Here is a 114,605-nt window from a genome sequence, read left to right on the forward strand (position 1 = left end):
AAAGTTCATCTCTGAGTCTGTAGAAAATCCACAAATCAGTTTGTCTTTGTTAAAAGGACGCTTGCTAAATGACAGATTTTAAAAATAATTAACTTTTATATTCATTGCTGGTTTCCCCAAAGACTTGTTCTGTAGGTGTTGTCAAAGAGGCGTTAGGTTGTGGTATGAAAGTTATGTCATATTATAACTGTGTCAAATTAAAGGATTTACCAGCATATAAGAAGTGGAGCTCATCATGGGGCACCCTGCTGGGCGGGCAATCTTATTCCTCATCATTTCTCTACAGTCGTTGTCAAAATAAAGGCATAGAATACAAATAATCAATACAGTACAATAAAAATGTTTACATTTTTTTTAAATAATATAAATCAAAATTTACACATAACAATACTGATGTTTTTTCCACAGAAATTTGAATTTACATGCAAAAAATAATTTATATATAAATATATATATATATATATATATATATATATATACACACATATATATACATACATATATATATTCAATGTTCAAATATAATGTTCAAATATATAAATAAATATTGAATGAAAATGCGTATTAAAATTATTTTATATTTTGTCATTATTATTATTTATTGTTTATTTATTATTATTTATTGTTTCATCTCCATTTTTGAATTTCTTTGGGTATTTTATTTATTTTCATATATATTTCCACTTTTTTTATTCTCACCTATTCATATTTATTATTTCCTTATTTTATTTTATTTTTCTTTTACAGATTTATACTTCTTTGCAGCAAACCTGTGTCTCCATAGATACAAATGCAATGTCTCCTTCTTCATTGAAAGACATTTCCTCATCACACTTGCATGAGACGTATATTGGACCAGTTAAACTCGTAACCCAGTCACATTTAAAAAATGAGCACAAAGAAACTTCACAAAAGTTGAAGCAAAACACATTTTAAGTGCAAGGGGAGTTTACTTAGCCCATGTGGAAATAAATTATTTATATAATTTGTTTGAATCCTGCTTAATAATTTCATTCTGGAAAAATAGTTGGGAAAAGAGGATTTGAGTGGGTTTAACTTCCTCGATTCCCGGTTCAAAGGCGTGTCAATGACCTGTGTGGTGCTTTGTGGCTATTTCAGAAGATTTGTTTGAAGACTGTAAAGACATACAGTGCAGTAAGGTCAAGAGGAAGAAGGGTGCGTGATCAACGAGCCATTCTCCCTCCACTGCTGGTCCAACCCTGACTGCAGGAGGGCCTGACTGCCAAGCAGTCTACATGGGGGGAAAAAGTGACTAAAAAAGGCCGGAGTTTTCCAGCAGGATCTGAGCGAAAGACCCAGACTCTGTCCAAAGCTCTGAAGCATGAATGTGTTTCGGCAAAGACCTGACGCATTCGCTCATTCACACGTCAAACAAGTTTCCCCTCAATGGAGAGCTCTTTCTTCACTGCCTCTGATTCAGTGGAAATGCAAATGTTAAGGTCTTGCCCTGATTTGATGGAACTATTCATTTTGTCAGCTCGCCCTCTACCTCCAAACCTCTGTTGACGCTCAACAAATGCACCATGACGCTGTCACTCGCACCACCACTCTCCAATGCCAACCTGATATTCAACTGTCTCACAGACTAAATACGCACTCACTATGGCCTCACACCTGCACAATCAAACTTAAGATCTCACAATGCAAATATATTCAATTGTCCTCCAGTCTGAGGAGATAACAGTAGAAATCTTTCATTCTGTATGCCAGTGCCACACGTGTCCAGGCGCTGTTAAGGTGCAACACCATTTTCCTAAAGTAGCAACATGTCATGTTTTCAGCTTTGTTTGTTTGTCTGTTTATCAGCAGGATTACAGAAAAACTACTGGTCTAATTTTCATTAAACTTGGGAGGAAAGGTGTGACATGGGTCATCATCTCTCTCAAAGAGAGAATTGATGTGAATAAAATAAATGCAAACAGTTTGAAGGTTGAATTTATTTAATATTTCAGAAAAGACTTGAGAATATGTATAGCAGAACTACTGTTTTCCTTCTTTCCTCTCCCATTCATTACTTGAAAGTTTAAAAAACATTTTAAAAAATTAAAAAAATTACTGTATATGTAGCAGTGTAAAGTAGCTCCACCTCAACCAGCTGCAAAAATTAAACGATACACAAATTAATGTATTAACAATCTAATAATGTCACTCGCAAAGGGGACATTTTTTGCTTAACCAGTACTTCAATACTTTCCGTAAATTTTGCTGAATACGTCTGTACTTTTGCTTAAGTAGGAGTTTAAATGCAGAACTTTTAAATGGAAGTAATTTACCTAAAGTTACAATCCCAAGATCTCTCTTTGGCTCTCTTTGGCAGCACCTATGGCAATAAGTGGAAATTGCAGGTGTGTTTTCTGTGTGTCTTATTTTCTTCTTTGTAACCATTTATTTGCAACACTATAGGCAATCTTTAAAATATATCTTTTTAAAGCATGTACTGGTAAGTAGGGCATCATAATTTGTATATAAAAATAATATGTAGTTTCAATCAGGACAAGCAGAGCACAAAGTGTAAAGGACATTATCTATATATATATAGATATATCCCTGGACATCTATCCATTTGTTCTTCCTGTTAAGCAGTCTGGAAATCTGACACTGAGAACAATGAAGTCACACAAGAAAAGCCTGGTGAAACTTAACCTTAACACACATGACAGCAGCACACTCACAAAACAGGCCCTAAAAACTGCCTCGGGGAGGACACTTGTCATCTCCGCAGCACAGATTACAGGTTGTGGATCTCCATATTTGGAGTGTGAGTGACTGATTGGAGGAGACGCGATGAAGCCACATGTTGACAGTGCCAAATGAGGCAGGGCATCTGCGGGTTCATGCCATTAGTGCAGCTGAGTGTGTGAAGTGGACACACCCTCATACAGGTAGGTAGGCATTGCTTTGGAGGGCCCCGGGGCCGCAGGGAACTTACAGCCAATTAAAGGATTTGCCAAGACACGTAAATAACCCAGATTCTCTCTACCTGACACAAGGTGTGGCAGCAAGATGGGGAGGAGGTGGAAATTTTTGCCCGCGGTCTCTACTGAAAACAAATGGAAATCTGTCATCGCAGCATTAGTTAAATGAGTTGATTTTTTTATGATGCTTATAAAATGCTGAGCTCACAGTCTGTCATAAATGCATGACAGGTTCAAATCAAAGAGGAGTAGAAATTAAAAACTGACTGAAATGAGAGGGCATGTTGGTTCACATACAAATTTCCTGCCTACCGAGTTATAGTTTAAGCCAATCTTTGTCCCACTGCTTAGAAAGACCAGTCATAAAACGGCTTACTTAACAAACACATCTGTAAACATAGACTGATGAGTCAGGATCAACCTGTGTCCTCGTGCTCTATGGACACAGCTGGTTTGTCTTTCTTTGGTGAAAAAGCGCCATCATGTGGACAAAGAGGCCCCTGCCGCCTAACTTCCTGTTTCTCTGCAGGAGCTGAATTTAAACATCAAAATCAAAAAAATTCAAAATAACTTTATTTATCCCCGAGGGGAAATTCAGTTAGTCTGGTAACTCTGGAAGAATGAGACAGCCTGATGGCTGTAGGAGCGAAGGGTCTTTTGTATCTCTCCGTCCTGCAACTGAGAGAGAGGAGCCACTTCTGTTTTTTTGGTCCATAAAGGTTTTGTGTAGCAGATGATCCGGGTATTTCAGGATGGCCTTGAACATCTTGACGGGTCATCTCTCCACCACCTCCTCCAGTGTGTCCAACCTGGCTCCAAACACAGAACCAGCTCTTTAGACCAGTCTGTCCAACCACCTTCATCTCTGTGTGTGATGCTGCCTCCCCAGCAGACTGCAGCATAAAACAACACACTACCACCACAGACTGATAAAACATCTGCAGCATCTCACTATGGATGTCCAGAGATTTGAGCTTCCTTAAGAAAAAGAGGCAGCTCTGCCCCTTTTTGTAGAGAGCGTCTGTGTTTAGGGACTAGTCCAACTTATTATCCAGATATACACCTAGATACTTATAACTTGGCACCACTTGATGTCCACCCCACAGGTATTCACTGGCTGAAGAGGGGGCTTGAGCCTGCAGAAATCTGTGATCATTTCCTTAGTCTTTGAGGTGTTCAGTAGGAGATAGTTCTTGTGTCACTGAAGGCTTTTATCAGATCCCTATATTCAGATTCCTGTCCATTCCTGATACATGCCACAATATCAGTGTTGTCCGAGTTCTTCTGGATGTGGACTCAGAGTTATATTTGAAGTCTGCTGTGTACAGTGTGAACAGGAATGGAGCCAGAACAGTCCCTTGTGGAGCCCCTGTGCTACTCATTAATGTCCCAGAAACACAGTTCCCCAACAAATATGTCACTTTATTAGCCAGTCGTTGGGAATGGTAAGTTCCAGCTTAAGTTACTTTTCAAGAAAAGATTTAACATTTTAATTGTAATGACTTAAAATATATAATCAATTTAAAATGATTACGCATTTTTCCAAATTACACCGCAAAACAGTGTTCAGTGGATACAATTAACCCTATATATTATTATATATTATATTACATATATTTTTGCTACTTTTGTACTATTATTTAGGTAAATTTTTAATGCAGGACTTGTAGTGCATATCCTGCATATGACTACTTGTACTGGTGTAGCCTAATTTTACAGTGTGTTATGAATACTTTTACTTGAGTAAGGCATCTGAATACTGTTCACCACTTATTTTGCGTGCAAATTATTAATTAAAAATCACAAAACAAAATATCTCGACACACATGTGTATCGATATTTTCTCACATTATTTTTCTAACGGCATTATCACTTCAAATGTTTCAGTATTACCAATACGTTGGTAGAAATAAAATAAAAAATTGATGGCATTCCCATTAGTTCTTCCAAGTGTCATTTCACCACCAATACGTTGTGTTATTATTAACATAAAATTTAAATTAAATAAGAGTCTATCTGTCTAAGTTTCTATCTAGGTTGCAAAGCTAACGAAGCTAGTTTGACAGTTGATCCACAGATGTTGCTAAGTTAATGTTAGCCCGCTATAAAGTAACATTCATTTCTAACGTTGCAGAAGTAACAGTTGGTTTGACTAAGGTAATATGGAAGATCGTTTAGAAACACTTACCGCTGTCCTGACGGTACTTCCGAAAACTTTGAAGACTTTTCTAACTATCTGATGAAAAAAATATTACCTCTACTGAAAGATTAAAAAAAAGAAAATAAATTAGTTGCAACTGTTTCATATCCGGGTAGCCGTTCGGCGGCCTTTTTTTTTTTGATTCTGAACTAGAGGTGCAACTTGGAAAACTGAGAACTTTCAAATAACAGTTTTTTGTTTAAAAATATTTTTCATCGTATATATATATACATACGATGAAAAATATTTATTTATATATATATATATCTCTCTCTCTCTATATATATATATTAGAGAAACTGATGGTTACCTTTGGGACTCAAAGGAAAAAACTAAAGCTTTTAATCAGAATTATGTTTATTTAATAGACCACTGTTATATCTGATTCTTCATTCAATTATGATATGTTATATTGTATTCCTAACTTAAGCCTCATATCCTATTATACTCATATTTCATAATTAGGGCCTCGGGGCAATTGCACCGAGCACTGGTCCCATACAGCAATAGCTGTATACTGTGGATTTCTTCTTCTTCCTCTTCCGGACGCAATTTCGTCCCGCTACTAGTCCTACAACTTGAAGAGTTGCAGGACAAATTATATATCAAAACGTGCGGTTTGATCGGGAACGGTGTGCTATTACTTTTCTCTACAGAATACGAATTTTTCGCGACGTAAGTCAATGCAAAATCAGGTTTTGCATTGAAATGAATGGGACGGCCGACAAAAAATGAGCCAAAAAGAACAATAATTGGAGATTTTTAAACGTCTACTCCTCCGGCATAATTTCACCTAGAGACTCCATTTAAACTTTAAACAGTAGACACAAGTCTTGTGTATCAGTGTATTAATCCACTTTTCGATAGGTCATATAGTTTTTTATCAATCCCTGTTCAATGACCATGATCATTTTTGGAGAAATTCTGAGATTATAATGGGTGTGTATTGCACGGAATGTTCGTGTCACAGTGTGTGACATCAGTGTAGAGGGAGAGAAGAAATTGTCAAAAAATAAATTTGAAAACTGCGCTCCAGGCCGCAAATTCCACTCTACAGAGATAATTTATACATAGAAACGTAGGAAAATTTGTCTTCTCACTCACAATCCTCTGGTAAAGCTGTCAGAGTTATAGTTTGGGCGTACGACGCACAGATGATCCACCAACACCACCAACAGCCTCATTGGCTCCCATATTAAAAACACAGGAAGATTTTAGAAAAAGGGACATTTAACAGTTTTTGTAGATTGCTCTAACAAAGCTATTTTTTCATTTTTCTTAAAAAAACAAACATATGTAGACGTTCAGGAAGAACTCAGGACGCTCAAAGTGAAGTCGGATCAATGATAGGTATTATGGTTTTGCCAAAAATGCTTTCTGTTCCAGGCCAGAAATTTCAGTCTGTCCACCTCTGCTGTCACTATGCCGTAACAGGTGTCAATTAATTCTGTTGATTGCTTTGATCTGATTGCCTTTGATCTTTGATGTGATTACAGTTACAGATACACACACACACATGCGTGTAAGCACGCAGTCCTCACACATGCATACATATGCTTCAAACGCACACGTGCGCACACACACACACACACACACACACACACACACGTAACTTTATGTGATTTTAATAACACACACACACACACACGTAACTTTATGCGTTTTTCGCTACACACACACACACACACACACACACATTTTGAGGTTAAAGGGCAGAGTTTGAAATCTCTGAAGAATATCATCATAGTGTACACACACCGGCAGTAGCCCCTGTGGCCCTTTCAGAATTTCCCCAGGGGAAATTTTCTAGTTTATCATATTGTACGGCCCTATTATAATATGTTCTGATTTGAATTGCTCTGATTATAATTTATTACATATCTAAAGACAGTGCCATTATTTTATTTATTGGTATTTTTAAATTATTTTTAATTGTATTATATTGATTCAATTGTTTAAATTAAATAAATGAAATTAAGGAATTACTATCAAGACTAATTGATAATAAACACAATTTTACACCGGGGAATCTACTCAGAAGTATGTACAATGTACAAAGTAATTATAAATAATTATATATAACAAAACACAACAACAAAAGATCAGTCGAATCATTTTAGAACAACCTATGCATCTAAGGGTTGATGTAAACTTGTCTGCAAGCAGAAAATAAATGGTTACCAAAACACAGGTTTTATGATCAAATAAATACATTTAATCCCAAAGTTTGGTAAATCATACATGGAACATAATTAAAGTTAGTGATATACAGTACAGTCATTTCACTAAAAACCTGCACATTTGAATGAAAAAATAATATACAGTACATGGGGCTAATAATTACTTGGATAAAATCCTTTTGGAGAAATTGAAAACTTTTGGACACATGCAGCCTCAGGGTAAAAACACCAGAGATTCAGTTCAGTTTTTAACTGTACATGCACATACACATACAGAGAGAGTGTCTCTGTAAAACACACTATACACACTCACCTAATATTCCTTCATTCACATATTGCAGAGAACAAATACACGTCGTTTTGCATGTTCTTTGTGATTTGTCTCATCAAAGCAGTAGAATTGGATAAAGATATTAGTTGCATACCAGTTCTCATAATGTAGTTTAGTAGATTTTTAAAGATGAAAAAGTTAACGGCCTTGAGCTGGATAATCATTGCTGGGTCATAAGACTCTATTGCTTTTAAGCCTGTTGATTCATGTATGAAATAAAATAATAATATTAATAATAAACACAAAAACATTGATCCTTGTAAGGACTTTTGACCTTCATGTGTCTTATTTGTTGTCCATAATAAAATCTGTTTTGCAGCTGCAGTTCACAATGTGTCCACTTGGTGGCAGCAATTTATCTGCCATGAGGAGCAGGGTCCTGCCATCCACCCTCTGCACTCACAGGGGAGACAGTGAGGGGGTAAACACTGCACGCCTTTGCAGCCACAGCAATGAAGGTCACACCTTTACATAGTCCAGTAGTCTTGTTGCATGTTAAAAGGTTCAAATGAGGAAAAGCTGCAACTATTGTCTGCACAAAATGTTGTGAATGAGTCAACAATATAATTGGTCCTCCTGAGGAATCAGTGAGGCGACCATGTTTCCATTTCAATGTCAGTCCCCCGGTACCTTGGAGTAAAGAGGGAAGTGTCCGACCTGTTTTATGCTTGACCCAGTAGCACCAGAACCTGTATGCATGAAGGTGAGAGTACAGTCCCTCATCTCTCTACTCACAGAGCACAGGAAGTGTCAGGATCAACATGAAGAGTAACAACAACCAAAGGAAATACTGTATGATAGCATCGTTCGCATTATGCTTGTTTTCACCTGCTTGGAGTACAGATGTCTGGATGTTGTCATGAAGTACCCGAGACCAAAAGTTCAGTTACAGTTCATCTAATGTAATTTCTGTGTGAATATATATATTCGTTTGTTTAATATCATAGTTAAACAGTTTCCCTTGTGGATTGTGTCAGATGTTAGTCAAAATCCAGTGAAATATCACAGGTCATTATTCACCAAGGAAACCAAATCAATTGTGACTCACAGATCATTAATGTTGCAAACAAATGAGCAAACTCTGATACTTATGTCAGAAATGTGACAGAATGACTTCAATTAATTGATGAATCAATGAATTACCAAAATCTGTTGCATATTTCCTCGCACACATTTCCTTCACACTTAACTAACTGTAATGTAAATAAATTGCATGGTCATAAAATCTGAGTGAAAACCTGACAACTAGGGGTGTAAAGATTCTCCAAATGTGGAGTTTGGTTTAGTCTACATTGCTGTTGTTTTTTGGTGATGGGTGATTAAAAATGAGAAAATGTTTCACTCACTTCAAAAACACAAAATAATAATCAGGTAGATTATTTTTTTTATAAATTAACATAAATTAACCAAATAACTAACAAAACAATTAGTAAACTTTGAAACACAATTGTGAAAAATGTCATATGTGTTACATTGTCCCTGACCAAGGCAATACCTGCACATCCTTTCCTTTCTGTACAATACACAGACAGACAGACATTATTAATCCCAGAGAGAAATTTAACCTAAAAGCATGGCGGCAAGATTAATTGTTTGGTTTAGCCATGACGGAGTGGCTGGCATCACTCGATACTTCCACGGCAGCTTACAGTGCGGATATAAACGGACAAAAGACGGTGCATTTAGGCTGTGGTCACAGCGACGTGAATGCTGGCGAGTGGCCATCGCCTGCAAAGGTGATATGTGGGCAGTGCACGATGTGACACACATGGACATCAGAGGGTGGTTTGTAGTCCATTTGATAGCCAAGTGGGATCAACCACACTCACCTTTTTTACTGGTTGAGGTGGAGAAATCGGTCAAAGATGATCATTTGCTTTACAACAGGAAGCAATGTTATATTCACACCTTTGGGAGGCAAATACAGTAATGAAAAAACATTTTTAGACCACTGTTTTCTTCAATTTCTTGTTCATTTTAATGCCTGGTACAACTAAAGGTACAATTGTTTGGAAACATAATGATAACAACAAAAATAGCTCATAAGAGTTTAATTTAAGAACTAATATCTAGCCATTTTTCATGGTTTTCTTGATAATGATTTTGGTTATTATCAAGAAAACCATAGAAAATGGCTAGATATCAGCTCTTATATTAAACTCTTATGAGCTATTTTTGTTGTTATCATTATATTTGTCCAAATGTACCTTTAGTTGAACCAGGCATTAAATTAACAAGGAAGCAAGTAGAGAACAAGGGTGGTCTAATCATTTTTTTCTTCACTGTACATGTGACTGCAGCCTTAAACCGATAATAAAAATCTGCAACCAATAACAAAGACGTGTGAATGTTGTTGACCCCAGTTGGACTGCAAAGTTTGTAGTGCAAACCAGCAACTGATATCCGTGTGTCACATCCTGCACTGCCCATATTTGGTCTCAGCAGGCGATGGTCACAGTGTGACCGCAGCCCAACAGTTCGATATCTGGTTCACAGCTGCTTTTATTTAACCATAAAGTGCCCGACTTTACACCACAGGTTTCTTTACAAGCACCGTTCCTACCGAGGTCTCTGTCCACCCATACCGTATGAAAGCCGGTGAAGCCGTTTGCATCCGGAATATGTCCAAGCAGCCATGTCTCTCAAGCACATAATATTGCATTCACAAGACAGCAACACGGAAGACAGAACCGCTAAACGAGATCAGTGAATGTAGTATCGCCATTTCCGGTCTCGGTTTTCAGAACCGTTACACCCCTAAAGCCAACCAACAACACCTTGAACAAACACTCTGATGGGCAAAGTTTGTTAATGTGATGTTTTGAAAATGTATTTTCAAATTAAAAAAAAAAAAGTAGAAAACCTTCAAACCAGACATGACAAATAAACACCCCAAATAAACTCATTCTTCGTCACTCAAAATGAACTATTGCTACTTTATCAATGAACAAACTCTTTTTTGATATTGTGCGGCAGCTGGCACGAGGAAGAAAAAAAACACTGTCTCGCCAGAAAATTATAAGAGTTGACTGATTGATTCCCAGTGAATGAGAATTAAGATGAGGCCTGCGTGACCCTGGCAGATCTGAGGCGCCATTAAAGCACGCAAAATGAACATCCAGACGTGAAAAGCTTTTCTGAAAAACCGGGGAAAAAAATCACCAAGAGGTTTGGTGTTTTATGCTGCTGCTCATGACTCATAATCATCGCCATTAACAGAAAAGCGTCCCTGCTATTACGGCAAATGGACTGCATCTATTTATCGCCTTAAAATACCTCACATAACACACACACACACCCATTTGGAGACGGATAGCGGAGAAGCTGCCATGCAAGGCCGTGAAGCTGCTCACCAGGAGCAGTTTGGGTTTTCGTCGTCTTGCTCAAGGACACTTTGACATGCTGCCAGGTGGAGACGACCGGGGATCGACTGTGATAACGGGTCGACCGGCTCTACTGCCTGAGCTGCTGCTGCCCCCCTCACACAAGACATACAGGATGACCTTTCGTAAAAATGTATATTATATTGGAAGACAACTTTTTTCATGCATTTTTTTTTTTCAGGCATTGTGGGTAGAAACATTCGTCGTGATGTGAGCTGACACACGGAGCCTCAGGGTGGACACTATGTTCTTACGAGCTTTTTGTAGCTACATTACTACAGTACTTTGAATAATCCTAAAGGACAATATGTACATTTTAAAAAGAACATGTTACAGCTGTAGCTACTTTTTATTAGGATTTCTATGCTTCAAGCGTTCTGCTTTCAGATAGACTGATGTGCCCTTGAAAAACAGAAATATGTTCTTAGTTTGTTCCCTTCGCCGGACGATAACAATAATCTTTGTAACAGTAGTTGGTGTTTTTTTTTGTGTTTTTTTTTATACAGACGTCTTTGCAGTCTGCGGGAGAGGAGATACTGACAGTTTAATCCAGGTCATTGAAGACCTTGATCTCAGCCCCACGTGGAAATGGGTGGGTGCGTTATGAGATGCAGCGGACACAGCAGCATGGAGTTATTGTGTCTCTGTTGACAGTAGAGAGCACAGTGAGTGATTTGAGGCGTTTGAAGCCTCAGTTAGGTTTTTGTTTTCTGGCTGTTCTGATACTCTTAACACCTCTGCACGCCAGCCCAGTGCACAGGACCCCATACATGTGATGGGGGAGAACTGCTTATGAAAAGTGGCTGAAGAGGGGAGAGGAGGTGTAGCAGGGCGATCGGGCTGGTTTCAGATTGTGTTCATTCATTCTCCTTTAAGGTAGCCATTGGCATCATTTCCCGCCCCCCTGCTCCTCTCTCTCCTCCTCCCGCCACCCGCAGCTCCTCCTGCTCCAGCAGCCAGTAGCTGGTTTGACCAGCCGTCCTCGGGCCCCTCGTGGAACCGCAGCCGCAGCGTTTTGCGGATCACCAGGCGCTCCACGATGAAGGATGCACAGAACCAGGGCACGGCGTACTCTGCCGTGATCAGTCCCTTGAAGTTGTAGCGGAACTCGGAGTAGTCCCAGGGACAGGCGTTGAACTGGCGCAGCAGCAGCCCCGTGCCGAACTCCCACAGGTACGTCCATAGAGTGTAGATGATGCAGCGCAGCAGCACGGGGCAGCGGCCGCGCAGCTTCAGGTACATCTGCTCCACGATGAGGATGCAGGTGCCATAGATGAAGAGCGCCCACACGCTCGTCACGCCGGGGAATTTCCAGTTGCAGTTCACCACAAACTCCCAGGCGGCCGTGAACATGACCTCGCAGAAGTAGCCATGGATGGCGTAGAGGTACCAGCGTGACAGCGCCGTCAGAGGTACAGGAGCCTCCGGGGTTTCCACAGTGACCATCCTTCCTCTCGCTTTCTATCTGTGATGATGCGATGCAGGTCTGAGGGGAAAGGAGCGAAAACAACGTGTAAGAAGGTGACACAAAGGGGACACATTACAACATCAACTCCATACAACCTCATTTGAAACTCATGAAATTAAATCTCTGAAATTGTTTTCTGAAAAGGGTTTAAAAAAATGTATCAGCATTGAACTTGCACAGTTGATTACTTCCATTTGTAAGTTTTCTGAAATGTTATGTTTGAATATGCAAATGAGGCAATATATTGTTAGATAAGTGCTAATTCCCAGAGCAGAAATCTAAACATTGGATAAAGCCAGATTCATATAAACATATGACCGAGACCAAATCCCTCTATAAAAACTATAGATCGGTGAAAAAGCATGAGAAAATCATCTTAAAAGATATATATTAGATATATGTGAAACTGTATGGAAGATAAATTTCACATCATTGATTTTCTTACATTAAGATAATTTTTTTGTGTAACACGTATTCTGAAATGTTTGTTTAAATGTCTTATATAAATAAATGTCGCAATAAATGTTATTGCAGTACTCAGTATATCTCCAAATGTCTAATTTATCCAACAATATCTTATTTTTATAATGATATAATGTGTAATGATACATCTCAGTATCATTATACTTATAAAAATAAGATATTGTTGCGATATCAGACATTTGGAGATATACCAAGTACTGCAATAACATATATTGCGATACATCACAATTTATTACCTTTTTGCAACTACATATTATGGCCCCTAACCATAATACATTTTTCAGTCTCACTTTTATTGCAGCAAAACTGGATTGTCAAGCAGACGGACAGACCAACGCTGTCATAACACCTGTATGCACCTGACAAACTGTTTGTATCACAGTCAAATGAAACATTTGGTGGACTGAAAACGTATTCTATTATTCTAGTACCAAAACCTTTAAGACCACACAAAACATTGCAATACTATGCTGTATCGATTTTCTCCCAGCCCTACACCGGAGTACTTAAACCATCTTTTATTTTGAAGAGGCCACAAGAAAGTCAATGACAAATTCTGTATTTTTGACAGCAGCTCAGTTTAAAACATCACAGACAATAATGGAACACAGTGAGCTGTTGGATGAAGAGCTGCACACCTCCAACTCAAGGTGCAAGTACCCAAATCCTTTCACTGTGTCCTGCTGTTGTGTGGAAAACTACTTATGCTGCACACAGCGTGAAATCATCACGGGGGCTCATGACTAGGGCTGGGCGATACATTGATATAAAACCAAAAAAAAAGGATATATCTTTAAATGTGATATGGAATTAGACCATATCGCATATATCGATATAGTTTAAAAATGTTTCTTTATATATAAATGCTGCCCTTTCTATGGTTTTGTCATATTTAGTTATTTTGTAATGTTCGTTATTCTTTTCTTATATAAATATATTCATTTTTCAGAAAAAGACTGGCCTATTTTATTTCATAGGCTATTTTTATTTAAGATGTTTTTTTTATTTAAATGTGAACTTTATGGAGCTTTGAATTATTAAAAAGGTACTCCTGTTGTTAGACAGTATTTATGTTCACTTAAATAAACGGTTTCAATAAAACTACTTGTGACATGTCATATTTGACTTTGACTGAACATTTGCTCTCACTTTGCGATAAAAAAAATATCGGGATATATATCGCATATCGATATACAGCCTAAATATATCGGGATATGACCTTTGGTCCATATCGCCCAGCCATACTCATGCCTCAGGACAACTTTATTAAAACGTGAAAAATCTAAATGAATGTCATTCTTTTTAAAAAACAGATCCACCAGTTGCTCTCCTGTTCAAAGTAGATACTTAACAAGTTTTTGTTTTAATATTAAACCACTTTGTAAGCAAAGGTGTCCCTAAATCAACCTGAGCTGAAATCTTAAGGATTACAACGATGCCGAACCAAAGTTCAGTTAAGGACACGAGGCAATGAAACATTTGATTGACATCAAGAAGATGAAATTAGAGAGCCCTTTAACTCCTTCCCTCACTTGATGCTATTTACTGACTGACTGAGGGGGTTTCTTATGTAAGGTATAGCTTTATCATCTGACTGCCTACATCATGTGCTCTTTTTCCAAATCCCGCAGCTTGACGCACACAGGCTTTGGTATCAGGTGTCAGGAGGCCCACGCAGGGTTGGATCCTTCCTCTACTCTATTTATCACACCGCATGTCTAATAAAAAACACTGAAGGCAAATAGCATCATACCGAGGAGTTCAAAGACCACGTGGATGAGAAGGCCAGGAGTGTATATCTTCTACTATACAATGCCTCCAGAGGAAACTGTGTCAGAACAGAAAGCAGTATACAATGGATCATAACCGCTCTGTAAAATACAAGCTTAGAGAGAGGTTAGGAGTACAAAAGCTTGTTTGAAGAACAAAAGCCGATTTTTGGGCTCTTTTTGTCTTCAAAGGTTGGCTGGGGCCCAGTGTGGGCCCATGGGGATTAGCACATTTCTCCCAAAACAAGGAACAAGGGTTTCATGTGAGGAACTGGGCCACAGCGATGGACCAACTGACCTCCCTAAACCCTGTTATACCATCTCCTCACTGCCTGCCTGCCTGGGAAACTCTCCCTCTCTTCTCATCGCTCCGAGCCTGGGTCAAACAGTGCTTTGGAAAATATTCTGAGGACAAAGCTTTATTCTGCCACACTGACTTTTCCCTGTGACTCTACAAAACCTCAACATAATCACCAGAGCAAGAACTTTTAAAGGAGTAAATGACCATTTAGGGGTGTGCTAATTTGCTCTCTTGCTGAGGTGGTTAAAGATGATCAATACCCGTTAGCTTAGCCTAGCAGAAAGACTGGAAACAGCTAGCCTGGCTTTGTCAGAGGGAGATAAAATCCAACTCACAGAAGCTCTAAAGCTCACTAATAAACATGCAAATTGTTAAAGCTGGGTGATACGGACTGGCCCAGGCCTGTCACAATATTTACTATATCGACTTATCGTTTGATATATAAAAATGGAAATGATTTTGATTGAAACGATATGACTTTTGGTCTGTATTGCCCAGCCCTAATCACATCCATGCAATGCGAAGGTTTGCCCCTTCATTAGCACAAAACAGAAGTGAATAGGGACCAAATTTTCAACAACCTTAATTTTTCATGTGTGCTTGTACCTTTATACCTAACTGACAGATATGAGGTATTAATCTCATCACCACCAAATGATCTTTGGTTTATCAAAGTGCTGCTGTGACAGATCCAACCACTCTGTGTGTTTTCCCCCCAACATTTCTCACCCAAGGATCACGTGCCTCTCTCTCCCCATCCACTACTCTCCCTTTTCACAATTTAATTCCCCTTCGCCTTTCTTTTCCCATCGCCTGCGCAGACACCATTTGTTCAGCACTCACATGCCCACTAAGCTGCTAATGATGAAAAATTTGGAATGCAATATTCAGCTGTGTAACACTCGACTTCCAGCCAAACTCCCTATACATACAAAAAAGGTGAAGAAAGATATTTCAGACTACACTGCTGCTGAATATAGACATCTCACCAAATCTTAATGTCTTCAGTTATATTTGAGTAGCTTTAGATAGCAAGAAATGTCTCACTGCAAACCTTGACAAAGTTCTTTCTCCTACACAAACCCATTTTTAGATGTTCACTACCATTATGGTGTCCTCAATGCCTCTTTCTCTGTGGATCTAAGACATTATAATGGAAAAGCAGTTTGGCAGCCTCCTCAGGTCTTTACACGGCCGTTCACATTGTCAACACAACCGGTGAGATTACATTAGAAATCCCTCACATTGTTTACTGTCCAAAGGCAGATTTGTTTATATTACGAAGCAGGAACAGAGCGTGCTGTAACAGGTTTCTGTCATTCTGGCTAAGACAGATGAAAAGACTGAATGAACGCTGCTGACTTTAACACATTTCTGGTTTAATAAAGTGAAACTTGAAACCACAGCAGCACCGTCTTTGCTACAGATAAGAAGGTTTGAAATGTGATCAGAAAGCTCAGGAACAAATGATGAAATAAGGATGAAACAAAACCTTTTAATAATCTCAACCATTTGTGCTTCTGAAACATTGTAATCAGAATTAATGTGACTCTGATATATTGTTGTTTAAAAAGTTAGTGATGTTCCCATTAACCTACATCCCTGATATTTTTCAGATGTTTAAACTTAAGACTAGTTGACTAGTGAAAAAAGTGGGGGGAAAAATCAACAGCCATTTAATCTATAAGGTTAAACATTATCCAAAAAAATATTGTGTAAAGAAGCCATGTGAAATCATTAATCACATTTTTCAATAACCAATCGTATTTTGGTAAGTGGATGGTTGTTTTTTTATATAGCAACATTTGACTATAAAGAAACGACATTTCAGTGCAAATTATGTCAATATGTTTAAATATTCAAATCTGAGCAAGAAGAAAATAATAATACATTTTAATTACTTCTGGTTCTGACATGCTACAGTGTGTGTAAGCTTCGAAACCAGTCGATTTTGCCGAGCTGAAATGCTTTATTTGTTCTGGCATAGGGCTTGGTGATATATTGATATAAAAATATATCAATACCTTTTTAAATGTGATATGGAATTAGACCACATATTGATATACTTTTAAAAAAAAAATCTTTATATCTGAATGCTGCCCTTACTAGGGCAGAAAAAACATTAGCCTATTTTTATTTCATAGGCTATTTTTATTTAAGATTTTTTTCAGTTTAAATTTGCACTTTAAATGGGCTTTGATTTTTAAAAAAGGTACTCCTGTTGTTATACAGTATTTATGTGCACTTAAATAAACAGTTTCAATAAAACTACTTGTGACATGTCATATTTGACTTTGACTGAACATTTGCTCTCACTTTGCAATAAAAATATCGGGATATATATCTTATAACGATATTCAGCCTAAATATATCAGGATATGGCTTTTGGTCCATATCGCCCAGCTCTACAGTGTCCCAGTTTTTTTGGAATTGGGGCTGTACAACAGAAATCTATGGTCTGACCACAACTGTAGTTGCTGCGATTACACGGTCAGTGTCTTAAATCCGTGAGCCGCCTGGACGTCCACACTGCTGTGTGTGTATTTAGGCACATCTATTGACTTGTTGCCTCAGCATGACACAGTTCACACACTGGGTGCCATTTGATTCTGTTGTTGTTGTTGCAGCTGTTGTAGGATATCGCCCACCAACCCACCGGCTCTCTCATCGGCCCTGTGTATCGATCGGCAAGGCTCCTGCCAGCTCTTGCTGCGGCGACCCGCTTCGCCATCGCACTCTATTGAACCCCCGCCATGGGACATCACAGTGTGATGGTGATCAGAATGGTGAATGTGACAGAGCTGCCTGCTTTGTAAACCTCCTGATGACCACGGGGAGACACAACGCGGGCGGGGTGCCGTCTGAACTGAAAGGGAGGGAAGTGTAACCACAGAGCGCCGGGGGTTTGTCTGAGGACACGGCGGGAAGGCACCAGCTGAGTGTGTGTTTTTAAATGAAACATAAAGGGCGAGATAGAGAAAGGGAGTGTACGAGAACAAGCTTTGAAGTGAGGATGAAAACAAGGCTGACGGCTCTGTCAGTTAGACACTCCTCCCGACAGCAGGTAAACAATCACAACCATAAAGAAAAACACCCCGTTATGGGAGTCAGCCAAGGTTGAATTAAAAAAAAAAACACAGGAAAAACAAAGAGGTGCCTTTACTGTGCCGCCAGCACGCTGACAGCTGTGAACTTTGACTCTGTGATTGAATCAGAAACCTAACCCATCGCTGACCTCTCATCACGCCATAATCCCTGTTCATGTACTGTGGCTGTCTGGCTCTGGCTGTGGCACAGATCCAAAGGCCTATGCAGACTTTTTGGAAGGTCACTTTGGGAGGCTGCGGCGTGGCGTATAGAAACCAGCAGTATCCAATGCGGTTAAGTGCCAGTGACCAAGGTGACCTAACCACCGCTTCATCCCCGCTGACGGAAACAGCAGCTGCTCTTGTAGCTGCATCTGTCCTCATGAAAATACTGCAGATTTAAGGCTAGTATTTCTATTTTGTACCTTATTTTTCTGACCACCATAGCCAGAAAAATGACAGGACAGCACTAAAAACAATTACAGTCATGGAAAAAAATATTAGACCACTCTTTTTCTTCAATTTCTTGTTCATTTTAATGCCTGAAACAACTAAACGTACATTTGTTTGGACAAATATAATGATAACAAAAGCAGCTGATAGTAGTTTAATTTAAGAGCTGATATCTAGCCATTTTCCATGGTTTTCTTGATAATAGCCAAAATCATTATCAAGAAAACCATGAAAAATGTCTAGACATCAGCTCTTAGATTAAACTCTTATCAGCTATTTTTGTTGTTATCATTATATTTGTCCAAACACATGTACTTTTAGTTGTACCAGGCATTAAAATGAAGAAATTGAAGAAAATAATGGTCTTATATTTTTTCCATGACTGTACATAGAGATGATCTGAATTGTTATTTATTATTAAAACAATTAATGATACTGATACACAATGAATTTAAATAGATCTGCCCCATTGCCATACAACAGCCAAATCCAAGATTTCGAATCTTCATCATTCACAATATTCATATCATATTGATTTTTTTTTACCTAGCTCTGTTGCAAACATGCAATTAGTAAAATATTCAGAACAGTAAGTACAGCTTCTGATGTGTGGAAACAAACAAATGTACCTTTAGTTGTACCAGGTATTAAAATAAAAAGGAAATGGAAGAAAACAAGGGTGGTCTAATAATCTTTTCCATTGCTGTAGATGACTTATAAACTGGTCTAGTCACCAACAATTCTTCTGATCGATTCATTGATTTAGTAATTTATCAAGCAAAAATGCTAAATATTTGTAGGATCCAGAATCTTAAAATAAGAGAAAATGAGAAAATGCTGCTTTTCTCTGTTTTATATGATCATAAATGTAATACCTTTGGGTTTCAGGCAAGCAATACAATGACATCTCTAGCATGTGGCACTGCTAACCTGAAAGCTGCACATAGACAGGGTTTTGGCTTTCTGAGCCATCACTAACTGATCCTGATCACATTGGCTTTTTTGTGTGAGCAATTGATTGAATGATTGACGAGAAGTGTGTGTCAAGTGAGGGGGAGGGAAGAAGGTTGAAGGTTGGGAAGCAGGAGAACTTTCCAAGGCAGCACAAAATAAACTGATCCGGATCAATTGCAACGACAGATCAATTACCAGTGAAACAGCAAGCTGGCTCTAATCCTAAGCAACATCACGTCTCCTCCATCTGGAGCGAGTCTTAGGCAAATAGAGTTGTAATATCCTTTAAGGCCAAAATATCCTTGAAAAACATGTTTATTTGAAACGTCCTCACACCACGTCTAAGGACAAAAACGTTAATAACTGTTCCCAACGGTCACACTGAAAGACAGGACAAAAACGACACAGAGAGGGAAGAGCCGCAATAATCATTCAAATATGGAGGAAAACAGACACTTTCTTACAGTCCTCCCTTGAAAGCATTCATGGTCAAAATACCATGTTTTGTTTTTGTTACATTACTTTTCTGAAGAATGAGGTCTAATGTATTTATTTAACCCTCAGCCTTCTGAACCTGAGCTACAGTAACAACACTGGGGAAGGTGAACAGTTGTATCGCTTCATATTTCTCCACAGATCCCTGTCACAATATATTTCAGAGGTGTGAATCACCAGAGGCCCCACAATATGATTTTACTCCGATACTTGAGTCACGATACGATATTATTGCGATCTTAAGCATTTTGGGATATGGTGAGTATTGCGATACAATACATTGCGATTTAACGGTTCAACTGCATTTTGTGTCCACAAAATTAAATTCAATCAAGAATTGTTTTGTCAAATTAGAGAAAATTCTCAGTCTATTCATCTCACTTCAGTCTTTTTATTTCTCCACAATGAGTCAAACCCACAGACTGGCCAACAAAGTACTCAGTTAAACTGAACTGAATTGATATAAAAAATGTATGGACGACAAAAACTACAGCATTTTCTCAAATTTTCCTCAACTTTAAGCTTTACTGATCTGATTTTTTTAAAATTAAATTTAAAAAAAAGCCTAACTTTACAGCGTTATTTGGACAACTTCCTGACATGACATACTGACGCATATGGTGTCTATAGATTCCTAAGATCTTCTAATTTCATATGATACCAGTATCTTCCTAAAAGGGAGCCTGCTACATAACAAAAATGGCGAACATACTGACAGGTGCCCGAATGCTATATTGATACTTGGCGGCCATGAATCGATTTATTATTGCCACGCAAAATATTTTGCGTGTCAAAAATTGCACCCACCTTTCATTGATTTGATTTAAATCCTGCTTGTAACTAAATCTAATGATTATCTCAGAATTAGCCAACTAAACATTTAGTTGGTCAGAAAATAGTGACGAAAAGCTGTCAACCAAAACATTTCTAATTATTTAAGACAAAAAAGGCGACAAAACCTCAAAATTGAGGGACTGTGAAAGTGACCAAATAATGAATCAGTTGCAGATTGTTTTACTGACAACTTGTTTTAACTGAATAATCGTCTATTTGTTTCAGCTTTGCTTTAAAATATGAGGATGGAGTAACAGGTCAGCTGGTCCAACACAACCTCAAAGACTTGATCAGAAAAGAAAAGATATTTTGGCAGCTATGGGAGTAACATGCAGGGAAAAGATTAAAAAACTAAAACCAAGAATATAAGATGACAATGAAATACCATGACTACTACAGTTGGACTGACAGAACCATGTTCAGGTGGTCTAGAGTCATCCAACATCCATAAATAAGACAGTACAAACTATTCATATATGTGTGATAGACAAAGTAGTTGATACTGTAGACTTATCTTATTTCCCTAACTGCACTCTGAGCCACTGCAGTTTCAAATTAGTACACCTCTCCCTCCATCCTCTCCACCACCCCCACCTCAATCCAGATATTCCCCCAGAGACACATGAAGTATCTGAGTATCACAAACAAGTACGGCTTCTGATAGAGCTGGGGAGACGCCACAAGGGCTGAGACTAAAAGCCTGGACGCAGCACAGCCAGCAGAGCCTCATATAACTTTATAGTAGGCATCTTTTCTATATCCACAAGGTGAACAAAACAAGCAGAGTGCTGCTGGAGGAGGAGGAGGAGGAGGGCTCTATGAACAGAGAGTGGTAGGAGCTGCACTCTGAAGGGTTCATATCCAAAAGGCTCTATTGATTTGTAACCTGAGGCTCATTACTCTTTGTCCTTAACATTATAGAGAAGATGTAAAAGTTTTTTTATATTACTTAATAGCCTTTAAAAACAGCTCATGGTCATGTTGCTAATCCAATATTTTAAACAAAAATCTGTTATCAGGAAGACCAGAAGCTCTACTTACCGTTCTAAAAATGTTTTTACTAATTGCAGGTTTGCAACAGAGCTGGGTAAAAAGAAAAATCAATATTATATAAATATTGTGAATGATGAAGATTCAAAACCTTGGATTTGGTTAATGTACAGTCATGGAAAAAAATATTAGACCACCCTTGTTTTCTCGAATATGTTGTTCATTTTAGTGCCTGGTACAACTAAAGGTACTTGTTTGGACAAATATAATGATAACAACAAAAATAGCACATATGAGTTTAATTTAAGAGCAGATATCTGGACATTTCCCATGGTTTTCTTGATAATGATTTTGGTTATTATAAAAAAAAAAACATGAAAAATGTCTAGATATCAGCTCTCAAATTAAACTCTTATGAGCTATTTTTGTTGTTATTATCATATTTGTCCAAACAAATGTACCTTTAGTTGTACCTGGCATTAAAATGAACAAGAAATTGAAGAAAACAATGGTCTAATAATTTTTTCCATGACTGTATGACAATTCATATCTACTGTGTATTACATATATTATATTATATATATTACATATAAGTTTTACAAAGCAATGTTTGAGTCAAGCCTAACACATGATCCCAGTCACTTCCACACCGTGAGGCATACAGCTCAGTATTTAAATACTGGTAATGGACCGGTACCCTGATCAGCAGATAGCCAACATTCAGGTATCATAACAAAAAGGATGCAAATGTCGCTGTTTTGAGTCTGGACAGATCGCTCCTCTCTTTCCCCTCATTTCCTGCCTCCGCTCTTCTATACATTATCAAAATAAATGCGTAAAAGAGTACAACAACAAAAAGTGTAATAGTAACCCCCACCTGGGATCACTGTATATTGATAAATGTGTATGTTATTAAAATTTCACAATATTTGACGATAATCTAACTATATTTCAGTACTGATTGCCATCTGGTTATTTATCTAAAATAATTTCTAAATTGAATTTTAGGTAATATATCAAAAAATATACCTCTATTGTGATAAAACTTAAGCAAACTATGATGGGAGATTTAAAAAAATATATTTAATAAAGTCTCTCAGGACCAAGATACACAACCAACAAAACAAACACATACAGAGTGTAAGGGGTTTTAATTGAAAGATCAGGAAAAAACTGCAAGGATGTAAAGTAAACATTTTGGGGGAGGGGACTTACGAAACTATTGGACCGTCTGACACACAGTTCTGATGAATTATACAAGAAGCTAAAGACTCTGATCACACATTGTATTGAATCGAAGAATGCTTGTGGTGATTGGCTGCAAGCAAATCCTAACAAATAGTGTTTTGTTTTATTCTAGATCTGGGTACAAAAAAAAGGATCAGATTCAGGTATTGTTTGAGTGGAGAATTTTCTATACTACTTGGTACTGGGTTATTTCGGTTCACTTAAAGGTATCAAGTACTAATTACCAGCTCTAACTGCCAATAAGATCTGATTTGACAATGGGAAAAAACACAAATGCTTCTGAGTTCAACTCGAGGAGACCAGAGCACAACGCAAAGGGAACAAGCAAAAGCTTCACTGTCATTGAAAACTATTATTAAACATTGTCCCAGGCTGCAAAAAAAGCACTCTCTGTCTGATCAGAGGCCTGAGGTGTCACTTTCTGCTGATGTTGGGGAAAAAAACCACTCTGTCTGTTATTTTGACCTTTACATTGATGGTTTAGTGCAAAGTCCGCTCACTCCTCCGTATGGTGCATTATCTTTGGGACTGGCTGCACACTGTGTTGCAATCAACTGTGACTTTTAATCTATTCTGTTGAGTTATTTAAGCTGCTGGGGGGGTCTTCTGTTGTACCTATTCTGCTGTGACCTACTCTCAGTCAGTTAACCAGTCTGTCTTTCTCTTTATCAGCCAATAAACATCCACAACCTTTAAACAAACTGACCTTTACAGTTCAAACCCACCCTTAAAGTATCTTCTCTTTCCCGTTCTCCCTCGTTTACTCCCCCAACACTCATTACAGCTCTTGAGCTCTTTGCAGTTTAATGAAAGACCCTAAGACATGGGAGTTAAGCCCTCTGTCCTGAATTGCATGTGGGTCATGCCCCATAGATTAGAAATCTTGGAGCAGCCACAGAGAAAGCAGGAGATTTACTGACATGGTCATCGCAGCGCCATGGAGGGTAATGCCTCTAATGGAGGGATGCATGCGCATGTTAATCTGTTATCAGACAAAGAAGCTTTATAATCAATCGTTGACAATGCATAATTGATGGTGGCTGGTCTGTGAAGGTTTTAGGAACAAAGATCTTTGAAAAACAAAAGAGGTTTTGAGCTGAACTGTCACCTGCTTTGAACAAAGTGAAATATTCAGCATGCTCTTTGGTGTTTTTTTGTGTACCCCAAGTCTAAAGGTGCAGAGACCTCTTCTGGAACAAACACAAAAATCACTTTTATACAACTGCATCACACAAAAAACTTTTTGGGAGTAGAATTTTCTGGAGTTTCAAGGTCAATACTGATATTTCACAGTTCAAATATACAGTCATCGAAAAAATTATTAGACCACCCTTGTTTTCTTCAATTTCTTCTTCATTTTACATCAAAAATAATTTAAGAGCTGATACCTAGCCATTTCTTTATAATGATTTTGGTTATTATCAAGAAAAAAACATGGAAAATGGCTAGATATCAGCTCTTAAATTAAACTCTTATGAGCTATTTTTGATGTTATCGTTATATTTGTCCAAACAAATGTACCTTTAGCTGTACCAGGCATTAAAATGAACAAGAAATTGAAGAAAACAATGGTCTAATAATTTTTTCCATGACTGTATATTGTATATCTTCACGTTTAGTTTTTTTTCATATAAACAAACATTTTTATAAGAAACCCATACACGTTATCTGTAACTTTACTTTGTGTGCTTTGTACATTAATTTATCTTATAATATTTTCATTTAATATTTTTTGTAGTTTACACGATGGTTAAGAATTTTCCAAACTTTCAAGACTTTATACAAAAAAAAAATCATGGTTTGGGTTAAAATAAGTGGGGTTTTTGAGCCCAGCAGCCCTACGGAGGAAACTCATTTCAGCTGCTTGTATCCGCGACCTCGTTCTTTCGGTCACGACCCAATGTTCATCACCATAGGTGAGGGTTGGAGCATAGGTGGACCGGTAAATCAAGAGCTTTGCCTTCCGGCTCAGCTCCTTCGTTACCACAACGGTCCGGTACAACGCCTGCATCACTGCTGACGCTGCATCAAACCGCCTGTCCATCTCACGCTCCGTTCTACCTTCACTTGTGAACAAGATCCCAAGATACTTGAACTCCTTCACTTGAGGCAGTCCCCTCTTCTCCCCACGACTTTCAGTCACAAGGAGGCGACCCTCTTGTTCTTAAGGGACAACTCCAACACAGCGGCGCTCAGTTGGGGGCTTGTGAGTATCCCCACACCCGCCTCTCACCCTGGGCAACTCCAAAAAAGGAGAGAGTCCAGCCTCTCTCCAGGAGTTTGGTTCCAGAGCCCACGCTATACGTGGAGGTGAGCCCAACTATTTCTAGCTCGGGCTCCTTCCCCGCCAGCAAGGTGACATATTCCACGTCCCCAGAGCTAGCCGCTGCAGCCGGGGGTCATCACGCCCAGGTACCCGCCTTCATCTGCCGCCGGGCTCACAACGCACCCGACCCAATGCCCTACTCTGCTGGGGGTGGGCCCACAGTTCAGCAGATCCATGTGGTTTTTTGGGCTGAGCCCAGTGCATCAGTATTGAAAAAAGTTTTGTCATTTTTGTGACTTGGTTTAAATTCCCATCACAAACATGATAAATTTGGTTTGGGCTTTATTTTCTTATTACCCTACTAGATTTCTTAAGCACATGTACATACAACATCAAATCTTTAAACTGTCACTGCACACTGTAGTAGCTTATTAACAATGATTTTACAGGTCCATTTTGTACTGAACTGAACATGAGAGCTTGGACCAGAAACAGTTTGACGTAAGGTTGCAGACATAAGATATATGGTGCTAATGTACGCACTGAAGTGCATTTACACAGTGAAGAAAATACAGAGGCTATGAGTCTTTGAACGGATTGAAATTATTCAAAATGCAAGCAAGCAATTGTGATTTCCACTTCTAGCATTACTCACATGCAGGAACATTTTGGTTCGGAAACTCTCCTCTGCCTCAACAATGACCTTTTATGTGCCTCTAACCTGCTGTTACAAAAGGACATTCCCAACATACCCTATATGGTCTTTTATAAGAGGAAGCAGGAGCTGAATAACCTGCATGAGTGCATTATAACAGCCCTGTACTTAACACTCCTGACCAAGTGTCCACACAGCTGAGGTGGGCTGACTGCCCTTTTTTTTTTTTTTTTTAACTAGTGGTTCTGTCATGGATTCATTTTGGGATTTCTTGCAGTGAAGGATGGCACATGGGTTATAAATAGGTTCAAAATGCCAATACAGTCAGTGTAAAAGTGAAGGGGGATATAGGCTACCAATGCAGCAGCAGCAGGGATTATCTCACCCGAAATGATAGTGAACTGCAGGCCTTATATGGAATAAGTCAAAGAGGTTTTTGTCGAAATCCAACCCACAGCCACATATAGCACCATTTTTCTCTATCCATTAAATGTGACCAAGAAACGAAGTCATGACAGCAATGAATCGGCTCTGTAGATAAAACTCCACGGGTTGTAATTGCGCTAGATGGCCAAAGTCATCATATTTTGTCCCTGGAAACTACGGGCCAGTGCGCAGGCCCGGCTGGCTGCTGGGACTCCGCTGCAGCATCACGCCTCCTTCCCACTGAGCAGTGCAGTACGGTTATCCTCTACAAATAATCTTTTAAAAAGCCCCCTGAAATTTGACAAGGGCGACTTGAAAACACATTTATCCCTTACAAAGCATCATTGAAATATACAAGACGCAATTACACACAGAGTTTAAAGCTGGAGTCCTCCTTTTGGGCTTATATCATCAGTCCCATCCATATTTGAACAGGTGCAACAGCCCAAATGTGCATAAAAAACACGCCGAATTTAGATAAATGCATTGTGTTTTTTAACACTATGTGCAGCTATTGACTTTGCATTAATTAGAGTGCATTTAATGTGGGACAGAGTAAAAAAACACGCTTGTAAAGCTGCCAACTTGCAAGCAAACACTCGTTAAGGATAACGGAACGTTATTTCCAATGTAAATCAAGGTAAATTAAGAAAACCTACATATTGTATCACTCAAAAGCTTCTCAAACACGCATGTTGCTATGATAAAGGCATGCAAACATGTTGGCGACATGTCGGCTCGAGCAGACGGACATGATTCATCCTCAGTGCAGGTTTTTTTTCTCCTACCTTCAGATTGAGCTCTGCGGTGTCTCCCTCAGCACACAGGCCGGCGAATCAAACACATCCCCCGGGGAGATTGTGCAGGATGTCGCGGTGTCGGTCTGCAGCTCGTCTGTCTGTCCCCGGTCTGTCGTTCCTCCACGGAGTCTCTACTGTCCGGTGGAAATTGACACATTTTACTTCACTGCAGCAGCGGCAGCACATGCTCAGACAGACTCACGCACTTCTTGCATCTTTGGTTAACCCTTTGTTCACCGCAGAGCTCCAGGCTGGTGAAAGTCCCTTAGTCAGTCTGTGCGGATCCGCAGGACGCTGAACAGGCAGTTAATATTTAACTTTAAGCCTCTATGGTACGCATTATGATGCCAGTTAGGGAAAAAATGTTTGGAGTGGGTTTTTTTTGGCCTAAAATAGACTAATAATAAGAATAATCTGAAGAAATGTTATAATTATTTTTTTTGCAAGTTTACATTGTAGGCTACCATAACGGTGCACAAGTGAAAAGGAAAGTTTTTAAAATTAATTTGAACATAATTGATTTAATAAACATGTGTAAAAGATTCAGTAGCTTAAACAGGGTACAATACATAACATTTTAGATTTAAAAACATTATAAAAGGAACTTTTTTAACCGTTTCTTGCCTGTAGGCAATATTGTATCATTGAACCAACGACCCATTGAAATGATTGTCTTGAACAGTCCAAGTGTATGAAAATATCAAAAATGAAGGTTTATTCACCTATCAGCAGGAACATATTTTTTTCCAGACGGAAAAGGGCCACGAAATTTGTTTTGACGTTTTGCGTGATTTTTTCTGGCGCAAAATGGCAAAGCTGTTTCCTTTGGAAAAGTGGCCATCCATGTTAAACACATTAGGGAGGACAGTTACAGTTCACTTTAGCCCAATAGCTATTAATGTATTAATGTCAATTAAAGTAGTTTAAGCTAAAAGGACACTGACAGAAGAGTTTGAAATTTTGAAGGGAAAACAAACAAACGCTAATTAGACATTACATCCTACCCATTCTTTTAGCCAACTGCCACAAGACCGTTAGCTATGAAATTTAGCTTAGCATAAAGACCGGAAACTGGCTGATTCTGGCAAAAACAAGGGAACTAAATCAACTAAACAGCATCCTCAAAGTTCAATAGCTTACACTTTAAATCCAACCTGTTGAATATGTGCAATAAACAAACATTAAAATGAACAATTTGCAATTTTACGGGCAGTTATGTGCCAGATTTGGTTTGGTTCCATTTCTCGCTAAGCTACCTGGTTGCTAGCTGGAGCTCTCTTGTAAGAGTGATATCGACTTTCATTCTTCTTACATTTAATATAAATCTTCACTATATAAAAAATATATCCATTCAAAAACAACTCCATCAAATTTAAATTACTACAAAATTCAGATAGGAACCAAAGCAAAGAATCAACGCAAGATAGCCAAATCTAGCTCGCTAGCATAGTGAGAAGCCATGGTTAGCCTTGGCTAAAGCTAAATAAACTTACCCATCTATTATTCCTGTAATAAATACAGTATATGTCAATTAGTGTGGTATACGACTAAATAAAATAGTAACAAAATGAAGTCACGCCAAATAAAAACAGCCTAACTTGTCCTGCGAGTAGCCTACTTGTAGCCTAGCCTAGCATCTTAGCTATTGCCAAGTAGCATTCACAATTAAGTGTTGTTAAGCTAACTTTATTTTACATATTTAACAGTATCATACTGCCAAATAGTTATATATTTTGTGTCATGGCCAATATTAACACTTGGATGGAAAAAAGGACACTTTTTGTCTGTTGATACTGGGTTATCAACCATTTATAGTAAAGGATAAGCAAGTCATTATAAATCAATCAAATCAAAATGACTTAATTTATCCCCGAGGGGAAATTCAGTTAGTCTGGTAACTCTGGAAGAATGAGACGGCCTGATGTCTGTAGGAGTGAAGGATCTTTTGTATCTCTCCGTCCTGCAACAGAGAAAGAAGCCTTCCACTGTTGTGTTTTTGGTCCATAAAGGTTTTGTGTAGCGGATGATCTGGGTATTTCAGGATGGCCTCGAACATGTTGACAGTGCATCTCTCCACCACCTCCTCCAGTGTGTCCAACCTGGCTCCAAACACAGAACCAGTTCTTTTGACCAGCTTGAACCTGCGGAAATCTATGATCATTTCCTTAGTCTTTGAGGTGTTCAGTAGGAGATAAATAAACTTCACAGGGTTTATTTACTAATATTGACCCCCACTTTCTGTAATCCTACTGATTACATGGCAAGTTGTGAAAAATGTTGATGTTGAAAATATGAATTTAAAAATGACTTTGTTGCTTTCGTTTAAAAAAATGTGCATTTGATTAAGAACTCGGCCACAGCAACAGTATCACGGCAACAGTCTGCTATTCAGAAATAAACGACTGTAGAATGCTGTATTTGACCAATCAGAATAGAGTATTCAGCAAAGCTGTCATAATGAACTTTTATACCTTTTTCAGGCATTTGTTTTAAATATCAAACATTTTACCTGGTTGAAACTTGCCTTTAAAAGCTCTGAGCAGGTAATGTGAGCAAATTCCTGCCCTCATTCACATAATTTGCTGCAGGTGTGTGGAGCAAATCAAACTGTATACTTGCTGTGTGCTTCACTCCAATTTCTTGCAAAAATATATTCAATTCTCAGAAATTGTACACAAACATCCACTTTTCCTCGTTCCTGGTCTGACTATTGTTCAGAAACTTTCAAAGACTTCCTGTTTTTTTCCCCGACACTCTCAGACCTTTGTGGTAATCCTGTTTATTCTCACTGGGCTTCTAGTGGGATGAATATTTTAGGAGTGTAAAGAAGAGGTGTGAACGATCACACATATCCAGTGACACAGAAGAGGTGACACCTGCGCCAATAATGTCTCTTTCTCTCTGTAGGTTTGTTTTAGACAGAGTTATGTTTGTTAGGCAGCAGCCCTAAACCCACATATCTTAATCAGTGTCAGTCACATCTCTATAATTTACTCTCAAACTACTTCCTTTAACAAGTTAGGGTCAAGTGGTTTAATCTGTAGTATCTATAGTGTTTCTTCTATAATACGCTATTATACTTTGAAAAAACACTGCATTTTACAAGCCTTTTTAATGTTTGGTCCTTAATTGCAAGCTGTCAAATAAATATATTGAAGTGAAAAGTATGTTTTCCAATATATTTATTTACTTTTCGCATTTATTTATTGAGTATTTCCCCTTTTCTCCAAAAAAAAAGTCCCATATTTTTTTCTTTATACATTGTTCTTTTGCATTTCTTGTGTCATTCAAAGTGTCAAATGGAAAATACTACATAATTAAATATATAATAAATATACTTAATATAAATAAAGGAAGATGATAAGCATAAAAGTCAATAAATAGGGGCATTAATACAAAGGTGAATAAATAAAAATCGAAATAAATCTTAAAATCATAATTTTATGGTTAATTTAATGGCATGAATCTATTTAATGAGTTATACTTTTTTTTGTCCTCATATAAAGTAACTAAAGTCCTGTAAAATGTAGAATATTTGCTTGTGGTCACTGCATGGTGGGTTTACAGTAACAATGACACTGTATATTCTGATAAAATGTTTATACCTGATGATAGACGATAATGTAACACAGGATGTTACTGAATATCGACCTTTGTAACTGTCCCTTTCTTCTTCTTTTAAGTGGTCTACAAAGGTCCCTTTCAACCAGACCTGAGTGGCCTCTCAGCGATTTGAAAAGCATTGTAATAACGTTATCTGTGTGCTCACTAACCAGATATGATATCAATTGGACGTTAATGGTAGATACTAAAAAAAAATACCTTACAGACGCCGTTTTCCTCAGAGCCTTGTAAAAACAAGAGGGGTGCTCACTCAGAATCATTACGCTAGCAATCAGCATCGACCTACAGATAAGTGGAGCGAGACAGAAAGTAACAGCAGAGAACATTCATCTGTGATAAGTAGAAGCAAGCACATGCTATAAATATTGAGTTCCTCCAGAACAAACACAAGCTCAGGCAGATGTGAACTATGCTATAATTGTAGTCAAAGCCTGGACTAGAAAATTTTTTCTAATTATTTTTTTTTTCAATAAATCTGATAGTTTGAGTGGATCTGAAAGGAAAACAGAGAAACCAACTAATTACAAAATGATGGAAAAAGAGCTTCGACTGCAGCCATGCATGCTTCCACCAAGCACTAAATAATGTGTCACCACTTACTGTCCATTTTGTTTTTAATTAGTATGCTCATTTTCGAGGAACACACTCATGTTCCTTTTTCTTATATCAGTATATTAAATTCATGAAGCAATAAACGTGTGTTCCTAATGCTGTTTGTTCCTCTTTTCATTTATCATCCCCCACTAGAACCACACACGCCCTCCCTTCAAAATGTTCAAATGTTCAAAAATGTTCTTATTTGTTACCTTTAAGGCTCTGCTTGAACACACCTGTTTTAGTCTCTTCATGCTCACTACCAAACTTTTCTTCCGGGATTAATTTTAGGATATTACTGATGACTGTTGAGGCTTTATCAGCCCAGATCCCTGTCTGGAATGTGATTGCTTCTTTTAAAACCAAACTAGCTGTAAAGTTTGGGGCTCCTTTTTCTCTTCCCCTTTTTTTTTTTATTACCCCACGTTAAATGTAAAATTTTAAGGGCTGTTAATACTCCCTTTCTATAAACCAGAATAAGGGTTACCCTATTACCTTAACTTATTTCATTCCACTACATTCATTCATTTATTATCCTAAAACACTAATCCGCAGTCGGGTCGCAGGGGCTGGAGCCGATCCCAGTTAACAGTGGGCGAGAGGCGGGGTAAACCCTGGACAGGTCTCCAGACTATCACAGGGCTGACACATAGACAATCACGTTCTCATTCACTCCTACGGCCAATTTAGAGTCACCAGTTACACCTAAGTGCATGTTTTTGAACTGTGGGAGGAAGCCGGAGTACCCGGTGAGAACCCATGCTGACACAGGGAGAACATACAAAGTCGGCACAGAAGAGCCGCAGGCCGGAGTGCTAACCACTACACCACCGTGTAGCCTATTCCACTACAGATTACTGAAATTAAAATTAAATCAAGTAACTGTTCTAAATACTTTGGATTACTTTTGGAACACTTTAAAATCACCTTGCTGAGCCCATTTGTCTGTTTCTAATGTTTCCACCCCATTCCTGACAACAGAGTCATGGTTTCTTTTTCTTTCTTTTTTTATCTGCTTATGGGAAATGCATGCCCAATATACATTTCTGAGCAAAAAAACTTGAAGGGCACTAGTAGAGCAGAAACCTCCTCCACGGCGATGCCCACCTCGGAAATGTTGACAAACGTAAAATATACTTTGCCCAAAAAGTTATGTTCAAGAAAGCAGCCTTCTTGAGTCTCATTGGTGCAACACTGGTGCACAATGGACACAGAAAAAGTCTGTATTTGCTGCCATATCAGTAATCTGTGAACGTTTCCCCTCAGTAACAATCTCATAAATCCCATATCAGTTAATATTATTATTGTTATGGCTGTTTCCAAAGCCAGATATGTAAACGGATAGAGATGGATACAACAAAAATAACTGTCAGCAGATGTTTTGGGTATTTGTATATTTTCTTATGTCGACCTTTGACTGATGTTTATATCAAGACAATAAGCTACTAATAAACATAAAGATAAACACATCAACAGAATGACTGGACATGAAAGCAGAACACATTCTTGATTTTTGGTTGTTTTTTTGTTTTTTTTTACGTTTGCTTACAAAACATGGCTGTGTTTAATCTTTTCTAATACTGATGATTTTTTTTTTAAAACATATAAAGCAATTTGGAATTAATTTTGCATATACCCTGTTTGCATACCTGTGTGAGAAATCAAACACCTTTCACCTCTGTGCACAGACACCAAAAGAAGAGGGAAAATCAATTATCTTTTTTAATTACATTATCTAAGCATAGATGCATTAACTTGTGAAAAAGGTAGAAAAAACAGCAAGTCTTTCTCAATAAGTTAAACCTCTCTGGCCGAAGAGCGGGGCCGGCTCACAAAACACAAGATTTCCCGTAAAGCATTCAAATTCATAGAAACAAAAGACAAGGAGTGAACTCGTGTCGCTGAAATAAAAGTGCGTCTCCTTGTTGAATTTAACTTGTTAAAAAAAAAACAAATGAACATAGAAGATACAAGTGGCTTATGTTACAGTCCTTCCACCCTTTTCCACAGGGCTCTGCAAGCATTTTTCATGAAACTTCACAAGTTCCATCGTTTGATCGACAAACAAGAAGCGGAGTTATAGTTGGTAAAAAAAATTATAATAACAATAACAATAATTACAATGACAGTAATAACGAGAAATGTAAGTAATAAACACAGTCCTGTACAGTCAGGCTCATCTTCTGATTGACCACAGCCAAACTGATCAATTATCGATTGGTCTTCAGCAGTGTGACAGACCCGTACTGACTGAAGAAAGGTGGCGGTCGTCTCCTCAGCTGCCCTCGGCTATGGTTTACTGGAAAACGCCTTTCCATTTCATGTCACCCTCTGCTGTGGAAAAAACACACAGGAAAGTAATCATCATCAACCATTTTATCACTATGACTACAGTTCAATTATTAAAAAATATCTTCTACAACTGCGACTCCAAAAAAGTTGGGATGTTGTCATCAACATAAAAAACAGAATGTGATCATTTGCTAATCTTTTATGACATTGTATACATTGAAAACTGAACAAAGACAATGTATTTTATGTTCAAACTGATAAAATTGTTGTTTTTTTATAAATATGCACTTTGAATTCTGAAATTGATGCATTCTCTCTTTATTTACGTTTTACACAACATCACAACTTTTTTTGGAGTCTGGGTTGTATTAATCTTGTAATATACAGTCATGGAAAAAATCATTAGACCACCCTTGTTTTCTCTCATATCTTGTTCATTTTAGCACCTGGTGCAACTAAAGGTGCATTTGTTTGGACAAATATAATTGTAACAACAAAAAATAGCTCATAAGAGTTTCATTTAAGAGCTGATATCTAGACATTTCCCATGGTATTCTTGATAATAACCAAAATCATTATTAATAATTGTGTATCAGGCATTAAAATTAACAAGAAATTGAAGAAAACAAGGGTGGTCTAATAATTATTTCCATTACTGTATATGTACAATTGACAGCTGCTCTGCAACTGATCTCCACTATAATACACCACAAAAAAAAAAACAGCAGCAGATATATAAACTTTACTTTTTTCGTAAATATACACTTTAAAATTGTATTTATTTATTTTTTTTATTTGCGTGCGGACAGCGTGGAGTCAGGGTTGCATAAATCTTAATAATATACACCATTGCTCATAAAGCTGGTATAATTTTGTTTTCAGACACATTTTAGTTAACTTTTGTTTCATTTTCATTGTGATATGTTTGGAAGAGATTGATTAATAAAGTTTTGAGAAGATATACACTTTATCTGTCAAGAATAAATCACATAAATCACACGCCCGGTAAAAAAGGCTAAATATCACATTATAAACTGAAGATAATTTTGATACCAATGTGTGCGAAACAAAGCTGTTCCTAACGCATTTGGATCTGATGTGTCACTCAGTAAAACTCTGGTGTGGACGAAACAACTGGATCAAGATTCGGCCTTTTCTTCAAGCCTTTGGACAAACTTTCACACTGGCTTAAATAGAAATTAGTGTGATGTGTGTTTTTAGTGGAAAAGTAGCACTCAAACAGTAATATCAGAGCACAAAAAAATCCCATTAGTTAGTCCCAGTTGCAGTCTTGACTGGTAATGACAGTAAAATATTTCTTTACAAGCACTTTGTCACACCAGAGAGGATAAATGAAGCCTTAAGGCCATTTAGAGAATAAATAAAGGTGCGTCATGACTGCTGTGAAGTCACGACAATTTGATTTGCCCATGTGGGTCCACGTAGAGATGATGCTGCAGGATGTCATCACCAAAACTGTCAATAAACTGAACCAGAATCAAAAGGCAGTAATGTATTTTTTCACCTGCATAGCTATAGCCAATATATGCCGCCTCATTGTAAGGCTTCTGAAATGTTTGATTGCTTATAATTGACAGAGAGCATGTTCGGTGTTCCTCACCTCACTGGGGTTTGTAGTAGAGGTCGTTCCCACAGAGCGTTCAGTCCAGTTCATGTACCTCGTCCTGCAGGGAGACTGAGGGCCGCGCGGCCTCGCTCAGACGTTTGGTCATGATGTCCCACTGTGGAGCCAGGACTTTGGATTTAGAGCCTGCAGACGGAGCAGAGAACAAGAGCATCTGCTGACACACACATTCAACAAAGGATAAAGTCTTCTGCCCCCTGGTGGCTCCACAGAGTACTCATTTCTTATGACTAAACCTCATATTCATGTCTGTGTTCTTCTAACCTTATCACGTTTGGAAAGAACAAATCCATAAGATTAATTGAACTGACGTCAGGTTTCCACATTTCACACCTTTTCAATCAGAGCTCACCAATGTGATCAACTTCCATTAATCACTTGCTTTTTTTGAATTACATTTAGTCATTTAGCTTTTATCCAAAGCGACTTACAGAAAAAGGGAAACACTGAGAAATATCAAATAAACAGCAATGTGTAAACAGTTAGGTAATGCGATGGTTAGTTTGAATCAAGCCCTCTATGGGTTATCTTATTCACAAACAACCAGCAGCCTGTATTTGCCAAATAATAACAGTTCACAAAATGACCTTCAAATCATATGTATAAATATCAATTAGCATGTTCATCAGCAATTATTACTTAATTCATATAAAGCTATTACTTTAAAATAACTTTAATAAGCTTATTTGCCAACAAACATTGAATATGAAGCAGTATTTCTCATTATTTTATACCTGTGAAGTCTGACATGGAAATAATTAAAACGCTTCGGAATTGCTGACTTCGATCCAAAAATATGGACAGCAGGTTGTTTTTACATGGATGCTTGTGTACAGATAGTAAACCACAAGCTGATTAGTAAACTTAAAAGTAATTAGGAGGGGTGGGCTTTCTGAACTTTGCACAGAGCCAGGCTAACCATCCAGCTGCTTCCAGTCTTTATGCTAAGCTAGGCTAAGCTAAGATAAACTAAGCTAAACTAAGCTAAGCTGAGCTAAGATAAACTAAGATGAGCACCTCCTGGTTTTGAGCTCCATGCTTAACAAAATAGTCTGGGTGGGGTTGTATGAGGTACTTGTCTATCTTCAGTTTATTATCTACAGAAGATGGTGATTGGCACGTTCCCAGCTTGGAGAAGCAGGCAGGACTACCAGCACAGAAGCTAAACAATGAAGTGCTTTGGATAAGGGCGGCAGCTAAATGTTTTTAAACCACCGGAAAAAGTGTATCAAAATTATATCAGTTTAAGTGTCACTATATTTAGAATATTTTCATCACTTTGCCATCAGGCAGCCCTTTTTGACAGGGAACTGAAGCCGTTCTATGCTCTCTTTTTAGTTAGTTAGTTTGTTTGTGTTATGTGTGATTTTGATGAATCGGAACTAACTTTAAAAGACCAAAGTTACACAATAACCAGACAACCAGCAACCAGACTCCAATTTTGTCAATGGAGTCTGGTGGCTTTAAAACAAGCATACAACAGCTTCAGTTCTCTACATGTAAACTTAAAACAGGGCTGTCTGGTGGTTAGGTAAAACAGTGAAAATGTTCTAAATATAGTGTATACTTAAAGGGATATCTATTTTTTTGTCTAAAATATGTTTATCTACTGTATACACTGATCTTGGTTAAGTGCCTCATACAACCTTTAAAGCTCTTTCACCGTCTTCACCCTCTCACAGCAATGTTGAAAAAAATATTGTTAAATGTTGAACTATTCATTTAAATTTCAGCCCTGTCCAGGAGAGTGGTATAGTTAAAAAAAACAATCAATTTGAAATCTATGGAAAAAAATCGAAGTAAATAATGCAAATATTGTTAGAATTACCGATATTTCCGTTCTTCTAACAAATTAAACATGATACGAATGACTAAGTTGATTAATTGGAGGTAAACAAATAAAAAATAAAAATCCCTAATACTTGATCCTGGCAGCTTTCCAACCTAAATCTCCCCCTGGTGTGTTATCCCAGCCTGGGCCTGAGGTGGGCTCACAGACCAGTGGAGATGCTCTCCCTCAGGATACACTTACCGAGCCCTCCTCCTCCTCCTCCTCGCTGTTACCATGACAACATAGACTGTAGCCTCCAGCTAAAGCAGCAAGGCCGATCCGATCCTCCCGCAATCTCTCTCTTTCTCTCTGTCTTTCTCTGGCAGACTCTCACTCTCTTGATCTCTCAGTCTGTCTCTTCCCCTCTCTCATTTCACAGGGGAGAGGGGAAAGTGGGACATAACCCAAAAAAATAAGAGCCCCACACAAACTCCTAACCCTTCAGCGGTGGATCTTAACAGCGTGCTGTAGCCGTCGACTGAGCCGCGGAGCTCAGATGTGCCTTTACGTTCTCATTGAATATCCAAATAATCGAAGTGTCGCAAAGATATGGAAAGCTTTAACATTTAAGTGTCATGTAATATTTGAAAGTTAATGTTAATGCAGTTAAAATAGTTAAAAATATTCTGTAATGACGAAACAATCCCATTTAAATTAGTTTAAAAGATAATAATGACAGCAATATTCTACTCCAGTAATTTCATGCATATGAACAACTATCTTTAGAGTCAAATTTGCACATAAAGAAACAAAAAAACGCAGCTGAAAGTCTCATATTTAAACTGCTAAAGCAATTAGTAATTTAGATTAGGTGATCAAGATTATGTGATTGGACCCAAAAAAATACTTTTTTCCATTTTATATCATCCTCATTTTAAAATATAGCAGGAGGATAAAAGATATTAACAACCAAAAAGGCTCTATAATCATGATTCAACATTTGGAGTTCAGTGAAAGTGAAACACAAACACACTGCGCTCGTTCCTCTCACTCACCATCCAGTCCGTTGTGCTGTTCATAGCTGCGCTTGCCCAGGATGGTGGGTGAGCCGTTGTTGAGGATGGGAGAGGCCTTTATGGGCGTCAGGCTGCCCGTGGAGATGGACGCTCCACGAGGCGGGGGGTCGGGTTTGGCTGGACGGGGATGTGCTTCTGTAGGTGAGAGAAGAAAGCATGTGAAGAGAGGTGGAGGGAGACAAAGGCAGAGAAGACGACAAGGAGCTACAGAGGATTACCAGACAAGAAATTACTGAGTCATAGGCGGCAGAATATTTAGAAAATGTTGATCTGGAACAAGATGTGAAACTGCAAACATATTTAGTTGGTATTCATTTTGAGGTTCCACAAATGACTCAGTGATTCAGATTAAAACAAGATATTTTAACAAAAATTTAACTGGCTCTGATTGTTTTTTTTTACTTTTTTGCCATGTAATATTTGCATTCTGTGTAGAAGTAGTCATGACCAAAACAACAGTTTGCAAAAGTAAATTAACATTCCAAAATAACCGCACGTACAAAAAAATAGGCCTTTAGATTATCGAGCCATGCTAGCATGCTGAGCTAAATGCTAACATTGTAAAAGTAACAACACGATCATGCTGATGTTTTACACAAAGTAGAGCTGAGGCAGATGGTAATATCATTAGTTTCATAATTGGTTTTGCTGATGTTTGGTCCAAAATTGGAGAACTGGAAATAAACCTTTTGACCCGATGATGGTGCTAAAGAACGCATTAAGGGATCACCAAAATGATGACAATTAATTCGTACAGGGACCGGAATATTTGTAGCAAATAATTCAGAGGGTCAACAAATTCAGTACAATTAATCCCCTGGGAACCATGACAATCTGTACAAAATGTCGTGGCAATCCAGCCGATCGTTGTTGAGATATTTCAGTCCCGACCAGGGTGGTGGGATGACAGGCTTGCATCAAGTCATAGAGCCACATCACTAACAACACCACACCCACATTTAAAACAAACAGAAGCTCAGACATAAAAGATGCAGCGACATTTTCTCACCTAAATACCGAACCACAGACTCCAGAGGTTTACGTTCCACAGGTTTCAGAGGCGGAGGCTTTTTTACCCCGTCTGGCAACCGCAGGGCACCTGCAGAAAATCATTGCAGGAACTTGGTAAATTAAAACTTAAATGTGTCCCACAGCCCACGTGTGAGGGCGAAAAAAAAAGGCTCTTACACTCTGCTTTGATGGCTGCTGTGTTGACGGGGAGGTAGGGGTGGCGGGCCAGGAATCGCGGCCTGATGATGTCTTGGCAGATCCGACGTGCCATCTGCGTCAGGCCGGTAGTCTGCAGGTAGAAAGCCTGTCGCGTCTTCACTGCGAATTTGGGGCTGCCACTGTGCCGCAGGGGCAGACCGTGGGGGCTCTGCAGAAACAAATCATAAGACACCATAAACACACAGAAACATGAGTTCATGGTGTTGATCTGATAAACACTGATGGACCAGGAAGAGGTTCAATCATCAGCTGATTATGGCAGAGAAAACATTTGAAGTAAATGCTTATCTGAAATTGATTCAATCACTTGGACGTATTAATACTGGTTGGTTAAATGGAACTGACTGGAATGCTTCCCAAAATACACCATCCATTTAACACACTGGCCCGGCTAATGCAGACAGATAGTTAATAGAGTGTTTTTTCCTCATCTGGATCCTCGGTGCCTTGCCATGTCTCTACACTGTCATTCAATATGTGCTGTGTGTGAGTCTGACTGTGTGTTTGTGTGCGTGCCTGTCTATGCGCGTGTGTGTGTACATACAGATGTGTATGTGGGGGAGGGAGGGGTGGGTTTTGTCATTTTATTGTCTGTTTTTAATTCTTATTTTTTTGTAAAGCACTTTGTGTTACATTTCTATGTATGAAAAGCGCTATATAAATAAAGTTTGATTTGATTTGAGTTAGTCGTACCTAATGTGGCTTGTTCACACACATTGACAGTATTTACATTTACAAATCCATTCAAAAAACAAGCATTTTAAAAGTTGTTTGCTTGTCGTCTAGCAGAGGGTCCTGACAAAGCAGGAATTCAGACTTTTTACAAATCTGCATCGTGATGTAGTTATTTCAGCATACTTTTGAATCTTTTATATTCGTTAAACAAAATGTGTTTGTTTTGGGTTTAAACCACTGTGAGATGCAGTTTTCTGGAGATGTTGATGAAATAAACTGATTATCTTTGGAGTGTAGAGGGGGAAAAACTATTTGAAGACGTTGATGAAAATAAGAAGCCTGAATGAACGTACAAACTTAACTTTAGGTTCAACTTTCCAGAGGATGAGAAGCAAAATATTTTCTCTGGAGGAGGAAGAGTAGGGTAAGGCTGCGGGCAAACAGTAAGGCTGTTGTTTGGAGTTTGCAGAATAAATAAACTAAATGTCCAGTCGTCTGTGTGTGTGTGTGTGTGTGTGTGTGTGTGTGTGTGTGTGTACCATGCTGCTGCGGTTAGGTCCAGGCCTCTCTCCATCCAGTCTTGTGGGCATCTTCAGCCCGCCGTACTTCTTCCAGTAAGTCCAGCATGAAGCGCACAGGCGACACTGCATGTTGGGAGGTCCCCAAGAGTACCACTGGTAGGAGCTGCTGGCTACACACACAGACACACACAATCACATAGACAAGCATAAACAGAAGAAAGTGAGTGCTGTGTAACAGTGCAACACACGCACATGCATTATAAAAACGTGCCCACAATGGCTCACAATGCACAAATAACCATGAACACGTGCTCATGTGTATGCAAGCGAGAGCACAACCTTTAATCATTCATCACTGAATTAACTACAACCACTAAAATAACTAAAATAATACTCTGCTGCAGGGCACGTAACTCTATTCTCTCTGTGCTCTGCAGTTTGTCAATCCAGTATTAAATGTGTGCCACATACGGAGAGTGCAACGCTGATCTGTGCTCTGAAATATATGTCTTTGTCATTGGGCAAAAGGTCCATAATAACCTTTCAGCATGTTGTAAATCATGTAGTCTGAGAGAAAACTAAACTTCTGCACCTCCTCTTAGCTCCGTTTTAGGCTTCGGAAAATCTAGCCTGTGACGGTAGACACTGGCCAATCACAGGTGATTTTAGAGAGCGTGTGCTCCTATTGGCTGTTCTACAAATGCTGATGTGCGTGTATGTCCATTTAGATGGTGAAATCCTGATTCAATGTCAGACAGTCCTGCAGAAAAAGTTTCTATTCCAGCATTAGCAACATCTGCAGACACTGCAAAGCAGCCGAAAAAAAAGGAAGATGGACTTTTCAAAAAAAGTCTGATAATTAATGCAATAAAACATCAATATCTGCGTTTCAGGTATGGAGAGTTATAAATTATACATATACATTAATGATGGTTACTGTACAGGTTACTGTATGAAGCATGTACATACTGCATGAGGACTTTCCAAAAGTCTACCTGCCTCAGCTTTCATGCTTTAGTTAGTGGACATTTGCAACTTGTTATAATGAAAACACAGAAGATACTAAAGAGTATGCATTAGATGATCAGCTCAGGATTTGGTTGTTGAGATATTTTTGTTAGATGTTAACTGCACTATAATTTGTAATGTCATTTCACACTGTATTGTATATACTGTTCCTATTTTTTATATCCTCTTTTTTTATATTTCTTCTTGTTTATGTTGCGTCTTTAATATTTGTTATTTTATTGATGCTTCTTCTATTTTTGCTATCCACTTGATGCTGTAACACTGAAAACTTCCCCGTTGTGGAACGAATATCTTAAGTTATAAATCACAACAACAAAAATAATGCAACGAGTATCATGAGATACTGTAACCATATATACTAAATCACAAACACGCATCAAATTAAAGATGTTTTACTCTTGTGTTTACAAGTAAAAACAAAAACAAGCCTCTAACAGCACCACATCATCACATTATTAACTGAGACTCCAGAGTACAGCCATATTAAATAAATTTGTTTTGGCCCCGTGTGCACACTAAACCAGCAATTTTCTCATCAAACTTTTCCACAGCGGTTTGCAGAGCGGATGTATTTTAAAAGGCCGGCTCGGTGTTTAGTGTATTAGTAAATTTTAGAAGACAACCTCTCTTCTCTTCCAACTTTCTCTGACATTTTCAATGTGAATTTAGCCGATCATAAAGCACAAAGTGATTAAGCTGTATTAATGTTAATCTGGTTGTTTTGTTTGGTATATTTGAGGAACTTATCTCAGATGTGCAAAAAGCAAAAGCTAATTTATCTGTAAACTGATTCTTATAAAAGGCATTTATATAATGTTACTTTTATAGTTCTGTTTTTCAACTCAAGGTGAAAGCATATTCAGCGTGCAGCAGCCTCTTTTCAATACGGCTGCACCTGTGAAGGCCAAAGCAGTTATCCCAAGTTCATCACGTGCAATTAAGCAAGACTCACTGGAATATTCTGAAATCAAAACAATTTAAAAAAAAGATATTTTAAAAAGCAAATGAAGAGCAGCTGTTGCAGTTTCATGAAAAGAGCAAATAAACAGGTGAATGACTTACTGTAGCAGCTTTCACAGGCTCTGCCGAGGCCGGGGGTCTGCGCCGAGCCCGGAGGTCCTGGGACCCCTGGTATCCCTGGGACCCCCGGGACCCCTGGGACCCCCGGGACCCCCGGGATACCCGGGATCCCAGAGACCCCCGAGACCCCTGAAACCGCCGCTCCGTTCACCAGAGCTGGTTTTACATTGTTACTCAGCTGGTTGGGGTTTGGCTTGTTACTGGAGGGGCACAGAAACAGGGAGAGGGTCAGACCACAACAGATCTTACTTTAATCTCTCAGGAATAACAGAAATATTGGTGAAGTTGTAAAAAAAAATAAGTCCAAACATTTCTAATTTCAACAGTTTTTTTTTGTGTTTTTTTTTATGCAGAGCTTTATCATTTATTTACGTCCCTACAACCTGCAGCCCATCACAGTCTGACACCAGGGCAGAGTGTGATACTACAAAACAAAGTACACTTTACAGCTTTTAGATTATTTTGTGTTTGGCAATGTATTGCCTCGGCCAGCTTCCAGCAAATCTAGCGAGTGTTGCAAGGGTGCAATAAGTAGAGCGTCCAAGGGATCATTGTGCATTTGTTGTGTGTAGCAAGTATGTGGATGAGTGATTCAATTATGAAGCGAATTTTAAGAAAACTTTTGAAATGTCGTAAAAAGAAAAACGAATTAAGGCCAGCTTGAAGAATAAAAAAAAAAGGTGAAGCAAATAAATCAGACTACAGCATGAGGTTCCTCATGGCTGTGATCTGCCAGCAAACAGAGTAGAAGTAGTAAAGGTTGTGAAACGGAAACAAAACAAGCCACCATAGCCATCATAACCATGTATGAGAGAAAATGGAGAGAGTATATAAGTATATTAGAACCCCTATTTAAAAAAAAAAAAGTTTGGACGCTGTCTAAAACAGAGTGTGATAATTTCCTAATCCTTTTTGACATATACACTTACAGGCCACTTGATTAGGTGAAGTGTGTACCTAATAAAGTGGCCTGTATGGTCTTCTGAATAACTTGGTTGTAACAAGTGGTTATTAGAGTTACTGTTGCCTTTGTGTCATCTCACAACCAGTCTGGCTGTTCTCCTCTGACCTTTGGCTTCAACAAGGCACTTTGGCTCGATGGATATTTTCTCTTTTTTACATTTACATTTAGTCATTTAGCAGATGCTTTTATCCACAGCGACTTACAGGAAGAATAAAAGCAAACAATCAAGATATAGTGCAAAAAGAGCTATTAGTGCATCAATAAGTGCTAGTGACAATTCTTTAAGGAGTAGAATTATCATGTGGTCTAGGAGAGAAGATGCTCTCTGAAGAGATGGGTCTTCAGGAGGTTTATTTAAAAGGTAGAGAGGGACGCCCCTGCTCTGGTAGGAACTAGTAGTGTGTTCCACCAGCGGGGAACAAGAAATGCAAAGAGTCTGGATTGCCTTGGACCAACGGGGGGTAGAGCCAGGCGCCGTTCATTGGAAGAGCGCAACGGTCGTTAGGTAGCATATGTCTGAATCAGGGCGTTCAGGTAGGTAGGAGCAGTACCGGAGACCATTCTCTGTAAACCCTAGAGATGGCTGTGTGTGAAAATCCCAGTAGATCAGCAGTTTGTGAAATACTCAGACCAGAACAACCATGCCACGTCAAAGTCACTTCTATCACCTTTCTTCCCCATTCTGATGCTCAGTTTGAGCTTCAGCAGCTCGTCTTCACCAAGTCTACATGCCTAAATGCATCGAGTTGCTGCCATGCAAACTTGTTTTTTTTAGGTTCAACCTTATAATATTGAATTTGATGCATTCTTTTTGTTAACGTTTTATGCAGCACCCCAACTTTTTAGAATCGGGGTTGTGGTTGGGGAAAATAGCTCAAGGCACACACACACAGACCCGCACAGACAAACACACACACACACACACTTGCAAATGCCCTGACTCACTGTGACTTGAACAAACTGCAGGAGTGACGTAGTCTCGTTCTCTCTCTTTCTCTCTCTACACTCTAAGTTACTCACTCACCCCGACGAGCTCTCAGGTACAGATTGATTTAAAGTGAATTGGTTCTCTGTAGCACCAACGTAATGAGTTAGGTACCCAACTCTAGATAATACAGGCCAAAGAGAAAAGATAACATTCATCATTCTGCTGCCAGAGACAGCAGTTATTACTGATACTGTACTGAGAGCCGTCACGAATACTAATAAAGTGAGAGAAGGGTTTGTGCTCCGACATCAGCTGCAAACATTAATATAATATAGATGCTGCTGTAGTGAGTCAGAAGAGAACTTTAAACTTTTCTTCATAAATCTATGCATTCAGATAGAAACCTTGCACAGAAAGTTGAAGTGAGGTACTTACTAGTTCGGGATGTAGACCTGCTTCAACTTGCTTTCTGCCTCGGCTGCTTTTAATCGTTTCTGGAGCAGAGACAGAGACGAAGGAGGAGGAGGAAGAAGAAGAGGAGGGGGGAGGAGGAGGAGTTTTTATTGATTTTAAGACAGATAATAGAATTTTCCTGAATTAAACTGTCTCATTTCTAATAAAAAAGACACTTATAATTATATTTTTGTTTTAATTTGGAGCTATTCTAATGATAGAATACAAATATATGACAAAACATTCTTAAACTGTGGTAAAAAAACAACAACAAAGAAACAAAAAACAAAAAAGGGACTGTTGGCCAGAAAAGACGCTAGTCAAAAATAAAAGAATTAACAAGGATAAACAGTAATTCTATTTTCCTTAGGGACGTTAATCAGATGCAAGCAAAAAGGTCAATGTGTAACACTAATTGGGCTATAAACACTGAAAAAATACAGCTAGCTACAAATGAGAAAATGCCCATAAAGGGTTACTTTAAATCCCTGAGGTATAATGAATGTTTTTACCTGCTGTACATATCTGTCTGTTGTCTTCCACATGTAGTAATACTCAATAATACTTGTCAGGGACTTCCAGGGCAGCTGGAGAAAGAGAGGAGGCATACAATAATTATTATTTCAATGTTATTAAAATGGTGCAAACACCGAAAGAGAAACATGTAATATTTTCTACACACACTCAACTGTCAGGACGCCTTTTAGCAGTTGGATTTAGCACTCCCACGTGTTAAATGAATGTCTTTAGCCCACTGGATTTTACTCATCTGTCAGAAAAATACCGTTTCATACAAAGAGATTCTTTATAATCAAGCAACACAACTGGCAACGACATTTTTGCTCCTGAGCTGAAGTTTCACTCTTAAGTTCCCTCCGAGAAGTTTGAAAAGGAAAATGAGCTGTCAAGTTGATGCCCCACCCATGATGATGGTCTCGTCCTGCTGTTGGAGAGGAGGCTGGGGTTGGGAGCACTGACGGCAGCCAGCCACCAGGTGGTGGAGTGATGCACACAGTGAGAGCTCGGCACAATGTGTGTGTTAATAATGTCCACAGCATTCTTCTCCGGCTGAAAGGCAGCTTTCTCCGGGCGTTTAACTAAACACTCGCACTTCTCAGAGATATTTCTGTGGAATGTTTCTCTGGATAAATGCTCATTGTGATGTTCACTCTTTACTGTGAGCTGGCTGAAATCTTAGCTTACAAGACCACCATTGTGCTTGAGAGTTGTTCTATCTTACATCAGCTAAATAACTAAATGAAGTCAAGGAGAAGTCAAACTAACTCTGTGGGTTCTGTATGAGAAGCAGCAGTTATGGGGGCACTGAATAGCTACTGCAAACATCTTTAAATTAGACTCCGGGCATCCCACACCAAGTGCTCAATATCCTCCCAACCTGTATCTCCACTGTGCTATTTAAAGCTGGAGTGCAGGACTTTTACATATGCAGTAAATGAAGGAGCGTTACATTTAAGCCCTTGCCAAACAAGTTCACACACTGATTCACTAAGCTGATTTAGCTTATCGCCGCCAGGAAAAGCCCTCTATATTTCACAGTATACTGGAGTTGTGATGTTTGTCTGTTTTTTAGTTTTTCACGCTCACCAAAAATTACGTACTGCACTATGTTTTGTTAAAATTATGGTACAGTGCCTTTCAAATGTGAAGGAATTATTTGCAAAGGAAGACATGAAGAGAGCACTCCTGGAGGAGTGGGAGATTACATTTAGCAAGTCTGTGTTGACAACGTTTGTGTTATTACTCTCACTGCCAGAGGGAGGAGTCAAAAGTTTTCAACCTTATGATTAATGAGAATAACTTGACATTTTGTTCAGTTTCATGCTGAGATTTCTGATGATATTAACATACAATATTTGTGTATAATCATAAGCATCTGTTGTAGTGAGGGCTGCACAATTAGTCGAATCTTCGTCTCAATTACAATTTTGGCTTCCCACATTTGAATGAACATGATCGACTGTGTTCTTAGGCGCCTTTCCATTAGTCTCTTTTCCCTCTAGTGAGCCGCTATGGGTGTGATCCGCCCAACTTCAGTGGTTAGCGGCTCAGAAAATACCTCCCTGAGGCAGGTACTTTCTGAGCTGCTACTGACTAGCTGATGCCGATTGGATACACTTGAGGCGGCGATTTCGCGCATGTATGATTTATTTGCAGACTGGTGCAAACTGGACGCTGCTCTGCTGCCTGTAGCTGGGAGGGACCGCTGCGGTAGGACTGGGCCGCTTGTGAGTGCTTTGGGACGGCGGCTGCTACTCATTAAGAAGAGTAACGAGTCTCCAAAAGTCTCCAATAACACGAGAAAAAGTCGCTAGATTTGTTTCTAGTCGCTTTTTTTGAAAAAGATTCGCTAGAGGGGTCTGAATAGTCGCTTAATATAGTGACAAAAGTCGCTAAGTTGGCAACAGTGTTTGCCACGTCGGTATGTTGTTGCTACAAAAGTACCTGTATGGGAACAGAGGCCGAGGGGAACTAACTAGTCAGCATTGCCAAAACACTCAGCTGCTTTACAAAAAGTACTTAGAGAGTACTCAATTGAAACACGCCTATTGACATGAAATTAAGTGTTTTCTAAACTAACATCAAGCCACCAGCGAGCGACCGAAATGTTTTGGCTTCATTTTTGTGGAGCTGTCACACCACTTCATGTGTGCCCTGCAGCAGCAGCCGGTGAAAAAATTTTCTTAATGTTGCGGCTGCAGTTGAGAGAAGGAGAGTGATATAGAAGAGAGGGCAGACGGGCAAAACGAAAGTCTAATGTTTGGCGTAAAAGGTGAAGAGCTAGTCTAGAAATTGGTATAACAAGTACGCTCAACTGAAATAACATGAACACCAACTTTACATCCAAAATGTGATGATTAGTGATTGTAACAGTCCAAAGCTTGACATTTTGACACATAAGCCAATGAAGGTTATCATAAGGCTATTGTAAAAAGATTCTTACATAAAGGCATACAGGAAGTCAAAACTTGACTTCATTTTATTCCCCGTTACCATCCTTAAAGACCCAGAGCTCCCTTTTATTTAAAAAAAACTCATTGGATCTACACAAATGACCTATTTTGGATTCAAAAGTGCGATTTTTCGCCAAAAGGAGACAAGTTTTCATCCCTGCTTTTATTGGTTTGCTACTCACAAAATCTTGCTGGATGTCGGTGAAGTCTTTGCCGTATTTCTCAAGTGCCTCCTCGAACAGGTTGGCCTCCGAGGCGCTCCACTCCTCCATTTCATCCCTGCAGAGAACGGGCCCACCCTGAGGCACCAGTGCTGCGATGGCTCGGGTCATGTCGTAGCCCGTGGCATGGAGGGTGTCCATGGCGTGAAACTAAACACGAGACAGGAACACACGTTAGTCTTAGGTCTTGTTATTGTTGTTTAAAAACACTTATGCAATGAATTTCTAATGATTTGTTGGGAGGAAGATGACTTGGATGGTTTGTTCAGTCCGCTGAGTTGATATGCAGCCCTTCGTTCAAGGCTTTGGGCTGTGTGTGTGTGTGTGTGTGTGTGTGTGTGTGTGTGGTTAGCTAGAAGGTCTCTCAACAATGTTTTATATATGAGGATGAGATCTAGAGCAGAATAGACCCACACCAGGCTACTGGGGCCAACTGCTTGTTACAGATAACCACACACAGGCCTCAACAATCACTAACAGATACACAAACACATTAACACACACATGTGTGCACTACAAGCTTTGCTTTGATTAACACAACAGCGGTGTGATGCTGATTTAACCCAAGGCTGCTTTCATGTATGTGCATGAGGAGCTCACCAAGGTGATGTCTCTGGAGGCTGCAGCAGCACTCATGTGCAGGCTGGGCTGCCGGACAGAACTGCTGCAGTCCAAGGCTCTGGCGAACGTACCTACTGACCTGCGGGACACAGACATGACACAAAACATGAAGAAAATGAACATACAGAGAGACAGAAAGATAAGCTCTGGGATTTGCTTTCACCATCTGGAATTGGTGATCAATATAGTTCCATCTGACGGCCTTTTTCTGAAGCATTTATGCACCAGAAGAAAAATCCAGAGCTCCCTGATAAAATATTCAGTGTTGTAGTGTTGCAGAGAAAATGATAAAACTCCAGCCAATTTACACTGAATGGGATAAAAATGCTAGGCAACCATATCTAGCTGGGAAAAAAAGACAGAAAAGAGGAAACGGGTTGAGGTACTTTGAAGGAATACCTAGACATTTAGGGGAAAATGCTTTTTTTTGCTTTAATGCGGAGACAAACTCTCTAAGGCCCAGATCAGACCGAGCACATGGTGTAACACACTGCCTTTTTTGATGACACTCCAATCAGACTGCACTTTTTACAGTTTGCTGCATCTTTTTTCAAAGGCAACCACCAAACTACCTATCCTTTGTACCTTTTATTTTTTTTAAATAGGCTAGGAGGCACTTACTCTGGCTCAGATTGAGGGTGAGCAGCTGTTCCCAAATAGTACATTGGACACGTGGAGTCTGACAATCTGCTCTCAATTCATTCAATCGGACAGTGGGGAAAAAAAACAAAAAAAAACACATCGGGCAAGTTTGAACCGGGAGCAATTAAGGCACTCCTGTAAAAGACGGTCAGAAACGCAAAAGCAGTGAGCAAAAAGCTTCAGTCTCATTGAAAAACAACTACAGAAAGCCGCTCCAGGCTGCTAAAAAGTGCTCTGTCTGATCGGGGCATACTGCTGCGTTCATGTGATGTTGCAGCTCCACGTGAACACTCTGCGGTTATATACTGATTTGCAGTCCTGATATATTTTATTTTGTAATACTCATTTTCTAGGTGACTAAAATACGTTAAGCTGCTGCTGCTGCTGCCCCTGTCCACAGCAGTACATTGTTTAGCTTCTGTGTCAGTATTCCTGCCTGCTTGTCCAAACTGGGGGGGGTGTTGGCCGCCATCTACTGTAGGTATTACAGTGACTATGGACGAGTACCTCATACAACCCCACTTGAAAAAAACTGTGAACTATCCCTTTAATCACAGAGCCAGTGAGCCATGTCCCCTTGTTTCCAGTCTTCATGCTATGTTAACTGACCATGTCTTGGCTGAGGCTTCATATTACTAGATATAAAAATCAATTTTTCCTGAACTGATTCTCAGCAAGAAAGCATTATGTATCTATAAATATATTTTTATTTTAAGTAATTCTTTGCTTTCGCACTTCTGTGTTGACTTACCGAGCTACTACTAAGAACTGGTCGATCTGTTTCTCCGTCAGAGAGCTGTTGGGGTCCCAGACCTTCTCCTCTAGTTTCTCCAAATCTCTGCCTTCGTCCTCGCCTACACACATACACAACCACACAGACACACAGAGTTATTTCTCCTATGTTGTTCAAGGCCGCTGTGGTTCCATATTGACCACACATGTACAACAGAGTTTGTAAATTCCACATTCAAATTTGATTTTTCTTCCTGGCTTTTCCCCTTCTTGTGTTTTTTAAAAAGTACTACCCCGTGCAAAGCTTTAATGAATCCCACAGTTGAATAGGTGGGGTCTGTCAAGCTGCCAGCCTGCACACAAACCAGCCAACCTGCCTGAGCTTCTAACACATGTAACAGAATTTCATTAACATGGGTTTAATTAGAGAGCTTGGTGTCCCCATGGTGCGTAATTGCAATTTCAGAGGTTTTCCCACCTGCTAAGAATAAAATTCTGGCAAAAACTGAAACCTAAATCTGGCGGAAACATAGTCCTGTTTTAAAAATACTGAATATCTGTACACAATACTGGCGCAGATTGTCTGGAAAATAGCTCTCATACTTGCTTGAATGAAAGTAACTCTTTGTATGTGTAAGGTAAGATGTCTGAACTGATGAAATCAGGGCCACATTTGCATTAGTCGCAGCTTTAAGGTGCTTTCAGACAGCAAGCGGTTGCTCCCGCCGCCTCCATTGTTTTCAATGTAAACCAAGGTCGGCTGCGGTGGCTTGTGAATGTGTACAACTCTTTGCAGCAGCATAAAACCGAGTTTGCAATGGTTCAACTTTTTTCCAACTTGCCACCTTGTGACTATGGCAACCATAGAAACTACAGTAAGGGGAAACAATTCATGATCTGATCTGGCTTACTAACTAGTTCCCTGAATTATTCACGTCTTCATCAGCAGAGAACAAACCGATAAAATAGAAACAGAACCAACTTTAATATCAACAACATTTATCACACTAGTTAGCAAAATGTACTATATTAAGTGTGACATATTAAACATTTACTCTATTTTGAGCTACTACCGACAGATTAAAGAATGCATTTCTATCAATCACATTACATTTGGCTGTAACACAGACATGTTACTATTCCTCAATTTAGTATTCACATTACAGTTAATAATCTAACAATTATGCCATTATTCATGTTGAAACACAGCACAGTGATGCTGTAATGCAGCCGTTGAAAAGCTCTTCCGGCTGGGCAGTCTTGTGCTTGAGGATTAACAAGTTGTCTTACAAAATGACTTGACAGACCGGCTACTGTTCGTACTGTGTGTACTGCAGTGACACAGTGGGTTGAAAGTTTCCCTTTTAGCAATAAACACGCCACATAAACTGGACTAGTCTCATATGAAGCCACTGCTTAGTGAGCAACAGAGTTGAGTGAGTTAGTTTGAGTGTGTTTGGCTTGTTAAATGCAATTAAAAAACATCAAAAATATGCTTTCCCCCCTTTAAACATCCAATTTGATCTGTGGGCATATACAAAGTTAAATGTTATTTTGTTAACTGGCAATGACGTGAAACATGCATCTCATGCTGCAGAACAATGCAAAAGTAAAGGGTAGAGTAATTCAATACTAAGTAGAGCCCGACAGATATATAGGTTGACAGATATTATTGGCCGATATTGGCATATATGCCGTCTGATATGTGCTGTTATGAAATCTTTTTTTACACAATATATAAAGCGTTGAAAACGTTGCTTGCCGTGAAGTAAAAAAGGTGCTACATATTTTTATTTTATTAATTTAATAATCATATGTTTCTATATTATTTTATACATTTTATTCTTTTTTTAAGTCAGCATTGACTGACACAGAACAGTAATGATGTTTATTTAGCTATTTATTTTATTCTCATTTATTCTTTATTTTCTCGGTTTTAAAGAATTGTATAGTAATGTACAACAATTTAAAATATTACATTTATTCAAGTTTTATGTTTGCGAAAGTAGCTCTATGGGTTCATTTGCAGGTGAAAAATCAATGCACAATCCACATAAAAGCGCTAATTTTTATCCCAGCTCAAAAAATGACTATTACAGCCACCATATGGTTAATGATTAATTTCCCCCCTCTGATATCAGCATCGGCATCGGTCTCAAAAATCCCATATTGATCAGGCTCTAATACTACTACCAACTAAGTAAAGTAATGCATTACTACAGTAATGCGTAACACCGCTACCCACTGCAGCAGGTGGATAGCAGCAGAATGAGATGTCTGCTGCAGATTCAATATAAAGGAGACTGGCTGCAACCACTCACTGTCTGAAAGCACCATTACAGTTTAGCTACTAAACAACCACCATCACGTGTAAAGTTTGAAAACGTATGCTTAAATTATATTTTTTACAGGTTAAATTATATTCGGTTGTTTAAATAACTGGGTGCAAGTTTACATGATTTCCTGTTTTAGGAGGAAATAGGCGGTTTTAGCAGCTGTCCAGTAGCAGTAATAGTAAGAGATGTCTTCTTTTCAAATAGCATCCTGCATCCATCCTTTCCATACTCTCCTGGTGACTGTAAAACCCATCACTTATGCAGCACATAAACAACAACCTGTTATTCTAAATGCTTTTGATTATGTATAATCACGCTGGCATGCTGTGATTGCCATGGAAACCTGAGGTTTTTATAACTTAACTTGTGAAAAAATATATAAATAAACGGTGGCTTGGGGCAGAAAAGGTCAGTTAAAGTTCATGAAATGTTCCTGAGAATTGAGCAGTTACAAAAACATTAAAAGTTGAGTAGTTCATTATGGCTCAGACTGGCCTATTAATGTGAAGAAAAAAAAATTGGTTGAAAAGAACTCAGTACACAGGAGGGTAAAAACACCCCTGCAGGAAAACGTTAATGTGCTACTCTGTGAATAAGCTTCTCCAGAAAACTGTGTCAATTTAAAAAGTCCCAAGATTAAAGTTTAAGTATGATGCACCTTCTTTTAGGAGGTCACAGATGTCGGCCTGGTACTTGTTCCCGACGCGGATCTCCCCCTTATCAGCCAGCAGAGTCTTTTGCTGAGGGTCATACACCAGCGAGTAGAAGAAGGCATCCTGGGAAATGCAGATGGCAGGAAGGCGTGTGAGGACGGTATGAAAGGAACAGGAAGCAAGACGGGCAAACGGAGGGCGAAAGAGAGGAGTGTCTATGTGTCTGCATGTGTGTGTGTGTATCTTCCCCTCTGCTAGTCTCTCGTCTCCTCATTACTGTATGTGAAAAGAACATTCTGGGTCAACACGTTGAATAATTCATCTGGAAACAAGAATCTCTTAACTCATAAGTCTCGCACACACTCTCTCTCTTAGATAATCCTGAAGTCTAACACACCTAATCACAGTTTAGAAGGCCCCGTCGTGTTAATGAGCATGAAGACGATGAGAGGTTGGTACGTACCTCTCTGTCCAGGTAAGACTTCAGGGCTTCTGTCTCGTTCAGCAAAGTCACACAGCACTTCCCCCTGGAGTCCAGCGAGGATGTGGGGAAGGGAAAAAAGAGAGGGAGACAAGGAGGAGGGAATAAAAACTTTTGCATTTACATTAAGCGTCCACACAACTTTTTTTTAACACCTAAAACAGAAGCAGAAAAACGCTGCTGACCCCATTGTGTTTTGAAAACTCACAGATTATTTTTGTCTGTACAGGCGGAAACTGAGAATTTTTGAAAGTGACCTGCATTTGCTTCCTGATTGGGTCTTATCAGTCGTGACCAGTGCTAGAAAATTAAGGATGTCCCGTCTTAATAGCACCTCGGGCACAAAGATACAGTAACAAATCTGGTGTCTGGACTGTAAAAACATCATAAATTATATTTAAGAGGCATGGAATACATATAATGTTAATTGTTAGGTGTTCAAATTTGAAAAACTTGGGGGGACACCGCCCAGCGAGAGCACCATGCTATGCCACAGGCACATTTATACACACAAAGTCAATCATAGACTCAAAAATGTGAAAACACCAAGATTATCAAAATGCTGAGGTGACTGAACAACACAGAAGTTAGATAACATCCTAATAACAGAGGGCAAAAGGTTGCGACCAACTTGCAGCTCTATCTAAAAAGGTACATGGCGGGACGTAAAGATGACTCTGTAGAGTGAAAACATGGGCTAGTGAGACAAGGAAACCAGTGCCTGGTGGGATAATTTTATCAATGAACGTGTAGTTTCTGAGCAATGGCAAGATAACTTTCTAATGTCCAGATCGGCCTGATCAACTTCAGCAAAAGACTATTTCCACATGGTGATGGGGCAGCAACAAGAAGGTCAAGACCTAGTATATGACTGACAGTGTTCGGTCAATGAGATTTATTGATTTTGTGGGTAGTGTGTTGCAGAAATAGCTAATGGTAGTTTGTATGACGCAAATAATTTGGGTTAGTTGTTAGTATACTTCTGTGCCAGTTATACAAACAAAAAATAATATACTTAAGTCCATATTTGTGGCGTTTAGTGAAGCATTCTCTGCATAGACAGCTGCTCCAATCACACAGATATCCTTGGTGTATATGTGTTGTGGACTTATATACTGCTCCCGGTCTGTTTGTGTAGCTGTTCCACCACATGCAAATCCCCCTCACTCACTACAGTTGGGGAAATAAAATTCAATCAATCAATCAATCAATATGTACAAACAATGTTGATTTCTTTCCATGAATCCGACGTGAAGCTCACAGACAGGCTGGGAGCCTTGATGTATTAACATGCGTTTGATAAGTTCAAAACACATATACAGCGGGATGTTTGTGTGATATAAACAGCTGTGAGAGTCAGTGTGGATTGCACGATAAAACGTATACGTGCCTCTCACGTCTCGATCACATAAGGAGGAGGAGGAACTATATGAGTGTTATCCCTCAGTCACTCAGTCACATACAGACCTGTGTGTACGGCTGACCTCCAGCAGTCAGCCAGAAATTAATTTGCTACATATGCACATTTTATAACCTGAGTGACGAGGGAAGACTCCAGATGCTTTTGGACTATGTGTGCAGTGTACGTGAATGGTATGTGCATTTTTAGACATGCTAGTAAGGATGCAGATTAATTCTAAAACGTTGCTAAAAATGCTTGTGTGGATGAATCTCCTTCTTGTTTTAAAACGCCGTTTATAAAAAAGCACATATTAGTGTGGACGTGGTCTTGAAGTCCAGGGGATAACTCAGAAATAAATGCTACCCCAGTCTGTCCAAAAGGATACTTTGATGTAGGATGCTTCTCAGAAACTGCAACAATAATATTGATTTGGTTCCAGCTGGCTCAGCCTGTTGCCACTGACAGCACTCATCTCCGTCCCTCCCTACTGTCTGAATCCAAATTATTTACCAGCTCGTTCCTCTGTAGCCTAAAGCAAACACGACTCGGCAGGGTGATAAACTTAAACACCTTGTGTAACCTCACTGCTGCTGCTGCTGCTGCTGCACATAGGTGTTAAGTTAGAAAACTTAATCAAGTTTGAATCCTCACTAAACAAAACGGCTCATCTGAGTATTTTTATTCGAGCAGATGTCAGTTTGCTCTTCCTGCCACTCTTCAGAAATGTCAAGTAATAAGGTGGTAATGATTAGGTGGGTTTTCCTGGAGCTTACTGATGAGCAGTGCTATATGTAGAAACAGCTTTCTGTTGACATTTAGTGCTCAACGTGCATACGAGTGGATTATTTTATGTCTCAGTTTGTAAGACTGAAAGCTGACCGGCTCAAACGGCTCCCAGCCATCTTTCAGCCGTCATAGAACCTGATGTGATGCTGATAATGTGAGTGAAGGAATCAATAAATAATCACATCATCATCATCATCATCATCATCATCATCAGAGTGAGTCAGGGAACTGCAGTTTTTACACCCATGCACTCACAGAATCCAAACAGCAGAAATTTGTTTAATGGCCATAAAAACAGAGCGGAAGGTTAAAAAACAGCATGAAAACAGAAATAATGGGTTAAGTAGTCAAACTGTTTAATTAATTCTCCAAGTTCATTAAAAAAACAGCATGATCAGTGATAAAAGAAGCATTTGCTGCCACCTGGTAATTTATGCCATCTCATACACCTTCACTCTAATAGAGCTGCAGCAGTAATCGATTAGTTGATCAGAAGAAAATGTAATCAGCAACTATTTTGATAATTTATTGTTTCAACATTTGATTGTAACAAGGTTTCAAATGTGAAAGTATGCTCCTTTTTCTTGATCTTACCTTGAGTTAATTTTATCGTTTTGGGTTGTTGGTTGGAGAAAAGAAGAAGAAATTCATGGAATTTAAAGAGTTTCTATTGTGCTCTAGGATATTGTGAGAGATATCTCTGTTTTTTTTTTTGCATAGAGAATGATTTTGAAGCATTGAGGCGGTCACGATCTTCTTCTGATTGGAACCCGAAGCCTCTACACACCAGTCTTTAACTGTTATGCACCTGGTTAGTTCACAGGCTATTTAAACATACACAGTGCCATGGATACGCATTCTGGACCATAAACCTTTTTATTTAACAGTGAAAATCATTATTCACTTTTAAAACAACTGAAAATAACTCTGACAATGAAGCAACAGGACTGTTCTTTTGCAGTTATCCCACTCATTTGTGTTTTTTTTAAGTTTATTTAAAAAATCTATTACACTAAAAGTTATTTTCTTGTCTTAAAACATTCAGATTTTTTTTTAAACTCAATAGTAGCCAAAGAGATTGTATGGGGGTTATCACAGCCTGGGAAAGGTATGTGCTATCAAAACAGTGCACTGTGTGAGTTCAAACTCTCAGGAGCAAGAAAGCAAGAAAGCAAGAAAGAAATAAAGAAAGAAAGAGAAAGCAAGAAAGAAAGCAAGAAAGCAAGCAAGAAAGAAAGCAAGAAAGAAAGAAAGAGAAAGCAAGAAAGCAAGAAAGAAAGCAAGAAAGAAAGAAAGAGAAAGCAAGAAAGAAAGCAAGAAAGAAAGAAAGCAAGAAAGAAAAAGAAAGCAAGAAAGAAAGAAAGAGAAACTGATATTTTAGATGTGTAACAGCAGTGTACCTGATGTGTGTTGCAGGTAAAGACTCCAGCTGGCGGGACAGGAAGAGCTCTCTGTGTCTGAGCTGGTGTTTCTGTTTCTCGGGGAGGTCCGCCATCTCCGGATTCTCCATCTCCTCCTCCAGCTCCCCTACGGTGGTAAAAGGGCCACAGGTCAAACATATACCCAGCGGATGAGGTGGAACAATGATGTCCACAGGGAGAACAGGCGGGCGGGGGGGCATGCAAATGTATCTGCTGCAGCTACAAACAGCCTCAGCTGCACAACATGGGGATGTAAAGCACATAATGCACACTTGATGAGCCGGAACAATAAAGTCCTCAGGGAGAAGGCGACTCGTGTATACATAAAGATATTTAACACAAAACCTCGCTGATTATGTCTACAAGAGACCTGCAATATGAATCAAACAACATCTGGCTACGGTTTTCTCATCCAATTCTCCATTTTCTGCCCTGATTACAAAAGCGCCGACATGTTTCCATCATTTTAATGCCCTCCAACTGTGTTTTCATTATACTATTATTTGGGTAATCTCCTGTATTTCAAGCGTGAAAACTACTAAAAGGACCTGAATGGGATGTTAAAAAACACCAATGGAGAGTCTGCGCTTCTATGTTATCCATTTACAGCAGCAGACAGACACACAGCAGGCAATTCTGCAACTTCCATTCAGAGAAAGATCAGTCATGTTTTCTTTAAATATTGAGAATCTTTGAAGATTTCTTTTCAATTTATTATATTTAAAATGTCCTTTATGTAATTTGCTTATTTTTGATACTGTCCCAATCTCAAAATGTAAAAATGCAATCCTATATCTTACATATGATCTGTTTATTATCTCTGAAATACAATGTTTATAACTATAACATTATTTTTTACTTACTTTAATGTATTTATGTACATTTGAATGTATTGTTTTCTATTTATCTATTATTATTCATATTTCCCTGTTATTTGTTTTTGTATTTTTTTAAATCTTTTTAATCTAGATTTTAGTCTATTAAGCAATTATATTATTATTATTATTATTATTATTATTATAGCTTTTAAATGTATTATCTGTATTTTACTGTCCTACTTTTTATTGTTGGTTCTGATTTTTAATCCATTTTATCTAGTTCTTCATTTCAAATTTACTATTAACAGTTATTATTATTATATTAATTAAAGTATTCCTATATTTTTCATATGATCTGCTTTCTATCTATAAAATATAATTTGTTTATAACTATAAAATTATTTATGTGTACTTTATTGCATTTGTGTGCATTTTAATGTATTTTTGTATTTATTTTATAATTATTCATATTTTCCCTCTTACTTATTTGTTTTTGTATTTTTTTTATCTAGATTTAAGTCTATTTAGCAATTATAATAACAATTATCATTAACGCTTTTAAATTATATACTATTATCTGTATTTTACTGTCCTAGTTTGTATTGTTGGTTCTGATTTTTAAACAATTTTATCTAGTTCTTTATTTCAGTTTTACTATTAATAGTTATTATTATACTTATTATTAATATAGCATTTAAATGTATTCCTATATCTTTCATATGATCTGTTTTCTGTCTATAATGTTTATAATTAGATTATTTAATGTGTTTACTATTGTATTTGTTGTGAAATTTTAATGTATTTTTTTGTCTATTTTTTTATTCATTTTTTACATTTTGTTTATTTTTTGTTTTTCTGTATTGATTTTAAATCTACTATTATTAACTATTTCGCAATTATTATTATTTTTATGATAAAATTTTTTTAGCATATTTATTGTGTTGTGTGCATTGATCTCAAACTGTTAAATAGTTTTGTCTCTTCTTTCTCACAGTATACACTTGTTCCATCTTATCATCTTGGCTGTTTTCTGTGAAACACTTTGAACTGCACTAACCTTGATGAAAGGAAGTTTGACTGATGGAAGTGAGATTTTCTGAGAGTACAACTCCACTTGTAAACTAGTAAACAGGCTGATTTTCCCTTTAGGCTTGTGTTGATGATTGAGCCAATTTATTTAATCAGTCAGTCTCGTCATAGACAAAGGGCCAAACATGCTGTGGATTGTCCAAGATTGTCTCTCTTTTATAATTTCTGGTCTAACCTTGAGGACTCTAGTAGGTCAGATTAAAAGAATCGATAGTGAAAAACGGTCCTCAAGAATCGGTCTAAGAATGGATGGATGGACAGAGCGGCCGTTGGAGGGCTATCAGCCCATTTGAGTCGGTCATGTGTCTGAGTCATCCTACAAGAATAGATTTAGCTGCTTGTAGGCAACATCTCCACCGCATAACTCTTCCTCGTATGTGGATGAGGAGAGTGTAGGAAATGAAGGTGGAGACGAGGGGAAGAGAAGATAAGAGAAGGATGAGATGGATGGGAAAAATGGATAAACAGAGAGACAAATAGAAGAGCACAGAGGGAGGAAAGTGTGACAAAAGAGATGAAGACAGAGAGACGGAGAGGAAGAGAGAGGGAGAGGAGGAAGGGGAGCAATAGAGAAATCAGCGGGGAGAGCGAGAGAGAGACGGAAAAGAGAGAGTGGTAGAGAGACTAAGTGCAACAGAGAGAAAGAAGAGCAGTCGGTACGTGCTCCAATTCATTTGGAGTTTCATTAGAGGAAGCGAGACAGAAAGAGGGAGACGGGGAGCAGAACAAAAGCAATCAAGGGATTTTCAGGAGAAGAGATGTGTGGCCAAAATCAATAAGTACTCCTTCACTCCCTCACTCTCTCTGCCCAGCACTCAGCACCCAGCAGACACACTATCAGTGCCCAGGCAGAGCGCGCGCGCACACACACACACACACACAGCATGGGCCTCACTCCATCTTACGCCATGTAAAAGCAACAAAATATAGAGTGGACTGTTATTAATAAAAGAAAAAATAAACAAGATTAAAGGGAATAGGAAAGATGGGGGGAAGATGCAGGAAGGTGAGCAGGGAGACAAACATGAACTGTGTATGTTAGAGTGTGTTTGACATGACTGAACGTGTGTTCTGCTGCTAATTCATACATTGTGTGCATGTACACGCATTTTCTTTGCATTTTGAGGTTGATGTTCCGGTAGTTATCCAGTCCAGCGGCTCATAATGAGCTCAGAACTGGTCGTGCTGGTGGCGTTTCTCCGAGAAGGAACTCTGCATTAGCATGAAAATCTATAAAACTGCAAAAACTGAATCAAATTGCAAACGGAGTGTATTAATTATTGGCCAAACTGGCTTTTTTTCCCTGTGAGGTGGAAGGAAGGCATGAGCCAGATACGAGGCTCAGTGCAAAATAAAACCAAGTGAATATTTCCGTGCGGTTTTTTGACAGCGGATCAGTTGAAACATTAAAAGAAAGGAAATGAGCTTCAATAAAAATGAATGACAGCAACTCTTAAGTTATGCAGGAACTGTGTTAGAAGAATAATAACAGCATAATGGCACAGAGGCTTGTTTGTTTTTTAAATAGAGCTACACAAAAGCTCCTGAGCAAAACTGCAAGCCCGATGGCAACCGGGCACATGTATAATTGTAGAGTAAACACTTTTAATTCACCGATAGCCAACAGTCATCCAGGGTTTCCCCCAGGAAACTGGTGAGCAGAGGTAGCGAGGGCTGCCCAGCTGGCTGCGACAGTTTGGGCTGTTTGTCTGCACCTTTCCCAAAAACTCAGAGGTTTTATCGTCTCACTGCGACGTGCTAGTTTGATTAATTACTGCACAGCGAATGTACAATGAGACGCATCAATCACTCATCGGCTCAGCTGACACATCCTGACACATATCATTTCATTATTTATGCAGTTTTATTATCATCATTATTGTTATTTTTGGGGGCATTTTATGCTTCTTTATTAAACAGCTAATTGTAGAGATTTGACATGAGATGAGGGGACAACAACAAATGTCCCCCAGCCTGTAATGCAGCACGTCTGCTGCTTACACCTCAAATTTAATAAGAGCACCAAATTTACAGATGCCAGCTTGAAACATGTGAGGGGCTAAAATACAATAAAAAAATTCCAGAAAATAAACATTATTTCCATTAAATTTGGACATGTATGTATGTGGACGTGGATGTATGCGATATTTATCGTTTGTTTTTGTCTTAAAATTCTCCATGTTTTTTTAATCCCTTTTATCTGATTTCTATGTTTTATGGTACTTGTTTTTACATAGTACATATTTGTGCACTCCTGAACTGAAGTATTGCACTTAATTGCGTTATGTATTGCAAAATGACAAAGATATTCTCTTGTAAAAGAGACTTTTTAAATCTCAACGAGACTTTTTTACCTGGTTAAATAAAGGATATATATATTCCATTCTATATATTTCTATTCTTTTAATCAATTTCCCTTTTTACATGACTGGAAAACTATTTCCCAAAAAAAATTTCCAGGTCTTCTAGGACGTGTTGGAAACCTGCAATAGGTTATTTTACACACAAAATTCAGATGAAGCGTACATGAGTCTGGAGGACCATCAACATCTCGTGAATGGTTGATTCCACGACTTTGCAACCGAAGTAGTATCGAAAGTTGCCGTCTTTGAGTAAATTATCCAAATTTAACTACTAAACAGTGTCTTAAAAACCTTGTCATGGCTAAAAAAACAGGAGAAGGTGTCAGAGACCATCATCATTGCATGGCAATACCAACTCAAGGCATGTTTAACACAGAGCTTTGACATTTTATGTTTGACATGACTTGACTCTAACCATCTTGAAGACTAAAGACAGAGGTTTTTGATCCACATCTGCTGCCGTTTCTCTGCAAGTTTTTCCTTATGTACGACTATTTTGGGACTCCAAAGTGACCTTGTTTTAACCCAATTTGATCGTTTTGAAGAGTCGTAAGTAACGCAAATCATATGCATTTGTGTAGTGTTGGTAGTCGCTGCCTCTAGTTGCCTGCCCTCCATCTGGAAAGCGCTCCGATGGATGACATCATATGCAAAGCAGCTATATAGTGTGCATTTTTTCAGGCATTGCAGGGTGCCTTTTATATAAAACGCCACATGAAACAAAGTCTGTGCAAAATAGTCAGAGCACGCCCAGGAAATCTAAACATAAAGCTTTAAGTGACCATACATCATAAGAGGAAGCACTCTTGCATGAAATCAGATAAATGCAGACATGGTCAGATATCATTTTCACTTAAAGAAAAAACCTTATTAAAGCAAGGAGGGAGTGTGCCAGCTGCTGTGATGTCTGTTTTGGAGAAATTAGTTTTCAGGCTCAACAATAAAAATGTGGAGGAACTGTTCTTTTGAAGGCTAAAAATTTAAATATTGTTAGTTCTCTCGGCTGTGTTTGTACTAAATCTACTGATCGTCTGTTCGTCCTGGAAAAGCGAGTCCTGCTTTGCAGCTCTTTATGAGACTCCTTCCTTTTATTCTCCTTATAAAAGGGGTTTTTGTTGAGTTCTCCGAATTGAGGGTGGAAGTCTAAAGTGTTGCGTTTTGTACAGATTGTAAGGCTCTTGGAGGCAAAAATGTGATTTTGGGTTATATAAATAAAACTGTATGAGTCTCGGTATGTGGGTGCCTGTGCTTGAATGAGTTACTCTGCATCTGTATGCACATATCCATGAATTTAAAGGCACACAGTGTGAGGTTATGGGGTGGTTCATCAGCTGGCTGGCCCTTCCAACTGGCCCCTGGCTGAGCGTCCTTGAGTAGCAACTCAACTCCCCAACCTCAGTCCTTCTCCTCTCCTCCTCCGAGCCAATCTCCTGGCAGTGCACCCACACCATACTCTCTACAAATTGCCTCTCCATCTCACCTGTCCCAGCCAATTATCAATTATTGATGAATGGGTCGCCTTACAGGGCTGAGAGCTCGCGAGGGGAGGGGAAAGGAGAGGAAAGAGCCGGCCTGAGGGCGAGAAGAGGAGGTGAGGAGAGCACAGCAGACCGTTATTACCTTAACAAACTGACTGCACCTCTATGATACGGTGTTAGTTTGTGTGTCGGTGGAAGGACGAGAGACGGACGCAGACAGCTACATGCTCCCGTTCAAAAATCATCCGTCGAAAAGAAAACAACAGTTTACTCACAATGCCTACCAAAGCGGGGAGATCTATCAATATGAAATCAATACTGTGACGTGATAAGACTTCATCTGGGGGGTTTGGTTGTGGTAATAATGTGGAATACGTTAAATATTGTCTTAAAAGGTGCATTACGGTGAAATTTTATAATTTTCTGACCTTACCAGACTGTTCTGTTTATTAGTAACGCATTTTTTCTTCTCAGAGATTGAATTAGCAACCCCTATAAATAAAAATAAAATGCATGAAAAAAACAATACTCCTACCCAAAACAACATCACAGAATCAATATTGAAATAGTGGCTTTGTCGCCCAGCTCTACTTTCTAAACAAAATGAGGAGATTCAGATATTGTCTTCAGATTTGCAGGCTGCGACATCTTAGCCCAGTCAAGGACACATGTTTAAAAACCCATTTCCATCGTACAAAAGCTCATTGTGAACACTTTTTTTCTCCGTTCACAGCACATTCCCAACAAGAGTAAGAACAAGAGCAGCATGGTCAGAAGAAAACAAAACGGTACAACAGGGCAGTGAAGTGTCATTATTTCCCCTGCCAATATAATAGGAGGGCAGCCTGCCAGGCCTGACTAACTGACAAGGAATTGTTGATTTATAAAAGAAAATTTGAATAAATATATAACTGCTAATAAATAACTATTTTAGGTAGAAATAACATCCCTTATTCATATAAAATTCAAGTATTCCAAGAACTACACTAAAGAGATGAATACCATCAACCTGGTGCCTCTGGACCACCCAAGAAGCATGAGAGCTGGCTGAAATAAAAAAAGAAGAAAAAAATTAATTAAATAAAACCTCAGCCTTTAAAGTTGGAGTGCATCCGTATTCTAACCTTTATGGTAAATGCATTGAAATGGCCCAAACTGTCTAAAATCAGGTGTTAACAGAGATTACATACACCACACAACATAAACGGAACTAAGATTAAACGGATTAAATTCACAGGAGTATAAAACAAGTTATCTGAGTTTCTTATACGTTTTATAAATTAGGAAACCCACTAAATTGTGAAGAAAATTACTTTATTCAATGATTTTGGGTAAAAAACCTGACAATGAAGGACACATTTTTACTAAGGACATCTCTGACTACACTCTCAAAATTACCTGTATCAATTTGGACAACTGCCAGGATTAAAGTCTCATCAACTCCTATCATCTTACTTATTAGCTGTTATATGATGTGATTATTTAGTTCTTACACAGCTGGTTTAGGTGAAACACTAAAAAGGATATTTTACAGGCTGTATAGCCTCATAGTTAGTTCTCATAAATGGATTTTACTGTGTTGAATAACTGGGATTCCCCTGAAAGTAACCTGAGTGAAATTTCTTAAATGCCATGTAAACAAAAAAAGTCTGTAATTGGGGTGAGGTGGTGGGCAGTGTGTGTGTATGACTGTAAACATGAGTTTAACAGTAATCGGATGGTTGCAGTGCCTGTTCTCAGAATTTCCTGACTGAACCTCATTTCGCTCAGTAACCTGGTCGCAGTAACCATTTAAACCTTTCCAAAAAACATATGAAAGCTGGCATGGCATTAAAACAAAAGTTTAGTTTCAGAAACTTCCCTGAAATTATATTGGAACACATCGTAAAAAAAAAATTCCATAGTAGATAAGAGTGTTTTTTAGCTTAATGTATCTTTGTGTGCAAAGAACAAAGGCAGCACATTTCCTCCTATTTCTCTCCCGACAAGCACTACAAGTAATTACATTTTTATAATATTAAACCAAATAAGACTAACAAGTTGCAACGACGTGAAGTCTCAGTGTGCGCCGTAACAAGGCACAGCGACTGCGTCCACATGAGGTGAGGACGCTGCGTTCGCTTTTTAATCATTACAGCTGATAAGAACACAGTTCATAAAGCTCTGCAGCTGAGGACGCAAATGAGAAATTCACCCCCATTCATCACTGTAGTTCCATTATAACATATTATCATCTAGTGTCAAATATAGAGTGGTTGTGAAGCTCAAGTGGTACGACGACTACTGGCTGGAGTAGTGCCCTCCTGTGAGTGAATTCACTTATAAAACTATAATAAAAGCATCCGAAAAAAAGGGGAAAGTGACAAAGGTTTACGACCCAAGCAAACAGAAACTGCTGGTTATAATATAGTGCGAACAGCTTGCCTTCACTGGATCTACTTTTGTGCATCAGTTCACTGGGAACATTGTTGTCTATTGTTTATGGGAGCTACGAGCCACATCTCTAAAATAGAAAAAGGTTTGAGTCATGGCAAATTCAAACGTCTGAAGGGAGGGGCCGGGGAGGTAAAATGCCAAGTCCGCCACAGAAGCTGACCACTCAGGAGGCTGCTCGGCTCACAGGGGAGGGGCTAATGCCGGAGTCGGAGGCCCCATTGAGGGAGTGCTCAGAATCTCTGCAAGCAAAATATTTGATCAATGACTCACAGCACACACACATACGCACAAGGGCTTATACACACACACACAGTCGGCTGCCATTCTCCACTGATCCATAAAGAAACTGAATTAAATATACCCCTTCAGCAATTCCTGTGACAGCGCCCAGAGCTAAAAACTCAAGTCCATCATGCATATATAAGAAAGACATGAACACACACACACACACACAGGCATGAATGCACGCACCCACACACATACAGTGAGGCTGCAGCTACAGACAGGATACAGCCCACACCCATACGGTGCACAGCCATTCCTGCCATGCATTTTTTACATATTGCAAATGTCTGGAAGCCCCTTACCGGACTGCAGCTGGTAAGCCAAGCCAAAAGCCAAGAGGCCTATATAGACCGTTACTTCACTCCTGCTATGTCTGTCAGTGTGCCTTTCCTATATAATATGATGGAGCTTTCTTATATCTGCATGTGTTTAACCAAAAAATTGGCACCCTTGCAAATTTGTCCTCAACATATCCTTTAAAGTCATAAAAAAAAAACGAAATGACAGTAAAGACATTATCAACACCCTGGTTTAACATTAGCTTGCACAGCATTTGAAGAAAATAACTGCATGAACAGCGGTCAGGTGATTCCTGTAGACTTCAATGAGATTTCTACATGGTTCGACTGGCCCACTGTGCAAAGTGCTCCAGTTCTCTTTGAATGACACCTTCTTCCAACTCTCACAGGTGATCAATGGGGTTCAGACCTGGACTCATTGCTGGCAACTTTAGAGCAGGTTAGCATTTTCTTTTAACCCCTTACTGTGTGTTGGGATGTGTGTTATGGGTCATTGTCCTGCTGGACGATCCATAGTCTTCAAAGGAGAACGAGCTTAGTGATGGTGCCTTCAGGGTTTCCACTCGAGGACAGCGCACTAAAGGACCATGGGTCAGAATCATATCCAGGCTGCTGTGAGCGGTTGTGGCTCAGTTGGTAGAGCGGTCACCCACTGCTCAGAAGGTCGTGTTTCGATCCCTGACCATGGCCGCCTACATAGCCAAGTATCCTTGGGCACGATACTTGCTTCGGTGTACGAATGAACTCCCAATAGTGGCAGGTGGAACCAGTGTGCCCTGGTAGCCTCAGCCACCAGTATGAATGTGTGTGTGAACGGGTGAATAAGCGCAGTCTGTAGTGTAAAGCGCTTTGGATAAAAGCGCTATATAAGTGCCATCCATTTACCATTTGCTGCTAAGGGTCAGACTGAATACACGGGTCTTTCAAAGCACTGAGTACCAGAGGCAGCAAAGCAACCCTAAATGATCAGAGCTCGAAGACAAACGATTTAGAACTGGTCTTCGACTGGAACCGGTACCTTGTGTCTGGAGGTCGGCTTCAATGATTTTTGCAGTTGTCTAAGGGCAGTTTCACAACCCAAAGTTTAGTCCATTTCAATCGAACTCTTCTTCATACATGCCCCTCTGCAAATCTTTTTAATTTGTCTCCACCACTGAACAGTCCTTTGCTATCACCGTTGGTTAACTTTTATCTTGTGTCCTCCTCCAGCGAGGGTGGCTGTAGTACTATGGGCCTTACACAGACACACAGACACACACACTTCACAGCTCTCTCTCTTGCATGCGCACGCACACATATATGTACTTTCACACCCGAGCAGCCAACATTGAGCCTGCCACACCCAGTCAAAGTCTTGTGGTTGGCGTTGCCAGGACTACAGGATGGCAGTGTTTCGGGTATGAATAACGAAGAGAGTTACATGCAACTGCCCTAAGATTAACCAACTTTTCCATTTTTGTTTGATTTGATCTCTGTAGGTGTGTGTCATGTAAAGTCAGAGTGGGTGTACTTGATGCAAGCTTGTGCACCAGCAGGAGGCCAAACTGGACACCAGAAAGAGTTTCTTTTCAGCTGACATACTCTAACTACAAGCTGTCAGCTCAGTCCAGACGTACATTCAGCACAGTCACTCTGCTTCACTCTGTTCCCATATTGATGTGTCTTTACACAACAGCCTTTGCATTTTAACATTTCACACAGAAAAATAATTGTTATCCGTTTTAATAATTGATTAAAAGTTAATTTTCAATGCTAAAATGGCAGAAAATGCTGATTTCAGCCTCTCAGATATGGAGATTTCCTGCTTTTCTGTGTTTTATATTATAATTAACTGAATATCTTTGGTTTTTGGACTGACAACCAAAGACATTTACAGACATTAACATTTACACATTTCATAGACCAAATCACAAGTTTCAGTCTTACATGTGCCACAATGATATGATGGAGCATCACAAAAGACTTGTTTGTCTTGTTATCTTTGCACTTCCTTTCAAGACCTTATTTGGCTGCTGAGGATGACTAATTTAACAACTACAGAAGAAAATCTGCCAGGCTGTGGGTGGTTGCTGGTGGTATTTTCCCACTAAGATTATACTGAAGATGGATGACCATCAGAGAATGGTTGCTGCCCACCATCAGGTCTTCTTTCATAGGACAATTGTAGGTTTGATAAATCCAATTCAAAAGCATTTGTTTCACAATCTACTGTATATCCTCCCCTGTCAGGCAACAAGGTTGGCTTGTAGATAAACCACTTGATAAACCACCGTAACATGTTTCATGCAAATATTAGAAGATTAGAGCAAACAGACGAGGTCAAATCAAGTGGTGTCAGGTCATAATAAAGGGGAACTTTGATATTTTTCCACCTGGATCATATCATCATATCCTTTCCTGTCTAAGGGATAAGTGGGGACAACACATTTTTAATTTGAGTTTGACAATGTGGATGACATCTTTGAATCTAATGGTGGCCCATATTTGTTTGTACATAGATGACGAGCTCCTACATATTGAAGATCAAAAAAGGACAGAGAGAGAGACAGAGACAGAGTAAGTATATAATAATACTGGATATAATAAATGGCAGGTTAAGCAGGACTATGACACACTAACAGACAATACATCAAGCAAAAGGTGCAGGAAAAAAAACACTTTCTCTGTAGGTCTTTTCCTAATGTTGTTACACGATCTGAGCCAATCATTGGCAAAAAAAAGAACTTTTAAGGGCCGTCCATAAGGATGACTACAACGATGTGAGCACAGTAAAGTTCTGTAAACAGTGGGGCCGAGCATAACACTCATCTTATGTATCATGGGTTTCAAAAACACTTAAAAGAGAACGTCAGCACTTGTTTTAACTTTTGTCAATCATTGTGAATCATGAATATCAAGAAAAATGAAACTGTTGGAAGAGATGGAAGAGAGGATAAAGACGCTGGTGATTTTAATATGTTGTCTTTATTACACTTTATGTATCATATAGAGTTTAAACATGATGCGCTGTAAATTAAAAGAGTTCAAATAGAAATCAAATCGCTCTGAAGGTCCAAACAATATCTTTCACCATTGTTGTTGTTGTTGTTGTTGTTGTTAAAGTTGCATTTCAGACACAGCCATCCACTTGAGATAGAACAATTTAAAAAACTATATATGATAGTTATCTTTATGGTTTTTGTTCTACGTGTTGACGGCCCTTTAGTGAATGTGAAGTCACACTGATGCTGCGCAATTGCACTTGCAGCTGCCGGCTCTCTCACTTCATACTGGACCAGTTTCAAAAATTGTTGTCCCCATTCGAACAAAAAGCATGGGAAAATAGGATCCAGGTTGAAACACAGCAAATTTCCACAAAAAATAAATAATTCTAACGTGGAAAAAAAACCCTGCAGCCCTCTGTGCTTCTTTACTCTCTGAATTCAGGCACTGTGGAGCAGTGCCTTGAAGGCATCATTTCCCACTGACCCCTGGGGAGGCGACCTGGACATTCAAGAATGGCTCTGGCCTTTTAAGAAACACACTTATGTTACCTGCCACTTCTTCCACGTCTCTTTCACCACCAACCACCTCAAGCCAACCATCTCAGTCCTTCTGGGATTCTCTATTTCCCCTCTTTCTTTCTTTCTCTCTTCCCCCATATTTTTTTTTAATCAATTGTCAGTCTAATGTCTTTTCTCTCTGAAAAACCACCTGGTACCCATAACATTAAAAGGCTGCTTGAGGAAGACCAAGTGTGCCAGCTGTTCCAGATACTGCAGTATATGCTCCAAGCTGTGGAGAACAGCACCACATTGGAGTACACACACCCACGCTTAAGAGCACATATGCATAGACGCACACACACACACACACACACAGACACACACACACACACACACAAGCACAGGTGTCGTCATATTGATACACCCAGCAGATCGAATGCTGTCTGCGATCAGGCCTGTCAGAGGAGGGGCTGCTGCAGTCTGGACCGTTTCTCTCAGCTTGGTAACAGTGCACAATTTAATTTTGTATCACCCCCGGTGTGCAAACAAGCCTTCTATCCAGCCAAATAACAAACAGAGTTGTATTTTCCAGTTCAGGGAAATCTTGTTCAATTTGAATAAAAGGCACTACTACTTGGAAAATAACTGAAGGAGGTTAACCAAAAATAACCGTTTTAAATCCTGGTTGGTGTGGGTTTTTTTCTATTTTATTTTCTATGTTGTTGCTAGATGGGTTACGGTCGGTCACTCACTTGCATGTTTGTCTGCCAGGGCGATGAGTGTGCCGGAGATGTCCCTGCGCCGGTAAAAACACACCACTTTGGCCTCCACGTTCCCATTGGCTGTCTGCAAACCAAGAGACAATCGGCGTTACCACGGCAACAAGTGGTGCCGCACACAAAGCACCCACACACACGCACGCACGCACACACACACACACACACACAAAACATAGATGAGTCGAGTTCTTAACTATGGCTGCAAACACAGTGTGAGACCACAGCAATTCTCTAAAATCACAATAAGTGTTGCAGTTCTCAGGACAGTGTGGTGTGTTGGGGGTTGTCTAAGCAGTACTGGGATTCGTTTCTTCCCAGTAATACGACATTGTTATGTTCATATCACATTTGTTTGTTAATTTAAGAGCTGCGTGACGATGTTCCAATCGAACGCCACCTGGAAAAAGAAAACCTAAAAAAGCAATGAGGCTTATTCAGAAATTGATTTGTAGCCTTTTTACTCAACACAAAATAAAGAGGAATAATAGAGTATAAATCACAATACTGATACACTGTGACTCTTTAAAGTGTTATATATCATATTTGTATCTTATTATAGGCCGAGCATATTGGATTAGGATCCCCCTGATGAATCCTACTAGTGAAATGTAATGCGAGTGGAAGACGAATGGAGACAGCCAACATGTCATAATTCTTTGCATTCGGCAGACACTTTCACGCCGCATACTTTATGCTTTTTCCAATCAGAAAATAATTAAAATCCAATTTCCCACATTTCCGTGTTTGGCAAACACGGCAGTAAAAAAATAAAACATAATTTCCTCATTTATGATTGTTTCTGATAGCAAACTAAAACACTTTTTATAAATTAGGGAAGCTTTAAATGAAACACGCAAGTGAAGTTTAGTTTAGATTTTGCACTTTTGTTGCATGCAGTGGTGGGAAAAGTATACAGATTCTTCACTTTAGTAAAAGTACTCATTCAACAGAGGTAAAAAAAAGAAAAAAAACTCCACTAGAAGTAAAACTCCTGCATTCAAAACCATACTTAATTATAATCAGTAAAATGTACTTCGGCAATAAGTTAAAGTACTCATTGTGCAGTAAAGTGTCCCATGTCGGTGTTTTACTATTTATATAGAAGGGGTTTTGATTAATATACTGCAGCATTAAAGTGTATGCTGCAGCAAATATCCTGGGACATTTAGGCAGCAAAGCTAAAAACTGTAGTTACAACGTTGACAGAGGAAACAGAATTAAAGTTTTAGATTCTGAAGCAATTGATGAAGTTACGATGCCGTTTCTTCGTGTGATAACATGTACCGCATCTCGCTTCATCAAGCGAGTGCCTGACCAGACCTAAAATGAACACAGACAGACATTTGCTATAACACAATGTCGGTCTGACACTAGCACTGGCAGTTGCACTGTCTAAGAAAGTGCCCACATGGGTTTTTCTGGTGAAATATGATGTGAAAAATCATAATCTGAAAATTAACTAAAGCTGTGACATGAATTTAGTGTCGTAAAAAGTACAATGTTTTAGAAATAAAAAGGGAAACACTCAAGTAAAGCACTTTAAATGTGTACTTAAGAACAGTAGTAAATATACTAAAGTTACACCACTGGATGCATGTCACACTGACATGTTTGGCAAAGCTAAAATTGTAAATTTACTTGGACTACAGGCCATGTGAGGCTGAACATAAGGAGGATAAACTGACTTAGGCAAACAGATTTACAGTCAGTTTTAAGTGCAGTGTAAAAATGCACAAAATTACTTCTTGCAATTAATGTTGGTCTGCTGTTCTTGCACTAAAAAAAAGAAATCACAGTAAGTGGTTATTTTTTTATTCGCTTCAAACCTTTTGTATTCCTATTTATACTGTTATACATGCACTTGAGCATGAAATATGTTAAGTTACTGCACTGTAAACATATTTAAAATTGCAGTTTCTTCATATCTGATGAAGTGCACAGTCCTATATGTGGCCCTGTGGTAGTGTCGATGAAAAATTGTGGCTTCCTTAGTACTTGGCTGATTTGATTACATTGTTGGGAAATTCAATTTCTTTCAGTTATTGTTTGACATTTCAGTAAAATCACAGAGCAATAGGGGAGTAAAGCAAAATTAAGAATATGATTGCCTTTCATTATACATCCATAAATACAGCATATATATAATCTTCAGCTCAATAAAAGCTGAAAATAACTGGCGAGGGCAAACAGAGACGCAGGCAGAATGAAGCATATGTGTACAAAAAACAAAGAAAAGGTCAAAGTCATATCTGGTATGATCACAGACATGCATGAAGGTGTAGTTTAAACATGTCAGTCAAGCAGCAAAGTTAATGTCTTTTTCACCAGCTTTTTTGATTTTAGCCAATGTCCCTTGTTTTTGTATGATTAGATGTTTTGTCACTTAACTGAAAAATAACCAGTAGCTATTTCTGAAAATAAATAATTTTGGTCAGTTGTTTAAGGCAATTTTCCCTGGTTCCAGCCTCTCCATTGTGAGGATTTTCTGCTTGTCTTATATGATAATAAGCTTATTAGGTTTTGTCTTAAAGTGCTGGTTGGACAAAAGGCAATCTGGCACATGTTTTATTATTTTTTCCATTTTATGGACCAAGACAGTAACAGAGCAAAGAATCAGCAGGGTACTCCACAATTAAAGAATCCTTAATTGCAGTCCTGGATTCTTTAACCTTTAAATAAAGTAATTTGTACATATTGTCTTCTTAAATGTGAGGCACTAAGTAAAAAGAGATTGCCTTGTATGTTGCTGTTGTACTGGCATTATGCACAAAAAGCCTTCAGGTTCAGTCAGTTCAGCCAAAGTCTCGATGTTCTGTGTTTTTCAATAATGTTGAGCAGCTGGCGGTTGTCAAAGACTTTTCCCTACATTGTTCTATACTTTCTAAATGTGTATCTCAAGCCTTATGGAAGAGAAACCCAGAGATCCCCGAGGAGCACAGAGACTGACAGTGACAGGCAGAATAGAGGGTTCACTCTGAGCTCTGTGTCAATCACATTAAACAGCCTCCATATTATCCAGCACAGGCCTGGGACAGGGGACAGACAGCGGGCACCTGTAACTAGTCCTCAGAGACAGGCCTCTTTTTCTGCTCCTCCGACTGAACAATGTACGAGATGGCAGGCTGGGATTTCACAGATTTGCCAGACAGCATCCAGAGCAGCATCAGCATCATATTGGTGACATTTCAATAAAACAGTGTTTGTACTGCTTTCAGTGGAATAGAGATATGTTCTACTATTTGATACATTTCCTATATTTAAAATGGTATATTGCAATGTCATTATCCACATTAATTACTGTTATTATGATGTTATTGGCGATTATCAGCACTGTCTGGTCATCAGTGAGGACTCTCTCACAAAATATTGGCTGTTAAATAATTTTGTTTTTTAATTTAATCCGAATCCTGATGTGCTGAATATTAATGACGGTGTCTCACAAAATATCCAATTTTCCATATGATAATCAGAGCTTTTATTTCAATGCTTCTGCTATATTCATTCAGCGGCGCAGCTCCTACCATTTTACAGGATCAACAGCTGAGATACACGGGGCGTGATGCAACTAATAATCAAGAATTATTAACAGCTCTAAAAAGGCCTAGTCGACACGTACGCAGGTATTTGTTTATGCAAGTCCTGTCCACACAAGCACCGTTTTAAAAAGTCGAAATCAAAATATATTAGCACAATTGAACCACTGTTAAGAGCATGCCAAACAAACACTAACACATTAGCAGTGGGGTCTGTTTCATGTGACTGTTGAAGTATGTGGCAGTGACCTCTGTTGTGCATTCCGACACCTCTGTTCCTCAATATAGTGGAAGAGAAACTGTCCACTTATAGTGAGTGTAAACATGTAAAACGTCCCTTTCGCAAGGTTAGTACAGCATTTTTTTGCCATGTTCACTATTGCACAAAACATCGCCTCATCTGTGACGCCTCACAGGGAAGAAAAATAAACAGTCAAGTTTCCCTTTTCTATATGTTAACACTGGAAACAGTTTCTAAACATCTTTACCCTGCAAGTACAACAAAGTAACTCTTCAGTGCCCTAAAATGCAGTTTGCATGTGGAAAAAGGGCTAATATCTTTGTGCACGTGGAGTAGGCTTAAGAGTATTATGCAGTATTGATATTTTCCCTAACCGCCCTAATAAAAAGCAACCTTTCTATTGAACAGGCCAGGGTGTAAAGTATAAAGCATTTGCCAATTATCACAAAAGATCCAAAATTCAGCTTTATGAGAACCCAAAAAGGCCACTCTTCAAACTAGTTTAAATTGATGTTTTTTATTGATCATGTTTTATTTTTTTATGCTTTAGGGATGCAGTCAAGAATACAAAGGTAGTTTGATATGGTTAATAATAATACTGATCTGATCTGTTCAATCTCTGGCAGGGCAGACTGAAGAAGAGTGGAGTTCTAAGCCATGTCACTCACCTTGTTCAACTCCTCTATCCTCCTGATCAGCAGTGGGTTACTGGACGAGTTCTCAAAATAAACATAATCTGCAGAAGAAAGAGGGAGAAGGAGGGAGTGGGGGGAATGGAAAGAGAAAAGGAAAGAGCAAAGAGAAAACGTCAGTCAGCATTTCGAGGTCATCCAAACGTTCAGGGTGATTTCCACTTGGACTACACTATGACAGCTTAATTTGTCAACAGGAAAGTGCAACACAGACATCCACCAAATGTTCGGTTCAGCTCAACTGGGTTCATTTCATACACAGGAGATCCAGTTGTAGTTGGGAGGTCTGACTGAATGAGACGTTGACACAGCGTCACACAATAAATCTGGCTCTCCAAAGCGCTCCATTCAGTCTGCAGCCTCGTATTTCCTCATGCTTTCTTTGTCTTGTTGCTCCGTTCATTCCCCCCCATGTGTTGTTGTTTGCATGCACAGTGTGTCTGCATTTGTGTGGGTGTGTATGAGAGACTGCACAAGCTGTACCACGCATGTGTGACTTTACTATGCATTCAAGTGTGTGCGTGTGTGTGTGTGTGTGTGTGTGTGTGTGTGTGTGTGTGTGGCTCCTGGCACCGCTCCAGGCCCATTGGAGGCTTAGCTCTCACCAGGATGTCCCCACAGGCCCCAGTCTTGGTAGGGTGCCTGGTCTTAGCCCTGCATGTGTCTTGGCTGAGTGCTGTCAGATTATACCCCACACTTGGTATGGCTGCCTGGAGCTGGAGCTATCCTCCCTTCACCCTGAACCTCACCCACCCATCCCCCACGCTCCCCCGGGCCCCCGTCTTCTTGACCGACTAGGCCAGAGATCGCCCGAAAAAATTCCACCAGCATAACCGCGATACACTATGCTTTTATTTCCTGCACCTCCTCCGACCAGCACTAAGTGGTTTAGGCATGCACGCATCATGTCACACACCCGGGATCTGCACCGACATCCAGATCTATCACGACCAAACATCCAGATCTATCACGACCACCAGAGTTTAAGGGAAAACCCACCTAGGAGCACTGTTAAAACAACCATCTGTAACGTTTCTTAGTATTTTGGACCATTTTGCTGTTTGTTTGTTTTTCATTTTGGCACTGATAACTCGAGAATATAGACACTATAACATGCTCAAATAAAAATATAGAGCCAGAACGATGTGTAGTTCAGCCAATTCATGAATGGACAGAAAATGAGTTGAGAAGAACAAACGGCATTCAAGCATTCTCCGTTTCCGGCTTCTCAAATGTAAAAAAACAAACAAAAGATTTTCTTGTTAATATTATCATAAATAGAATATATTTTGTAGCATTTAAGTCTGGTATCAATGTAGAGTTAGGTTGCAACTATTTATTGTTTTCATTATTGAATAATCTGCAGATTACTTTCTTGGTTAATCAACACATTTTTGACTGAAATGTCAGAAAGCAGCAAAAAAAAACATTAGAATTTCCCAGAGCCAAAGGTCACATCTTCAAATGTCTTTTTTTGGTCCAAAATTCTAAAATATAAAACAGAGACAAACAACGCAACCTAATATTGAGAGAAATCTGATTGGTGTAGAGAATGGTTTGCATCAAAGTTTAAAACCAAGAGAAACAATTAATAGATAATTAATCTGGCTAATTTTATGTTGATAGATTCATTTTTTGATTTGTTTCAGCCTCTAGTCTGAAGTTGGGTCTCAGGATGTTTTTTATGTTAATTACCGCACTGTTCTTCTCTATATAAAGCCCATTTTTTGTTTTACACCTTTTATGCACAAATGTATGGAAATATTATACTTCTACCTTATAACATTTTGCAAAAAAAGGACCTTTTCGCAGAGCTGTTATTACAATTTCACCAAAAAAGAAGATTAAAAAGCAAATGTAGATTATTGCGTGTTTCTATCACATTTCCAAACAGTAAAAATTACAGAAGAATTTTAATATTTTCAAAACAGCTGACTTTCAATATAAACAACAGTATAACCGCAGTATGAAGAATCCACCGTTTTGTTTTTGTAACTGCAACCAGCAGCTCTGCAGCTCACTCTGTCGGCTGGTTGGTCAGTTGCTCCACAAAAATTTCCCAACCTCTTTGGCGGCCAGTATTCGCTCAGTATTCGAGGCTGGAATTTGGGATGTGCATGTGTGGTTGCAGCGATTGTGAATATTCCCCATCTCAACGCAGTTTGGACTTCGTTTTAGACTCACCTGCAAAATCGCTCAGACTTGTCTGAAGACTAGAGCTCTGGCTTTGGACTGTTAGTCAGACAAAACAAGCAATTTGAAGACATCGCCTTGAGCGCTGGAAAACTTATGATGGGCATTTTTCTTAATATTTCCTGGCAATTTATAGACTACAGAGTACAGTGTGAGTTTGATAGGCGAATTATCTTACATCTGAACTATAAATAGTAGACATTATGTCTGCTGACATCAACATTTTGCACCCAAGTTTAACTGTCAAACGCTGACAAATCTCAGAGAGATTAGAGGCAGATACACTAATCTTTCCACCGCATTTATCTCCAACAGACTACAATGAAAAGCAGCCACTGTTTCTGAATACGGTTCACACCTTTGACTTGAAAACCTTTTGCTCCACTCTCCCTATTGGTATTCCTCTCTCCACCCACACTTACACAGCTGAACAGAACAGATTCACACCCTGTCTTTGGAAGAAATCACAAACGTAATTTAACGTTAAGTAAAGTAGCTTAACGCTGGTGGTTGGTAGGTTAAATTAAGTGAATTTAATGAGATAATTCCTCATGTGATTATTTGTGTAAAGATGGAAGAAACTAACACTTCCTCTCATGGGTTAACCAAAGCAGCAGCAGTAGTTCAGAAAGCATGTAGAGTGTAATTTCTATAACAGCTTCTTCTGGCAAACCACATACTCTCTACTCAACATCGCTACGAGACGAGGAGAGATCGTCACATCACGCCTGTCTACTCTTCACCCTGAAACAGCTTGTTACTAGACTCCGCTGCCACTGTGACATCTTCGTCCTGCTGCTGAATATCAAACAGGCCAACTTGAAATTGAGCGGCGCTGAGACAGAAAATGAAGACAAGATATCAGACTTGCTCGTTTTCTAACACACAGGGGAGAGGCGGCGGGCCCGGAGGTCAGAGGTTACAGAGACCTGCTTGTGACTAGTTGTGATCATCAGACCGGCTGTGAAACTGTGGACTGGGAAGGTTGTGGACTTCATTGCCTTTAGTGAGGAACCACAGCCGATTCATCAATACAAGTCTAACACATGAAGCTGCTCATATTATCTTTGATTATATGGTTAGATTATGATTATTTAACATTTTCTAACTTTTAAGAGTAAGGGATCAACAGAGGACTTAAACTATGAATGACGATTAAACACAAAAAACAATTGTAAAGCAGGTTACACAACAGACAGGTATTGCTCTGCTCGCTGTCATATGCAAACAACAAAAAAGGAACAAAACTATCAGATTATCCCAAGAAAAAAAATTTGAAGAGTTCAGCTCACGACAACTTATTAAGTTCTTTTGCTTTCTCATTTAGGGTCAGGGTTTACTCTGCATCTGTTGAGAGATGCCAGGAGACTAACAAATATGATGGCAGGATTGTTTCATTTAAATATTAAAGGATTTTATGATTATGTTGAAAATCAAGCATTTTTTCAAGGAGCATATTCAAATTCAAGCATAGTCCTAAACTTGAATAATAAAGGAAGCATTTTTCCCTTTGGAAGACTGTCTTTTACAAGCCCTGCATTTTATAATTTGGGCTGTCAGCATTTACTTTGGGACAGTTTAAAACTTGTATTTTGGGATGTTTTTTGGACCATGGGGGAAAATGTTAAGTTAGAACTCTGCCTGTTAAATAAAACTTGATAAGCTCTGAACTTAATTCCTGCTCACTAACAGTGAAAAATACAGTGCTGCTCTCCCACATGAAAATTAGGGTTTAGTGCTAATAAAATGTGAAATTCCCCTCAGTTTAAGGTGGAAATGTGGGGAAATCACCCAGAGAACAAGCTGATGTCTTTCAGCTGCTTATTTTGTCCAACAAATATACCTAAAATATACAAATATATGAAACAGAGAAAAAGCAGGAAATCATGATTTCAAGCCTTATGATTTTAGCACTAATTTAAACGTTTATACTATAACTACACAAACTATTAATAACCACAAATGTTTCTGTAAAGATCATATGCATCCTGTGATTATATACAAAATGAACAGCAGCAACTGTTTTCTGTATGAATGTATAGAATGTTTGTATTACCATTCACTTGCCTGGGGACTGGAGATAAAAATCAGCTGTTCACTATATGACTATACGTTTATTATGTGTGGTCCCTGTCAAATAAATATAAAGATAATTAAGGTATGCCTACTGAAAGAGAAAATGTTTCCTGGACACATAAAAGGTAAATAAAACTGTCAATGATCAAAAGAACTCTGCTCAAAAGGCAGTTTCACGCTCAAAAAATAAATATATATATATATATATTTTTTTTTTTTTCAAAAAAAGGACTGGTCTCATGACAAACCACCACAGAGAGAAAACTTTTTTTTGCGGCCTTCTAACGTTCTCTAGCTCTGTGGGACCAATTAATCGAAAGCCAAAATGCGTCATGACCGTTTCAAACTGAAGCAGAACCACATGTCAAACATTCAGTTTTTGGTGTGGGGTTGGGTGTGATTCGTGGGACGGAAGCACGTCTACCAGTATATTTAGTGTCAATGTGAAGGTGGGATATTGGGCACAGCTCGCCGTCTCCTTTTTTCCTGGCTCGGAAGTTTAAGTTACCAAAAATGGAATGACTTTTAAGTTCATCCCGTGTCCCTTTCTTGCCGCCTCCGGCAAGAAAAAAAACAAATCAGAGAAGAAAACGGTTAAGTGACAGTCAAGAGTGGGCTGTTTGAGTGTTGGAGTTTCCACCATGTGAGGAGCTGAAGCCTGGTAGAGAGCGAGCTGGAGAGGAACTCAAAATGAGAGCAGAGAGAGAGGGAGAGACAGACAGAGAGAGAGGGAGAGAGAGAGAGAGAGAGAGGGCCTGTAGGCACTGAGCAGCGTCACTCAGTCTCTCCGTTTTCCCATCAGCCCTCCCGCCGCCTCAATCCTCTCCATCCCCCGCTCCCAGCGTCAGCCAATCCGTAAGCTCCGGCGCCTGTGATGTCACGGTGCAGTCGAATTTTGTGCGAGCCAATCAAGTCATGTTACCGAGCCCCAAAAGAGAGAGTCTGCTGGGCTGATTCAAACCAGGCCAGAGAGAGACAGACAGTCAGAGAGACGCAATGATGAGAGGGAAAACACCAGATAACTGATGGAGAGAGAGAAGTACACAGCTTAGCACAAATGTTAAGTGGGCGAATGAGTTAGCAACACTGTTAAAAGCTGAGCAAAAGTCTCACATGAGACAGTGAAAAAGGGATAATAACTGACACTTAAGTAGAAGTCTAATTGGGAAAAACATTCGATCATCACTCGCGGAATACCATCCACACTTGCATGTTGTCAGTAATCTTAAATATTTTATACATCGGTCAGTTTGTCATGATGTTATCTGGCTTGTTAATTTCAGCCAAAGTGTTGTATCTGAGAATTATTGAAGTCAAAGTGGGTGCTTTCCATAAACTGGCCGTCATAATTCCAGTGTGCCACCTGTGCCTACTTGAGAAAACAAAGTGCCACATGTGCTAAATGCAAGACAGACAGTGAAGGCTGTAAAAACATCTTTGCATAGTTGGGCATCGGAATTGAAGCAGGATTGTACTGTCCTGTCTATGCCGACACTTGCAAGTGGTCGAAAGATACACTGAAAGACTGTTAGATGGTTGTTTAACAAGGTAGAAAGCTTCTCAAATCTAATACGTCCGTTTTTCTACCACACCTTAGTGCAGTCAACTGGCAGTCCAAAGACTCCCATTTGACCTGCAGAAAAGTGAACTCAGAAAATCACAATCCTCTACGCTGAAGTGACAATAACATGCTGTGTTTATGTGGCACATGGACACTGGCGAGAGATTTGCCCACGTTAATTAATAAAAATTCTGTGCAGTGACGATACAAATACAAATTTCATACAGCCGATGTGGACCTGCTGATGTGCCTTCAACCTGCGTTGGACCAGTTTGATCATGGATCACACCTTAAAGTTTATTAAAAAATTGGAGCGCTCTGAGAATATAAAGACAGTATGGCTTAAAGTTGCCTTATATTTCCTGCCAATCAGCACTGCATTCCGCATTTACATTTTGAACCATGAGTGCTCAGTGAATTGCCTGGTTTGAGAGTAAGGAGCCTGTTCACACTGATATAGGCTCTTAGAAATAACACTTTTATAAGAAAATAGAAGTATTCAACAATAATTGCCTAATTATGCCTGATTTTGTCCAGGCCTAACAGTGTCAGCTGGTCAGGACCCCCCTTAAGGTTTGCGAGATAAAACTAAGGGTTTGATTAACAAAACATGTGTGCAACTGCAACACACAATTATTTAAATTTATGGAGAATGGAGGAATACTGCAGAGTTTTATCCCTTCAGGACTTTAAAAAACTGTTAAACTGAAACAATTTGATAAGGGAACATCACTCTGTGCTTTAATTGTGGACATATGCAGAGTGTGACGACAGGCTCCGAGTACCACTGCTTGGTTATCAAGAGTTACAAGCCCAAAAGGATCCTAAAGCAGAAGTTACAGCACCGACCTCACTATCTGCCAACATTTGGTGATAGAGGATCAAGACTGTTCCTGCCCCGGCACTCCGTTTTAAGCAACTGTTCTCCACCCTTGCTGCCATGCAACGTAGGCCTACAGCGTGCCAGCAGCAAAGCCTAATGGGAGTTCACCAGTTCTAGCAGGCATAGACATAAACTGGAGGCTTCAGAAGCAGAGTCGGAACAACTCACAAAAGCATTAGAAATGCGTTTTTTTCCCCCATTTTATAGCTGAGTTTTGTTGCAAACTTTTTGGTTTGCATTATGTTGGTGACAATGTAGGGTTGTACTATACTAAAGAAATTATTAGTCAACTAACACTCAGACTATTTTGTCGACTAATCGATTAGTTAATTTAATTGACAGATCCGTAAAACTGGTCTGAGTTTCTCCACAAAGAATCATGCAAAAGTACCACTTAACATGTACTGTGTTCACCAGAGATGTAATCACAAGTTTCCTGGAAATAATAGTGATTATGCATGAAAGAAAGCTTAAAAACAACAACAACTAATAGACTAAAGAAACCATGGTCAAAAAAACAATTAATCCACTAAGAGGATCCAGCGGTTTTTTAACTGTGTGCAAACGTGTTTGTCGAAATGAGAAGGCAAAAGGCGACAAATAATCTCTAGACCAATAAATTCAAGATATATTTATGTGCAATTACTGACAATTGTCTAGTGAGACAGGAATTCTGTGACTTGGAACAGTCAGGACAGTCTTGGAAATAATTAATTAAAAAAATAATAAAATAAAAAACACTAAAGAAATCTTACAACTACGACCAAAACTACAGATTTGTCGACTTATTGACTAAGAGATGGCAGCCTGAGACACTCGTTTTCACAAAAACCTAGACAAATGAAGCCAAACTTCTCAGATGCATCTACAGTCATGGAAAAAATATTAGACCACCCTTGTTTTCATCAATTTCTTGTTCATTTATTAAAATGGTACAACGAAAGGTACATTTGTTTGGACAAATGTATTGAGAACAACAAAAATAGCTCATAAGACTTTAATTTAAGAACTGATATCTAGACATTTTCCATGGTTTTCTTGATAATGATTTTGGTTAATCAAGAAAACCATGGAAAATGGCTAAATATCAGCTCTTAAATTAAACTCTTACGAGCTATTTTTTGTTGTTATCATTGTATTTGTCCAAACAAATGTACCTTTAGTTGTACCAGGCATTAAAATTAACAAGAAATTGAAGAAAAAGGGTAATAATAATTATTTCCATGACTGTATGATTAAAATCATCTTGATACAATCAGCTGTACGGAAGCTAAAAAAAATATACGATATTAAACTATAAAATTCAAATTCAAAATTCAGTCAATTGTGATCAATGAAGAAGAATCAAGACTTGACTAAATCGACTTATGGACACAATTCATTTGGAATAAAAACATACATACACAGCTCCATGTGTCTACAGGACAGTATGTTCTATATGACAGTAATGAAAGAGGGCTAGGAAGGGGAGATGGAGAAGCAGGAAGCAGAGAATGTGAACATCCGCCCCCGTTGGTCCATGCGCACATACCCCCACACCCCACCCGATGCTTACTCACACACACACACACACACACACACTCCCACTGAGAGGCGTGTCTGCTGTCGTGAGCAGCAACCGTGCAAGAGATTATGGCTCAGACTGCTTTAGTTTAGATGGAGGTTTCTACCATGATGGCTGGTAGTTTAATCTTCTGAATCAATCTCACACTTAATTTTCACACTTTGATATCACTCTCACACTACTTTCATATAAAAGATAAATGTCTTTTACTCAGTGCTCTGCGACTCTCTGCTGACCTTGGAGGTAATCCACATTGAACACCATTTATTTAAAACATAAAAGACACCTTTTCATATACGCCAGCGTTAATATTTTTAGTGATGTTAAAAGCAGAGAGAGATTTTTTTTTTTATTCAACAGTGGAAGCAACTTCATTCCCATGATGCATCTGTGTTGCCCTTGTGCTGCAGCCACCACTGCAGCTTGTTCTTATTCAAATGTGATTAATCAGCAGAAGTGTGTGGGTTTTACACAAAACTTTTCTCTAAAAAAAAAAAACTTTTCAGGGCAGTTAAGATGACCAGATCTTGGATTGCAAATAGCTGAAGTGTCTTAAAGACGACAGCGAATACTGTTTACGGTGATGGATGGATGGATGTGCAGTTTGGCCTCTAAAGAAATGTGATGATGGGGATACTTGTCATGCAGCTGTCCAACTGATCATCCTGAATTTGGCAGGATGGTGGCGAGCGAGCCTCAGAACCTCAGAACCTAACTCTGCGAGTACACCCACCAGACCTGAGAGAGAGGCAACTGCCAGCGTGGGAAATTAACACCAGCAACCAGCCAAACAATGTGTGGGCGCTGTCAAAGTTTGTAAGTTAGTCAGTTTGTAGATTAGTAAACATTACAACACCTTTAAGCAGGGTCTGAATCATAACTGGCTGCATGGAGAAAATCCTCACCAGCCAACAGCCAAAATGAAATGTGGGCACTGACAACAAAGTTTGTCACTTTTTTTAGTTTAGTAAACACTACAACACATTTAGCACATTCTGTACAAGAGTTGTCACCCTCCAACAGCCTCGGCACAAGTTTTTATTTAAAGGACAGCTTCACAAATGTCTAATCTGTCTTAAAACAATACCCAGGTGCTCATCTGAAGCTTGAAACAGGTTTTGCTTGCTGTAATCCTTCCTTCTATTCACACTGGCCATTAAAATATCGTCTTCTAATCTACACTCAGAGTTTATTTGTATAGCACCTTTCATAGAGGTAGTCCAGTTCACAGCGAGCACGTGCAGGCCATAAAAACAACAGAAAAGACCAAAAAAACGACCTGTTTAACAATTTGAGACAATGAACGCAAGACGATAAAAATGATGAAAATGTAATACAATAGATTTAATTGCTCTTATTACAGTAAGAGTAGTAAAAACAAAGTGAAATAAAAACTGTATGAAAGAACGAGATAGGATAGCTCGAAAAGATTAAACAATAAAAACGATGGCATAAAATCAAATAGAGCCAATTTAAAAGCTGCAATAACAAAAAATAGTTATGTAAAAACTAGACTAAAAACTAGATAAATATATTAAGAACACTAACTTAAAGTAAATTAAATTGATGAGGGAAAATATGTATGATAATAATAATAACAATAATAATGATAACGATAACGCAACACATCAAATAAAATATTGTTTTGAGTAAAATCATGCAAATAATCTCTATAAACCATTCTTAATCAAAGCCTGGCTGAAAAGGTTTCTTTAAAAAATTTTCCCGCAGTCCTAATACATGAGAAAGTTTATCTGAATCCACTTGTTACACAAAACCAGTGTGCATCTTCTAAAGTTAGTCCTTTAAGCATAAAATTCCCTTATTTTTCTGTTACTGCTCCTCCGCTGCAGGTCAACACAAAAACGCTGTTTGACAAAACACTGTGGTGGGTTTCTACTAAAATGGCTGTAATGCTGGAAGATGATGATTGTCAAAGTCAGGCTGCTTTTAGACAACATAAGCTCTGAAAGAAAAAACCCAGCCCCATCAGTCATTTGAATGGGGGCAGCCTGGAGGTGTAGCAGGGGTGCCAATTAGAGTGAGGCCCTGGCCCTGGGTTTTTGTCCGAGCCTCACCCAATGGTATGTTTCAGTCCACCAACAGTCCAAAAACCCAAACATATTCAATTAATTATAAGGCATCACAACAAAAATGATCACATTTTCACATCTGTTTGGCTTTCCTTTTTTTGACTATTATTTGATTATCAAAATAGTTGCCAATAATTTTTCTATCAATCAACTAATGGAGTAATTGTTTCAGCCCGGGTGTTGAACCTGAACATAATTTGTAAATATTAGTCCGAACCTCATCCACACCCCCGCAAAGAAAAACAAAAAGAAAACACATGGTCAAACACATGGTTGTCAGGCAAAAGAGTTGTCTAGTTTATACTGTTTGCCTTGTTTCCATCATAACAAAAGATAAAGACTGCTCAAGTGCAATATTAGCTTCAGATAAACTTAAAGGGATTTTTGCACAAAATGAGAAGGACTGTGAACTTTGTCCTCCATCACATTGAAAGTGCATTATGAAAATCATTTTTGATGACCATATGAAAACGAGGAATAATTACAGCAAGCATTACCAGTTTCAGTGATCATGTGGACACCTGGCTCTTGTTTGAACTAGTGTCTGACCAATATGAGATTTGCAATATTATTTAAATTCCCTGGTTACTGATCCTGCAGTGGATATAATGACCTTTAGATCTGGAATGAAATTAGACCTTTTTCTGTGTGGATTTGACATGCTTATGACAATGCAAAAGGTACTCGGGAAGCTGCTTTCTTTAACAAATAACTTTCCTAAAGAAGATTTAAGTTTATTATAGATTGTACATACAATGCACTCTGCTGGTGGAACCAAGTGACGAGGACACCATTTCTAAATCACCTCAAGCGTTTGTTTCTGCATATGTTATGTAAAAAGCATTTTTATATTGGTGTATCAGACAGATACAATAATCCCGACAGATATCAACCTAAGGCCAATGGTAGCCGACCCATATATCAGTCTCGCTCTAGTTTTAAAAGAGATTTTTTAAAAAGCATTTAAAGCATTCAAACCAGATCTCAACAAAACTAGATGTTTTCACATTTTCTCACAAGAGTCATTTTTGTGTGAATAACAGTTTTGCAGCCAGTCTTGATAAACTGTAAAAGGTTTGCCTTTCTACCTTGCAGGACAAAGTGCTTTACAATTTGCTTTCATTCACACACACATTCAGTCACTGATGGAGCTGCCATGCAGTGCGCTGGCCAGCCCACTTGGAGTTTAGTGTCTTGCTCAAGGACACTTTGACATGCAGACAGGAGGAGCTGGGGATCGAACCTTGTGATTACAGGAAGACCCACTCTACCTCCTGAGCCACAGCCGCCCCTGCAGGGCTGTAACCAATGGTTATCTTAATTATCAATTAATCTGACGAACATTTGGTCTATAACATGTCAGAAAAAAAGTGAAAAAAGACCATCCTAGTTTCTCAAAATCAGAGATGATGTCTTTAAATGTTATTGTCAATATAAACCTAAACAATAGTTTGTTTATTAGTGGAAATATCCAAGTGTGAGAGGATGAAAACGCAAAAAGCATTTTCTGCCATTTTTGCATGAAAAATTATGTACACGATTAATCGCTTATCAAAATAGTTGGTGATTATTTTTCTGTCAATTCACAAATTGAATCATTGACTAATCGCTGCCCCTGGTGACTCTTGTTTAGACTTTTAAAACTTCTGTGTCTAGTGCACAAACCCTCTCTTCTGTTCCCAGCATTAAGATGATAAGACGTATGATATAGCCTATACTTAGTCACCAACACTTTCCTGTGGATGTGTCGGCGGGAGCACTAGGAAGGAGCGCTGCAGGCGCAGGAAGAGTGGCGTGTGGCCTTCATGATAAAAACAAAGCCATCAGGGCCTACGGAGCAAGCTTTTGTTCACGGTTCAATCACAGGGGAAGTCATTGCTTTTCCAAGATGATCCTGCATTGTCTTACAAAGTGGCGGCCATCTTTCCAAGGGTTCTGCTTTGTTCTGATGTTGGGTTGAATTGGTCTCAGGAGAAACTTCAGTCAATTATCGGGACTATTTTTGGCCTAAATTGTGCTTGTTTTTATCTATATTATTATTGAGACTGTGCAGAAAACAATTGAGTGGTATGTTTATTCCATAATGGGATTTTTCTGCTTTGTGGTTTCATATTAGTTGTGCTTATTACACAATAAAGCCTATTTGTAATGTTTGGATTTTGTCTACCGAGGGCGTATGGTTAATATGATCGCAAAGAAACAATTTTATGGTATCAGTTAGTAAAGCTTTATTTATTCAGGAAATCTAATTGAGAAAAAAATCTCTTTTGCAAGAGAGACCTTAAAATAAATGACATACACAGAAAATGCATTCACAAAAACGCATTAAAACAACCAATAAACACACAGCCAAGATAATTAAAAACAAGCACCAATTTTAGAAATATAAGCCAGTAAAGTCTCTCAGAGGAATGAGCATAAAATGTTTACTGTTTTGCAAGCAAGTTAGTTTTCTCCAGATAAGACATACACGCTGAGCTGTTAGCATCTCAGCGTAAGAGGCAGACAGGGTGAAGAGATGTACTAAATTCAGCCACATTTGGCTGATGAAGTGTTAACTTTGTGCCCTGCTCTGGACATAATCCTGTTCTCACTCAGGTAGGCCTTGTTTCATTTGACTAAATAAGAGCTGTGACGTTCACTACAGGCTATTTTTGATGCAGGTACCATGCTGAAGAGAGTCACGGCATTCCTGTTTCACTGGACAATGGTCAGTGATCGCATGTAAATGTATCTTAGAGCGTAATTAGTCGCTCTCCCTTCCTCCATCTCCCTTTGACATACACGTTCGCATGCAGTTAAAAAAAAATAAAATAAGGCTGCCCTTGGTTGATTTATTAAAGACTTACCAAGACAACTAGTTATGCTCAATGCCTTTTTTATGCCTTTTTTTAACTTTTGCCCAGAAGGCTATGCCATTGTTGGACTGTTGAGTCTTGATTCATAGTATCAACCAATCATTGGTTTTATGCCCTGACAATTTTCATTTACATTTTTAGTTATTCTTTAAAAACATAGGCTACATGGCATCAAGTGTTATATACCATACTGCTACATACCATAATACTATATTAAGAAGAACAAAAACATGAATTTAATATCTGCTTGATGGAAGTCCTGACTGACCAGCTCCCAGCGGATGAAAGGCACTATCCTCTTTATAATTACACCTGCCATCTACTAAAGTATAGAGCTGCCATGGCACAGCTTACTTGTTGTGACAAGTAAGTTAAAGTAAAAAAAAAAAAAATCAAAAATATTTTAACAATAACCTAATAAAATATAACAATAGGTCAAAATTCAAAATTATTGTCCTGTCCTTTTCTTTTCTTTTGCTCTGTTCCCTCCCTTTTCATATCCAGTCCTCCCAAAAAAAACAACAACAACAACAAAAAACACTGCCTTATTTAAAGTATGGTATAGCTGTGGTAACTTTCATGTGCCTATTTTTACACAGTACCTACAGGATATGAATCAGAGCAGCATGAGCAGAAAATGAGTGGGAGGGGAAAACAGGAATCTTAATTAGGTATTAACTGGAGATGCCTGTACAAAATAAGGAAAAAAGCCCTGCTTAAAGATGTGAAAATGCAATGATCCCATTTTCCCAACCCTCCTTTAACTTTTTATATTCCAGTTACTTTCTGCACTGTCTCTATAAAATGATCTACTAACTGCCTCCCTGTAAATCTTTCAGCAGGTTAGTGGATTGCAAATAACGTTAGTTGTCATTTTGAAAGAGTAGCCGGGCAATAGTTGAATGGCACGCAAAAACTTTTGCAATACGATCGCCATGTTACCTTAAATATATAGAAACACAATGCATGTTACTTTAGGTGCTTCATCCAAACGAAGTAGTTGTTTGGGATCATCGCAAGTTACGACAACAACACAAAAGAAACGAGGGAAATCCAGCAGTAAGCGAACCACTACTCTTCATCACCATCCTCCTCTTCACCATCATCATCTGTGAAGCACAAGGCTCTTTAGCTTTAGGGAAATAAAAGAAGGGAAGGAAAGACGGACCACGCTCTGTAAAAATGCCATAAAAGACCCGCGGCGTTTCACGGCGAGTCCGCCATAAAAAAAACATTACCGACATGTTTGTAAAATGTTCCCCCCGTCCACCTTACCTCCAACCCGGTACATGTTTGCTGCCATGACTGCCCCGGTCCCTGGCTTCCTCTCCAGGTAGAGGGGTGGCTCTCTTCTCCGTCTCTTCGCTGCCGGAGCTGTGTTAGCACTGCCGCCGCTGTGTGTTGGAAAATGGTGGATTGATCAATACGAAACAGACTAGCTGAGGGACCTTAAAGAGACAGTACGCTATATTTTTTATCAACCAGAAGTTCTCCGGCAGTATTTGAGGACGAGTAGCGTAACACACTACTAATTCACTTCACTATTGTAACCGTTTGACCGTTAGTGGCGTAGCGACCAGCATCTTTAAAATGCAGCTACGCCACAGGCTTTGTTGTCGAGGACGGTTCTACGCAGGGGCAAGAGGGGGCCGAGCCCCCTTAAATAAATGTGTTGCCCCCCTCAAATCAAAATTTAAGAAGTTGAGAAAGCACATTTTAATGTACTCACGAAATTAATATACATTACAATTTGACAAAATTATCTGCAGTAGTGGAAAAATCCGCCGAAAAAGGGACACACGATACATGATTTTTGGTTGAAATCTGGATGAAGGATGTTTTATTTTATTTTATTTTATTTTATTCATTTATTTTATTTTTATTTTTCAGTCTCCCCCCTGAGGGATTGCCGCCTCATTGTGGTCAGGGTGTTTGCGTGCCTCAGTGACCTTAAGAGCTAAACCAGCAGGAGCTTAGTCTTCAGGTGGGACACCTGGACAGGTCTGGTAGAAGCCAGACAAAGTGCATTCCACTTCTCCAGGTTGGGGTTGGATACACATTTCTGACTGCCCCCTCATATATGCGGCCCTGTTTGTTGTTAGCCCTACAAGTGACGTCACTGACCCGTCTAAAAACAAACGGCTACCAACAGTAGTGGAAAGTAACTAAGTACCCTTACATCTACTCAAGTACATACTAGTTTGCTGTGGTTGTACTTTACTTGAGTATTTCCAGTTTATGTTACTGTATACTTCAAACCCACTACATCTCAGAGGTTGTACTTTTAACCAGTAGTAGAAAGAAGTATTCAGTTCCCTTATTTACTTAAGTAAAAGTGCTAATACCACACTGTGAAGTTATTCCACTACAAAGTAGAGTCCTGCATTCAAACCATAGTAAGTAAAAGTACTAATACCACACTCTTAAATTACTCCACTACAAAGTAAAGTCCTGCATTCAAACCATAAGTAAAAGTACTAATACCACACTGCAGAATTACTCCATGACAAAGTAAATGTCGTCCTGCATTCAAAACCTTATTAAGTAAAAGTAATAATACCACACTGTTAAATTACTTCACTACAAGTAAAAATCCTGCATTCAAAACCTTAATTATACATTTTATTAACCCCACAATGGGGAAATTCAAACTCTGCGTTTAACCCATGCTTTTTTACACACAAGTGAACACACCATGCATGGAGCAGTGGGAGGCTGCGTTTTAGTGAACCCAGGTAGCTTCGTGGGGGGGTTAGGTGCCTTGCTCAAGGGCATTTGAGTACTTAAGTCCTTGACCTGTCAGTCCTGAGATTCAAACCGTCCGGCCTCCAGTTACAAGCCTGATTCCTAACCTCTGGTTACTGGTACTGGTACTAATATGACACTGGCGAATTACTTCACTACAAAGTAAAAGTCGTCCTGCATTCAAAATCTTACTTAAGTTAAAGTACAAAAGTATCAGCATCAAAATGTACTTAAAGTATCATAACACCCTCTTAAAATAAGTTATTTAATAAAGTATTTTTTCTTCAGACGACACAAAAAACTGGTTGCCAGCATCATGAGGAGATGATTTAGGAAAAACTAATGACATAGGCCATTATTTTAGGATGGTGACTGTAAGCAGAAGTACTTGTTATGCAGAATGGAGCAACTCAGATTGTAGTTTATATTTCAAATATATTATTGGATTATTATTTTTGATGCATTTGTGTAATAAGCATTTGAGTGTTGTCAAAGTAGGGCTAATTTTGACGACTTAACATCATTTTTTTGGTTTAATTTCTTAAAATGCATTTTATCATTTTTTCATGTTGAAATCTTTCTTTCCCCCTGCCCTGGGCTATGGTTAAACCCTGGTTTAACAATGTGTGTGTTTATACCAGGATCAAGTATGCAGTGTGAAAAACCCTTACGACTCCACTTAACAAACTCAAAAACAAACAAACTGCAACTTGACTTGGACTTTTACACCAATGACCCGTGACTTCTCTTGGACTTGAGCCTTTCGACTTGAAAATACTTCATATCCTCCCCCTAGCCATGTTAGCCCATATGCTGTGAAAATGTAAAGTCAGCGCTACCTTTTTCATGATTAAATTCAATCAAGCTAGTTTTACTTGTTTGTTTAAACAAATATTACATTTTTTATACTCCAATTGAATTTTTTTATTCATGATTTTTCTAAATTTAATATATTATTACTCTTAGTTAAGATGGCTTTAGATTTGGTGAAGAGCTCAATATGACTTATTCTGTAATCAAAACTCAAAGTCAGGACTTGGGACATAACTTGAGACTTGAGAACAAAAACACAAACAAAAACTTGACCTACTTGTGACATGTGACATATTGATACTAATACCTTAAAGCAGTAGTTCTCAACCTTTTTGAGTCGCGACCCCCAATTTAACATGCATGTTGTCCGTGACCCCCACTCACTGAACACAATCTCACACGCACAGTTCAGATCACCCAAAAAAGAAACAAAATGACCAAAAAAAGGAAACAAAATGACCAAAAAAGACACAAATTGACCACAAAATGATCAAAAAAGACACAAAATGAGCAAAAAAGACACACAATGACCAGAAAAGACACAAAATGACCAAAAAAAGGAAACAAAATGACCAAAAAAAGACACAAAATGACAAAAAAAAGACACAAAATGACCAACAAAAGACACAAATCGACCACAAAATGATCAAAAAAAGACACAAAATGACCTAAAATGACTAAAACACATGAACACTTTAACACAGTGGAGACAGAGCTGACTTCCAAAATGATTTGGCGACCCCCAGAAATCATCTTGCGATCCCAATTGGGGTCCTGACCCAAGGGTTGAGAATAGCTGCCTTAAAGGGCCTTTTAATTGTAGTATTTCCACATTGTAGTAGTGCTTCTTATACGTAAGTAAAATATCTACGTAAGTAAAATAGTAGCCAATATTATCTGTGGAGTAAATTCAATTATTTCTCATGTAACTGTTAGTTTAAATGATAAATACAGGGAGAAAATGGAAGAAAATATCTTTAAGTGTTGTAACCAATTACCCTGGTCTGAACACTAAAATACTGCGATATTTTGAGGTGAAACCCCAGTGGTACAACCTGGAGGAGTTTGCTAATAAAACAGCCTGGAGTTGAAAGATATTTTTAAAAATGGGACTAAAGCATTCCTAAAATCAGATGCTGTGATCCTAAACCTCTTCAGTCAGGGGAGCCACCAGAGGAGGGCAATGAGGTCTCATGGGGTTAACAGGAAGAGGCTTAATTAGCCTGCATTTAATTCATATACAGTGCCAAGAAATAATAAGCGATCCCCCTTTATTTCCCTGCATTTAGTCATAAAATGTGGTCTGATAATCTTCAAACTCACAATAATGGACGAGCTACATCTGCCCAAAACAGTAACATAAAGAAAACTGCATGTTTCTGTGTTTTTATTGAATTTATTTTACAGTAGTGACTTACACCAAATCTCCGCATCAGCCAGGAATAATTTTAGACCATTTCCAAATAAAAACTGCACAAAACTGTTTAATTTTATTGATATTTCAGCCATGTCTTAATCGCAAATGTCTCTTTTCACTTCATATAACGATTGATTTGTGGCCAGGAGTGACTATCACTTTACTTTTCTCATACTTTTCTCCATTTTTTAGTTCATGTTTTACTGTGTTTTCATGTTGCATCTCCCAACTTCTATGAAGCAACAAATGACTGACTGCTACCCCTAAACATAAACTTGTAAAAAATAATATTATTATACGTTTGAGTGCATTGTTTTCTCACTGAGTAATGGTTGTTCCTGCTCAGGGGCAGAAAAACAACTATAAATCACAGTGATCTCGACTTCATGCCTCACTTTAAGGATGATGTTGTGGTAGGCTGTTAGTTTGCTTTATTACTCCAAACAGTGTGGCACAAAACACAGAACACTGTCCCAGGAACATAGAAGAACAGTCAGGCTGACAACTTTAGATGTACAGTGTCATAAATGTGTTTTAAACCATTGTCACCCCATATTCTTATTTCTGAGACATACATCAAAACCTCAGTGACTTTAGACAGATCCCTTACTGTAACCCAAGAGTTCTCTCCTACCTTTTAAATCCTTCTGTGCCACCTTGCTTCATCTCACCTCCTCTGAAAGAATATTGAACGAGGGAAGAATTACATCAGCTGTGAAGAGATAAGTGTCAGTGATCAATATCTTTCATGTGTTTTGTACAGAACAAGACACAACTTAACTCATTGATGGGAAAATCTGACTTGTAGTAGCTTTTTTAGACATCTGTGAAGGAGTTCACATACTATTTTCTATTTGGATTGTTCAAATAGAGATTTTTTACAAGGTTGTTGTTGTTTTAGCAGTTTTTCATTATCTGATGCAAGGGTCAAAGGACAGACAGTGTTGTATGCTGTACAAACTGTAAAGCCCTTCAAAGCAAATTCGTGATTTTGGGCTATATAAATAAAATATAAATAAAATTGAATTGAAATTATTTAATAGATATCCCAATCCGGAAAGCAGTGTATTTGTCTATTATCGTGACTTTGATGATCAAACCATATTTTATTGATGTTGGTAATTCCAAAGATTTCACTTTATTTTTCTTGGCACCACAGGTTTATGTGTTACCACTGTGATAGTAACTAAATATATGATGAAGCTTATGTTAAAGATAATGTAATGTGGCGTAATTGTCAGGGTGGCGTGTTTATGTAGGAGGTACTTAATATCTGTAAGTTGTTTAATATAACCCTGATTTCATAAAAGATAGGACACTGTGTTACAGAATGCATCAAATTCATATATACACTTTTCAATCGCATACATGTAAAAGCATTAGCAAATTATGGCATTCTGATTAATTTATATATCAGACAACATTCCACCTTTGTGGTTGTATTCAATGTGAATATTCATGTGAGAGCCTTTAAATCTGCTCAGTGATAAGGTAAAATCAAATTCTGCTTTTAATTTTTCATATTTTGTTGTCTAATCATTTCAGTTTTTTCCACATACACTGATGTGATATTATGAATCAAGCTGGCAAATTATTTGCATACAGCAATGCAGGTTTATACATGAAATCAGTGTTCAGTATAGCTCATATTCACACATATGTTAAGACTGTAAAGCAAATACAACTTGCACTCAGTGTGAAATGAGGGCAGCGCTGTGACTGATGACATGATATTATGGGATGCACAGTGTTGCGGCAGCTTCATAGAGAGATGTAGGACTACCAAGCTCCTTATAACCACCTACTTAGTTATATGTATGGATCTGCATGGATAGAAAGTGGGCAGAATGGCATAATCTGCCATGGAAAAATGGGATGTTTGAGAAGCAGCCCACTAATCAAAAACACTGATAATTTCCTTGGATATTATGAGATTATATTGCAGTATATCATGATCAACATAACAATTTGCTTAAAAAAACACATTTAGTTTCCAGTAAAAAGAGTGTTTAACAGAAGGTGTCTGATACGTGATATACGGTAGGACAACACAGAGAGAATATACAGTGTAGTTTTGTTTGATAAGCTCAGTTTTCGCTGTGGATGTGAGCGAGGAGCCTCTGTGCTGGAGGAATGCTGTGGTGAAGGCTACATCTGATCTATACCATATGGAAGCCTCAATTACTGTTTCCTAACACAGGGGACTACAGCCTGCAGTCACATGACCTTCCGTGAGCCAATCACGTGTACTTACAGTATGCACTCCTGCTCAAGTGTGCAGTCTCAATGTTGGAACTATGCTGCATTGGAGGGATCCTGTATTGTGTCTCGGGGCTCTTTAATGAAAAGGAACAAGACGAGACGATACAGTGAATTAAGGAATGTTTTTCAATGCCAGTGTGCAAAAATGAACTATGTTGAATGAAAGAGCATAATTATCCAGTGTATTGCATATTATATATTTATTGCCCAATATACAGTATGCTGCTCACTATGTGCAGCATACTGTACATTACTGCAAAAAAAAAACATTATGGCTGACTGAATATTGCTGCATGCTGCTAAGAACATTGCTCCCTCTATTGCACTTTATTCCATATGCTTACCTTGCTAATTGACTTTCCTTTGGAGCAATAAAAAAAAGTGTTGCAGTATATCACAGCGTATCCCTGCACAGTGTGTGTGTGTGTCTGTGTGATACATCACACAGTGCTGTCTTCTAATGTTGTTGTAATGTTCCCCAATAAACTGGGAGGGAAACAGTGCCAATACTTAATATGGTCCTAATTAAGAGAAAATAGGTGGTCAACAATGTAGCCTTGTGTTTGGGAACTGTGACTACTTTCATTTGGAGTGTTTGTTTACTTGGCTCCTTGCTGCTGTGCAGATGTTCTTTTTGAATCCACTTGCTCCTCTGCCAGATGTTGCTGCAGTCATGAAGACAGGCAGGGCGAGCACGCAGGCAGAACAGAGTACAGTGCAGAGCGGTGCAGGTGTTCTCCCTGATGAATCTCTGGAGTCTGTGGAGATGGATTGGCTCGAGACACAGAGCGTCTGCAGAAACTCCCTTCGGTTTGGTTGCAGTCTCAGAGGATGACCTCTGATGGCCTCCCTTTCTATCTTTCTTTCTTTCTTTCTTTCTTTCTTTCTTTCTTTCTTTCTTTCTTTCTTTCTTTCTTTCTTTCTCTTTCCAACTTTGTCTCTCGTCCTCTTTCTGTCCTCCACTCCTCTGTGTTACAGACAAATGCACAGCAGAGACAAAGACACAGAGGAAATCAATTAGTCTTGTTTCCTGGCAGAAACAATTCCATATCTTTGATTGTGCCTCTTCGTTTGTTCTCTCACTGGGGGTTGTGCTTGGATCCAGAGACACTATGGGAGGTACGGCAATAAAGGGACTATTGTTAGAGCGCTCTCTCCTCTACACCTAACTATACATAGGTGCATTTCTGGGTAAACAGTGGAAAAACACTAGAATTACTCAAAGTAATCATTTTTATTGTGGAACTGTGCGCTCAAAGAAAAGTTTGGTCTATTTTATCACGTTTACAAAAACATTTCGATCCAATGGAGTCAAATAAGTTTTACGTTTTTAACATAAACTAAAAAAAATACCATTTATGTAGTTAAATCAAATGAACTGAGATGGATAGACTGTTAGAAATGTTCTGACCTAATTTACATGAATAAAGTTTATAGTTTAGTTAGAATTATGTGATCAAGCAAATTAAAGTTAAATCATTTCAACTGGACAGACATTTGTAATTACTAGGTAAATTATATGAGCTATGGTTACATAAATATCTTATTATTACTATTCATTGCAGTTTTATCTGATTTAATAACATAAATGGTACTTTTTTGGTTTACGGAAGAATTACTTGACGTGATTGGATGGAAATTTTCTTTGTAATTTAAATGGCAAAATACACCTGTGTCAGTGTTCCTACAGCCTTCAGAGTCTCTGTGAGTTAGGTTAGTGACAGTTATCCTTCTAGCAGCACAGCAGGGTTTGTATGGCAACAACAAGCTCTGACTCATGCTGTAGGTATAACGTATAATGACTGTGAGATAAACATTGCTCATGCTCTGTGCTCTTGGTAGCGAGGTGCTTTGGCGCTGAGGATGGCGTCTTGGGGCTTTTCCTGACACTTTACTATTATATACTCACTTTACCTTTCATATACTTTCACCTACTGTTTTTCATCTGTTTACACTTCAGCATATATACATATATAGTCAATGCAGTTCAAATAGAGAGGTGTAATTGGCTTGAATATTTCGAGGACAATGGTGCCAAAGCATTAAAGAATAGTTTGTCTCAATATTGGAACAGTACAAAAAATATATATAAAAAAATTGAAAATATAAAATTGAATCAATCTATATATATATATATATATATATATATATACATTTTAATGTGTGGTACAACCAAAGGTATATTTGTTTGGACAAATATAATGATAACAACAAAAATAGCTAGAGTTTAATTTAAGAGCTGATATCTAGCCATTTTCCATGTTTTTCTTGATAATATTAATATTTAATTATGATTAGATTTGTCCAAACAAATATACCTTTACTTATACCAGGCATTAAAATGAACAAGAAATTTAAGAAAACAAGGATCTAATAATTTTATTCCGTGACTGTATATATGTATGTGTGTGTGTGTGTGTGTGTGTGTGTGTGTGTGTGTGTGTGTGTGTGTGTGTGTGTGTGTGTGTCTGATGACAAAAAATTTTATTTCCCTTACAACAGACTCTGTGGCGCAACGGTAGCGCGTCTGACTCCAGATCAGAAGGTTGCGTGTTCAAATCACGTCAGGGTCAAAATTCCTGTTTGCTCATCAAAGTATTTAACTGTTTTATGTCAATCCATCTATAAAAGCAAGAAGTGTTTGTGTGTGTGTGTGTGTGTGTGTGTAGATATACAATATAGCCTATGCATTAGAGGTGCATCTGTATCCGTATCTCTATTTGCTCAACCAACAAAATTATTGTGTCTGTATCTCTATTCTGTAGAACAATAGAAATGGGCTTGGTTTAAGTCACAGTAAATCAGAATCAAATGTTTTCTTTTCTTAACTAATATTCAGTGCAATGCAATTTTTGTGCCTTCGAAGCATCAAATTGATTTAATATTGGCTCATAATTAATTATAAAGTATATTTTCACATTTTCATACTGGATTTTTAATCATTTCAAGAGACATAAGGGTTTGTTATTTCCTGATAATCAGTTGAATTCATCTTTCAGATTCTTTATTCTCACTTTTTTAGCAAATTAATTATTCTCAAAAACAATTGTAGGGAGGTGGAGAGATAATCTGTAACCATTAGTACATGAAAGTGTACAAAAAGATCAATTAATGGATTGTGAAAAGGCAACCAGATGAACTATATACAATAAATCTGTCATCAATACAATCAAACAATATTATCATATTTGTATTATTAACATATCAGTATTACATCTTATTACATATCAACATTACCGCTGTATCCCAACACCTCAAGTTAGTTTCCCATTTTGCTTTTACTTGCATGATTTTCTTTTTTGGAAGCAGTCTGAGACTAAAAAAATTTAATTGCCAACAACTGCTTCTCTGTAATTGTTATGCATCTGATAAATAAAGAACTTGAACGTGAACAGTGTACAAAAGAGCTCCCACATTCTCAAATCTGTGCACAAAACTGCTCATCTGCACCTCCAACTGAAGAGGCATCAGTACCACATTGTAGTTGAAAGAAAAGACTCATAAAAGGGTGAAGTCTTTCAAGTCACACAAGTGTAATTCCTGATTGTCTGTCTCGATTCTGCACAAGTCCTGAACGTGACAGCTCTGTGTTGCAGACTTCATTAGTGACTCGCCATGTTTTCACTGCTCTGAAAGCGTTGGCACGAGGCAGTGCCGACTCTTTTAATTGGGAATCTCTGCTGTAGGGGATCTGTCAGACAGATTTCACAGCTAAAAATATCAGTACCGGAAAAGATACAGTACTTGCACATGGGGCATAAGGGTTGTATTTATCAATCTCTGACTACAGGAGGAGCTATTGTCTAGTTTTTGACAAAACGGGCCGTTGAGACAAAGGGGAAGCTGCTTTAAGGCCATGTATAGTCAGAGACAGAGCTTTTTATAATCTATAGCTCATGCAGAAGACACATTTGAGGTCAGCTTAAAATCATTAAGAATCCTTCATCTTTTTCTCTGATGCCAAGCTTGTAGAATGTTTCATGTTGCACTTACCACCTCCCACCAGCAGGAGTCATCACTCACACAGGCTTTTTTTTGTCCTCAGTTGCTCCCCAAAGCAGTGATGAAGAGGGAGAGGGAAAGACAATTCATATCCTGGAGGGAAATATTCATAAACCTCAACAGGTGTCAGCAAATCTACTTTTATGTCTGCTTGTAAATTCCCAATCTGAGAAAGTGGTTCAATCACTTATAAAGCAGGCAAGGAAAGCCATCATGGTCAAGTGGGTCCAGGGTGACCTTCCTTCTACTTTAATGTGTCTCTGGGGGAAAAAGGACACTATATTGATAGAAAAACTCGTCTTTTTCTGCAGAAATGGAAAAAAAATGTTGGAATCTCTGGGAGTTTAACATAGTCTGGACTTATCTGTGGACATATGTTTGAACTGAGGCCATTGGGGACGAATCAGACCCATGTATACAGTGATTATCATTTTATTCCACCCAGTTGTGTCTCTTTAATATATGCTTCATCCAAGACTGTCCTTAACAGAGGAAATGACACTTCAGTGAGTTGTCACGCATTCTGGGAGCAGCATCAAGTCTGACACACAAAAATGACAGTCGACCTCGGGGATAACATAAATCAAACTTTGTCATCATTTCCTCATTACTGACTCTCTGCTAGAGTTCTAGAAAGCTCTTTTATAGTGTGTGTTGCTTTTGGAGGTCATCTGTTACCAGTGTGTAACGAGTTACATGTAGAAAACAAAGATATTCTGTAGGATTTGGTCCCTATTCTTTGGATATATTGGTGGCAGACAGGCGGCTATTTTACTGACTAGTCTGGTGGATTGCAATATATAATATTCATTCATTATCCTAAACTGTTTATCCGCACTCGGGTCGCGGGGGGCTGGAGGCGATCCCAGCTGACATTAGGCGAGAGGCGGGGTTCACCCTGGACAGGTCATTAGACTATCACATGGCTGACACATAGAGACAGACAATCGCGCTCTCATTCACTCCTACGGGCAATTTAGAGTCACCAATCAAACCTAAGTATATGTTTTTGGACTGTGGGAGGAAGCTGGAACCTGTGTAGCCCCGACTATTATATAAATGGGTTTAGGTATTAGTAATGCTGTATGGTAAAGGAATGAAAACTTGAATTAAGATTAAGATAAGGATATTCCCTTATTGGTCCCACAACGGGGACATTTTCAACCTCTGCATATGACGCATCCTTCACACAGCAGTGAGCACACACCATGCTAGGAGTAGTGGGCAGCACATTACTGGGCCAGTGGGAGCAGTGGGAGCAGTGGGGGGTTGGTACCTTGCTCAATGGCACATCTGCCCTTGATCTGTTAGTCCTGGGATTTTCCTTACCTCTAAACCACAGACTGCAGTGAATTCTGTGTCTTATGGGGGTTATTGCTTTACTTCCCTAAATTATTTTTGTTTTATAATGGCTAGTTTTGATGTGTAACATGGCGTCCTCCGTTTGTTACTGTTTGATTTGTTGGTTCATCTTTGTATCTGCTTGTCTGTGTTTTTTTGTGTGTGTCTAAGTGTGTCTGATGCTTTACTGCATAAAGGGAAGTGCATAATAGTGATGCTGTCCTCTTTGATAATATTGTGTGCTTTGTGGACCTGTTTCGTATTTGTCTGTATATCAAAAAGTTCAACCGAGATTTTGACAATTGTACAGGCACAGAGAAAAACAATATAGTTTATTTACAGTTAGTCAAAAGTTTGGTTAGAAAATAAGTTTTATCAGAAAATATTCTTTCAGTTAGAAGCTTACTGTATATTATAGTACATAACATTCATTCTGTTGCTTTGCATATTTTTTCTGTGCAGGAATGCTTTCTTTTAAATGCAGCACCATCTAGAGTAGAAGGATTAACAAGGAGCAGTCTCCACATCCAGACCACTGACTGTATATAAAGATGGAGGACATGACAGCTCCCCACTAGTGAGCGCTGCGGTATAGGTTGTAATTTCAGCCCTGCCATGTCAGTGAAGGGACAAGAGCAAAATTTTAAAAATCATGCAGATAATTGTTCAAGTGTTCATTTTTCTGACAAGTTCGACTTTAATTAGTTGTTGAATGTTTAAAAAATGGGGTTGTAACGTCATGATTGATGGTTGTAATTGACTCTTGATTGGTTGGGCATGATAGTTAGGCCTCAATGAGGAAGTGGACAGACAGACAGACAGACAGACAGACTGTCCATTTGACAGTATACACTAGAGGTATGCATCAGCAGAGGCACAACGATACCATTTTATCCTGATACTTGAGTCACGTTACAATATTATTGGGATTTTTAAGCATTTTGCGATATGGTGAGTATTGCAGTACAATATATTGAGATTTAGCTATTTAACTGCATTTTGTATCCACAAAATTAAATTAAATCAAAAATTGTTTTGTCAAATAGCAGAAAATTCTCAGTCTATTCATCTGACTTCAGTCTTTTTATTTCTCCACACTGAGAGTCAAACCCACAGACGGACCAACAAAGTATTCAGTCAAACTAAACTGAACTGATATCAAACATGTATGGACTGATATCAAACTTTCCTCAATTTTAAGCTTCACAGTGGACAGGAACGCCTTTGAATCTTTGATGAAATGAAACAATGCAGTCATGGAAAAAAAATATTAGACCATTGTTTTCTTCAATCCCTTGTTCATTTTAATGTCTGGTAAAACTAAAGGTACATTTATTTGGACAAATATAATGATAACAACAAAAATAGCTCATAAGAGTTTAATTTAAGAGCTGATATCTAGCCATTTTCCATGTTTTTTTTCTTGATAATAACCAAAATCATGACCAAGAAAACCATAGAAAATGGCTAGATATCTGCTCTTAAATTAAACTATTATGATCTTATGATGTTGTTATCATTATATTTGTTCAAACAAATGTGTCTTTAGTTGTACCAGGCATTAAAATGAACAAGAAATTTAAGAAAAATGGTGGTCTAATATTTTTTTTCTGTGACTGTATGTTCCTTCTATAAAGTGTGTAGTACAAAGGTTTTTTTGGCCTTTCCAGCTGTATTACCCAGTTTAAAACATCTGTTAGAAAAGTAATCAAATGGATAAGCTACATTAGTTTGATGAAGCAATCCAAAGAGTTACATTGTTACATTTTTCTGTCTGTTATTGCAGACAGAGCTTGGCTGGAGACACCATACTTTGAAGGCCTCATCAGAAACCTTGGCCCTAATCCAAAGGGATTAACCATATTGCACTTGTGGGTCATTGATATGGCGACCTTCACAGAATGGAATCAGCTAACACTCAAACTGAGAAGAAAGACAGATGAATATGTGGCACCCGAATAGACTTCGTAGGTCCTTGCTGGCCCCACCTTGCAAGGGAATCCTGCCGCCAAGTGTCCACCCTCGACCACAAGATCAAGTGCCAGAATGCCAAGAGCAGCCAGACGAGACCAACACATTTTTTGTGTGAAACAGCTGGTGGACCGCCAAATGTGTCTCCATCTTCAGAGAGAGGAGAGGCACTGGCAGTTGGTGAGAGGATTGTGCCATGTGGGGGAAAACCCTCAACACTCAGACATGAAAAAGGAATCACTGGAATGACAAATGGCATCAGAAAGTCTCGTCTTGGATTTCTTTCCAGCAAGAATAATTATTGTTTTATTGGTCGAGAGCATCAGAGCCGCACCAGATGATGTAACAAATGAGCAACTTGTGATACATATATATACAGTCATGGAAAAAAATATTAGACCACTCTTTCTTCAATTTCTTCATTCATTTGAATGGCTGGTACAATTAAAGGTACATTAGTTTGGACAAATATAACGATAACAACAAAAATAGCTCATAAATGTTTAATTTAAGAGCTGATATCAAGCCATTTCTTGATAATGATTTTGGTTATTATCAAGAAAACCATGGAAAGTGTCTAGATATCAGCTCTTAAATTAAACTCTTATGAGCTATTTTTGTTGTTATCATTATATTTGTCCAAACAAATGTACCTTTAATTGTACCAGGCATTAAAATGAACAATAAACTGAAGAAATCAAGGGTGGTCTAATAGTTTTTTTCCATGACTGTATTTGTGTATGACCATGACTTTATATTCTTAGATTTATTTTATATATTTTATAAATTTTTTACACACTGATTTATTTGTACATTTTTATTTAACTTTATTGATTCCCTTTATTTAAAAAAAAATCCTTTCGCTTTTTAACTTGCATATTTTGATACTATACTATACTACATATAATATATATATATATATATATATATATATATATATATATATATATACTATACTATACTACATAAACTATATATATACTATACTACATATATATATAAGTTTAATTAATATAATTTAAATAATTATTTAAGACAAATGGAAAAGAGTATTTATGTATATATGACCTTCTTTATGTCAATAAAAATATTTGAAAACAAGTACCTGAAAACTTCTACTTAAATGCATTACTTACTAGTAAATGTACTAAGTTACTTTCCACCACTGACAATTCTGCAACTATGTGCCACAAATTCTCGATTTAAAAAATGCATTATCATTTAAATTAATTATACATGATTAATTGAATGCTTTATGGTATTCATCTGACACACAGCAGACGGGAAGCCAGGTGCACATACCATTAAAGTCAAAGACTAAACAGACTAAAGAGGACCCTCAAGTGATGTTTCACTGGGGTTTTAAATCACGTGTGAGCCTATTAATCAAACACAAAAAGCTGCTGATTTCATTCTACCCTGCTAATTAGATATTTCACCTTGTTAGGCTCCTGCTACAGATGGAAACATGATCCCTCCTGAGCCTCCACAGATGAGAGCCGATAACGTGACACACCTTCAGGCAATTATATTGGATCAACTGAGCACACTTTTTGTTTGCACTTCCATTGTCATGTCAATTTGGACAAAGCTGGATGGACATGTATAGATAATTGCTTGGTAATTTGCTTCTGTTTTGTTTTTTGAGACATTTAATTCCACAATAGGTGGATTATTTCAGTCTATTCAGGACGAATGTTTTGCTAAATTAGATTTATGATGAGTCAGCTCACTAAAAGGTCCTGCTAGGTTTTTGAATATAATAGAAACTCTTTTTCAGTGGATCCCATGACGGCCAAGAGGTCATTATAGCCACAGTCACATAGTCGATTGATGTGAAACACAGAGGATGCACTTTTCATGACACCAAGAACTCATCACACTATGAAGTCAGTAGGAAGACAGACGTGTCGGCAACCTTTTTAATCCTGCAGTGAATAGCGGGAGGTAAAAATCAAGGTTTGTCCCTAAAAGCACCTAAAACAGGAGGGGATCTGTTAGAGTGTGCTTTGTTTTCCATTGCAGCACCACCCATGTTCAGAGGGTCTAATTATATACCACAAGAGCTCAACTCAGCATGTTTCTTTACATCGACTGGAAAAAACTGAATGTGACCAGTTAGTTTTACTGCAAAGGGCAGCTACATGTGAAGCAACAGACATGCTTTGTTAAAGGCTGAGGCAAAGAGAGAGTTTCCAGGGCTGATTTTTTAAAATTATGACACCCAAAAGAGAGAGAGAGAGCCGAGCAGGCAAAAGACCTTGTCACAGTGAGTAAGATTGTTTGTGGACAGACGTCAGTTTGAGGACGTATGAAAGACGAGGCAGTTTCTGTTGGGGGTTTCCAACAAGCATAATTTTAAATACTTCTAGCTTCAAGTGTTATAACTTTGAAAGGCTACCTTAGGTAAAACAAAACTGTTGGAGAAGGGAAAGGAGGTTAATATTCTTAGAAAAAAGAATAGATACAAGTCTTCTGCATCTATCAGTTACGTTTAATGCTATCACCTACAACAGCGTATTCTTAATCTGTGTCTTGTTTTCTTTTGAATAGGCCCAATTCACAGCCATGTCTCTTCAAAGGCTGCATGCTTATGATAATACAATGATTCTGATCTAAAAATCACGAGTACTTCATTATTGCTAAATCTGGCTGCAAAGCTTAATTTGATCATTTCATGCACTGCAGACACACAGCAAGCAGCAGCTTCTGTGGTTTGATGAGGTTGATTCAAACATCAGTTTGAACAACAGCATTGTGGCTCCTTGACGAAAAAAGAAACCTTTATTTTATTTTTTCTTGTATAAATCAGACTTTAATCTCTAAAAAATGTAATATTTTCTCGCTAATATATAACTTTATAATCTCAGAATATTTATTTTTTTTCCCTTAAAGTTGTGAGTTTATTCTCATATGTGGAGACCCATTTCCCCCCATATATTCATGACACACGTGGGCACTGGAGAAAGTGTTGTATATATAAATTCCTTCTTTTAGCAGAGAAACGCATCTTGCCTTTTTCTCTTTTTTGTTATGATTTATGTCATTATATAGTGTTTTTTTGCACATGAGACATTTTTGAGTTGTTCATACTTCTAGCCATGATTGTTCTGATTTCATAGAGGTGCAGGATTTATATATTGCAGTGAAATACAAGGCCACATTGACTAAAATGTAAAAAGAGCAACAACAAACAAAAAAAAACCCCGCCCTGTATCAGCTTTGGGTTCACAGGGTTAATCCTAGAGAATATGCAAGATTTGTCTTGAAATTAACAACATTAATTTAGGAAATTATTTTGTCAGAATATTTCTACTGCCTCATCTTTATATATTTATCTTAATGTTGTTACCTATAATGTTGTTACCTATAATAGCCTTAATATGCTGTTTTAAGAAAGCAATAGGTTGTATTTGCCGAATGTCAACTATTCCTGCAATGTTTGTGTCAAACATTTTATCCATCCAACCTGCATGATTGATGCAGCTGACCAGCTGTCAGTGCTGCTGATAGATGCTTGATGAGTGAAGCTCGCACAGCACATTCACCACTGATACATCCGCTGAGTAAGATGCAGTCTTCAGGACGTATCGATCATTAATCAGTTTCACTTCAACAACATGCTGCCGCACAAACAGAAAAGCCTTGATTAGTCAGACATTCGACTGACCGCCCCAGGGTCTTTAGTGTGACTACACAACAGTGGTGGAAGAAGTATTCTTCTGTTAAATTACTCCACTACAAGTTAAAGTCCTGCATTCAAAACTTACTGAAGTAAAAGTACAAAAGTATCAACATCAAAATGTACTTATCTATCATGGTTTTTACGCTAAATCCCAACTTGAAAAGAAATTAAAGCTGTCAGCTAAATATAGTGGAGTAAGAAGTACATAATTTGCCTCAAAATGAAGCATAGTAGAAGTATAAAGTTACATAAAATGGAAATACTTAAGTACAGTACTTGAGTAAATGTACTTAGTTACATTACACTAGTACTACACAAACTGCAGAAATGTAGAAAGCAAAGTCTCTTACATATTAAATTGCTTAACAAAAGTGGTTCAGTCGCCTTCAAATCACCTTCAAACTTGTATTTGATGCGTTAATTATCCTCCTAATGATGATACTCATGAGGACATGCAGGTTGTCTGTATTTAAAGTCTTATTCCCGCGCGCGTCACTTCAGAGATTCCCTCTGAAATGAGAGGGAGCTCTGTGAGAGGGAGGATCACAGGACAATGTCGATGGAGACATCAAAACCTCCAAAAACTTCTGCTGCCGGCTGCCTCCGGCACCACGCCCTCCCTCAACACGCCTCAGAGCCACAGCACAGCACATGTGCCCCCCGAAAAACCCTCGATCCATGTTGTAAACAAACACGGGGAAAGTTAAAATGACAGATTTATTATGCTAAAAATAGGCTTTAAGATTAGACGGGGGAGCAGTGAAAGTGCCTACAGTGGGAACCTCGACCAACAGTGACCAGTGAAGACGTCTGCCAAGTAAAACAATACACCCACATCGCTAAAAATGGCATTCAGCGGAATCTAAACCCCTCACAGTCCCAGTGGGAGTCAAAGACTTCAAAATTTACCGTCCGCCGCTAAAAAAAACACAGGAGCACTCTCCCATCTGCACTTAGAAATACTGTAACGGAGCCTCAAACAGACCGTTGTTTTGTCTGTAAAAAAAAAAAAAAAGTCACCCCAGGGTCACAGGCCCAGCGAGTGTGTAGACCTGAGGGGACACTTTTACAAACAGGAGCCTCCATTAAGTCAGAAAGCTGTTAAGTGTAACAATAAGTCATTGTGAAACAGCTTCTTATGTGTTATTAATAATGAATGAATAGTCTAATGATTCTGGCAGCAAGAAAACCATAAGAACCTTTCATTCAATAAACTATTTTGAGCCCAATATAATGTTTTAATCAAGGTGGCATGGTAAATTGGGCTACAGCTCCAGACTCTTATCCCACCCTAAAGACACAACGGCAGTAATGATCAACTGGAGGCCTGCGGGCCACATATGGTGAGCCAGAGCTTCCCATCTGGCCCAGAGGGTATTAAGGAATTCAGAAAATGTGAGGGGAAAAAATGTGTTCCTGTATTTAGGATATCTAACATACAGCAACCCCAAAAATAATTGAGATGGAGATAGTTGTATTAACAATGATTTAAGTATTTGTGTTCATATCCCTGTCTTTTATTAAAGGAATAATGTCAAATCTGGCTAAATATGATGAATATTTCCCAGTAATCAGGACTGTATTCTGCCATTAAATTTCCATGAATAAAGATTTTAACCATCGCTGCTCTCAGTGAATTGTCTGATAGGGCAAATGATAATAACATTCATTTTGCAAGAAAGGGAAAATAACAATGATAGGCTGATAGGCTAACTAGACAGTCATGGAAAAAAATATTATACAGCCCTTGTTTTCTTCAGTTTATTGTTCATCTTAATGCCTGGTACAACTAAAGGTACATTTGTTTGGACAAATATAATGATAACAACAAAAATAGCTCATAAGTGTTTTATTTAAGATCTAGTCATTTTCCATGCTTTTCTTGAAAATGATTTTGGTTATTATCAATCCATGACTGTATATATATTTATATATTGTGAAGGAAATTTGGTGTTTCCTGTCATGGAAGGGCATGATGTAGGTGGCGACCTACTTGCTATTCAAGATGCAAGGCCTTGTGGGAACTCAAACTGTGAACTTAACTCTGGTGACACCATGTGAGAGGGGAACGTGTAAAGAAGTGAGGTCTGTCCTGATGTGATGTATAGCAGAAGGTTAGGGCCACATTGCCTCTTGCTGAAGAACCAATGCTGGAAAGTGCAACAACCACAAGTCGAGCAGTGTATGGGACTTTGTTGCTTTGTTAAATAAGCATCCGGGACTGAGCGGTGTATTGGAGTACGGATGTGTTAATAAAACCTGGAGAACTGTGTATTGTGTGCTTCTTGTTTGGCCAGCTCACCCATCAACTTAGTGTAATTGTCAAAATTGCCATGACAATATATACAGTCATATACACACCAAGGTTATAATAGTTTTGTATTTTTCATTAGTTTTAGTTTTAATTTCGTTGTGAATTTTTGTTTTCAAATTCAGTTAGTTTTAGTTAGTTTTTAGAGTGAGTTTTCTAGTTTTAGTTTAGTTTTTAGTTTTTGAAAATGCTTAGTTTTAGTTTAGTTTTTATTAGTTAGTTTTAGTTTTTTTGTAACGGGCTATACGTTGGTTAAGAGGTCATAATAAATTTTGCCTTTATTTCCTTTGGTTTATCATCTCAGCCCCAATAAGGTTATTAACTGTTTTGAATTTCAGTTCTAGTGTAAACATCCCAGTCTCAGTAAACATATTCACCATGTGTTGCATGTTCAAATAGAAACACTGAATTATGAATGAAAAAAGTTGACAAAAACGAAAACTAAGGACATTTTCACTTTAATTTCAGTTAGTTTTAGTTAGTTTTGTAACCACACAATACAGTTTCAGTTAGTTATCGTTTTTTTAAAAACTCTAGTTTTTATTTTTATTTCAGTTAACGAAAATGTTTTTTCAATTCTAGTTTTCGTTATTTTGTTAGTTTTCGTTAACTATAATAACCTTGATACACACACACACACACACACACACACACACACACACATATATATATATATATATATTTGAAAGATCACCCCCCAAGCATCTGCTTAGAAAGATCAAGGCTCTTGAACAATGATAGCTGAGGACCACTACAGGCTGTTTCTGTGTGTCACAATAATGCACATCTTTGGAATTATATCTCTGTAAATTGCATATTTGTTTTCTACTTCATATTGTGAACATTTGCACATTTCTTGAACAATTTCACACATTTTTGCTCAAAACTACGACATTTTAAAACTGCATTGCTCTTTCATTTTCATACATATATATTCTACATAATTCTTTTAAATATTTATTTTCCCATTTCTACTGTAATTTTCTTGTATTCAAATCATAGACTGATTCAAACTACAAAATGTCAATTGATACGATTCAGATTCCGTTTTTCCAAACAATTATAAGTTAAACAAAACAAATGCAAATTAAGTGATTTAAATTCTTTTTTTTTCATGCAAGTTGATCAATACAAACTTAATAATTTCCAGTGATTTATATTTCTGCCCATAGGTCTACCCACTGAAACATTGTGTGTACAGTGACAAACAGTAAGCATGACTGATATATATTTAAATTTGATTAATAATCAAACCGTAAAGCAAAGACAAGTTTATTTTCATATTTGTGTGGCTTACACTGATTTTATAGTTTATCATGTGTGTAATTTGTTTTCATCACTGCTCAATAAGAGAATAACATCCTTAAAGGTGAAGAGGTTCATATTTAAAGACCCGGAGAAGGAGAGCAGATAAATCCTGTGGTCCTCTCAGTCTTATCCAAATAGATAGAGTATCTGCTGTCTATTAAAATCTCTCTCAACACTCAACGTATAGCTTATCGTCTGCTGAGACTGTTTAATTTTACCCCTGTCTCCGTGCAGAGCTAAACATAGGCTACTGTTTCTAAAATAATCGGCACTCTAGAGCGTGAGCTATGGGAACATTTCAATAATTAATTCAGTCTCTTTTTTCTCTCTCTTACTCAAAGACACGCACATGCTCAGCCAGCAGAACACGTGCCGTCCACACAAACATCGTGTTCTTTACATTTTCAGAAATGCCCCAGCTTTCTGAGGTCTTAAATGATGTGCTTGTCCACTTTTAAATAGAGGCCTCAGAACCCCTCAGTCAGACCCAAATCATCTGGTTGCCTCTCTGTGGCACGAGTGCCCGCTGGCTGAAAGAAGCATTGGCGTTGGGCTGGGCTCGGGCCGGCCTTTCTGTGGGCTCCTCAGAGCAAACGGCGTCACGTGGCTCGTGTTGATCCTGCCGTTTGCATCTGTGGAGCCTGAATGCGTGAGTTTGTGTTTTAGAGGGATGGACAGGAAGGAAAAGAGGAAGGAACTGAGGGATTTTCACTGTCTGGGGTTAAAGGCAGCTTTGGCACCTGTTGGACCTCGGGGCACAGGGCTTATATAATGTGTGTCGGGGTGAGGGGTGTTTACAGCAGGTGTGCAGCTTGAATTCATAAGGCTGCATCTTAGAATACATTATTTGCTGCATTTTAGAATATGTAATTCTGCTTTCATGTGGATTTTTAGAAGATGCATTCAACTGCTTTTGAAAATGTCAAGACACTTAGTTAGTTTATGAAAATCAGATGGATACTAGCTTGAAACAAACCACAATTCTCTTTTAATACAATATTAAAGTGGCACTCCTTTGATTTTATAGTAGAAAGGCATTTTTGTTCTTGTAAATGGTTAATATTGATACAGCAGATGTTGGGACATACAAACTGAAAGCAAATTTTTGCCTTGTCTTATTTTTTGTATTACAAGGTTGGCAAGTCAGAAAACCAAATACTGTCATGTCTGGGTTTATAATATGATTAGGAGGCATAAACAATTTCATTCATATATATTGTACATCATTATTTTAAATACTTCTTTTCAGATTTCTACCGTTATTTTCTTGTATTCAAACCACAGACTGTATGATTCTAACTAAGAAATGTCAATTGATACGATTTTGGATTAGAAATACTTTTTTGTTCTTGTAAATGGTCAATATTGATGCAACAGATGTAGAGACATACAAACTCAAAGCAAAGCTTTGCCTTGTATTACTTACACAAGTTTGGCAAGTCAGAAAACCAAATGCTGTCATGTCTGGGTTTGTAATATGATTAGGAGGCGTAAACGGTTTCTCAGCCTTCTCCAGGAACTGCAGGGTTATGAACCCACAATAAACACATTTTGCGGCAACTTAATTGCAATAAACGGATCAAATGTCTGCTGAAATAACCACATCATGATGCAGATTTGTGAAAAGTCTGAATTCATTTTTTGTCAGGTCAGTCTGCACGACAGACAAGCAAACAACTTTAAAATGCTTGTTTTCTGATTGGATTTTGGATTGATCAGGGCTATGCTGTGCAGCTGAATGTCAACACTGATAGGCTTTGACAACACAGCCTCACACAAATTCATTGCTCGCATGCAAAAAATTTGCTTTGCATTTGATGTGAAAAAGTCTCTGATATAGATCCAGCTCCATAAACACTAAATCATATATATATTATGCATCTTTCTGTTGTATTAGCATCTTTGGTTAGACTTCCCCTGTCTTGTAAATGCCAAAAACATTCAGGCTGCACATCCCCAGCTCTTAATGCAAGCTATACATTTGAAGCTGAATTGAGAAACCCTGACGGCATCATCAGGATTATTTTCTCAGACATGATATTCACAAAACACATTATTAACTGTTTTCATAGGCTGAGCAGTACACCTCATGACAAATAAACTGATCTCTATGTGTAAAATTGACAGAGAGCTACAACTGAGAACACTTTGATTAAAAAGTTTAGGATGTGTCATGTTATTATACACTTTTCCACCCTCTTTTTCCCCATAATAAGTCTACAAAAGTCAAATACTAACATGCTTTTAAGCCCAGAGGACCACCTCACCCTTCTCTCCACCCCTTCACTTTCTATTTCTGTCTTTCCCCCGTGGGGCTGGAAGCTCGATCTGCTCTGAAGAAACAGTGAGGGTCTGAACCAAGCACCAGATCAGAAACAAGTTAAAAGTAAAACTAGTGGCCTGGATACGTCCACTTCAGTCTCAGCGGGATAACTCACTCGCCTCCTCAGAAGCATCATGTCACGCTACAAGCCTGTCAGGAGCATCTGTTCCCTCACCTATCATTCATTTTTGCGCTGCAACCTTGAAAATGATTCAAATTAAGCCTTTAAACTTTAATTTTAAGTGAAGGTGTTTTTGATTCTCCTTTTCAGCCTCACATAAATGTTTTATATTACAGAGAGTGGAAGTAATATACCCCTCCTTTCATCTTTAGCGCATGTGTTCAGTGAGCCAAGGATTTCAGAGAACATTGTCGTTTCACTTTCAATCTCCTACCTTCTCTTTGTCTCTGGTTCGCTCTGTAGTTTTTATTTGACCTCCTCCACTTCCAACCTGATTGTGCGCTGCAGCTGAACTGGCAACAAACCTGCAACCACAGCAAACAACTGGAGGTGAACGGTAATGAACTCATGTCCTCTGTGAAATACACACTGTGAGCGCTGAGGCAGGAAGACTCTCTATTTCAACAGTACGCTGGGTAGGAAACGCTGTGAAACATCTCCACTAGTGCCATTAATATAATAAAAAAGATAATAATACATGGCATAATAATGCAAATTCACCCTTTCAAATAGAAATGAACATTTCTTATTGATGCGTGTGTGTAGAGGAACAGCCTGAGCCCCACACACGGTGAAACTCTGATGCAGACGAGAGTCTTACGATGGTCGTGACAACCTTTAGCTATTTAGCCATCTAACAAGACAGCCACTAAATTAAGAAAATTTAACAACTCTCATCACTGTGTAGGAAGGCACATTGCTATCACCTGATGAGTGAAAACTTTTTTGGGCACAATTTCAGTGTAGAATGAAACCATGGTGAAATTAGCAAGCTAATTAGCTAGATGTCTGCTAGTTAGCTAAGTAGTCAGCTTGCTAATTCCAGCACGCTTTCCTGCTACACTGGTTGAAGAAAATGGGCCCAACAGCAGGCTGGTGGCAGCAGCAGCGCTCTGTTTCCACTGCTGGCAGACGACTTTGGTGGTTAGCTAGCAAGCTGATTTGCCAGCCGTCTGTCTTCGGAGCTGTGCCAGTCTGATAAATAGTAAATTCAAAAACCTAGCCGTCGTTGCTCCATCAGGGCCATTGCCTGGCAAAGGCAGCAGTGGTGAAAACAAAGAGATCCCTGAGGACTGTTGTTACTGAGCTTTGACATTGGTTTGGGAACATATACTGTATGTACTTTTCTGGCCCTCAGAAACATACACATAGTTAGCTGAGGTCCTATAATAGCCCTTGGGGGTACATTAATGTACCCCCAAGTTTTTTTTCATTGGAGAGAAGACATGGACTCCTACTTTACCCCTATTTTCTATAGGGCAAATAGGGGATGGTACTTACCCTTTAAAGGGCCAAAAAGGTATATATGCGTTCCCAAGCCAGCTGTACCTTAGAGGGTACTGCCCCGGTGACAAGCTGCTGTACCCCTAAAGATACAAACTCAGCACATTATTTCTGAGCGTGTAGACAATCACTGTGAAGCAAGAGGTCTGGTGCAATCTGCAAAGGACTAGTAGGGAAATTTTTTATGGCAGCTTGCCAATTTTAAAATGTGCCAGGCATTACATGTGGCTGTCGGTAAACTGGATCGAGAGTCCACACTGAAAAGTATCAGTAGAAATCAGTTTAGAATTGTAAACCAAACCAGCTCCAAAAGTGGTTTGGACCCCATTTACAAATATTACATTTCATGTTTTTTTGTTTTTCAGACTTTCTAAAATCAATCTGGACACAATCTGGATGAACCAAAAAAATGAATTTGGGCTGGCAGTCTAAGCTAGACCTAAGAAGCTGTTGAGTCTAAATCCAACTGTGTTTTTAAAAACAGTGAGCTCAGAGATAAGGAGGAACCGGTTACAGGCATGCTGACGGGTGCTAATCAGCAGGGACACAGATGTGGGAAATATCAGACCGTCTGTTCCTGGACCAGGACCTGCACTGTGTCACTGTGCAGACAGACCAGACAGCACCCATGTGTGAAAGAGATGACCTCAGTCACACACTAAAGAGGCAATGGCAGTGGAAAGAGAGAGAGACAAACTACTCCTGGACCTGATAATGTGTTTTTAAATTAGTCATCACAAGTGAATGCCACAACTTGTCATTCTGGTTTGTGAGAAATTCAGAAGCGGTTTCCGTGCTCCGCCTGTCTCCCTCGGTAGGCCTAATTTGT

The 114,605-nt window shown here is 38.6% G+C and overlaps 2 protein-coding genes and 1 non-coding gene across 4 annotated transcripts; 1 reads left to right on the plus strand and 2 right to left on the minus strand.

Annotated features, from left to right (window-relative positions):
- Nucleotides 1–11,214: 11,214 nt before the first annotated feature.
- tmem229b (transmembrane protein 229B) lies at nucleotides 11,215–27,420 on the minus strand. The gene is made up of 2 exons (XM_059353417.1): nucleotides 27,247–27,420; nucleotides 11,215–12,516 (listed from the first exon to the last, which is right to left on the minus strand). The coding sequence occupies exon 2, from the start codon at nucleotides 12,474–12,476 to the stop codon at nucleotides 11,892–11,894; it is 585 nt and encodes a 194-aa protein (XP_059209400.1). The 5' UTR covers nucleotides 12,477–12,516; nucleotides 27,247–27,420; the 3' UTR covers nucleotides 11,215–11,891.
- Nucleotides 27,421–32,855: 5,435 nt separating this feature from the next.
- mta1 (metastasis associated 1) lies at nucleotides 32,856–89,754 on the minus strand. Of its 2 annotated transcripts, none has more exons than XM_059353289.1 (18): nucleotides 89,409–89,754; nucleotides 74,882–74,949; nucleotides 70,413–70,506; nucleotides 57,387–57,513; nucleotides 53,781–53,844; nucleotides 53,323–53,440; nucleotides 50,348–50,450; nucleotides 48,934–49,033; nucleotides 48,295–48,483; nucleotides 45,653–45,727; nucleotides 45,123–45,181; nucleotides 42,778–42,995; nucleotides 40,705–40,856; nucleotides 39,449–39,638; nucleotides 39,270–39,359; nucleotides 38,240–38,395; nucleotides 35,390–35,539; nucleotides 32,856–33,807 (listed from the first exon to the last, which is right to left on the minus strand). In XM_059353289.1, the coding sequence occupies exons 1-17, from the start codon at nucleotides 89,434–89,436 to the stop codon at nucleotides 35,430–35,432; spliced, it is 1,941 nt and encodes a 646-aa protein (XP_059209272.1). In that variant the 5' UTR covers nucleotides 89,437–89,754; the 3' UTR covers nucleotides 32,856–33,807; nucleotides 35,390–35,429. The 2 variants fall into 2 exon arrangements, with proteins under 2 accessions (XP_059209272.1, XP_059209271.1); XM_059353288.1 differs by having other exon boundaries at nucleotides 32,856–33,810.
- An 8,117-nt stretch (nucleotides 89,755–97,871) lies between these two features.
- Nucleotides 97,872–97,943, plus strand: trnaw-cca (transfer RNA tryptophan (anticodon CCA)). Its single transcript has one exon. It is a non-coding gene; the product is annotated as a tRNA-Trp (tRNA).
- The last annotated feature ends 16,662 nt before the right edge of the window (nucleotides 97,944–114,605 follow it).

This window comes from Centropristis striata, chromosome 16, assembly GCF_030273125.1.
Source record: "Centropristis striata isolate RG_2023a ecotype Rhode Island chromosome 16, C.striata_1.0, whole genome shotgun sequence".
In the NCBI taxonomy this organism is placed as follows: Eukaryota; Metazoa; Chordata; class Actinopteri; order Perciformes; family Serranidae; genus Centropristis; species Centropristis striata.

What these genes read in the sequence shown, in the direction of transcription:
- mta1 (XM_059353289.1), bottom strand. Translation starts at nt 89,436, where the DNA reads ATGGCAGCAAACATGTACCGGGTTGGAG. An exon ending in CCTCCAGAGACATCACCTTG is followed by an intron (nt 48,484 to 48,933) that starts GTGAGCTCCTCA and finishes TCTCGTGTTTAG; the next exon opens with TTTCACGCCATGGACACCCT. An exon ending in AGCAGCCATCAAAGCAGAGT is followed by an intron (nt 39,360 to 39,448) that starts GTAAGAGCCTTT and finishes GATTTTCTGCAG; the next exon opens with GTGCCCTGCGGTTGCCAGAC.
- tmem229b (XM_059353417.1), bottom strand. Translation starts at nt 12,476, where the DNA reads ATGGTCACTGTGGAAACCCCGGAGGCTCCTGTACCTCTGACGGCGCTG.